Below are 144,179 nucleotides of genomic sequence, written 5' to 3'. Positions count from 1 at the left end.
ACACGTCAGCTTAAGAGTGTATGAAACGCATTCAGATCTAAGCGTGCCTGTTGCACTCGGGGTACATAGTCACGTCTTTGCCACTTCTAATGATCATGACGGAGTTTTTGATTTAAAGACCAGTTCTTTCCATAATAGTCATCCCTCCTTGGGCCGCCTTCCTTGCCAGTCTGTGTCTGCACTAGAACGGAAATTGGATGCACCGATCCAAGCAATGAGATGATCCATAATATACTATTTTTATCAATTCCTTACAGTGCGTGGCCTCCTTACCCTGAGCCGTTGCCAGGTGAGGTGAGGTTTCTCATCCCATAATATTGGGTAAGTTACAAATCATACAATAAAAAGTACTTGTATGTATAAACACTAACTAACGATTATCGTTGAAATCACCATAACCTGCTGCTGTATGGTTTTCTCTGTGTTTCTTTTGTTCTACAGGAGATGATACACAATTTCTAAGAATATCTGTAGTCTGTCCTTCACAGCACATAAAGTAAGTGTTGCAGTAGTGAATTATAGGTCCTGACGAAAGCCTGGAGAGGCTGAAACATGTTGACCAAATGACATCTATGGTAAATAGCAAATATTTTCATTGCTGTTTTCACTCTGCTTTTAATTATACCATCTTGATGGGCACACATAATAAAGTTTCCTTATTGACATGAAGATAGGTATTTTTAATCACTTGGATTACTATTCTCTTTTCTTACACTTTTTCTAAGCACTGCAACTAAGTCCTATCAGCCTTCATACTCTGTCATCCGCTCTGGTTGAGGGTTCAACCATTGGGTCCTAAGCTAGCCTCAAGTTCTATCTGAGGAAGGGCATTTTGGACACCAAGTTTCTAAACAAAAAATCCCAGATGACGAAGTTCCACTATTGAGTGGGCTGATGGGTACTTTCTATGGGTTCATAATCTCTTTCTGGACTTAGTTCTTATTCTGAACTGCATCTTAATATTCACTTCTTTCTGTGTGTCTCCTGTAGTATATGAACCTTCTAATTCCAGTTACCTTTGTAGAACACTTTATAGGCTCTGCATTGAGTTTGGATCAACAAAAGACCTTCGGTATCTTCCTTGTGTTTAATTGAAATAAGGGTAACTCCAGATCAAGACAATCGGACGGAGGAATTTATAGACATGGTATCGCTGCTGTCATGTCCCCAAGCACTGGCTCCGGAAGACATCATAGGCCAATATGAGGATGATGCTGTCATTATGAGAGTCAAAGTAGCGATAGACACTGGGTCGTGGGAAAACTTCTTGCGAAATGTGAGTGATTGGGATGAAAGTGACAGGATTCGACTGTCCCAGTTCTGGAAAGTACGCCATGAACTCAGTAGAGCGAACAATGGACTCATTCTTCGGGGGTCAAGAGTGGTGATCCCCCACACTCTCCATGAACGTGCAACGTCTCTAGCCCATGAAGGGACCAAGGCACCAAGAGGATGAAAGCTAGAATGAGGGAAAAGGTCTTGTTCCCTCACATGGATGAAAAGGTGGAGACACTGGTGAAGAACTGCCGAGCCTGCCAATTGACCAGTATTCCGGAACCACCAGCAACCATCATCACGGAAGAGCCCTCCCCAGCACCTTGGACATGGGTCAGTCTGGATTTTGGGAGTTTTCCAGATGGTAGGGCGACTGTAGTATTAGTAGACAGTTATACTAAATACCCAGTAGTGGAAGTAGCTCCATCTACCAGTTTTTCTAACATCCAACCGATCCTTAGCAAGGTATTTGCAATGTTTGGCATTCCCAGAGTGATGAAAACGGATAATGGGCCACCATTTCAAGGACATGAATTCAAGGAATTCTTACAAAGACTAGGAATAAAACACCAGCGGATCACGCCTCAATGGCCCCAGGAGAATGGAGAGGCAGAAAGATTCATGAGGACTGTAAACAAGGTGCTGAGAGTTGCATTAGTAGAAGGAACAGACCCAGAGGCAGCGTTGCAAATGTTTCTACGGGAGTACAGGAGCACCCCCCACAGCACCACTCAACGATCTCCGTGGTCACTGATGTTTGCAGGACCACAGCATGACCTATTGCCAACGGCAGAACACTGGAGACCGGAACCATACTCACCAGCGGCGACCCAAGAGAGAAGGAGGAGAAAAAATGAGAAGGCTAGCCACAAAAGACGGGCACGAGACAGAGTACTAGTCCCAAGGGACGCCGTGCTGGTGAGAACACACAGGCCAGGGGGCAAGTTCAAAACACCTTACGAGGTAGAACCATGAACTATCAGAGCCACTAAAGGTACCGCTATAACAGCACAAAAGGACGGAGAACAAATTACCAGAAATGTGTCGTGGTTCAAGCGTATTCCCGCTCGACATGAACTACAAGAAGCCAGAGATGGGCCTGTTTCAGAAGTCGCTAACCACCCTGACAATGGGGATGATCTCTGTGAGACTAACGATGCTGTCACCTCGTCATCATCTCCCAGGCCGAAAGAACATGAGCTGATTCCTACCAGAGTTCGAGGAATGCACAACCTCCGGCCGAATCCCCGACCCAGTCAGAGGTTAGCTGATTTCGCTTGTTGACTGGCTAAGACTATGATGAAAGGGACAAGAACAAATACCAACTTGGGATGGGATGTGGCAGTCTAGTGTTTCGCGGGTCTCATCCGAGACCCGGAAGCACTCTCACACCATGTATCAACTTCTGGCCAGGCGTGGCCAGAAACCTATAAATAAAGGGGCGGAGGTCGCTCGTGGCTTCCTGTCCAACCCAGTACCGGAAAGTGTGGTCTCCCTTATTCCTTACCTGTGGCCCCATGTGCGTTGGTAATTCACTCTCTTACACTGTCCATTTGTGAGCTGTGTGACAGGCCCAGAGTGCTTCAAATTGCATTTTTATCATCACGTTTTCTATTTTTATCTTGCAGAAAACTCTTAAACTAACATGTAAACCCACACTTGATTCATACATAGTTTTCACATATTTAATTTGAAACCACACTGTCCAAGCTTATTCTATGCTCAGATTGTACTCTGTAGTCCATGGGTCATTAGTATAGTAATCCATGAAAAGAGTAGGTGTATGCAAAAATGTGTGCCATTGGCTTTCATGTAATTGCAGCAAAGTTATGGGAAATTTTGGATAATTATATAAACTATGATTCCGTCATGTAGTTCTATATTTTATTGCCAAATGCACCCTCACATGAACTTTTGGAGCAAGGGCAAAGTTCGTGCTAAATAAATACTGCAAAATTGTTGATTTCTCTAGCCCGCTATTTTTTTATATTCCAAACACATTTCACATGCTGTTACGTCCTGACATCCTTGGCGTGGTATTCCATTGCTTTCACACCCCTGTTTTGCACAACTCGTTTTTATTGGGTAAGGATTCAGCACACATGAACCCTGCTAAACAGGGTAATGTGTTTGTGCTATCTTCCCTAAAAATAGTGAAATTCACCTACACCTAAATGGTACCTTGAATTAAGTTATGATGCCCTATAAATGGGAAAACATTGTCAGGATTTTGTTGTCCTGCCACTAGATATCACTCATGAGGGCCCTTTACGAACCTGCCTTTACAACAGTATAGGTCGATTTACACATCAACACTTATCATACTTAGTTTCGCCTCACCTTTTAGTCTAGGTTTTGATGTGTTGTGGTCGTGGTAGTTCCCTGTGTCTTCAGACCCTTCCTAGATCATGTCCTGCTGGTGGTTTCTTGTTCAATAGATTTGTTCCTGGATTGGGCTGTTATTCTGACCCTTTTATATGTGCATTATGGACCCTTCTCTATGTTTGCGCTGATCCATACTCCGTTCCACTTTTTCCGATTCCTTTTCTTGAGTCTCTTGGTTTCCCTGGTATTTCCTCCTCCAGATCTTCATTGGTGGTTTCCTGATTCATTGCACCTAGTTAAGTTCTTGCACCTGGCTTTCTCCCTGCAACAATGCTCCTCCACAATGCCTCCAGCTATGTCAGCCCTGTGAGCAAAGAGTGCAGCAGCTTGCAACTGACTTCTGTTGAGTCTTCTTGTGCAGCGTTGTGTTCCTGCGGTTCTTATTACAGGATTGTTCCTTGATTCTGTTTTCCTTTTCTCCTAAACCAAATTTGCAGTTTTTGGCTATCTATTCTGAGTATCTGTTTCTGCCTCTGGTTTTCCTGCATCTCTGTTCCTGTGTTACCCATTTATCATAGTCTCCTGTCTGCACCCTTTGTTCTGTGCAACTGTTTGTCTGCACATTTCTGTCTTGCCCTCTTTGTGTGTAAATCTCCATTGTTCATAGTCTCCTGTCTGAACTTTTCTTGATCTGCTTTGTTATCTGCACAGTCCTTGCCTTGTGTTCTGTGTTGTGTTCTGAGCTGTGTTGTTTTGCGTTTGCCTTGTGTTTTCCCTGCAGATTTCCATTATCCTATTCAAAGCCTGTTCAAACCTGCTTCAGTCTTCAGCTTCTGTTCTACTCTCCTTTTAGTCTTCAGGCACCCTCTTGGTTGTATTCCCTTCAGAGACCACACACAACCCCAGTTATCCAGTCTTGTCCCAGTCTCACCTCGCTAGTCCCCTGACTGATCACCCTGCTAGTTCCTTGCTAGTACCCTGGCCTCAATGTACCCAGGGACCGTACATTAAATGTAGCAACTGAGCCTGCAGCACACATTATGCCAACCACTAAAGTAGCCTTTCGAAACATGTCTCTGGCATGTTACTTCAACCTGTGCTGCAGTTTTCAATTGTTATTTTGACTTGGTAAAATAAACCTTTTGCCAGGCCTAAACTTTCCATTTAAATATTTGTAAGTCACCCCTAAGGTAGGTCCTAAATGCTCACAGGACAGGGTACATGGTATTTAAAAAGAAGAACGTGCGGGTTTATGTTTTTCATGTCATGGTAGTGAAGAACTCCTACATTCATTTTTGCTACTGTAAGGCCTACCTCTTCCATTGGTTAACACTGGGTTACTTTACTACATTTAAAAGTGATAACCTATGATTGGGAACAGCTAGAAAATTAATGTTTAGACTTAAATTAATTGTAATTTAAATTCCTCTTTAATGGTAAAGTTGGATTTGAAGACAATACTGAAAAGGCCCCTTTTAGAAAGTTAAACACACAAGATGATGGACGGAATGTTGCACAATGGCAAACCATTCACCCCCAGTCACAGATCTGGGTTTAATCCATCGTTATTTTGCTCACCAAGCCACCCCAGTTTAGACATGGCCATATGCAAATCAGTCTTGACCCGGTGCCTCATGGGAACAGTCCAGACCAAACTGCCAAGCCATGTCTTCCCTGGAACGGAATCAAGCACACTAGGACTTGTTTCTGGCTATCAGCCGTCTTCAGCCAGGATCGCTTGACTCCGGTGGCTTAGTGAGCACGGGACCCACGTCTGGGCATACCTTTCCCACATAGGGTGAACAGCAAAACACACAAGATGATGGACGGAATGTTGCACAATGGCAAAACATTCACCCTCAGTCACAGATCTGGATTTAATCCATCGTTATTTTGCTCACCAAGCCACCCCAGTTCAGACATGGCCATATGCAAATCAGTCTTAACCCTGTGCCTCATGAGAACAGTCCAGACCGTTTGGGTCAAGACTGATTTGAATATGGCCATGTCTGAACTGGGGTGGCTTGGTTAGCAAAATAACGATTGATTAAACCCAGATCTGTGACTGGGGTGAATGTTTTGCCATTGTGCAACATTCCGTCTATCATCTTCTGTGTTTTGCTGTTCACCCTATGTGGAAAGGGTATGCCCAGACGCGGGTCCCTTGCTCACTAAGACACTGGAGTAAAGCTATCCTGGATGAAGACGGCTGATAGCCAGAAAACGGTCCTAGGATGCTTGATTCCGGTCCAGGGAAGACATGGCTTGGCAGTTCGGGCTGGACTGTTCCCATGAGGCACAGGGTCAAGACTGATTGGCATATGGCCATGTCTGAACTGGGGTGGCTTGGTGAGCAAAATAACGATGGATTAAACCCAGATCTGTGACTGGGGATGAAAGTTTTGCCATTGTGCAACAGTCCGTCCATCATCTTGTGTGTTTTCCTTTTAGAAAGTTGCATTTTCTTGTCCTAACCATTTGCATCTTCTGCTAGTGTCCCGAGTCACATGACTGTGAATAGCTCTGCTGCTGGACTTTGCGTATTCCTCCCAGACAGTGAGACAAAAGGGGGCCAGGTGTCGGCAGGATGGGCCATCCTGCTGGGATGTTTGGGGCCACACTTACATTTTGAAGGAATTGCCTCCAGCACACAGAGAGGTACCTGACACTAGTCTTTTGTCACCCCAGACTTCTTGGAGCCATGGCAGGGGTTGGGAAGAAATTTCAAGAGCCAGATGTGAGGGTATCCTAGGTTGTTCAATTTCAAAGGCTAGCACTAGGTATACAAATTGGACCACCAGAGCCACTCTTCAGTACACTCCTGACCTATGGACATTACAGAAGAAGGACTGTCTTGTTTCCCAGAGGACTGCCCTGTTGCTTGAGGCTTGCCTTATTCCCAAGAGAACTGTCCTACTGTTATTAGAGGACTGCCCTGCTGCTTGATGATGCCTTAGCCTAGAGAGGGCTGCCCTGATCTCTGGGAAGTAAGACTGGACCTGCTTCCTTCATCCTCCTGAGTGACTGTGAGGTTCAGTAGGCTAACCTTCTGTCTAAGATACAGGGACCCAAAAAGCTTCACATGTCTCCTTGCACCTGCCCAATGACATGCTGCACGGGGCCATCCTGAAACCTGCTGGCCTCTACAACAGTGAGTTCCTGATCCCTAATAGGTGCTTCCCCAGGTCCTAAACCCTTGGGTGGCAAAAGAGTGCACTACTCTACTAGAAAAGGAGGAAACTTGAAGTTTTAGGCATTTCGCGAATATGAATGGGCCCATTAGTATCAAGACCCTGCTGCCCACGATGACAGCCAACTTGAGGCTCTAGTGTCCCTGACTCTTTGCGCTAAAGCGAACCTGCAATGCGAGATGTGTGCTTCCATCTACAGCAGCGACAGCCCTCGGTGACTGCCAATGCAGAGCTCCAATAATGACCATATGTGATGCTGGACCGGATCTTCGTGCTTCAGTGAAACTGTCCACAACTTTTTCCTTCTCCTCGCAGCCTCCTCCACCACGACGGAACTCTTGATGCCGGACTTTGAGAATGTAACACTTTCAGGTGGAATAACCTGGTCCCTGTATCTGGCCCACCGTCCATCATGGTTGGCATGAACTTGTGACTTGTCCTAAGTCTAGTATGACCAAAGGACTGCACATGTGCTTTGTGCTTTTCGGTACTATATCTTCCATCAACTTTCTTTTTGCCATTCTAGTATCAGTTTATTGATTAACACAGTTGCTTTATTTCCTGAATTGGTTTGGGTTTTTATTGTGATGGATTTTCCTTTTATTACTCTTTGTGTGCTGCATAAACCCATTACTGATTGTCTCTAATTTAAGTCTGACTGCTTTTGTGCCAAGCTACCAGAGTGTTAAGCACAGATAATTTAGAGACTTTTGTGGTTCATCCTAATAGGGATTATAAATGTTGCTTGAGTATGGTTGTCACCCCCCTAAATCAATAACTCAATTTCTTACAGACAAAAACTGGGTTACCTTATTACAGTTAGTAATTCATGACTTCAGATTGGGAACAGATAAAGAAATGCTTCTTCCATTCAAATTAATTGTGGTTTTAAATCCTCATTAATAGCAAGGACAGATTTTAAGGTACTAATCTGAAAATGCCACATTTAGACAGTTGGAATTTTTCCGCCTAAAACAAATGTGCTGGTGGCTACGGCACCGATAGAAATGGCCGCCGCATTTGAGAGCTCCGCTGGGACGTAGCGCGACAGAGAGGCTCCAGGCTTCTTTTCATACTGCCTGAACTCCAGAGTTGCAGAATTCTTCGTCGGAGCTCTTGCTGCCTGCCATGTGTTGATTGAAAGGCTCCGTGTGAGCGTTTTTCGACCTTTTTTCCTGGTCCTAATTCAAGCGCGGTCTGCGAGTGGAATGCAGCAGCCATTTTGATTAATAACGTCCCCCGTGCCTCACGCTGACAGAGCTTTTACCGCTGACAGAGTTTTCTTTCTGCACCTTGTAGTTCATAAGCATGTTTGCTTGAAAAACACTATTCATTTTTTACTTTCAATAGTGCTGTTTAGCAGCTAGATTTCTATTTACTTATAACACTGCCTTTGGACTCCTGCTTTCTTTATATTTTGAGGAGTGTATAGTAAGCATGTTTTGCTGGAAAACAAATCTGTTTTCACAGTGACTTCTCACATTGAGTGTTTATTTTAACTATGTAGCTGCCTTTTGGACTGTTTTCTTTCATGTTTTTGAGCAGGTGAATAATAATAATTTTTGAGGAGGTGAAAATAATATACTTTGAGGATGTGAACAATAATATAGTTTGAGGAGGTGAATTATAATACTTTTTCTAACCACCATTTTGCACTCTGAATTTGCTTCTATATACCTTATCTCACGCTTTGTTTTGTTCAAAATGGCAATGTCTCGCCCTACTCGTAATGGTATTCATCAAACCAACACTAGTACTGGGTCACTGGAAGACACTAACCCATTCAGTGTTTTACAAGATAATGGAGAGGAAGTAACAATGGACACTACCACAATGAAAGGTTCTTCCCCTCAAAATTCATGCTCCAATTATAAAGCAAATTCCAAAATTCCTTCCACACCTGCCTCTACTCCGGGTAAAAGAGTTAAAATGAACCCTCCTTCCCCCACTAACTCCTCTTCCTCTGTTTCTATGGAATTACTACGTGATGAAATTCGTTCTCTTAAACCATATATGACGGAGACGAATTCTTGCCTGCAGAGCGTGGAAGATAATTGGTCTCACACTGAACAGTTGATGAATTAGAAAAAAGTGTTGCTTCTGTTCAGCTAGTCTCTGACCAAGTTCCCTGCCTCCATAGAGAAGTACAGAATCTTAAATTACAAGTTGAAAACTTGAAAAACCGCAACAGGCGTAATAATCTGCACATTTACGGATATAACCCTATAACCTTTTTTCAATCTTTTTTGCCCATGCTCCTTGGACTTTCAACTTCCCCAACCTTGAATATTCAGCGAGCTCATCGTCTAGGTCAAATTTCCCACCAAGCTACTACGTCTTCCTCTTCAATGAAACCTAAAGGGGTAATCTTGTACTTTCTAGAATATACAGATCTCCTCAAAGTTCTCCAAATGGCTAAGCAGAAAGGAAAGATCATATGGAATGGTTCAACTCTCTTCCTTGCGCAGGACTATGCCAAGGTTACTGCAGCTCGCCGAAAGAAGTTCCTAGAGATGAGGCCAACTCTTCGATCCCTGAATGCTCGTTATGGTATATTTCATCCATGCCTCTTCAAAGTGACTTATAATATTAAAACAACGACCTATGAAGATCCAGCACTTCTTCAACAATTCCCGACCTCTTGCAGAGATGATTTTATGAACACTCCTTGATCTTAATTAATTGTTTTTGTGGCATAAATGTTTTATGTCTTCTCTTCCCAGTTGTTTTCTGTCTTTTTTACGATATGAGACATGTTAATCTTTTTCGGTTCCACCTGTCCCACTCTCATTGTTTTTATGTGGTATGTCCTTTTGACTTTGTACCTGATTCTCAATGGTTTGTTCTGTATTGTACTTAGTTTTTTCCTCTTTTTATCTTTTCCTGTTCTTTTCTCCCCACTTTTTTTCTTTTCTTTTCTTTCCTCTATTTTTGATAACATCTTCCTCAGATTTGATTATTTTTCTTTCTTAATCTCACTTCTCTTTTTTATTCTCTCTTCAATCATTTTTCCTCTTTTATTGAGCAACAAATCTGCTATTTCTATTGCTTATATAATACTTGTACATTTTCAACATTTTCATTTAATGGGTTACCTTTAGAGTTGTAACTTGGAACGTTAAAGGAGTTAATAACCCCATAAAAAGACAGCGTGTGTTAACTCATTTAGCTATATTGAATGTTGATATTGCTTTAATTCAAGAAACTCACCTATCCGATGTTGGAGCAGCTAAATTGAAAAGATGTTGGGTGGGAAATGTTTTTTCTTCCACAGCTTTAGGGAAGAAGAATGGAGTTTCTATTTTATGCCATAAAAAATATCAGTTATCAGTAGTTCATCAGAAAAATGACCTAGAAGGTCTCTGGGTAATTGTTAAATTGCTTATTGATCAAATACCCTTGGTACTATTTAATGTTTATGACCTGTTAATATTGATAATACGTTTTGGACCTAGATATCTGATAAACCTCTTATGTTTGATGATGATTATCTTATTTTTGGAGGTGACTGTAGCCAGGTTCTTGACCCTATATTAGATAGACATTCCTCTGTAAAATGTTCCAACACCAAGATGCATTCACAATTCACTTCTGCCATACGTCGTAAAGCTCTGATTGACATCTAGAGGCTTTGTAATCCAGACATGAATTGAATTTGAATTTTAAAAATACTTGTTAAGCGCACGACTACCAAGCGGTTTCTTGGCGCTGAAGGATACAGAACCTAGGAGGTAGAGGTGCAGATGCTAGGTCGAGAAAGCTTGCATAAAGAGGAAGGTTTTGAGCGCCTTGCGTAATTCAGAGTAGGAGGTAGCAGACCTAATGGTAAAAGGGAGGGTGTTCCAGAAGGTGGGGGCAAGAACAGAAAATGTCATGCCCCCCAATTTGTTCTTCCTGAACCGTGGTACAAAAAGAAGGGACTGAGAGGAGGAGCGCAGCTCTCTGACAGGACAGTAGGTTTTAATTTCGGAGTTGATAAAAGCTGGGGCAGTCCCGGCACAGGCCTGAAAGGTTGTGCAGCCCATCTTGAAGAGGGCCCGTTCTCTGATGGGAAGCCAATGCAAGGCATTGAGTAGAGGAGTGGCATGATGAGACTTGGAAAGGCCGTAAATAAGGCGGGCAGCTTGGTTTTGAACCAATTGGAGGCGCCGGAGGGCATAGGCAGGAGCACCATTGTACAGGATGTTACCGCAGTCCAAGCGCGATAAAACCATTGCCATAAGAATCAGTTTCAGGGCAGAAAGAGAGAAAAACCGGGAGATCTTTCGAATGGTGCGAAGGGTAAAGAAACAAGAAGAGACCACTGTGCTAATCTGGGAATGTAGCGTGAGGTGTTGGTTCAGTGTAATCCCTAGTGTTTTAACTGAAAAGGAAGGTGAGGGAGGAGAACCAAAGGAAGGGGGGCAGAACATGGGAGTCCAGGGACTGCACCCACCGCCGGTGAGAACTAGCTCAATTTTATCCGGATTAAGTTTGAGGTGGTTCCGGTTGGTCCGGTCCCTGATGGAAATCATAACTGATTGGAAGTTGTGAATAGAAGTTGGGGAGTGAGAAAGGTTAAAAATGAGCTGGAGGTCGCCGGCATAGTTAAAGACCGTAACCTCCATCTTCTGTAAAGCAAAAATGAGGGGAAAGATGTATAAGTTAAACAAAAGAGGGGAGAGGGAAGAACCTTGGAGGACACCGCACTGTACTTTACGAGGGGAGGCAGAGAAGTCAGCAAGATGAACGGCCTGTGTGCGGTCCCCCAAAAACGAAGTAATCCAGGCCAGGGCAGGCCCTCTGATGCCCGCCGCCTCGACACGGGTGAGAAGAATGGAATGATCAACCGTGTCGAAGGCGGCGGACAAATCAAGGAGGACCAGAGCCTCGGGCCGGCTGACATCCATCCCCTCTCTGAGCTTGTCCATGACAGAGATAACAACTTTCTCCGTGGAGTGGAGCGGACGAAAACCTGCCTGGCAGGGTGCCAGACAACCACTGTCTTCAACAAAGGTGCTGAGAACTTTTGTCACATGGCACTCCAGGACTTTGCCCAAAAACGGGAGAAGGGAAATGGGGCGATAATTGGAAAGGGAAGAAAGGTCGGCGCTGTTTTTTTTAGAATGGGGATTATTGTTGCCGACTTATGAAGGTCAGGAACAACACCCTGTGTGAGAGAGTCATTAAGAAAAGCAAGGGGGGGGCAGAGGGCTGGCTGAAAAGATCTCCCTCAAAACATAGCCAGGGCAGATGTCAAAGGGGGAACCTGACTTGACTCGGGCCAACAAAGGAAAGAAGGTTTCCCTGGTCAGGGGAGGTATGCAATCCAGGTGAGAGGTATTGGGCATCCTGGAATATAGTTTGTATTCCCCCCCTCATCATTCACAATCCCGAATAGATTATCTTTTCTTCAGTAAACCCCTGTCTCAGCTTGTCTCCCATGCCGAGATTGGTTTCATTCTGATATCGGACCACGCTGCCGTTTTTGTAGATTTTGAGCTAATACCTTTTTCACCTCATGCTGGTAGGTGGTGTTTTAATAACACATTAACAGATCCCAATTCTACAAGCCAATTCACCTCCTTTGCTTCTGAATTTTTCACTCTTAACTGCACCTCAAATTCTTCTCCAGTAATGATTTGGGATTCTTTTGGAGCTGCAGCCAGAGGTTTTATCATACATTTTGCATTTAGATTAAGCAACTTGAATATTGTTATTACTACTCTAACTCTGAAGCTTCGTTAAAAATCATATTGAATCTAAATTCTCTTTTAATAAACTATCTACTGAAGCTGCATCCTCTTATCTTTTAAAAAGCAGTGCTCATTATTATGGGAGCCAAAATAAAATGGGCAAGTTGCTTGCAAATTATTTAAAGATTTGTCGCGAGCGGACTAAAATAGAATCCATATGTAATAACGTGTCTCGCTATTTAAAGATAATGATATTCTGAATGAATTTGTTTCATTTTACAAAAATCTCTATACCCCAGAGCACCAATCAACTTCAGCAGCACTTTCCTCTTTCTTCCAATCGATAAACTCTCCTCCATCTTACGATACTGACTTTACCTCATTAGAATCTGACGTCACTCTATCGGAAATCACATATGCTGTCTCAGGGAAAAAGCACCTGGTCCTTACAGATTTACTATTGAATTTTATGCTCACTTCACGTCTTTGTTACTCCCCCAACTCTTATTAATTTATAAATATTTTGTTAAAAACGGGTGCTCCTCAGGAACCTTTTTAGAAGCTATGATCTGTTTAATTCCCAAAGAAAACAAAGACCCTTCTTCTTGCAAAAACTACCGTCCGATCTCCCTAGTTAATTTGGACTATAAGATCTTCGCAAAAATTCTTGCTCTTCATATTGACCCCATTTTACCTAACCTTATCGGCCCTGAGGTCGTTTGTCTTCAGATAACTCAAGAGTCTTTTTTAACATTTTAAGTAAGGCCTCCTCTCTGGACTATCCCATTGTCAGCATTAGATGATGAAAAAGCATTTGGTAGGATTGGTTGGGATTTTATGTTTAAAGCACTAAAATGGATTGGTCTCCCTACTAAATTGATTTCTCTTATTTCTTTACTTTATTCTGGTCCTAAGGCCTCTATTTTCGTTAATGGGAAAACTTCTGAGTACTTTTCTCTTTTTAGAGGAGTTCATCAAGGATGCCCTTTTTCCCCTTTTTTATTTATAATAGCACTGGAACCCTTTTTAGCGAAAATTAGGCTAGATGATAGAATTACTGGTTTTAAACTTGACACTACTCATGTTAAAATGTCTGTTTATGCTGATGACATCCTTCTATATTGTTCAAATCCCTCTACTTCTCTTCCAACCTTTCTCCCTCAAGTTCACACTTTTCTCAATTATCCAGATATTGTCTTAACTCAGAAAATGGAAAGTTCTCCCCTTAAATATTTTCTGTTTAAAACAGGATTTTATCTCTACTAGTTTCTCTTGGAAAACCTCTAACATAAAGTATTTCGGTTTATGGTTCACTCCCAATATTCCAGACACTTTGAAGGTACATTTTGACAATATTATTAAAACTTTATCTATAGACCGATGGCACCCACTTTTCCTATCCTGGTGGGGACGTCTGGACTCTCTCAAGATGATGTTTTTTCCCGTTAATTCTTTATCTTTTGTCTATGATCCCAGTACATATTCCAGGTTTTTACTTTTAAAAAATTGATTCTCAACTAAACAAATTCCTCTGGAAAAACAAATCTCCTCGAATAGCACTCAGTGCTCTCAAAGCTGACAAGAATTCTGGAGGTCTCAAATTTCCTGATTTTAAATCTTATCACCATGCTTTTTCTCTGCGACAATCTTCTCGCTGGCTTTCTCTTGATCTAGGTGTTCATCCTCCTCTCTGGTTGACTATAGAAAAACACTTTATAGCTCCTTTTCATTTTAATGAATCTCTTACTTTTACTAATAATATCTCTTCTTTTCATTCTCAAGTTATCTCCCATACTCGTAAAATATTAATCCCACTACTTCTGTCCTCTTATCCCTCATTTTCCTCGTTAGATCAACACCCTATTTGGCATAATCACTTATTACGTATCAAAGGCCGTACTTTTATTGGAAAATTTGGAGATTCAAAGGCTTAATTTGGATTCCACAGTTAGTACTTAATAATATCCCTCTATCCTTCTTAGACCTCCAATCAAAATTTTCTTTATCCTCCTCCTGTAAAACTCAATACGACTCACTCCTTCCTTCTCTCTCACAATACCTTCTTTCCTTACCCCCTAATCCCACTATCCCTACCAGATGTTCCAATCTTTTTCCTTCATTGTCTATTCATACCTCTGCTTCTTCTCTATATAAAAATCTATTTTTCTCCTCTGATATGGCCAAGGGAAAGGCTGGATTGGCTTGGGAAAATGATCTAGCAGATTGTTGGTCTATACCACTTTGGGATAAATGATGGCTAAAGATTCATAAGACATCAAGAGCAGCTAATACTTGTCAGACTCTTTATTTTCTTTACAAACGTCTTTTACTCACACCAGCCAAGTTAGCCTCTTTTTCTGCGGACTCTTCCTCAACCTGCTGGTCACACACTTGTACCTCAGCTGATTTAAAACACATGCTTTTTGATTGCCCCTCCCTCTCCCATTTTTGGCTTCTAGTATGGTCCCAAATTATTAAAATTTTTAAAACCCAAGTTTCTTTTTCTCTTTCTAACATCTTTTTAGGCTCCATATCACCATCCTGGACTCATTCATCCTCCAACCCCTCATTAATTGACGTATTATTAGCAATAGCCCTTCATATAATAACTTTCAATTGTAAACAAGCAGACAAAGTTACTTTTAAAGCATGGTGGAATGCTGTTTGCTTTCATCATAGACTTGACACGAGCAATGTTACTCCCTTATCCTTATCCATTAAAAGAGATCTCTTATGGCTCCCTTTATCCACTTCTTTAACTGATATAGCTTCAACCTCGGCTACTATAATTAATACTCCCGATGAAGTCAGAAAACCTCCATAAACACTTGTTGTCTTTATAATCTAATTCTAGATATAAATTTGATATTACTCATTTTTTCATTATTGTGCTTTAAAGCTTAAGATTATATTGTACCTACTAGCATTTTTGTGTATAAATAGAGATTAAGGGTTTAGATATCACTTTTATTCTTAATGTTTTAAAATAATATTGTAATAGACATTTTGATTTCCCCACCTTCTTTCCCATTCTCCCTCTACTCCCTTTCCCAATTATCAGTAATGGGTTTTTATTTGTTTAAACTTATAATATTCATTGATTGTGGTTTTTCTTATATATTGTTTTTACCACGGTTTGCTTCAAATTTTCCTTTAATTAACTTTAAACTTAAAACAATGTGCCTTTCTGCCAGTGTCACATGATTGGAAATGGTTCTTGTGCAGTGTTTACTGAATTCCTTCCAGTCATGGGGATTACAACTAGGACTGCCTGCCTTATCTTTTACCCTCGAGAGTTTAGAGTCAAATCTAGGAAAAAGAGAAGGTTAGACAAACAGGACATCCCTCACTCATTGGCTTGTGCTGGGAATAAAGTAGCAACTTTCACCAGAACACTTCATGACCTGTTGAAGATTCGGAAGAAGGATGGCCTGCGTCTGAAGAAGAAAGACCAGACCTTCTTACCTTGAGAACAGGCTACCCATAAGTCACTCCACGGGTCAGTTGGCTGACCTGTTTGAGCTACAGGGATATAACAAACTTTCAGAGACCACCCTGCAACTGCCCATCTAACCAGCACCAACTGGACCTACTTGGACCCTGCTCCTGGCCTCTCCTGGAGTGAGTCCTGATCCCTAAGAGGCACCCCAAGGACCTGAACCCTTGGCTGGAATGAGAGTATACTTCTCTTGAGCTCAAGGAGGAGATACAGACATGTTGGGCTCCGTGCAACCGCGAGGTGGCCTCTCCACCCAAAAGACAACTGCCCAAACCAACCCCAATGCAAAGCTCCAGCAGGACCTGCATTTTGTACCGACAACGACCGTCGACGAAGACCCCAAATACAAAACTCCAGTGATGATCAACTCTTAGTGCCAAAACAGCGACTGCCCATGATGCCAGACTTGCTCCGTGGCCCAACAATGACCTCCATATGGCCCCCGCGAATGGAAGCTCATCTTGCAGACTTCATAAGGTAGCTCTTCAGCAGAACAAGTCTTTATCTGACCAGTGCTCCATCTGGGTAAGTCTGAACTTATATTCCTGGTTCAACTGATTAGATTTTTGTCATTTTGGTGTCCTTTTATTTATTATTTTTTATCCATTGTTCAGAAGTGGATTAGGATTTTTCTTGTGTTTTCACTTTGTTACTGTTTCAGTGCTGAATACATAATTTACACCTTTGCCTCTACGTTAAATCTGACTGCTTTTGTGGCAGATTACCAGAGGGTTAAGCACAGGTTCAGTTACCGCCTTTTTTGGTTTACCTTAACAAGGATTTTGATAATTATTTCAGAGGGCTTCAACCCCTTTCAACTAATAATTCAATGTCTTACACAAACCAACACATTGTATGCCCTTTACATGAGAACGTATCCAGGGCTGTCATTAAAACAGCTCGTCTTGGTATAACTAGTAAATTCAAATCCATTAATATTCACCCAAATATCACTAATGGACATTAATGTGCAATTAAATCACCAAATTCTAAATACATCACTTATACCTTTTCCTTCATATGAAACTTTATATTAGAATAAAAGACACCCATTACTTGGCAAAAGATCTGATCAAGACATATTCAATTTCAATCTACATTTTTAACATATATTTATTTGTGTAATTAAGACCATCCTAAATACTCATTATCAACATTTTCATGTCATGCTGCACATCATCTTGTAAATAAGTACTGACCGTTTAAAAAGTTAGCAAATTACTTTTGACATCAATAAATATCACATGGTGCATTACAACTCATACATTTCTACAAGCACAATAATAGGAGAAAGAAATCCATTCAATACCCTCAGTTTCTTTTTTCTATGTAGCTGTTGTTTTTATATACATTAGGACATCTTCCTTTTTAAATGAAAGATGATGTCTCACCCTACTTTACTTTGTGTGAGAAAGTACCTATTTATGTGTGATCACCCCCAATTTCCCGTAGACTGAGGCTGCTGTTTTTCTTTGACTGTAGACTAAGACTCGGCTAACCAGTCCCCAGTGCATGTGCTCTGATGCCTAAAACATTTCAAAACTCGTTATATTCCTAATTGGCGTAATTAACTTACCTCTAAACCTCTACTATGAGGTACAAAGTTTATCTTAGTGCTGTAAGTTAAATGTCCATTATGGACCTCTGTGTCATCCAGTTCTGTGACCAGGCAATTTTGACTCCAAGCCTTTTAAACCTGCAACTCCACCGGTAAACATAAGCCCTTTTTGACAGAAGAAAACCTCCCTTTTAAATATTAATAAGTCACCCCTATGAAGGCCTTGCAGCCCACAAGGCAGGGTGCATAGCATTTAAAAGTAAGACATGTAGAAATCAAAGGTTTATATGTCCTTACTGTGAAAGGCACCTAAAAGCTATTTTTCCTGTAGCAAGGTAAGCTGTTCCATAGAGAAACATTGGGGTTGCACTAAAACATTTCATAATACTATCTGCAGTTAAGAAACAGTGAGAAAGGTTATACTCAAACAGGAAGATAGGGTTGCCTAAAGTCCCTGGAAACTATGTTGTTTTACCCTCCAGCTGGTTGCAGGCCCCTGAATGAGGTGTGAAAACTACTCACAGAGCAGAGACAAGGGCTTGGGTGTGGGGATTTTTATGTCCCTCTGGCATGATGACCATTGAGACAGTGTCCAGGAACTTGACTAACTTCAAAGTAGTCTTGTCTGTCACAGACTGAAGTCAGATTACACCTGCACATGCACTCATTTAGTCCCCCAGTCAGACAGACTCAAATCCCAATGGGAAGGGAGCTACCCTAGAGTTTATTTGAAGTGACCACAGAATAGGGGTTGCTTAGTTCCCTTCCTATACCTCAGTGGAGGGTACACAGGCTCTGCAGAAGGGAAGGAAGGTTTTATAATTTTGGATTTAAGCAGGGAGGGCCTCCGTGGATTGTTTGCACCAGACCATAGAAGAACTACTGCAAAAGTGGTTAAGGTTACCCCTGGGAACATTTTCCTTATTGGTTAAGGCGGGTAAATTAGTCATTCCGACCCAATAAATGTGGCTTTCCCTAGGCACTCTCCTCAGAACACTCCGGGCCAGAAGGCGTGGAAGTGCTCCAACATGTAACCAAGGCAAAGAAGTGGACTCCCGGGGTCATTTGGCCAATCTCCTGTTGAACTATAAGCAACAACAAGCTGCAAGAAGCCTTTTCCTGAAGAGCCCAGCTGACCAGTTAAAAATAGATCTGCCCTGGACTATGATGGTGGCTTCTGCTGGAGTAATTCTTTGACACTCACTCTTCCCCTCAGGTGCTGTCCTTTAGGTCCTGGGACCCTTGGCTGTTGTCCTCTAACTCCTTCAAATAAACCTGGGACTTAGAAACCTTAATGGCTCCAAAGATCACCAGAAGATCGGAACAAACTTGCCAAGTCGATCCAACCAAAGTGCATTGCTGCTAGGCTGAAGTTTCAGGTATGCTCTGGTCTGTGCTTTTCTGAAGCAGCAAATCCATTTCAGTGGGACCTGGAAGCGTATGTATGTGGCCTTGTGGAGCCCTCTCTGGCTACAGCACTGTCCTGCTGCAGGAACCCGAGCTCCAAAACTGAATGTGAATGTAGAAAGCTTGACAGGGTTACGGTTTAAAAGTATCTGACAAGTGGGAAGAATTCCCTGGGCGAAAAATTAGAATTTTGTGCTTGAAGCATTTCCCAACTAAACCAACGGGTTAACCGGCTGTCCAAAGCCTATCTAAGGTCCTAGAGCCCTTCTTGAATAGAGCCTGCTCCCTTGCCCTGCTGAAGGATTTTGACTTCCATAAAAAAGAATAAATCCAAAGGAAAAACCACATACCACATCAAACCTTGTTGGGATATCCAACCAACGCTTAATCGTGGTTGGCCTGAAAATGCACCTAGGTCTCATTCTACAGCAGTGATTGAGCACCAATGGTGTTTTGCACTTTTTGGCACTGTAAATAAAAGTGTACAAATTCATATCTCTGTTTCCCCCTATTGGATTTCTGACGTTTTGGTCTCATTTCTTTCAATAAATGAGTCTCTTTTTTTCTAAATGAGAGTAGGATTTTGATTGTGCTATGTTTTTTACTCATTAAATGTTTGGGTAGTTCTAAATGTTTCACACATTTTCTTGAGTTAAGCCTTTCTGCTCTCTGCCATAGCTACTAGAGGCTGAGTTCAGGTTCAAATTACTCTAACCTTTAACTGGACCTAACCAGGTAGAGAACCTATTATGTGTAGTGGAGTACCATACACCCCAATTAATTATTCACTTTCTGTCACATTGTATTTCGAATGTCCCTCTATTTCCAATATATGTGTACAATTATTTTAAAACAAGAAAAAGAGGTCCGCTGCACTCCAAAATGTGCTGATAATCAGTAGATTGAAGGTAAAATAAGTATTCAAATAGGTTAGGGTGCTCAAGGGGATCGCCTCCTGTCCAAGGGGCGCTGAGAAATATGATACTTGAGGAACCTTACAGGTGTAAGGTGGAGCTCTTGAGCACTCCTTTTTGCAGAATAATTTTGCAGACAATTAAACCAAAGTAGTCCAAACAAAGTTTTATTCACTTTGTAGTCTACGTACTTTGAAACGTAAGTTGTGGTTTCATAAACATAACATAATACAATACAATGAATTTATGGATATTCCAAAGTGTTAAATCCACACAGCGTGTTTGTATCCTATTAACATAGTTTTATATTAGTTCCGATGCATTTCTAGCCGATGGCTTCTTCTTCTGTACAGCGTCCTAAACTAAGCACGGCTAATATCGTTTTTTCCCTGAGCACAACGATCCATGGACCCCCTGAAGAAGAGCCATCGGCTCGAAATGCATCGGGGCTAATATAAAACTATGTTAATAGGATACAAACAAGCTGTGTGGATTTAACACTTTGGAATATCCAGAAATTCATTGGATTGTATTATGTTATGTTAATGAAGCCACAACTTACGGTTCAAAGTACGTAGACTACAAAGTGAATAAAACTTTGTTTAGACTACTTTGGTTTATTTGTCTGCAAAATTATTCCGCACATAGGAGTGCTCAAGAGCTCCAAAATAAAACCTGTAAGGTTCTTGAAGTACAATTATTTTATAGTCACAAGGGACATGTGTGGCATCACTATCAAACCTATGAAAGAAAAGTCAAGAAATTATAGGGGGTGTTGGGATTGATCTTCTAAATAGAAAAAAAAATCAAAGGTTTCAAAGGAGGATAACTGTGCATTTATTTTTCTCCCTAGTAGTTACTCTAAATATTTTCCACTAATTGTTGTTTTGTGAAACATACTCTTGTTTACAGAAGAATACAATTTTACCACTCCTAGATAAAATGTAAAGAACATTCGCATGTTTAGATATTTTTGCTATTTTATTCTAAGAAGGATTTAAGTGATAGCGCTCCACGGAAGCAGCATAATAACTTTATGGTCTCTTTATTTACACCAAATTATACTAATCCCAGTTTCGTTCAGTCCACCTCTTCTTTCCTGTCCCAGTGGGTGTAAAACATCATAGAAGTTCAACATTTGTAAACATCCTAATTGAGCCGTCTGTTCAATGTGTCTCAGCTCTATTCCTGGCATTTACAATCCTGCGCCATCAATGGCTCTTTCTGTGGCTCATCTATTTTTAAAATGTAGGTTTTTCTGTATTTGAATCTTTGTTGTATTTAATCGTTGCTGCCTACATAAGTAATATTCTTTGAAGTTGGTGATCACAATGTACAATGGTGTCTGTTACTGATATCGGGTTGATTATCTAAGGATTTGATTTTAATTGTTAAATAAAGATAAGATAAGATTTTGTATATTTAATCAAAGCCCTGAAGAAGTTCCTGCGTAAAGGGGACGAAATTCATTGGCTTTGAAATGTGGTTTGCAAACGGGAATAAAGGATGGAGAAAGCAACAATTACGAATTCAGGAATCACATTTCATGGATTACAAAACCATAATGTCACTTTGTGACATGGAATGACCCACAGATGACAACAGACTTTCTTGACAATAGAATTAGACTGGATAGTGTGTGGCCCAATCGAAAATAGAATTGTGCTTTGTACAAGTTTCAGAGTTCATGTAATGAGGTGTTGTATCTACTCCTGATGTGGATGTACCTAGAATAATTCACTATTTGTATGAAAACATGTGAGTGCGTGGAAATGTAGATACTCTAGTTACTCACTCTACACCATTTCCGCCCTAGTTTTCACTATGCTACTTCTATAGTATTACTCAAAGTGCTCCACTTGCCACACATTTCCATTAGTTTATATAAGTGATCCGTCCGTGCATGCTTTAAAATGCACCATATAGGACAACATCTACTAAAAATTAATGGGGAAAACCCACAATAACCCCGGTGGACTCCATTTCAGTTATAACAAATGCTACAAGCTCAATCTGCTCATGCTCACCATCACTGTCCTCTAAGATATGTGGAAGATCCATCATACCGTCTCGTAAAAGAGTCCTTGAGTCATATCTACTGTTGCCAGTGTTACTGATGGAGAGCGTTTTAAAGTGCACCATTTAGCACAGTCTATCATCAAAAGTTCATTAGTGGATCCCTAGAACCCACCATTTGAATTGGTGTTTAAATCCATTGTGACCACATTCATGTTGTCAATAGACTTTAAAAGAAACCATTTAACACTATCTATACCAGGGCTTTCTTGTGAGTATTTCGTAAAAAATCTTCTTTAGTGATACGTAATGTATTTTTAAAGTGCAACATATAAAATTAACTATGATGTAGATTGCCTCATATGAAGATGAAGTTTGTTCCAAAGAGAAGGTGCAATTACGTAAATGAAGAGACCACCTGTTCTACCAGGTCAAAACATGGGCAGCAACCAGAAGTGAGGAGGCAGAGCGGAGAGGATGACTGGGAGCCCATCTGATAAATTTTCTGTAAAGCATATTGAAACGAGGTGCAGAAACATTTTGTGAATAAAGTATATTGTCCTAAACTGAAATTGATGTGGAATAGGAAGCCCATGTAGCTTCTTAAGTGCTTCTGAAATTCTGCCACATTTTTTAAGTTATTGACGAAGCATAGTTCTATTCCAGGAAGACCCTGGCAGCAGATATTGGCATACGCAAGACTAGACATAATGGCAAAATTAACCAGCAACTATTTGATGTTAGAATGGCTAAATGGGTAAAGTGTGCTCAAAAATCTCATCTGAAAATAACATGAAGAAATAACTTAATTGGTGTGTCTTTTGAGGTTCAATCCCTCTGCACTATAGAATCCAAGAATCTGTACTCATCCCAAATAGGTTAGTGCCAACCTATGCTTAAGTGTCAGGATAATAAGGACCAAGTGGCTTCTTGCTCGAGTAAGAGAACTTTCATTCCATAAGTATTAAACTTCAGGAATTTCACATTCATCCGCTTCCTGGTGCCATAGGGACAAGCATTACGGTTTCCTTAAATTTGATTAATAAGTTTATTTATCATTAGAATCAATTTTAGTTTATCATAATCTAGTTGCATTTATAAAGTGATTCATACAGCTGAGAGAACACTAACATGCTTAAGTGGATGGACATCTAGCAACAGCATTGAGGAGGGTTTGAATGGAAGAGTGTTGAATTTCAATGTGGACTATAGGAAGCTGTTTTGTAGATTTATGACCAGAGTGGTAATCATATTTCGTCTTATTATGGGCATGCAATGGTGAAAAGAGGGGTAATTAACATAGCACATACAGATTACAACCTTTTATAGTTATGTGACTCTCTGTAAAGTCCACCAATGAACCACAGAGGAGCTACCTCTGGAATTCACAGGACGTAGTTAATGACTGGCCGATGGTCAACATACCACCTGAGAATCAGATAAGCACCCTGCAGTTATGCTTTGTACAGAGTCTGCCACTGTAAATGCAGCCAATATAATTGATCTGTAAAAACTATTAAGGAGTGTGAAAGGATAGACCCACTGATGTGCAATGGTTACTGCCGTTCTGGCTAAAGCTTTATAGGTCCACAAAAATGTGACAAAACTATCTAGAATAGCACCTTCTCACATGCAAATAATGATGTTTCTTTCAGAGTTTTGCATACTCAGAAGACATACTGTCTAAAAAAGTCAATTTTTCTAAAATCTTGCATGAAAACTTTGGGTCTTGACTTAAAACTAGGTCTAGGTGTCCTTTTAGAAATCAACAAACTCTTTGTCATCTGGAAGGGTGAACGCAGAGAACTGGAGGAGTTTGTAACAGATCTCAATAATAATAACCTACATCCGATCTACACTCACACAAAAAGCAGAGATTGCATCACCTTCCTGGACGTAGATGTGTCAAGAAGAAACATGAGTATTTGTACCAAATTCCACAGAAAAGAGACCTTGTGTAACAGTATTTTGCATGGGAACAGTGGTCACCCACCGAAGCTTTGATGGAGTATCCAATACTGGCAAAATTTGAGAGCCCATAGAAATTGCTTAAAGGAAAGTGACTTCAGAAATGAAATTTTAGATATGAAAAATAGATTCGTCGTAAGGGGATATCCACCGATAGTGATAGAAGAAGCGATAAAACGTGCATCCACTCATCCCAGAAGTGGATTTTTGGCTCCTAAGGAGGCAATCCTGAACGATGATGGAGGGATTATTCGACTGATCATTGATTATGAGCAACAACACAAGGAAATCAGAAATATAATGCAAAAGCATTGGAACATCTTGAAATCAGATCGAGCTTTGAGTGTAACCCTACAAGATCAACCTAGTATAACGTACAGAAAGACTGCCTTCCTAGCAGATGTTTTGACCATCCAATAATCATAACTCACGCCCCCGCAATGCACTGCAGATGACGTCACATATTACACCACTCATTCTTCGATAAGCCTTTCCGTGTATATAATAAACATATTTAAACTTTACAGAAACACACAGTCACTGGATGATATCATCAGTGATGTCATTTGAGATATCAGTGATGACATCAGTGATGTCACTGACCATGCCATGAGTGATGTAATATGTGACGTCATCAGCAGTGCATTGCGGGGGCGCAAGTTATAGTTAGCTGAACTAACTATCATGGGGGAATTTCAATGGTTTGTACGAGTGAAATGTCTAACCAATTATAACTTTCCCTAATACCTATGTTTTTTTCAGTGAATTTCTAAGGTTTTTAAATGCTAATTTCTAACTATATCGTGCCTGAAACCTATGTTTTTTTCAGTTAGTCTGGTTATAATGGTTGACACTGTAAAAGAACTATGGTCCTGAGATCTATTTAAGGACTAGCCAAACAAGTGGGCTCTAAGGTCCTGTGGAAGGCAAGCACTGAAACACATAGACTGTCCCATGTATGTACTGATGATATAAATAAATATTGTATAAAAAAGCCCGTTAGTGTCGCTTTGCTTCTTTGTCCTATAATCCTGCAGAAATCCGTGTTGTGGATGAGCAACGATGGAGCATTTTTTATATGCATATATATATATTACCTACTGGCGGTCGCCAGTAGGTATATATAGTTATGATTTTTTCTCTATGGGATTTTTGAAAATTCTATGTCTAATAACTTTGGCGTTTGTGGACGGAATTGGCTGAAATTTTCAGGAAAATGGAACATTTTGTTTCTGAGCAGCCCCTGAAAATTTGGGGGGGGTTCGTCAAGGGGGGCCGAGAAAAAAGGGGGGTCCCAAAACGCGTTTTTCCCATGTTAATTTCCATAGGGCGGTTGGACTCACTTTTAGCTCGAACGGCTGAATCAATCAATCAATCAATCAGGTCATTTGTAAAGCGCACTACTCACCCGTAGGGTCTCAAGGCGCTGGGAGGGGGGGGTGCCGCTACTGCTCGAACAGCCAAGTCTTGAGCTTCTTCCTGAAGGAGAGGTGGTCTTGGGTCAGGCGCAGATTGGTGGGAAGTGAGTTCCAGGTCTTGGCGGCCAGGTAGGAGAAGGACCTTCCTCCTGTTCTCTCTCTTCGGATGCGGGGGACGGCGGCGAGGGCGTGGTTGGTTGATCTGAGGAGGCGCTTGGGAGTGTAGAAGTTGATCCGGTTGTTGAGGTAGCTCGGGCCTTGGTCGTGTAGGGCTTTGTGCGCGTGGGTGAGGAGACGGAAGGTGATTCTCTTGTTGACCGGGAGCCAGTGCAGATCTCTCAGGTGTCCGGAGATGTGGCTGCGTCGGGGGATGTCGAGGATGAGTCTCGCCGAGGCGTTCTGGATCCGCTGGAGTCTCTTCTGGAGTTTGGCCGTGGTTCCGGCGTAGAGGGCGTTGCCGTAGTCCAGTCGGCTGGTGACGAGGGCTTGGGTGACCGTCTTCCTCGTCTCGGTGGGGATCCACCGGAAGATCTTACGTAGCATGCGCAGGATGTTGAAGCATGACGAGGAGACGGCGTTGACTTGTCTGGTCATGGAGAGGGAGGAGTCCAGGATGAAGCCCAGGTTGCGTGCGTGGTCCGTCGGTTTGGGCGCGGTGCCCAGGGCGGGGGGCCACCAGGAGTCGTCCCAGGCGGAGGGCGTGGAGCCCAGGATGAGGACCTCCGTCTTGTCTGAGTTCAGTTTCAGGCGGCTGGTCGTCATCCATTCGGCCACGTCTCTCATCCCTTCGTGCAGGTTGGCTCTGGCGGTGGCGGGGTCGTTGGTCAGGGAGAGGATCAGCTGGGTGTCGTCGGCGTAGGAGATTATGTTGAGGTTGTGTTGGCGTGCGATGGCCGCGAGGGGGCTCATGTAGATGTTGAAGAGGGTGGGGCTCAGTGAGGATCCTTGTGGGACGCCGCAGATGACTTTGGTGGCCTCTGACTTGTACGGTGGTAGGCGGACTCTTTGTGTTCTTCCGTCGAGGAAGGAGGTGATCCATTCCAGTGCCTTCTCCTGGATTCCGATGTTGCCGAGGCGCTGTACTAGGGTGCGGTGGCAGACAGTGTCGAAAGCCGCGGAGAGGTCCAGGAGGATGAGGGCCGCTGTTTCTCCGTTGTCCATCAGAGTTCGAAGGTCGTCGGTGGCGGCGATGAGGGCGGTCTCGGTGCTGTGGTTCGCTCGGAAGCCGGACTGTGAGGGGTCGAGGGATCCATTCGTCTCGAGGAAGGCGGCCAGCTGTTTGTTGACGGTCTTCTCGATGACTTTGGCCGGGAACGGGAGGAGCGAGATGGGCCGGTAGTTCTTGAGGTCGGTGGGGTCTGCTGTGGGTTTCTTGAGGAGAGCGCTGAGTTCGGCGTGCTTCCAGCTCTCAGGGAAGGTGGCGGAGTCGAAGGAGGTGTTGATGATGTCCCGTAGGTGGGGTGCGATGACAGCGTCGGCTTTGTTGAAGACGTGGTGAGGGCAGGGGTCAGTCGGAGATCCGGAATGGATGGAGTTCATGGTGCGGATGGTGTCTTCGGTGCTGATCGGGGTCCAGGTGCGGAGGGTGGTGGTGGGTGGCGTCGTTGCGGTTGTGGCTTGCGTTGGTTGGTTGTTGAAGCTGTTGTGTATGTCCGTGATCTTGTTGTGGAAGAAGGACGCGAGGGAGTTGCAGAGTTCTTGCGACGGGGTGATGTCATTGTTTCCGGCGTTGGGGTTGGATAGCTCTTTCACGATGTTGAAGAGTTCCTTGCAGTTGTGTGCGTTGTTGTCCAGCCGGTCCTTGTATGCATTTTTCTTGGTGGCGCGGATCAGTTGGTGGTGCTTCCGGGTGGCGAGCTTGAGGGTGGTCATGTTGTCCGTCGTTGGTTCCCTTCTCCAGGCTTTCTCGAGGGCTCGGCAGTTCTTCTTGGAGCTCTTGAGTTCGTCGGTGAACCATGGTGTTTTCCTGCTGCAGGATCTGCTGGGTGGGGTTCTCAGAGGGGCGAGTTCGTCCGCGCTGTCGTTGATCCATTTCGTGAGGTTGTCGGCGGCCTGGCTGGGGTTCGCTGAGTTGGCGGGAGGGTGCTGGCTCAGGGAAGCGGTGAGCTGGTCGGCTGTGATCTTGTTCCAGCATCTTCGAGCAACCTGTTGCTGGTGGTGGTGGATCGTCGTTCTTTTGAAGGTGAAGTGGACGCAGCTGTGGTCCGTCCAGTGGAGTTCTGTGGCGTGGCTGAAGGTGACGTCTTTGCTGGATGAGAAGACGGCGTCGAGTGTGTGTCCGGCGAGGTGGGTGGGGGTGGTCACCAGTTGCTTGAGTCCGAGGTTTTCGAGGTTGTCGAGCAGGCTGATGGTGTTGCGGTCGTTGTTGTTCTCCAGGTGGAAGTTGAGGTCCCCCAGGAGGATGTAGTCGGCGGAGGGGAGAGCGTGCGGGCTGACGAAGTCGGCGATGTCCTCGCTGAATCGTGTGCGTGGTCCCGGCGGTCGGTAGATCAGGGTGCCTCTGAGGGTGGTGGTCGGGTTGGTGTGGATCTGGAAATGCAGGTGTTCAGCGGTGGTGAGGGTGTCATCGGTGTTGGTAGTGATGCGGATGGTGTCTCTGTGGATGATGGCGATGCCTCCTCCGGTCTGGTTGTCGCGGTCCCTCCGGGTGATCTTGTAGCCCTCTGGGATGGCGATGGCGATGTCTGGGGCAGAGGAGGCGTTCATCCAGGTCTCGGTGATGAAGGCAACGTCGGGGACGGTGGTGTCGAGCAGGTTCCAGAGTTCTACGGCGTGTCTGTGGACGGAGCGGGTGTTGAGCAGGATACACTTGAGGTGGGTGCTGCTGGAGTTCGGCTTGGCGGGTGCAGGGAAGGTCCGGATGCAGGTGAACTTGCAGGCGTGGCAGCTGAAGGGTCCGTGGGTGTGCTTCGGGGCGGCTCGGTGACATCCTGGGATGCGGCCGGTGTTGAGTGCGTTGAGGTCGGCGGTGCTGTAGGTTCGTCGGGTCGGCTTCCGTCGGTGGGGGCCAGGGGTCCTGGCGCTGGTCGCGATCCGGTCGCGGACGGGCGCAGACGGGCTTACCTTTGGCGCGCCTTCGGCGCACAATCGGCGCGCCCGCTGCGCGTGACCGCTGCGCGTTCGCACGGTCGCCATTTAAGGCGAAGTGCGCGGGTGGGCGGGGCAGCTGGGAGGCGGGAGCGGGGAGGGATACAGAAGAGAAGAAAGGGGCGGGGCCAAGCGGCGGTGGCGGGAAGGGAGGGTGGAGGGCGGCGGAAAACACGAAGGAATCACAAAACAGGCGCAATCAGCAACAAAACAAGGGGTGTGAGGGGGAAAGATACCAGGAACACGGAGAAAATTAGACAAGCACAACTGTTGAACAAAACAGGCAAATGAGGAGGAAAAAAAGGAGAAGCACGGAGTATTCAGGAGAAAACAAACAGGCACAAATGTTAGGCAAAACAACTCTACTGCAGGGGCAGCCGGCAGCCGGCAAAACGAGGCAGTAGCGAGGCAGAGGGCGGGCAGGGGCACACACAGCAGTTGGTGGCCGTGCGGCGCGGGGGTGTCCCACAAGTGGGTCACACTCACCTGTGTCGCACGGTCGCCATTTAAGGCCAAGTGCGCGGGTGGGCGGGGCAGCTGGGAGGCGGGAGCGGGGAGGGATACAGAAGAGAAGAAAGGGGCGGGGCCAAGCGGCGGTGGCGGGAAGGGAGGGTGGAGGGCGGCGGAAAACACGAAGGAATCACAAAACAGGCGCAATCAGCAACAAAACAAGGGGTGTGAGGGGGAAAGATACCAGGAACACGGAGAAAATTAGACAAGCACAACTGTTGAACAAAACAGGCAAATGAGGAGGAAAAAAAGGAGAAGCACGGAGTATTCGGGAGAAAACAAACAGGCACAAATGTTAGGCAAAACAACTCTACTGCAGGGGCAGCCGGCAGCCGGCAAAACGAGGCAGTAGCGAGGCAGAGGGCGGGCAGGGGCACACACAGCAGTTGGTGGCCGTGCGGCGCGGGGGTGTCCCACAAGTGGGTCACACTCACCTGCGTCGCACGGTCGCCATTTAAGGCCAAGTGCGCGGGTGGGCGGGGCAGCTGGGAGGCGGGAGCGGGGAGGGATACAGAAGAGAAGAAAGGGGCGGGGCCAAGCGGCGGTGGCGGGAAGGGAGGGTGGAGGGATTTGCACGAAACTTGGCAAAATTGTAGGGACTGGTAGCCCGATGTGCCTTTGCTAGGTCTCAATATATGTGCTCCAGTGGATTTTGAGAAATTAACGTTAAAAAAAAGATATATATCTGTGACAGCGCTCCGGGCAGCGCTCCGCTTCGCGTACTTTTCGCGTTACGGAGCTTTGCGAAGCGAAGCTGATTGGTTCTCCGGCGTCTGTAAACATTCCAAACAGTCCGTAGCGGCCGCCATCTTGTCTCTCGGTAGGATCGAGAGACAAGAGGAGGCCAAAGCGAAGGGGCAAATGACCATAAGGGGGCATAGTAGATCCTCCCTGACCCCCTAGGTTTGATGTGGAGGTTTTAAAAGGGCCCCGCGGGGCAAAAAAAAATAAAAAATAAAAAATCGAACGGGTGAATGGATTTGCATGAAACTTGGCAAAATTGTAGGGACCGGTAGCCCGATGTGCCTTTGCTGGGTCTCAATATATGTGCTGCAGTGGATTTTGAGAAATTAACGTTCAAAAAAAGATATATATCTGTGACAGCGTCCCGGGTAGCGCTCCGTTTCGCGTACTTTTCGCGTTACGGAGCTTTGCGAAGCGAAGCTGATTGGCTCTCCGGTGTCTGTAAACATTCCAAACAGTACGGAGCGGCCGCCATCTTGTCTCTCGGTAGGATCGAGAGACAAGAGGAGGCCAAAGCGAAGGGGCAAATGACCATAAGGGGGCATAGTAGATCCTCCCTGACCCCATAGGTTTGATGTGGAGGCTTTAAAAGGGCTCCGCGGGACAAAAAAAAAAAAAATCGTTTTTTTTGGTGGGGTGCGCCCGGTTAGCGTAACGGGAAGTGGACTGGGGAGCGTACTACAAGGAAACAAGAATGATTGACTTTTAACTTATTGTATGTTTATAGACTTTTTTTACTTTTTTTTCTGCTGAGTGACGTCTCGGCCTATCTCCACGGGATGCAGTCCCTACCATCTCGGCGTTTAAGCCCAGGGGGACCGGTAGTGTGGGAGAGATAACGTCTGTTAACGTTCGATTCGAAGGAAATCAGGAAGTGTTGAAAAACATTGTCTGCGCCATCTTGCCTTTTTTCAAATGCCACACTTTTGTCGTGCACGGCAGCCATTTTAGATGCCTTGACCAGACCCACTCTCTGCACGCTGTCGATCCTTAGCATGGCTCCCCACCCTCGCAAGCATCTCCCCCAGGCACTGGTCACCCCCGCTCTCTGTCTTATGCATGGGCAATAAACCTCCCCCCATCTGCGCTGCTCTTCCCTGAGAATCACACTCTGTGCCCGCCCGACACCTCCCTTTCGCCCTATTCACTACCGCACCCTCTGACACTCCTCTTCCTCTGTGTCCGATTGTCCAGGCCGGTCCCAGGCTATCAGGTAGCCCTGCAGATGTACTTTATGGCCCCAGCTGTAAAGAATCACCCCTCTTCAAAGGAGTTACAGTAGATCAAGGCACCCACCCGATGAGATCCGTCACACCACACGCGTTCCTACTATCTGAAAACCATCCTGTATTGTGATTGGGGAGGGGACCGAGCCTGAAGCGGAAGATTCCAGGGATGCCTCTTTGTACATCAAAGTTTTTACAATTATGTGTCACATTAAAAATATATAGCACTCCAACAAAGTAGTAGGATTATAAAACTTTAATAACTTATAAATATAAACAACGCAACAAAAACAGTAAAAACATTTAAACATTTTTAGGAAAAAAGAAGGAACAATGGTCAGTAGCGGTCGGTTGTGCGAATAGTCCCAAGGCAGCACAACGTCCTGAGTTCTGGACGGCACCCAGGTGATGTTGCCTGGGTGCCGCACTTGTTTTGGGTATCCTACAATGCTGCTCCGAATAACGGCGTGGGGCGTCCCGGGGGGTGGCTCGTCAGTAGCGGTCTGTTGTGCGAATAGTCCCAAGGCAGCAGAACGCGCTGAGATGTGGATGGCACCCAGGTGATGTCAAGTAAGTTGCCGCACTGGTTTTGGTATCCCACAATGCTGCTCCGAATAACGGCGTGGTGCGCCCCGGGGGGGGGTGAGGCGGCGTGAACGGGACTCCCCAGGTGGAGGCTCGTCTGCTGTAGTGGGGCGCCCCTTTACCGTTTCAGTTGCCATTCCGCCCGCTTTTGGTACACTGTGTCAAAATCCGCCATTCAGCTGAGTTGCGCCCACTCTTGCGGTGCAGCGATAGGCGGCTGCCACAGGACTCTCAAAATGGCGGCAGGCTCTTTCCTTTTTGGGCCTGGTCCACTGAAATGGCCCTGGGACACCTTGGAAATCGGACGCTTGTCTGCTAGGTCTTGGACCCCATTCTCGAAAGCGTCCCCTCAGCCTTGAGGATTCTACAAAAGTCTTGGGGGCCCCCGACTCCTGCAGGCTTCCGGTGGGGAGCGGCTGCCATGATTGCTCGCGGAATGACCACGACGGAGCCACGAGATGGTGGTGCTCTCATGCTGACGCCAGCTTCAGTCTGAAACATCCAGAAACAAGGTGGGGCTTTCATCGTTTGGGAAAAAAAAAACGTTTTCATCCAATGAAAAGTGTTATTTTTAGGTCATATGATCAAGCCTTCCATCATTAGGAAACCAAAAGTAAAATGAACCAATGAAAAGTTTTATAAACAAGTCACATGACCTGTTATGCGGCATAGGGTATAAAAAGCGTAGAAAATCCGTTGGCACGTGAGGCGGCGTCAGTAGCGGACCGATGTGCGAATAGGCCGAAGGCAGCACAACGCGCCAAGATCCGGATGGCACCGAGGTGGTGTCTAGCAAGTTGCCGCACTGGTGTGGCCATCCTACAATGCTGAAAGTCGGCGTGGGGCGCCCCGTTGGCCTGTGAGTTCGCGTCAGTAGCGGACCGATGTGCGAATAGGCCGAAGGCAGCACAACGCGCCAAGATCCGGATGGCACCGAGGTGGTGTCTAGCAAGTTGCCGCACTGGTGTGGCCATCCTACAATGCTGAAAGTCGGCGTGGGGCGCCCCGTTGGCCTGTGAGATGGCGTCAGTAGCGGACAGATGTGCGAATAGGCCGAAGGCAGCACAACGCGCCAAGATCCGGATGGCACCGAGGTGGTGTCTAGCAAGTTGCCGCACTGGTGTGGCCATCCTACAATGCTGAAAGTCGGCGTGGGGCGCCCCGTTGGCCTGTGAGATGGCGTCAGTAGCGGACCGATGTGCGAATAGGGCCAAAGGCAGCACAACGCGCCAAGATCCGGATGGCAACGAGGTGGTGTCAAGCAAGTTGCCGCACTGGTGTGGCCATCCTACAATGCTGCGCCGAAAGTCGGCGTGGGGCGCTCCGTTGGCCTGTGAGTTCGCGTCAGTCAGTGGGGGTTGTTTGAGGATCTGACTGCATTGGAAAGCAATGTGATGCTGTGCGTCGCCCCCAAGATGAAGGTTCCTCGGCTGCAGTGGGGCGCCCCTTGGTGTTTCACTCGCTATGCAGCTGAGTTGCGTGCGCACTTGCGGCGAATAGGCCGAAGGCAGCACAACAATATTTTCTGAATAGAAGACACCACAAGGCGCTGAGATTCGGTTGGCACCGAGGTGGTGTCTAGCAAGTTGCCGCACTGGTGTGGCCATCCTACAATCCTGCTCCGAATAACGGCGTGGGGTGCCCGAAGGGGGGGGGGGGGCGGCGTGAACGGGCCTTCCCAGGTGGAGGCTCGTCTGCTGTAGTGGGGCGCCCCTTTACCATTTCAGTTGCCATTCAGCTGAGTTTCGGCCGCTCTTGATGCTACAGCGACAGGCGGCTGCAACAGGACTCTCAAAATGGCGGCCTGTTCTTTGGATTTGGGCCTGGTCCACTAAAATGGCCCTGGGACACCTTAGAACTCGGACGCTCGAATTTTTTTTCCTTTCCTCTACATGCAAAAAAGGTAAATGCCCGGTACGTTACCTGCCTCATCTGCCACGATGTACTCTCCAGAGGAACCGAAAAAAAATATAGTTATGGTAACTATACCATGCATCGTCATATGGAGAGGTGGCACCGATTAATTATAGTGCTGCACAAAAGAAAGATTTGGAGGAAAACCCCCGACCTGCCAGTACATTCACCAAAGAAGTGGCACTGACAGCATCAGAGGCAAGGGAAACGGTCCCAAATATTTAGAAGAACTTTGGAAAGATTAAAATGACATGTTTAGATTGTGGCAAATTAATTTCATGTGGACAGATGAGTGTTACTCTAATAAATACAGCATATGAACATCATCATAGTCGATGGTTGGTAGAGACATTTTGACTATATCCTGGACCTGCCCGTCCTCGCCCAAAATGGCGCCAGAATAAATGGGACTCGTAACTCCTTGTTGTGTACTGGTTGCTGAACCTTGAAATCACGAGATACGTATGCAGTTTTGAAGCACATGGCGGGCGGGGACGAGAATTGATTGAATATTTCGACATCCCTATTGATATTAAGTTCTGATGTGTTATTGATTACTGTACTATTGAAAGTTCGAATTAACGTCACCCATGGTACTTGCCCGCAAATGTATATCTAGATAATTTTATTGTAACTGGCTCTGTCGTATTTTAATTATAAAATGTACGTCCACCGATTCCGCAACTGTTAGACACCTTAGTTCTTGCAACCTAATGGCCCGCCCGTTACGTTCCTCTACAGTGTAAATGTCTACTCATCATATATGATTACAGTTTGCTCCGTGGCCGGCCCACGTGGTTATAGGCCCGTATTTGTATACTGACATTTTCACAATAAAGGTTTTTAAAAGAAAACATGGTAGTAGTATTTACATTGGTAAAGTTTTTAATAATAGTCACTGTTTTAGAATCAGTAAAAGGCAAGTGAAATAAAGCAGTCCAATTACATGAAGGGTAAAAGGTATAATACGCAGGAACGCAGTAAAGATAAATGGTCAAGGGCTGTTGTGTTTCTACTTCTGCAACATAAAGTGATCGATAAGAATCTGATATTCAGGCGTATCGGCGACTAAGACAGCAGGCCGAGCCTCTTTTGCTCAACGGCTCCGTCATGGGACGAAGAAACGCCCTTTTTCTCGAAAAAGGAATATATTTTACTTGCAGGACAGTTGTAAATTTTCCGGGAAAGTACATTAGCCTGGAACATTATAACATATGTTTAAGAAAAAATAATGTTCGAAAGTAATAAAAAGCGTAATTTTTAGGTCATATGACCAAGCCTTTCATCACTAGAATAAGAAAAGTAAAATGAACCAATGAAAAGTTTTATTAACAAGTCACATGACCTGTTATGCTTACGTTACGCGCTGCGCGCCGCGCCCCAGATCGCTTCCGGGAAGCTGCGCTTCGCGCACCGGAGCACTTCCGGATGCGCTAACGCGGCGCGTCATATGACGCATTACGCGACAACGCAGGTCCAGAATATAGTCAAAATGTCTCCACCAACCAGCGGTCGGACCACAACCCCTTTCAGCAGGCTAAATAGTTCTGTTAAATGACAACAGAAGGGACGGGCAACAAGAACCATCAGTCAAAGAGGGGAGGGCAAGTTCTTCTCTACCGGGTCACGTTGAGGCGCTACCGGAACTGATCGAATTGGTAGTCTACAGTGTTTCTGGATGTTTCAGACTGAAGCTGGCGTTAGCATGAGAGCACCACCATTTCGTAGCTCCGTCGTGGCCATTCCACGAGCAATCATGCTAGCCGCTCCCCACCAGAAGCCTGCGGGAGTCGGGGGCCCCCAAGACTTTTGTAGAATCTTCAAGGCTGAGGGGACGCTTTCGAGAATGGAGCCCAAGCTCTAGCAGACAAGCGTCCGAGTTCCAAGGTGTTGCAGGCCCATTTTAGTGGACCACGCCCAAATCTGAAGAGCCGGTGCAGCCGCCTATCGCTGCACCGCAAGAGCGGGAGCAACTCAAGTACATGGTGAGCGAGACGCTGTAGTCAAAAGAGCAGGCGGTAAACAGCTGAATAGCGGAAGAGGCACAGTGTAGCAAAAGCGGGCGGAATGGCAACTGAAACGGTAAAGGGGCGCCCCACTACAGCGTGTCTTTAGGTGAAACGGATTGTGGGACAAGGTCAAGAATGGAAGAGTCACTAAAAGGCAAAAAGTTCCGCTTGACCCCGGGAGCCGGCCACCTATGTCGGGGGCGATCTCAGGCCACACCAGGGCAACACGACTTGCGGAGGGGGCCGGAGCCAAGCGCCCCCTCCGAGTCCGCGCCATGACACCGTCCCTCGGGGGCCTCCGTCAAGCGGTTCAGGGTGGCACCGCAACACATTGTTTTCAAATGCAGTCACGTCCTCAAACAGCCCCCACTTACATTGAGAATAGTGAAGCTGTAGCAAGTGCAAATAGGCTTCAGACAGTGTTACAAGCACTCCTCAAAACTTTGAATTATCAGAGTGCATGAGTTTCATGCTCGATCGATTGAGCTACCCGGATCGGGCAACAAAAAGTATAAAATAGTTATGTAAATAGTTATTTGATAAAATGTTTTACCCTGTTACTTTGCTGGTGTGTTGTATATATTTGTAATATTTGCATAGAGTTTATCGTTATTTTGGGCGGGGTGGGTGGCGGAGCCGAGCTGTCTTGCAGCCATCATGGTGTGGAGCTCAGTTCATCTCACTAGTTTCGTATTTCTCATGAGGGGTTGTTCCTAATGTTTCTATTTTAGCGAGGTCAAAAAGAGATCCCATTAGTGGCCTACTGATTTTGCTCGATTCCTTTTGTTTTTTTACACGATTTTTCACTATCTGCAAAGACTAAACAGAGTATTGCGACTCTGTGCTTGTTTGTAAATAGAGAATGAACCAAAGAGAACCAATTCTAAAACAGTAAATGCTTGGATAACAATCAATCAAATGGAGAGAGAAGCAGGCACGACGGATTACAACGGGGGCAAAGGCCTGCGTTAACTACCCTTCACTATCTGCAAAGAGAGAGTACTCCTAATAGAAATGAGGGGGAGGGGGGGGGGCAGCATTCAAAGCAGATCAGTGTGCATAAACACGAAAATGTTTTTACTTACCACGTACTTGACATTCAACAGCTTATGATATTTGCTATTAAAAAACCATTGAAATTCACTGAAAAAACCATAGGTTAGAGACCATATATAGTTAGGAATTAGCATTTAAAAAACCTTGAAAATTCACTGAAAAAACCATAGGTTATAGACCATATATAGTTAGGGATTAGCATTTAAAAAACCTTATTTTACTCACACAAAACCATTGAAATTCCATATATAGTTAGTTGCACTAACTATATATCGCGCAGCCGCAATCCACTGCTGATGATGTCACATATTACATCATTCATGACATGGTCAGTGACATCACTGATGACATCACTGATGACATCTCAAATGACATCACTGATGACATCACTGATGACATCTCAAATGACATCACTGATAACATCTCAAATGACATCACTGATGACATCACTGATGACATCACTGATGACATCTCATTTGACATCAATGACCACATCACTGATGATATCATTCATGTGACAATACAATGCATCTCCTCACACTTTAATATAACCTCTGTTACACCCAGTGTTAAATACAGAGAATAATTTTTGAAACCATTGACACACCAATACTAGTTACTACATACGCACTCAGTGATTCCTATGTTTACACACACATTCACTCATTTACCCATACAATCATTCATACATACAATCACTCATCTTTACAACACTATCATATGCACTCATACTCCTATACAGACTCTCACACTCTGTCACTCATCCATGGAGTCACTCACACACCTAGTCAGTCCTGTAAAGAATCAATCACACTTCCATTTTCTAATCTATACAGTTAAACATAGAGCACCTTACATTTTGAAACATATACTAACACATACTTACTCTCTTATACAATCATTGATACAAGTACACATTGATCTGCACAGAGTCACACACCTCCCAGCCAGCCACACACACACTCAGTCTCCCATACAAATACTTGGGCAATCAATCAATAACCCATATAGTTACTCATATAGCTACTGATCAACACATGCAGCAGTTTACAGAACAACAGACATAATGATGCACAAATTAAGACAGTTTAGTCACTAACCCATGCACTCAGTGAGACACATTTAATCACTCACTCATACAGTCAGTCACGCACCTACTAAATCCTTCATCCAGACACTTCTACTTCTACTCATTCTTCAATATGTAAAACATATTTAAACTTTACAGAAACACACAGTCACTGGATGATGTCATCAGTGATGTCATTTGAGATGTCATCAGTGATGTCATCAGTGATGTCACTGACCATGTCATGAATGATGTAATATGTGACATCATCAGCAGTGGATTGCTGGTGCGCGATATATAGTTAGTGCAACTAACTATATATGGAATTTCAATGGTTTTGTGTGAGTAAAATAAGGTTTTTTAAATGCTAATCCCTAACTATATATGGTCTATAACCTATGGTTTTTTCAGTGAATATATATATATATATATATATATATATATATATATATATACACACATATATAGATACAAAAGGCTGTCAGTAGCTCAGCAGGCATTCAGAAGATATCAGTGTTGAGGAAGTGGAAAAGTCAACTTGCTGACCTCCTATGTGGCGTCAGGGACGCAAGCTGCAAGATACCTTTTCCCCAAAGTTCCCAGCTGACCAGTAGGAACTGGAACTAGGCTGGGCCCTGCTGGTGGCTTCTACTGGAGTGAATCCTGGCCCTTCAGTGTTGTCTCTGATGTCCTGGGAGATTTGGAAGTGACCAATTGGAGCAGCTCCAGAAACTCTGAAACGTTGGGCATTTTTGAACTTCCAAGACCTCCGGAGCATTAGCGTAACCTTCCAGGAATGATGTCTGATTTCAAAGTGACTTTGTTGTACACACCTTCAGGTTTGCCATGCTAAAGGATTTTGAGCTCCATATGAATCACTATGGGCCCGATTTAGACTTTGGGGGATGGAAAACTCAGTCATAGACGTGATGGATAGTTCATCTGCTGTATTACAAGTGCCCTTGAATAGAAGGCATTTGTAATGTGGCAGATGGGATATCCATTATGATTGTGACAGAGAAACCCATCTGCCAAAGTCCAAATCAGGCCCTTAGTTTGAAGGTAGATGTTTTGACAAGGTGTAGGTGTGAAAAGTATCCAGCCAATGCAAGAACTTATTCGGTCACAGAGTTTACATTACTCCTGAATGGACCTTTTTATGCCAAAAAACAACTGCTTCATTAGGACCTCAGCCAATAGCTATTCGACTTCGAGAAGACTTCTGCAGATGCAGCCTGTATGCCTGAAATCATGCCAAGGTACTGGTCACCTGTGATTAGTAACTACTGATTAAAGCTTTACTTTGTCTTGTTTGTTTTACCTTTAACTTTAAAAAATGCGCATCTTTTGTTCCCCTCTTTGGATAGTCATTTTGGTATCATTTCATGTACTACATTTTTCTTTATTTTTAGAAATTGGTTTCTGGAACAATTTTTTTGTACTGTTTAGACTTTTTAACTGTTTTGTCACAGCTAAATTCTTTCCACATTCTCCAGGGATACAGAGTCCGTGGTACAGATATCATAGGATTGAGCCAAGATTTAAAATTATTAAAACTGTGTGTTTTACTCCTGCAAGATTATGGGCTCGTACTTGTAGTGGATCCCAATTCACCTGAATTAATACCCTACTTTCACACAGTAGCCCTGTCTTACAAGTACAGAAATGAAAACCTCAGAATCTAAAGTCAATCAACAATGCATTTCCTAGTTACCAAGTGTTGAGATATTTTCATAAATTCCGTTGTGGTAATTTTGAGATGCTGGCATATTCAGTGATAGACTGTGTACCCAAACCTCCTAAGAGATGAAATGAGGGAGCATATTGAGAACTGGTATCAATGTATAGTATGGAGTTTGGTGCTAATGAATCGTATGGGCCAAATATGGTTTTAACGTTATTTGTACATTTTGGGGGACATTAAAAATGATACGCAGAAGGTTCTGCTACTGATCTTCTTTGTTATCATTAGTTGCTGTCCTGTTAATCTTTGGTTTGTAAATTATATACTTGTTTTAATTATCAACAGACATGGTTTGAACAGATTGTGAATTTTGTAAATATCCATCACTAGAGTTCTCCTGCTTACTACATGGTAGACTGGAATGATACAGCTTATGGATTTCTAGTAACAAAGTAACAACAAGGACAAATATTGGAAGACCTTGCTAAATTAAATGTGAAATAGTTTTTGCCTATTTGAGCTTAATAACATGGAATTTGCATGGTTTATAATATTGTTATTTCTCATGATATGTAAGTTTATGATCTAAATTATGTATTACCAGGACACATCACATTTATCATGATGAAATGCAATAAATGAAGATTCACTATTTCTTCCAGTGGCATGATAAGAATTTTCCACTATTGCATAATACATTGCATTCCAAGGCCGTTAATGGGATATTAATAAGACACAGGGCAAACCCCCTTTTATGAATGCAAGCTTTAGTATATAGAATATTATTTGTAAACAACTGGCCCAAATACACACATTTCTAAGCATTTTTCGTAAAAAAGGTCTTTTTTTCCACATCTATTGTTAGCATATAATCCGCACTTTCAGGGGTGGGCACATGAGGTTAAAAAACAAAATCATGATTTGTGGTGACCAATCATTATGGTGGCTGAAACTATTTATTTTGGCTATGTGCTTGTTGTTGCGCAGTGAATAAATGCATTGAACACACCACCAGAACGTGAGTGCTTTCTATTTAATGTGACGTTAGTCTGTGGAATATCCATACCAATACCCACAATGGCAATCTGAGACGTCAACAATAACTTCCGCATTTGGTCTGGAGCCTTAAACTGGGCCATAGAGTTGTGATATACAGAGTGTCTTTTTAAAGACAAACATATATATAAATAAATATATATATATATATATTTTTTTTTTTGCACAGTCTCTATTTTGACACATCTTGATAGATTTTATGATATTTTAAAGTCTATTTATTTATCTATTTACTAGTCAATATGTTGCACTGCAGATGCTTTGCACTGAAGGGGCCAAGCTCTATAATGGTTGAAAAAGGATTGGCCGATACTTTCTTATGAGCTAACAAAGATTTTACAACATTTTAAAGTCTATGTACATACATTTGTAGATACCTATATTGCACTTTGATGGACTTTCCGTATTTTGCACAAGATGTCTGATTCATATAGGCATGAGGGTCTATTGGATTTTTTTGGTATTGATACCATGATTTATGATCTATCATTGAGGTATCCAAATTAAGCTCTGATTACGAAATGATCAGCATATACAAAGCATACACATTATGTTACAAATGTATTACAATGTAAATCTGGTTGTGTACTAATCTTATAAATGGGACTGGTCACAAAAATTCACTGTCACTTTAACACGGTTTGTGGTGAAAAGTGAAAAAAATGTGAAAAAACGAACAAAATGTTATAAAACTAGTCAGGTGACTGAATTAAGTGTCATGTGATCAAGGTTCCCCAGAGCCAAAACGCGTAATGGCCGACAGAAGTTTGGGGACAATAAAATAGATGCTGTGCACTCAACTGTGGTCCGTGCTCCGTTTTTTGAGGAACTACAAAGCAGCGTGGCAGTGGAGTCACAAAGATATATATATATATAACATATATATAAATTACCTACTGGCGGTCGCCAGTAGGTATATATAGTTAGGATTTTTTCTCTATGGGATTTTTGAAAATTCTATGTCTAATAACTTTGGCGTTTGTGGACGGAATTGGCTGAAATTTTCAGGAAAATGGCACATTTTGTTTCTGAGCAGCCCTTGAAAATTTGGGGGGGGTTCGTCAAGGGGGGCCGAGAAAAAAGGGGGGTCCCAAAACGTGTTTTTAACATTGAGTTTTCCATAGGGCGGTTGGCCTCACTTTTAGCCCGAACGGCTGAATGGATTTGCACGAAACTTGGCAAAATTGTAGGGACTGGTAGCCCGATGTGCCTTTTGTAGGTCTCAATATATGTGCTCCAGTGGATTTTGAGAAATTAACGTTTAAAAAAAGATATATATCTGTAACAGCGGACCTGGCAGCGTCCCAGGACGCGTACTTTACGCGCAACGGAGCTTTGTGAAGCGAAGCTGATTGGTTCTCCGGCGTCTGTCAACATTCCAAAAAGTCCGTAGCGGCCGCCATCTTGTCTCTCGGTAGGATCGAGAGACAAGAGGAGGTCAAAACAAAGGGGGAAATAACTGTAAGGGGGCATAGTAGATCCTCGCTGACCCCCTAGGTTTGATGTGGAGGTTTTAAAAGGGCCCCGCGGGGCAAAAAAAAAAAATAATAATATTAATCGAACGGCTGAATGGATTTGCACGAAACTTGGCAAAATATTAGGGACTGGTAGCCCGATGTGCCTTTGCTAGGTCTCAATATATGTGCTCCAGTGGATTTTGAGAAATTAACGTTCAAAAAAAGATATATATCTGTAACAGCGCTCCGCTTCGCGTAACGGAGGTTTGCGAAGCTGATTGGTCATTCTGTCACTGGGCTATAGTTGGGCTACATCTGGCTGATATTTGGGCTACATTTGTTTTTTTGTGTGTCTGGCGGCCATCTTTGGGCTACATTGGGCTACATTGGGCTTCATTGGGCTACATTGGGCTACATTTGGGCTCCAACATATATATAGGCCAATGTAGCCCAATATATATTTTTCAAAGTTAATTTTCGTAAAAACCACTGGAGCATATATCTTGAGACATAGCAAAGGCACATCGGGCTACCAGTCCCTACAATTTTGCCAAGTTTCGTGGAAATCCATTCAGCCGTTCGAGCTAAAAGTGAGTCCAACCGCCCTATGGAAATGAAGGAAATGAATGGGTAATTTGTAATTAGCAAATAGCTAATCGCAAACTAGGAATGGTAAAGAATCGCTATTTATTCCTTAAAGTTCGCTATTTAGGAAATGCAAAAAACTTTGATGATACATATGGCGGTTCATCTCTAACAAGATAAGAAGCATAGGGATACATTTATGATGACTGGCGCATCACCAGGGATGTGTTAGTCATTCTGTGCCGCTGTTCCGTCACCTATGGTGTGCTGCATTTACAATGCGGCGCATCATGGGGCAAAAACAGCACAGATGCGTGATGTATCTGTGCCGTAAAGGTGGCGCATTGCTGGAGTTGTATCGCAAGTGTGATGAAGCTCCAGCAAGGGTCGGGGGTGCCCCTGTTGCAGGGTTTCTGTTCTCACACAGAACTGTGGACAGAGGATTGGAACCTCGGCGAATTAGGGTGTCCCAAAACTCACGTTAGTAATCAAAAACTCCTTAGCAAGCTAGGTACAGTGTCACATTGGATATAACAAACTCTCAATGTTTAGACAATCCAGAATATGAACTTATAGTACCTCAGGATACGTGGAACTCATGAACAGTCGGTCGTTATATATTTCTTAGAAACCAGAACATGGAGTTAAGAAGAACACATGTGTATTTGAAATGTTTATTTACTAATGCCGTCTTCTCAGGCGTAGGTTCTTAGATAATACAAGTACACATATTATCAGTAGCAAAATTACCAGCATAGTTACTAGTACATAAAAAGCGAATGGTGATAGTATGTTAACATGCTGTAAATAAATAAGAGTTAGCAACACTTATAAGCAGCCGCGGGCCGTGGAGGGAGTTACGGTGAGGCAGGGAGGCGGGGAGGGGGAGAAGCAGGGTGGAGAATACAAGTACACATATTATCATTAGCAAAATTACCAGCATAGTTACTAGTACATAAAAAGCGAATGGTGACAGTATGTTAACATGCTGTAAATGAATAAGAGTTAGCAACACTTATAAGCAGCCGCGGGCCGTGGAGGGAGTTACGGTGGGGCAGGGAGGCGGGGAGGGGGAGGGGCAAGGTAGAGAGGGCTCCACCCTGCTTCTCCCCCTCCCCGCCTCCCTGCCTCACCGTAACTCCCTCCACGGCCCGCGGCTGCTTATATCTCACCCTCCCTAATACACATATTATATTATTTGCTAAGAAGGTCTCTTTGTGTTGGTTTAGGGCGTGCCCATACTTTAGTGTCTTAGATTTGAAGGAATCACATCAGCATACACCAGCTCTCTCTTCATGTGAACCGCATCAACTGTTGTGTATGTGTGTTCGGCAAAGCAATATAAAACCCGCCTCATGCCCAGATTTGGCAGAAGTTGCACTTATGTTATGAGTATGAAGTCGTGGAGATCAGACCTCATAACAATTCTGTATCGTGTTGTTCTTGAAACTTTAGCACTCGCTGTACAGATATAGTTTAACAAGCAAAGCAGATAGTAGAGCAATAACATATTATTCTCATGTAAACCACGATGAACTACTAGGTGGAAAGCTAAAGCAACAACTAAGTGTCGTGTGCAGAAGTTGCAAAAAAGGAAAAATGGCGTTTAAACCGGTAATGAGCCCATGCTAACTTAACACGGTGTAAAGATATCCAGGACCTAGATGACACCTCCCCATGATCCGGAAACGAACTGAATAAGATAATAGAAGTGCCATCTCATGAGAGCAGATTGCAAGTTTATATGTGGACGGTCCGCAAGGTAAAGCATTAAAAACTAGGAAAATTTAATGCTAAAGAAAAATAAAACAGCCAAGTACTTTATCGAGTCTTAAGCCAATAGGCAAGGTAAATAATAAAAACTTGACAAATAAGTCAATGAATTGTCAATGAAATGCTAGTACTCAGCATATCAAACATGAAAAAGGTCTATGACATAACTGTGTATGCAAAATAAGCTGCAACAGCCTCCAATAGGAAGTCACCGTCTTCATCCGAAAACAGTTCAGCCATCCAATTTAAAAGCGGAAAAGAACATACGTGCTCTCCCAGCACCGGATCCTCTATCACCATCAGAGGACAGCTCGGTGGGTTTTCAAGAAAGCTCTGTTCCAAGAAAGACTGTGCTCCCGCCAGTAAATTCCAGGGACCAAGTAGTCCATGCATCAATGCCACAGCCATAATCCTTTCGCCAGGACAAACCAACTCGTGAGTAATGATAGGAGTCATCAGCTGATTAAAGTCGACGTCAGGAGAAACCGGTCCGCAGAGACACAAATCAATGGCCCAATCGAAATCACAGGTCAGGCAGTGAAATACAGGCTGGACACAGGTGAAGTAGGAGAATCGAAAAGATAATCCATATGCCGTGCTTAATATCGCCAACGGCATTGTGCCATAATATTCTAGCATGCGATTGCGGAACAGTGTCAGCAGCTGCAGGGTGGGAGGTTGCATAGGAGGGACATCCATATTTAAAAATGTAAAAAAGCACAAGAGCGTCCGCTGGTAATGCAAGTAAAAATGCCAATCCACGAACCAGAGTGGAGAAAATAGAATGAAAGGAAGCAGGGATGACTCCGAAGATTTTCTCAAATGAAGTCACGAGACCACTGGTAACAACTTTAAAAAAGTGCGCCAGGGTCTTTGTGGAGGATGCGTTAAAGATAGTCGGAACCATCTTGCTGAAATTGAAAGGCAAATCTGAATTGAAAAGGGTCTGCACCTCTGTACGGGTGTTCGCTATGTGAAGCACGAAAGTTTCACGGGCCGAACTCAAGGCCACCTCTCTCTGAGACAAAAGAGCTCTTATTCTTGCCATGCCGTTGAAATCTGTCCCAAGGTTGGTATTTGTGGCCAGATTGAAAACTCCCTATGTTCATGTGTGGGAGGAAATAGAACATTTCTGCAGCAAATAACCCGTTCACTTACTGTTACGATAAAAGGAATACTTTTAATTAACTCAGAACAATCTTCATTATTGAGCATCAAATAACTACCATTTTCCAACAACTTGAACGTGGGGATGATAGCAGGAACTGGCGTGCCTTGCAACACGCAAGCCATATTTGGTCGGTGTTTGTTGCATGAACCGTGTAACTGTATGTGCCTACACATTAGTGAATGAACTGGCGTCTCAGTGCATTCCTCTCCATTCAGATAAACTTCTTGATCATCTTTGAAACATCTGTATGTGTATGAAAGCGACCAGACCTCATGAAGAAAAGCACTACCTAAAGGTTCATAACGACCTATTGGTATATATTTCATACAATTTGAAAACTTATATAAAGCAAAAGGCAGCGTTATTAAACCGTGGATAAGGCACGTTGCCAAAAAACCCGCAATCCTCTGCTGATGATGTCACTGAGCATGTCATGAATGATGTAATATGTGACATCATCAGCAGTGGATTACGGGTAATAGTATCTCTAGTTTACTCCCCTATAGCTGTCTTTCTTTTAACATAAGTGTCTGTTTCCTTCCCTTATACTTACTGTTTTTGGTTCGCTTCTGGTTCGCGTACCGGCGAGCGAACTGGGAAGCGAACTAAGAGAAATAGAGGTTGGCACAGTTCCAAATATTGTACCAATTTTTAATAACGGGGAGGTAGTTCTGAAAAGAACTTTTTTTTTATTGTTTTTGTTGTTTTATATTTTTTTTATTATTTTTCGGAACATTTTTTTACTTTTTTTGAATTTTTCTGAACAGTTTTATATTTTTTTGGGTTTTTCTTGGAGGAGGCAATGAAAACGATTCATTGTAAAGGGCTCAACAGGAGCAACAAAACAAAAAAAGAAGTATTTATTATTTTGGGCGTTTCGTACAAACTTGCATATGATAGTCAATAGCTCTGTTGATCAGAGTGATGCTTTTTTCTCCGTAGGAAATGAATCCATCGCAAAATACGCAGATGTGTTTTACTTCACCAAATTTCATTTGTATATTTGGCACCATCTCCCTGCCCTCTGGTCCCGTTACTTCCGGTACAACAGATCTTCTGGCCATAATAGGGATATTATCTAGGTCGTTCCGAAACTGTGCAGCACTGTAGTTGTTAGGATGCCACCTAGTCATATGGCGATGCATTGTGTAGTTTCCGAAACTGTATTTTTTCTCGGTTCCTCTGGACAGTCTATCTTGACATATAAGGCAAGTTACGTATCTTGCATTTACTTTTTTCTGACCTTTGGGAATTTTAAAAAATTGCCAAATGAAGTTTTCTTTCCGGTGAGACGTCCTGGGCTGCTCAGGCAAAAACTGCCTCTCTTCGTGCTCGTCGTCCTGTTCCTCTTCTTCTTCTTCTTGTTGAATTATAACTTGAGCAGGTGGTCCACTCTTCCTTGGATGTGGTGGAGGTGGTGGGGAAGCACCAGCTGAAGCTACTAAAGAAGCCATTGCTCAGTGATCACAAAGGGTCTTTCTCTCACAATGATGAAAGTCAGAGTGAGGAAAGAAGGAGGGATTTTCATCATTTGGGAAAAACAAGAGTTCTCAACCAATCAAAAGTGTTCATTTTAGATTATATGACCTAGTCTTACATCATTAGGAAACCAAAAGTGAAATGAACCAATGAAAAGTGTTATTACCAAGTCACATGACTTGCTGTGTTTACGTTAAGCGCTTTGCAGGGCCTCCCGGTTTGCTTCCAGAAACCTGCGCTTTGCGACTCGTTTCGCGTACCAGTTCGCTAACGTAGCACGTCATATGACGTATCACGCGACAACGTGAAACGTCATGCGGACGGGAGGCGTCACGATGTTGTTTTCTAACGCGGCACTTGCGGTAAAGAAACGTTTACCGGCTCGCGGTCTATTTCGCGGCATCAAGGTCAGCTAACGGGAAGCTTCCCGATTCGCGAAGCGGGAACGAAGAAAAAAAAATATTTTAAAAAAAAATTATTCATAAACATATAAAATATATTTTTGGATTTAAAGAAGAATACATTTTACAGCTACAGATATTAGCTGTTAAAAAACCAATGAAATTCACAGAAAAAACCATAGGTTATAGACCATACATAGTTAGGAATTAGCATTTACAAAACCTTGAAAATTCACTGAAAAAACCATAGGTTATAGACCATATATAGTTAGGAATTAGCATTTAGAAAACCTTATTTTACTCACACAAAACCATTGAAATTCCATATATAGTTAGTTGCACTAACTATATATCGCGCACCCGCAATCCACTGCTGATGATGTCACATATTACATCATTCATGACATGGTCAGTGACATCACTGATGACATCACTGATGACATCTCAAATGACATCACTGATGACATCACTGATGACATCTCATTTGACATCAATGACCACATCACTGATGATATCATTCATGTGACAATACAATGCATCTCCTCACATTTTAATATAACCTCTGTTTCACCCAGTATTAAAAAGAGAGTATAATTTTTGAAACCATTGACACACCAATACTAGTTACTACATACGCACTCACTGATTGCTACGTCTACACACACCTTCACTCATTCACCCATACAATCATTCATACATACAATCACTCATCTTTACAACACTATCATATGCACTCATACACCTATACAGACACTCACAGTCTGCCACTCATCCATGGAGTTACTCACACACCTAGTCAGTCCTGTAAAGAATCAATGACACTTCCATTTTCTTGTCTATACAGTTAAACATAGAGCACCTTACATTTTCAAACATATACTAACACATACTTACCTTCTTATACAATCATTGATACAAGTACAGATTGATCTGCACAGAGTCACACACCTCCCAGCTAGCCACACACACACTCAGTCTCCCATACAAATACTTGGGCAATCAATCAATAACCCATATAGTTACTCATATAGCTACTGATCAACACATGCAGCAGTTTACAGAACAACAGACATAATGATGCACAAATTAAGACAGTTTAGTCACTAACCCATGCAGTCAGTGAGACACATTTAATCACTCACTCATACAGTCAGTCATGCACCTACTAAATCCTTCGTCCAGACACTTACACATCCACTCATTCTTCAATATGTAAGACATATTTAAACTTTATAGAAACAAAAAATCACTGGATGTTGTTATCAGTGATGTCATCAGTGATGTCATTTGAGATGTCATCAGTGATGTCATCAGTGATGTCACTGACCATGTCATGAATGATGTAATATGTGACATCATCAGCAGTGGATTGCGGGTGCGCGATATATAGTTAGTGCAACTAACTATATATGGAATTTCAATGGTTTTGTGTGAGTAAAATAAGGTTTTCTAAATGCTAATTCCTAACTATATATGGTCTATAACCTATGGTTTTTTCAGTGAATTTTCAAGGTTTTGTAAATGCTAATTCCTAACTATATATGGTCTATAACCTATGGTTTTTTCTGTGAATATATATATATATATATATATATATATATATTTTTTTTTTTCTCATCAAAAAGGACTTATTCTCACTCCAGGAGTTTCAGTTACCAGGCCTATTTAATCCAGTGTGTTACAACCAACACCAACAAGTTCTCACAAACCAACGCGTTTCGACCAGATTGGTCTTACGTCACGGTTAGCAGTGATCCACTTACTGTGTCTATTTATACACAACTACCCACTCAACTCATTATGATGCATTATGTGGAATTTGGTTTACATTTATCAAATGATACAGTGCACAGTGCATACCATACTATTTACAAAGTTCCCTTGTTACATGTGAATCCTTTTGTCACTGTTCTCTTTTACAATATCAGTTTATTATTTCTGGCACTATGTCTCTTTTTCAGACGATTGATTACATGACGGCTCAGTGCCTTAACCGAGATAGCGCAGGAATGCAGAAAAATCACAATGTGTCATTAAAGGCACTCCGCTCGGGGAGAGAATCAGTGGCAGACAGAGAACTTAGCCATAGTGAACCAGGGCAACAGCATCAATTAGAGAGCACGTCACCGAGAACTTAAATTGGTGAAGAGAACCCTAAATAAGAAACTGTTCAGTATTTCAAGCAAAAGACTTAACGGCACGTGTCTAAAGCACATAAACCAACCAAACATAGGGAACTAATGCTAAATTGTGCATTAAAAAGAAAAACACAATTGATGAAAGATCTATATATGCCAGAAAGTAATTCAAATCAAACAGACTAAAATCTATAAAGAAAACAACAAATAAGTGATCTCGGGGTCAGAGGGCTAAAACGAGTACAAAAGATCATGTCAACTATGGACGCCAGAGTGGATAAGAGACAAATGAAAGCAGAGTCTCTCTTCACTAGCAACACAGATAATCCAAGTGGAGATAAAGCCATAGACAGTATAGATCACCAAGGAGGTGAAAAAAGTTTAAAGAACCTTTTTGGAAAAATCGATGAAAAAAGAAATCAACAAAGAATGGGAAATAATAACTATGGAGAAGTACTTGGAAGCAAATAGCGTCCCAAGAGGACTGAGAATTTTCACTCTGCCCAACCGCCCAAACACCAAGCCTGAAATCTTGGAGGAGTGGGGTAGAAATAATATGGTGTTCTCACGAAATATGATGCAAATTATCATTAAATATGACAAAAAAGACCTGGATGACAGTCATACAAACAATTGCAACTGTGGAAAAAGAAATACAGTATTTTAAAAAAGAGGAGGAAAGTAGTAAATATAGAAGTGAAATGGAAATCAAACTATATAAATATGAAAAGGAAATCAGAGAGAGGAAACAAAGAACATTCTGCTGTGATGGAGACTATGAGATCGGAACGATTTTCACCTTCGCCAAACGATTCACACATTTGAAAAAACAATTAACAGAGAAACCAATAAGATACAATGAATCAGATACAACAATAAGTGAACCTGAAGCAGAATTAAGCGAAGGGGAAAACAATACTATTACAATTAAGAAAACATATTATTTAGAAGAAATTAAACTGTTGTGTATAGACCAAAGGCCAGGCAATAAAAGAGGGAGGGGAAAAGGACATACCGCAATACCAAAACGTGGTCAAGGATGAGGCAAAGTAACAGAACAATTAAACATAGGAAAACAAGGAAAAGCCCCAGGAAGCACAAATCAATACACATTGTGCAGCAAATTGAGGAAATAAATTCCAAATACAACTGGGAAACAGAACAAATTGATTGTTAACTTGTCAAATACAATGTTATCAGAAAACCAATGTAGAGTGCTAAATAAAGGGCTAACCTTTTGCCCAGATATAAACCATGATTTACTGGAAACCTAAATCGACATGTACAAATTTATCCGTAAACTAAAACTGGCTAAATTCTTTTGCAAAAAATAAATACAAAACAGCACCCCCGCCAGCAACAGAGACAACCAATGAACCTCCAAGCATTTCAATAAATCAAATATTTGAAATGAAAACACTTTATGATTTAACACATAACCTACAGGAAGAGGAATTGGAAGAATCAGACATAATAACAAAACTGGGCTTTATTATGACAGGAAGGGAGAAAACAAAATTCAAACTGAAATCAAAGTTTTGCCCGATTTTAAATCCAGGGAATAAGATCTACCTATACCATGAACTGGTAATATCGGATCTGGAAAGTTTAGCGGATATCTCAACTAATAAAACAAAAGAGAACCTAACGAAAACAGAGAGAAAAACGCTGAAAGAATTGATGGAAAAAGAAAATTTGGAAATAAAACCAGCCGACAAGGGCGGTAACATTGTCGTGATGGATAAAAAACACAATACAAAAGAGAGTACAACAACAATTGAACATCAATGAAAATTATAAAAAATTGAAAACAAATCCAATAAATGATTTGGTATCAGAACTACAGTCCAAAGTCAAGATCTGGTTTGAAAAAGGATTATTGACCAATGACGAAGTGAGGTTTCGAACCAAAGAAAACCCAACAATTCCAACTATTTATTTCCTACCAAAGATCCATAAGACACTAATAAACTCACCAGGGAGACCAATAATCTGTAGCTGTGACAGTTTATACGAACCCCTCTTGAAATATGTGGATTAATTTTTGGAACCAATTGTCACAACGTTAAATTCATATATCAAAGATACAGGTGATTTTTTGAGAATCCTAAATGAGACACAATGGCAAGAAGATTATTTACTCTCCACAATAGATGTTGTATCACTCCATAAATCAATCAATCACGACATGGGACTTGAAGCATTGGAATATTTCTTAGGACAGAGAGATATCAAATATCTGGAACATTAAAAAATGATCAAAGAGATGGTGGAGTTCTCCCTAAGAAACAATATCTTCATCTTTGAACAGGAATTATATCGCCAAGTATGCCGGACTGCCATGGGCATGTCATTTTCGTCCAGCTATGTGAATTTCACTATGGGCTGGTGGGAAAAGGCAATAGTGTGGGGTGAAGATATGGAAGTATATGCAGAGAAAGTCATGTTATGTTTACGATTTTATCATATGAAATGGAACATCTGAAGAATTCAGCCAATATGTAAATCTTCTGAATAACACAGTAAAGGGAATCCAATTCAAACACTACTCAAGTAAAACAAGAATACAGTTTCTAGATATTGAAGTGTATAAAGAAGAAGGAACATTAAAAACAACAACATATCGTAAACCTACTGTTACCAACAGTGTATTGCATGGCTAAAGCTTCCATCTGGAACTGGTGATCAAAACATACCATATGGCGAATTTTTACGTATGAAAAGAAATTGCTCAGATGAGAGAGAACTGGAATGCAAAATGGATGAAACCACGAAAAAATTCTTGGAGAGAGACTATAAACATGCATCCGTTACACCTGGAAGAAGAAAGGTGGTATACATCTCCAGGGATCAGACTCTGCAAACCACAAAGGAAAATAAAACCTCAAAAGATCATCAAATAGGTTTCAAGAAATGCAAAGAATGTAAAGCATGTAGGATAGGTGAAAACAAGAAAGAAATCATTGACTTCAAAGGAAGAACATATACAATCAAGGAAAAAGATCTATTGTGAGAGCACGTATGTGAATGACATGCTAGAATGTAACTGTGGCTGCAGATATATTGGGAGTAAAATCTGCCAACTTAAAAACTGAATTTTGGAGCACATTTGTACAATCCAAAATGATGATTGGTCATATGCCATAGCCAAACACATGAAGATGCATCAGAACCACAGCTGGCAGCAAATGAAATAGTGGGGGTTGGCAACAATCCGGGTAAATGAAAGAGGTGGTGACAGAACGAAGAAATTGAGATGCTTAGATTCAAAAATTATAATCAGATTCCCCACCAGACAGCCGGCAGGGTTGAATGAAAACGAAGAATTAAATGTACGTTTTTAATTAGTACTAGAGCTAACACCAGAATTAGGATTAAAGTTGGTATATGGGCGCAGTAATCTGAAAGGGTAAAAACTTGAGATGCAAATTACCATCATGTAACCTGGTATATTTAAGGCACTGAGCCGTCATGTAATTAATCGTCTGAAAAAGAGACATTGTGCCAGAAACAATAAACTGATATTGTAAAAGAGAACAGTGACAAAAGGATTCATGAGTAACAAAGAAACTTTGTAAATAGTATGGTATTCCCTGTGCACTGTATCATTTGATAAATTTAAATCTCATTTCCTATAATGCATCATAATGAATTGAGTGGGTAGTTGTGTATAAATAGAAACAATAAGTGGATCACCGCTAACCATGATGAAGACCAATCTAGTTGAAGCGCGTTGGTTTGTGAGAACTTGGTGGTGTTGGTGCGAGTAATTCCTTTTTGGTGAGAATATGTAATGCGGATCTCTATTCCTGTTCTGCACTAATCGTGAGTGCGCTGGGATAGAGGAATCGTTTATTGAAATAAATAAATATATATATATATATTACCTACTGGCGGTCGCCAGTAGGTATATATAGTTAGGATTTTTTCTCTATGGGATTTTTGAAAATTCTATGTCTAATAACTTTGGCATTTGTGGACGGAATTGGCTGAAATTTTCAGGAAAATGGAACATTTTGTTTCTGAGCAGCCCCTGAAAATTTGGGGGGGGGGGTCGTCAAGGGGGGGCCGAGAAAAAAGGGGGGTCCCAAAACGCGTTTTTCCCATGTTAATTTCCATAGGGCGGTTGGCCTCACTTTTAGCCCGAACGGCTGAATGGATTTGCACGAAACTTGGCAAAATTGTAGGGACTGGTAGCCCGATGTGCCTTTGCTAGATCTCAATATATGTGCTCCAGTGGATTTTGAGAAATTAACGTTCAAAAAAAGATATATATCTGTAAGCGCGCTCTGGGCAGCGCTCCGGTTCGCGTACTTGACGCGTAACAGAACTTCGCGTAGCGAAGCTGATTGGCTCTCCGGTGTCTGTCAACATTCCAAACAGTCCATAGCGGCCGCCATCTTGTCTCTCGGTAGGATCGAGAGACAAGAGGAGGCCAAAGCGAAGGGGCAAATGACCATAAGGGGGCATAGTAGATCCTCCCTGACCCCCTAGGTTTGATGTAGAGGCTTTAAAAGGGCCCCGCAGGGCAAAAAAAAAAAAAAAATGTTTTTGTTTTTTTGCGTGGGGAGCGCCCGGTCCGCGAACCGGGAAGCGGTCTGGGGAGCGTACTATAAGGAAAAATGAATGATAGACTTTTCAAATATTGTATGTTAATTGATTGTTTGTTTTGTTGATTATTTTTTAATTTCTTTATTTTTTAAGCAATTATTTATTATTGTGATTGTGTTTCAAAATTTAATAAAATGTCTAACATTTCACTGTCTGAAATGTCGTTATTTTCATTGAACATAGCTTGTAATGTTTGAGTGTGTAAAATGTCCTCATTTTCAAGGAGGACATCTACTGCTTGCACACATTGCAGTAGTTTTTGGTCCCAAGTTTCATCCATAAATTCTATATAATTTGGATCAATTATTTCTTGGTTGCTCTCTTGCAGGACAATTTGAAATGAAACTTTCTGTTCGCCTTCCATTTTGCCTGAAATTTGGATAAAAAAAAATATATTAGTACAGATAGGGCACTGTTGGGATTAATTTTAGATAGGCAGTTTTTATCAGTGAATTTATCTTTGGGCAGTGTATAGTATCAGAGTGGAAGTAGGAATATAAAAAAGTGTATGTGATTTAACGTAAGTAAATTCATAATTATACAAGAGAAACCTACCTCCATCCATAACTAGAACAGAGAAGTCTATCTAAATCTATAACTACTACAGAGGGATAGTATATAACTATCAGAAAAAGTTTACCATATTAACTTATAGTGCACAATATACTTCAGTTTTTAAAATAACAACTTACCTTTACAGAGAAGTTGAAGTGATTAGTGAAAATCCAATTGAAATGTACACCAGGAAGTAGTAGTCAAAATGGCTGTGTTCCCTTCTCTTCCTTTAAATATATTCAGGTATATAACGAATCAAATGTCAGGTAAAAAAAGTAGAAAATGAAAGTAACATTTTCATTGGTTGTCAATTCCAACACTTCAGATGTGTTCTGTGAAGTAATTTACCTCACGGTATTTAGAAAGGTCTACAGGCTAAATGGCTAAATGGAATTTCAATCAAATTTGTGAAAATGGTAGGGATTGGTATGTAGTATGAGCTAATCTATATTTGGTGAAAGTGTCTCCAGTCGTTTTTCTGTAAATTACTTTCCCACCTTTTTTGATGGAGCGCTTCCCGGGGAGCGCCCCAGTACGCGAACTGGCGAGCGCCCCGGTACGCGAACCTGAAGCGTTACGGGAGTCCACCATTTTGTGTTTCGGTCGAATTAAGATACAAGATGGAGGGCACATAATGTTCAGAATGGGTAGAAGGGGACACGGTAGACGTATTTTGACCCCCTAGGTTTTCTGAGGATGGCTGAGGAGGCCCATATGTGCGGAAAAAAAACATTTTTTTAAAAAATTTCGCGCGGTTAGCTTCCGGTTCGCGTACCGGGTAGCGCTCCGGGGAGCGTACTTTGTTGAAAATTAGTGAAAAAAATTAGAGTAAAATAATAATTGTGAGTGATAAGATGTAGGGTAGCTCTGAGAAGAGCTTTTGGGTTTATGGTACATTTAGGTACTTATAAGTAGGTACCAATGCACAGTCTTAAATTCAGAATGAAAACTCTGTTCCCTTCATCTGAGAAGTGAACTCCATCTCCTCTGTAGATATCTTGCATGTAGTAACGCAAGTTATTGTTGTACACGGAGCCCATTCCATGGTCTCTCATGTAAGCTGAAACAGATTTGTTTACATGCTTCCTCGACTTCTCAATTTGTGGACAAAATTGGTTCGACCACCTCCATTTCTGTCTTTGGCATATATTTGAATATACCAAGGCAGTTTGAGGAAAAAGTGCCATTAATTGCTCAAAGGTGTCCTTTAAAAGCATTTCCAGACCTACCCCAGTCAAAGTGCCCAAATCATTACCTCCACAGTGCACAATTAACAGGTCAGGTTTTGGCAAATGCATAAAGGTTTTCACCAATGGTATCAATTGGTGACATTTTAATCCTCTGTGGCCAAACCACTTAATTTCCACATCTTGTAAATTGAGGTTAGGTAAATTTCTGTTCTCAGCATACCTCTGAGCCCAATAGATGCAACTATGTCCAACAATCCAGACAGAAAACATGGTGAGAGAAGGTTCTGCTGCAGTCAGATGAAGTGTGGCAATGAAATGGCAGTTGAAAAAATAAGAGTTTAAAATGAAAAAAAATGTGGAGTTTCTGTGTTAATGAAGCAGTAACAGTGATTGGTGGATTTTGATTGCTGAAAACAGAAAGTTAGGGTGCATGGATGAGTTCTTTGAAAGATGTATTTTGAATGGTCAATAAAAAATCATTAAATGAAAGATTGCACTGGATATGCAGGTGCACTGAGAGTTCAGAGTTCAGTTGAAACATTGTTGTGTGAACTTGCAAACACCAGAGGTCTTCCAGGAGGTGGTTGCTGTGCAAAAAAGGCAGAGAGGGCAGAGGGGGGAAGGGTTTTGATTTGAAAAAAGTGAGGGAAGAGTTTTGATTGGGTGACATGAGAGATATGTGTGATGAATTACAGCATTTCTGTGCTTCCTATAGCTGCAGCCTCTGGAGTGCATACCCTTTGTTCTGCTGAAAACAAATTGGTGTATTTCTGAGACTGTTTTGAAACTCATAAAGTATTTGCTAAGGTGAGAAAAGATTTATTTAATTTAGATAGAGAATAGTGTGTTTAAAGGAGAAAATTATGAAGGAAGTTGTGTTTTTAAAATGTTGCTTTGTCTCAAGTGTTTTACAAATAGATTATGTTTCTTTGAGAAATTGTAATGGGAGAAAATGTGAAGTATTAGTACTGACAGGGTGTTTTTGTGCATAGGAGCTGTGCAGTGTTTTCAAATTATGACTTGAAAATCGTTTTTGAGGAAAAGGAATGCTTTTAAAATTTATGACAAGGAAATAATGGTGTCTGCTTCTTTATAAGGCATTTGAGTGTCTCTGATTTTATTTTTCCCATTTTAATTTAAGACCTTTCCCCGTGGTGCAAATTCCTTGTAAATATGCTCGCACCTGTGCTTGGCAAATTTAGATTTTGAGTCTTTGAGTTACATAGCCATGTTAAAAGTGACCCAAAAATGCTGCAAAGGCAATCAAAAAACGCTTTCATGTGTCTTAAGGACATTTTCAGTCATTTCCCCATGTGCAGTGTTTTCAAATTATGACTTGAAAATCGTTTTTGAGGAAAAGGAATGCTTTTAAAATTTATGACAAGGAAATAATGGTGTCTGCTTCTTTATAAGGCATTTGAGTGTCTCTGATGTTATTTTTCCCATTTTAATTTAAGACCTTTCTCCGTGGGGCAAATTCCTTGTAAATATGCTCGCACCTGTGCTTGGCAAATTTAGATTTTGAGTCTTTGAGTTACATAGCCATGTTAAAAGTGACCCAAAAATGCTGCAAAGGCAATCAAAAAACGCTTTCATGTGTCTTAAGGACATTTTCAGTCATTTCCCCATGTGCAGTGTTTTCAAATTATGACTTGAAAATCGTTTTTGAGGAAAAGGAATGCTTTTAAAATTTATGACAAGGAAATAATGGTGTCTGCTTCTTTATAAGGCATTTGAGTGTCTCTGATGTTATTTTTCCCATTTTAATTTAAGACCTTTCTCCGTGGGCCAAATTCCTTGTAAATATGCTCGCACCTGTGCTTGGCAAATTTAGATTTTGAGTCTTTGAGTTACATAGCCATGTTAAAAGTGACCCAAAAATGCTGCAAAGGCAATCAAAAAACACTTTCATGTGTCTTAAGGACATTTCAGTCATTTACCCATGTGCAGTGTTTTCAAATTATGACTTGAAAATCGTTTTTGAGGAAAAGGAATGCTTTTAAAATTTATGACAAGGAAATAATGGTGTCTGCTTCTTTATAAGGCATTTGAGTGTCTCTGATGTTATTTTTCCCATTTTAATTGAAGACCTTTCCCCGTGGTGCAAATTCCTTGTAAATATGCTCGCACCTGTGCTTGGCAAATTTAGATTTTGAGTCTTTGAGTTACATAGCCATGTTAAAAGTGACCCAAAAATGCTGCAAAGGCAATCAAAAAACGCTTTCATGTGTCTTAAGGACATTTTAAGTCAATTCCCCATGTGCAGTGTTTTCAAATTATGACTTGAAAATCGTTTTTGAGGAAAAGGAATGCTTTTAAAATTTATGACAAGGAAATAATGGTGTCTGCTTCTTTATAAGGCATTTGAGTGTCTCTGTTGTTATTTTTCCCATTTTAATTTAAGACCTTTCTCCGTGGGGCAAATTCCTTGTAAATATGCTCGCAGCTGTGCTTGGCAAATTTAGATTTTGAGTCTTTGAGTTACATAGCCATGTTAAAAGTGACCCAAAAATGTTGAAGAGAAATGAAATGAAGAAGCAGACACCATTATTTCCTTGTCATAAATTTTAAAAGCATTCCTTTTCCTCACAAACGATTTTAATTTCATTTTAAGTCATTTCCCCATGAATGTAGGTATACAATTGATTTATATGTTGTGTTTAAAAACGTTTTTTGAAATCAATTACATTTCTGGATATGTACTGCTAGAGCTTCATGCACCTTAAACAAACCTCTGGATAGGCTACACCTTATCGTCATCCTGAATTAATCATTTAAAATGCTAGGGACAGATTTATAATAGGTGTATGCTTTTTTTGCGCCACTGTGCGTCACTTTTGTGACGCAGTGGCGGTGCAAAAGATTTGCTATGTGGCGACAAAATTACAAATTGATGCATCTAGGCAGATGTGTCATGCTGTAAAAAACCTGTGCCACATGAAACCGATGCAGCAGTGATGCAAAAGATGCACCATGTTGCAAGACAGGCCTCACTTCATCTCCAACAAGATAAGAAGCTGAGTCTTCTGTAAATGTGAAAATTGTTGTATACACTGCTCAACTTCTGTGTACTCTTTGATATGCTAGACTCCATCTGCACTATGAGGTACCTAAGCAAAGGAAACACAGGTGATGTAATTGTAAAATGAGGAAAAGAAACTCCACATTTTTCAATTACATCACCTGTGTTTCTTAAGTTTACAAATGACATTGTGCAGATGAAGTTAAGGTCTGTCCACGGACAGAAAAGAGGTCTGGCCTTTGTTCAAGAGTGAAGTGCACATGACTTACTTCATTAGTAGGCCTTCACATGTATTATCTCCTCTGTATTCTTCAACAAGCGTAAATTTGATCTGCAACCCTGAGTAGGCCTCACCTTAAACAAGCCTCTGGATATGCCACACCTTATCGTCATCCTGAATCAATCATTTAACATGTTAGGGACAGATTTATGATAGCCGTGTGCCTCTTTTGCGCTGCTGTGCGTCACTTTTGTGACGCAGCGGTGGTGCAAAAGATTTGCTATGTGGCGACATATTTAAAAATTGATGCATCTAGGCAGATGTGTCATGCTGTAAAGTCCTGTGCCACATGAAACCTGCGTCAGTTTTCATATAGGTGTTTTGTTGCAAGGTATGCATTAATTTGCAAGAAAGCCCTGTAAAACTAACACAGTGAAATTTAGAAGATTTCACTGAGTCAGCTTTATAGCATTGCTGAATCAAATGCTTATGCCTGTTTGAAACAGGCATAAGAAGTGATGCACCATGCAATGTGAGGGTTCCTCCTGTGCATTGCAGTAGACATGTCGCGCTTATGACGTGATTCCTGCAATGTGCTGCTTTTGTGGCACAGATGTGTGACGCATCTGTGCTGTTTTTGCTCAATGGTGCTCCACATTGTAAATTCGGCACACTATGGCTGGCAGAGCAGCGGTGCACATTAACTGGTGCATCCGTGGGGATGCGCCATTTAGCATAAATCTGCCCCTGTACATTTAAGTATGAGCAGGGGACACAGAGTCGGTGAGGCTTATCCAAGGTTAAGAAGAGATGAGTCATGTTCACTGAAAACTTGGACATAGGCTTCACTTCCTCAGCATCGCTGGACATGGCTAAATAATAGCTGCAAAATGTTACTCTTGTTAAACAATTTTACTATTATAATCTCTGAGATTTGTCTCTTACTCTGCAACATCTCATTGTTGTTCTCTTTCTTTAAAGATAACGACAACATCAACCATGAGTGACAATCAGCAATCAGTTGATTATGACATTATCATTGAACTTGTAATTGAAACGTCAGTGGAAGTAGATCCCTTGGATGATTTAAATTCTCAGGATGATGAAGAAAATGATGAGGATGCCGATTTGTCAGAATTGTATGATATAGGGTGGGAAGCTGACGTGCTTGAGCCTATGGAACTATAAACATATAAAAATTTATAATAAATGAAAAGTAAAAATGTAAACAGTTTCATTTAAAAATAAAGACACCTTCAAAAATAGGTTATGTGTAGTGTCTTCAATAAAATATTAAAATATGCTCATAAAATTAGATCAGATTCACATATAAAACAGCACAGGTAAAATGAATATGAATTCCATTTCTTTTCTGCTATTTCTGTATTCTAAATTTGCCAAGCACTAAAAAATATTCTATGTAAAAATGTGAAGTAGTGTGTTAAGTTTTTGATGACTGTTATTGATTTACTGTTTGGTAATAGTGGTTAATAACATTTTTTATTATATTTTACCACAGATTCAACTGCAGATCATTTCAAGATTTCAGCATGCCAACCAAGGATAGACTTAGAAAGGCTGCAAAACGTCAAAGACAGCAGGTCCATGAAATAATGCAGCAGTCCTCTACCAAAAAAACTTGTCAAGTCACCAAGAAAGCACCGGGTAAGACCACAAAAACATTCATAAGAAATATTTGTAGTAAAAAAAGTATTACTACAGAAAATGTTTCAGTCCAGAAAAAGAGAAGCAATTTAAACGGAAAGGAAAGGCCAATCAAAAATGTTACTGCTAGAGCAAGAGATAACTCTGTGCATGATAGTAGAAGGAAACAACAGTTTAGGGACATTCGTAAACGAATGTTCTGCAACAGGATAATTGGCAATTTGTTAAAAAATATTAGGAAGGTCAACAGAAAGTGGTTTTTTATAAGAGAAAAAAAAAAGTTGAGAAAGTTATTGATCAGGCATTTGAAATTAAACGAAAGTTATTTATTTTGATAATCAATACAATTAGTAAGCTAAACAAGGCAATTTATGATTTCAAAAGAAATAGTAGATGGAAGAGAATAGTTAATCGTAGTAATTTTTGTGAAGTTTTTTCCGGAGAATGGATGCATAGTTCAAGTTGTGAGGCATTTTTTAATGAGGAGAGTTATTTCCGGGATAATGATTTGGTGCATGCAGTTGACACCAATGGTCGAGCTTAAGAGGTGAAAGATGGTTGTCCAGTTGAAAAAGAAAAACTTGTGACAACAGAGACAGAAGAGGTGTTAGGTAAGAGGTTTTAGGAAGACGTCCTAAGGGTCCTGTGTACACCTGGAAGTGTAGTAGTATTTGCAGTGTGCGACAGGATTCCATCAATTTGCTTTGTGATTTTGTACGGACATTTAATAAGAAAAGTTTGAAGCAGAAAATGAAGTTGTTGCAAGAATTAGATCCTTGCAGAGTGAGAGAAGTGACAGGTTTGCATGGTCATTCACTGGCTTGTCTTTCCAGGAGAGTATGCCAGAGTGTTTTTCATCATTTCAGGATGCTAGCAGTGCATCATAATAAAGTGAGGAAATTAGTTAGAATGTTGTATTATGCTAAGAGTCCAGCAGTTATGCTTAAACAATTATGCGCTGCTCTTTTGCATGGTTCTGAAATAGATGTGAAGAATATGTGTGAAGAAATTGAGTTTTGTTACTTTGGAAGTAAAGAGGAGAATGTTGAAATTGACCCACAAGAAGAGGGTAATGTGGAAGATAGTGTACAGGTTTCCAGTACAGATAATTTTCAGAAGGAAATTGGCACGTTTCAGGTGAAATCAAGTGAGAGGCCTAATTTCACTTGTGTGTGTTGTCGACACACTTATTATAAGAATCAGACTAAGTTAGTGGATTTATATGCAAAAAGTGAAAGGGAAAATAATAGTGAATGGAAGGATTTTGCAACATACTTGATGGTAGAAAATTGTTTTGATTTGGGATTGGATCAACGTGTGTGTACTTATTGTTGTAATAAGTTAAATCAAAACCAGATGCCTGCTAGAGCGGTTCATAATAATCTAGAATTGGTTGAGATTCCTTCTGAATTGAAGGATTTAAATACTTATGAATCTTTTTTGATTCAAAGTATCCATCCCTTTCAGGCTATTGTAAGAATGGAGCCAAAGACAGGGAAATTGCCTCCATCAGATTTACAGAGAGGATTAAAGGGAAGAGTTGTTTATTTGCCTCTAGATTTGAAGAAAAACATTAACACAATTGGAGTAGAAAAAGTGGAAGAGGACCCTCTGGTTATCTTAGTTAATGGGGTTCCGACAAAGAATAAAAAAATATGGCAAGATTTAGTGGATGTTAGGAAAGTCAAAAAGGCAACATTGTATTTGAAAAAAATAATAAGTACTATAAGAATATATATGTTGCAGAAGAGGAAGTAAGTGAGGAAGAGGATAGCGATTTGTGTGCTGGTCAAATTGAGAAAGTAGAACCCTCTACTAGTGAAGAAATATATGAACATTATAGTGTTCATCCTTTGCATTCCAAGGAAGTCATGGGGAATGCTATTGAGTTGTTTCAAATGAAACAAGCCAAAGGGAGTCCCATTAGTGTTTGGGAGGAAAGTTTGGAAGCTCGGTGTTTCCCACAGCTTTTTCCAACAGGTCAGGGAGGAAGATATGATGAGCGACCTCATCAAATTCCTGCTTCTGAATACCAGACTTTGCGATTGTATGCAGGAGATGCTAGGTTTCGACAATGTATTCCCTATTTGTTTCATCTCCTGTTTGAAAGCGATCTGTCTGGACTGTCATATGCAGTGAACCACATCTTGAAAAGTGGTATACACATGCAAAACATCTCGGCAAGTGACTTTATGGATAAAGTCAATGTCCAAGACAGTATTTTGGATTCTCACCTGATTAATCTCATGGCGTGTCAGCGTGGTACTAATGAGTACTGGTACCGTCGTCATGGTGATTTAAAATGTATGCTGAGGAACTTAGGAACTCCCACATGGTTCCTCACTCTGAGCTGTGCCGAGTATGGCTGGGAAGACTTACTTGAATTTCTACGAGAGGCAAATGGAAACATCGAAAACATCGAATTCAAGACACCCGGAGAACTGTGCTCTTTGGATCCAGTCAATGTATGCCGGTACTTCAATCATAGATTTGAAGCTATGATGTCTTTCATCATGAATAAGAAGAATCCACCTCTTGGAGAGGTGTTGGATTTCTTCTGGAGAAAGGAGTACCAAGCAAGAGGTGCTCCTCACATACGTATGCTGTTGTGGATCAAGGATGCACCTAAATTTGGAACAGATCCAGAAGACTCAGTGATGAGTTTCATACAACAGTATTCTACGTGTGCTGTTCCAAACGCAAATGAGAAGAAAAGCCTAAGAGAAAAAGTTCTACGTTTCCAAAGCCATCGTTGTGGAAAGTACTGTCGTCGTAAATTCCGAAACAAGGACAAGTTCTACACCAAATGTCGTTTCGGCTTTCCACGACCGGTGATTTCTAAAGGAAGAGTAAACAGTTTGATGTCTTCGCTGCGACATAATGTGATGAAGAATTCACCTAAAAACACATACAATTTGAAGAGGAACGAAGAGTCCATGTACATCAACGACTACAACCCGGTGATTTTGTCCATGTGGAATGCTAACATGGATATACAGTTTGTGGCTGATAACTGTATGGCTGTGGCTCGGTATGTGACATCTTACATCACCAAAAAAGAAAAGACAGAATTGAAGGATATGTGGGAGGACATTTCCCATGAAAAGAGCCTCAGTAAGAAGTTGTACAGTTTCAGTCTGAAGATGTTGTCGCATCGAGAAATCGGAGCTTACGAATGTTCTGACCGGTTGTCTTCAGCAAGTCTCTATGCCAAATCTAGGAGTATCTTTTGGGCGAGTCTTGGTCTTGCTGCAACACGTAATCGAGTTCTGAAACCTGTGCGGGAAATTGAGTATTTGGCGGAAAAGGAGCCAAACAGTACCGACATTTTGAAGACCAACATGTTGGATACATATTATCCAAATCGAAGCAGTCACCTCGAGAATGTTTGTCTGTATGAGGTTCTACAAAATTACATATTCAAGAGGAACATCAAAGAGGATACTGAGAAAGGAGTGTATGCTGTAATTGGAAGTGAGGGATGTCTGGTCAAGCAAAGAAAATGCCACTTGGTAAACCATCGAAAATTGAGTGGCGAATCTCCTGAAAAAAAGGAGTTTTTCTATTTAGCACTTTTGCAACTTTTCAAGCCTTGGCGTGCAGAAGAGGAACTGCTTGGAGATTTCCTCTGTTATGAAGACTCTTTCACTGCCGCCAAGGAGACCATAGAATGTCCTGCTTTTTCTAAATATGTAGAAATGTTGAATGCGGAAATCGAGCAGGAAGCAACGATTGCAGCCGAGATTGCCAGAGACAGTTCTCAGGACAGTCAGAGTTCTGCTTCATTGAGTCAGGATCCACTAGGAGGACCTGTTATCGAAAATGAAGCTGCCACTGCCATGAATGAAGTGGAAAGAGCCATGGCACATGCTCAGGAGGATGCAGTTAACTTAGAAGACTTGGAAAGACAACTCAACGTTGAGCAGAGGAAAATATATGACGAAGTTACCAAGCAAATTGATCATGGATTAAGTCATGAGAAGAAAGAGTGCTCATGTACGTCGTTGAAGCCTGTCCGACTGTACGTGAGTGGAGAAGCGGGAACTGGAAAAAGTTTCCTCATTAAAGCAATTTCATGTTATTTGCAGGAAAGGACTGAGTCATCGCTGTCTTGTGTTGTCACCGCTCCAACTGGACTGGCAGCACATAACATTAAAGGGATTACTTTACATCGTTTTCTGATGCTGCCAGTGGAGCATGACAACAAATTACAATATCACAAGCTATCTGGAGATGCTTGTTGTGAAGTTTCAAGAATCTTGAGGAAAATGAAACTTCTTATCATTGACGAAGTAAGCATGGTTTCCAATGTCATGCTTGCCTTTGTACATTTGAGAATGCAAGAAGTTCTCAAAACAGAGTATGATGTGTTATTTGGTGGCAAACACATCATTGTTTTCGGAGATCTTCTGCAGCTGACACCAGTTAAAGGACAACCTGTGTTCAAAATGCTCACGCATGAAGATACCAGTAAGTGCCTAGGGAGCATTGGCAACGTCAATATATGGTTAAACTTCAATTATGCTGAACTGCATGAAAATATGCGTCAGGCGAAGGATGAAGTTTACAAGAATATTCTACAAGATGTTAGAATTGGAAAAGTGACCGAGCATGGGAAAGAAGCTTTACATGCACGATTACTGTCAAATTTATATCCAGAACAAGATGTTGTGCCTGAGAATATTTTTCAGAAAATTACTGAGAAGAAATCTGGAATATGTTTGATGCCAACTCTTGCAGAATGTGCCATCTTCAACAACAAAATGTTGCATTTAGAAAAGCAAGAGATTGTGAAACTGGAAGCTATTGACAGAGTAGAGCATATGGGATCAACAATTATTTTGTCTGAGAATTTGAAAACAAAATTGGATTCATTAGAGAAGACTATATCTAAAACTGCAGGTTTTGAAAAGACTCTGAATGTGTGCTTAAACTGCCGTATAATTTTAAGAAGGAATTTACATGTTGAAAGAGGTCTGGTAAATGGATCAATGGGTAATGTTGTTGATTTTGTGAAATACAGAAATAGAGATGGAATTGAATTTTTAAAAATTAAATTTGATGGCATTGAGGAAGTACAGCTAATTGGTCGTTGTTCTGCTAGATTTTTGCTTGTAAAAGACTTATATGTTCGCCGTAAGCAGTTTCCTGTTTGCTTGGCATATGCGGTGACAATCCATAAATCGCAAGGTTTAAGTGTAGACAGTGCATTGGTGAATATTGGCAGTTCTGTGTTCAAGGAGGGTATGGCATATGTGGCATTGTCACGAGTTAGAACTTTATCGGGATTGTACTTGATTGAGTGTGATGTCACAAACATTTGTGCGGATCTAGATTGTGTTAAGGAATACAATAGGTTAAGAAGAGAGTATGCGCCACATTTGCCTCAATATCCTTTGTTTGAGAAACGTGTGGTAGGCCGGAAACGAAGAAATGTGACCAATACTAGGGAGGTTGTAGCAAAAAGATGAAAAATCGATGAACCTGAAATTATAAGCAGAAACAAAAAGGATTCTGTTGAAGATGTTGTTGGTTTTCAATTTGAAAACAGTTCTGTTGTCAACTGCTATGCTAATGTAGTGGTTAATGTTTTGTTTTCTCTAGAAAATGTAAAAGAAGAGATTGTGGTCAATTCTGATCAAAGATTTTGCAGTTTGTTAAATTCTGTGTTAGAGAAATGTAGCACTGATAGAACAAAAATAGAAAGTGTGTCTGAAATTCGAAATCTGTTAGACAGATGTTCAGGTCAAACACAATTCTCTCAAAATATTCAGCAAGATTGTCAGGAGTTTTTAATGTATATACTTGATGTATTGCATGCTGAAGGTGTAGATGTAGATCACCTGTTTGGGCTTTCTTATCAATGGCAGCATGACTGCGAGAACTGTAGGGTATCAAGTACTACTAGTGTAGACTCAGAAAGATTTATATATTTAACTTTGCCAGACAATAAATCAGTCTCTTTTAATAAGCTAGTAAAAGCAGCTGATCACAACATGGAGTGTAGCCAATGTAAATCTGAAATGATGTCAACATTATTTATACGAACATATGGCCAGTATGTCATTTTAATGTTCCAACGATGTAGGCCTGATGGAACAAAATTGACAACTTTAATTAAGAATTTTGTGGCTTCACAGTTGTCAATATCAGGAAGGACTTTTGTAACTGCAGCAATTATATATCATGACGGTCCTTCAATAACATCAGGACATTACACAGCTTATTTAAAGTCTAGAAATGGCTGGTTATTCTGCAACGATTCTGTTTTAATTTAAAAAAAAAAATTGCCGTATGACCTTAAAAATTCTTACCTGGTGTTTTTAAAACCAAAATTTTAGGGAAAGAATCTCGGGATGTGCTCTGAGGAATTTCAAGAAGTTCTAATGGCTCCTACACGATTTGGCCTTGAGGATAAGTGTAGTACAGAGACATAACTTCTTACCATAACACTGGACGTCATGGAAAAATAACTGCACTTTGAATGAGTTCAGAAAAACTATTTCTTTTTATAAGCTAATTCAAGCAGCCAATCAAAACATGGAGTAGAGGGAATGTAAGTCTGCAATGCTGTCTACTGTTTTATATTGCTTTGTGATTAAAAGTGATGTAGAGAATTAAATAATTGTAGTAGTCATAGAGGTAGTGTAAGTCTGCTTCATAGTAAGCAGTATCAGTGTCATAGGAAATGTTGAACATGAGTGAGCAAGAAGGGTAAGATATTAGTAGTCCAGGATTGTGAAAATGATCTTCAACATTTTAATTCTGAAAGTTGCGGAAATATAAAATGACGGGATTGGCTTACAAGAATTCCAAGAGTTATAAATGGCTCTTACATGATTTGGCCTTGTGGAAACGTGTGGTAGAGAGCGAGAAGTCATTTATTGTATGTAACATATTTTTCAAAACGATGGAGGTTTTCTTTCAGAAAGTGGCGGGCTGAAAGTAATAACAGCACAACAGAGTGTAAGCTGTTCATAGGACATCCTTCGACGTCATGGAAAGTAAGTTAACTTTAAGGAGTTCTGAATTCTGATTTGTTATGTCGTATGGGTTTTTTAAACACAATCATTTTGATTGTGTTTTTTTTTCCCCGCTGTTATATGATGAATACCTTCAAGTCACTGTTTTTAGTGAAATTTGATACATTCTGAGAACAGCAAAAATAAACCATTTAACATGTATAATTAATTCTGTACTGTTTGCATTTATGATGTACATTTAGAACTGTGTAGGAGGCATGGACAAGGAGAGGCTTCTGTAAGTGTCAAAGTTGTTGCATACAGTGCTCACATTCTACGTAGTCTTTCATATGATAGACTACATTCCCACAATGAGATACTTAAGCAAAGGAAACACAGGTGATATGATTGTGGAATGAGCAAAAAAAATTGCACGTTTTTCAATTATATTACCTGTGTTTCCTAACATTACACATCACATTGTGTAGATGAGGTTTAGGCCTGTTCCAGGAGACAGAGGAGGTCTGACATTTGTTCAACAGTGCAGTGGACATGACTCACTTCGTTGGTAGGTCTGCACATGTATTATCTCCTCTGTATTCTGCAACTAACCTAAATTTCATCTGCAACCTGTGGATAGGTTACACCTTATCGGCATCTTGAAACAATCATTTAAAATGTTAGGATCAGATTTATGATGGCCGTGCGCCTCTTTTGCGCCGCTGTGGGTCAGTTTTGTGTAAAAGATGCACCATGTTGCAAGATAGGTTTCAGTTCATCTCCAGCAAGATACCATCAGTTTGAAATGTATATAATTAGCACTGTGTAGGGGGCATGCAGAAGCTGAAGCTTTTGTAAGTGTCAAAGTTGTTGCATGCAGTGTGCATTTCTGGGTACTGTTTCATATGCTGGACTACATCTGCACTATGAGATACCTAAGCAAAGGCAACACAGGTGTTATGATTGTGAAATGAGGAAAAGAAACTCCACATTTTTCAATTACATCACCTGTGTTTCCTAAGTTTACGAATGACATTGTGCAGATGAAGTTTAGGTCTGTCCACGGACACAGAAGAGGTCTGGCCTTTGTTCAAGAGTGAAGTGGACATGACTTACTTCATTGGTAGGCCTTCACATGTATTATCTCCTCTATACTCTTCAACAATCCTAAATTTCATCTGCAACCCTGAGTAGGACTTACCTGAAACAAATCTGTGGATAGGTTACACCTTATCAGCATCTAGAAACAATTATTTAAAATGTTAAGGGCAGTTTTATGAAGGCTGTGTGCCTCTTTTGTCACTTTTGTGTAAAAGATGCACCATGTTGCAAGATAGGCCTCAGTTCATTTCCAGCAAGATACCGTCAGTTTAAAATGTATATAATTAGGACTGTGTAGAGGGTATGGAGAAGCTGAGGCTTCAGTAAGTGTCAAAGTTGTTGCATGCAGTGCGTACTCTTTCATATGCTGGACTACATCTGTACAATGAGATACCTAACCAAAGGAAACACAAGTGATGTGATTGTGAAATGACCAAAAGAAATTGCACGTTTTTCAAATACATTACCTGTGTTTCCTAACATTACGAATCACATTGTGCAGATGAAGTTTAGGCCTGTCCAGGGAAACAGAGGAAGTCTGAACTTTATTGGTTGGCCTGCACATGTATTATCTCCTCTGTACTCTTGAACAAGTCTAAATTTGATCTGCAACCCTGAGTAGGCCTCACCTGAAACAAACGTCTGCATAGGACACACCTTATTGCCATCCTAAAACAATCATTTAAAATGTTAGGAACAGTTTTATGATGATTGTGCACCTCTTTTGCGCTGCCATTGCGTCACTTTTGTGAGACAACAGCAGTGCAAAAGATGCACCATGTTCCAAGATAGGCCTCCCTTCATCTGCATCAAGATACTGTTAGTTTAAAATGTATATCTTTAGGACTGTGTAGGGGGCCTGGAGAAGCAGAAGCTTCTGTAAGTGTCAAAGTTGTTGAAAAACTGTTTGTCCTTCAATCTTTTCCCTTGTCTTTTCTAATTTTTAAATACATGTTTTAATATTTTTCAAATGTTTGTTATTGAAAGTATAAAAATTACAAGTGAGTAAGTGAACGACAATTATAAGGTAAATGTTTTGTACTCTTTTCGTTAAATTTCTATCACATTGACCTACTATTAGTTCCACAGCTTCATTTCTTTAACCCTCAGTTTGCTGCCTTTGCTACTTCCCTCATTCCTTTCTCTATTACCTACTTACTCTACTCCTTCCACTCCTTTTCTCAGTCCCTCTCTTCTCATAGTTCCTCACTCTTGTTCACTCACTCCGTCTCTATTACTCTTAGTGTCTTTGACTGATCACTCTTTCACTACTTGTTCATTATGCTTTTTCTGTGTAGTTGAAGCACACTAAGGGGCATATTATGAACAGAGCCAATAAAATGATTGCTGTTTTTATCGGCAGAAAACTGCTGCAAAAGTGGTTTTAGCGGCAGTTTTCTGCCGCAAAAGCGGCTTAAGCGACACATTTCTGCCGATAAAAGCTGCAAAACTTTTATTGCCTATGTTGATAATATGGCCCTATGTTATTTACATTTCTTTGCTGTTTCAATTATTCTTTTTCTGTTACTTCTTTTCTGCTTTCTGTTTTTTCTCTCTGTTATTCCACATGTTTTAATCTTATTTTGAACATTCACTCATATTCTCTAAGAAACTCTTCTTTGTTATTGTTCTACTCTCTTTTTTTTCTTTCACTTCCTTATCTATTTTGTTTTTCACAATTATATCCTCTTCCCTCTTTTCTTAGGTAAATAAATCTATTAAACAGTATCTCTGGTTTAGACCCTATAGCTGTCTTTGTTTTAACATTACTCTCTGTTTACTTCCCTTATACTTACTCTTCTTTTTTTTTTTTTAAATTTTTTGGGTTCGCTCCCGGTTCGCGTACCGGTGAGCGAACCAGGAAGCGAACCAAAAGAAATACAGCTTGCCAGAGTGCTAAACATTCTAGCAATTTTTTTTGAAAGGGGAGGTTGTTCTGAAAAGAACTTTTTTTTAATGTTTTTGTTGTTTTATATTTTTTTTTTATTTTTCTGGGAGGGGAAACAACAAAAAACAGGCATTGGAAAGGGCTCAACAGGAGCAAAAAAAATTTTACTTTCTGGGGCGTTTAGAGCACTTGTGATTTTCATAAGCTCGGTTGATTAAGGTAATGCTCATATTGCCACATGAGAGTAATGCACCGCAATACAAACAGGTAAACTTCATATGGACAAAGTTGTCCTGAATGTTTGGCACGGTTTCCCGTGCCTCTGGTCCTGTCAAATATACCTGTGTTGATGTCGTGGCCACAGGAGTTTGAGGATTGTCCTGAAGGTCACGCATCTCTGCCCGGCTGTAGTTTAGTGGATGCCGCCTGCTCATGTGAAGATGCATGGTGTAGTTGCCGAAGCTATACTTTTTTTAAGGTGCCTCTAGATAACTCCTCTTTACATATGAGGCACGTCACATATCTAGCATTAACTTTCTTCTGCCCTTCAGGGATTGAAAAAAACTGCCAAATAAAACTGATTTTACGATGAGAAACCCGGGGCTCCTCTTGTAAAAACTGTGGTCCTTCTGTCTCCTCTTCCTCTTGTTCATCCTCTTCCTCCTCTGTGTTGCTGATGAACTGTGGAGGTGGTCCTCTCTTCCCATGAGGAGGTGGTGGTGGTGGTGGGGGTCCACCAGCTGAAGCTACCAATGAAGCCATTGCTCAAATATCAAAAAAGGTCTTCCTCTCACAAAGATGAAAGTCAGAGTGAGGAAAGAAGGAGGGGTTTTCATCATTTGGGAAAAACAATAGTTCTAAACCAATGAAAAGTGTTATTTTTAGGTCACCTGACCTAGCCTTACATCATTATGAAACCAAAAGTGAAATGAACCAATGAAAAGTTTTATTAACAAGTCACATGACCTGTTACGCTTATGTTACGCGCTGCGGAACGTGCCCCGGATCGCTTCCGGGTCGCTGCGCTTCGCGCCTCGGTTCGCGCTCCGGAGCACTTCCGGGTGCGCTAACGCGGCGCGTCATAAGACGCATTACGCGGCAACCCGATACGTCGCGCTTTCGCGACGCGCCCCGGATTGCTTCCGGGGAGCTGCGCTTCGTGTCTCAGTTCGCGTACCGGAGCACTTCCGGGTGCCCTAACACGGCGCGTCATAAGACGCATTACGCGACAACGTGATACATCGCGCTTCCGCGACGCGTCACGATGTTGATTTCTAACGCGGCAGTTGCGCAAATGGAACGTTTACCGGTTCGCGGACCGGGTCGCGGCATCAAATTGAGCTAACGGGAAGCTTCCCGGTTCGCGAACCGGGAGCGAACAAAAAAAAATATTTAAAAAAAAATTATTAATAAACATATAAAATATATTTTTGGATTTAAAGAAGAATACATTTTACAGCTACAGATATTAGCTTTTAAAAAACCAATGAAATTCACTGAAAAAACCATAGGTTATAGACCATATATAGTTAGGAATTAGCATTTATAAAACCTTGAAAATTCACTGAAAAAACCATAGGTTATAGACCATATATAGTTAGGAATTAGCATTTAAAAAACCTTATTTTACTCACACAAAACCATTGAAATTCCATATATAGTTAGTTGTACTAACTATATATCGCGCACCCGCAATCCACTGCTGATCATGTCACATATTACATCATTCATGACATGGTCAGTGACATCACTGATGACATCACTGATGACATCTCAAATGACATCACTGATGACATCACTGATGACATCACTGATGACATCTCAAATGACATCACTGATGACAACATCCAGTGACTGTATGTTTCTGTAAAGTTAAAATATGTCTTACATATTGAAGAATGAGTGGATGTATAAGTGTCTGGATGAAGGATTTAGTAGGTGCATGACTGACTGTATGAGTGAGTGATTAAATGTGTCTCACTGAGTGCATGGGTTAGTGACTAAACTGTCTTAATTTGTGCATCATTATGTCTGTTGTTCTGTAAACTGCTGCATGTGTTGATCAGTAGCTATATGAGTAACTATATGGGTTATTGATTGGTTGCCCAAGTATTTGTAAGGGAGACTGAGTGTGTGTGTGTGTGGGTGGCTGGGAGGTGTATGACTCTGTGCATAGATATGTGAGCAGTTGATTCACTAGATGTATGGGTTCAAAAGTGCATGTGGAAACACCTGTATGGGCGGTTGACTGAGTGCATTGGTGAGTGAATGGATATCTCAGTGCTACATGTCAAAGTAAGTACATATGTAAAACACAGTACATGTGACAGTTGACATATATAAATAACTGTGCATAAGAGCCAGTGAATGTGTGAGTGGCTGTATGGATCATTGTGAACTTGTATCAGGCATTGTAAAAGAGAGTAAATATGTGTTAGTATATGTTTGAATAAGTAAGGTGTGTATAACTGTATAGTTGAGGAAATGGAGGTGTGATTGATTCTTTGCATGACTGACTAGGTGTGTGAGTAACTCCATGGATGAGTGACAGTCTGTGAGTGTCTGTTTACACTGAGTATATCTAAAGTTTTAATAGAGTCTGAAGAGGTTCATCGTATTATCACATGAATGATGTCATCAGTGATGTGATCAGTAATGTCAAATGAGATGTCATCAGTGATGTCATCAGTGATGTCATTTGAGATGTCATCAGTGATGTCATCAGTGATGTCATTTGAGATGTCATCAGTGATGTCATCAGTGATGTCATTTGAGATGTCATCAGTGATGTCATCAGTGATGTCACTGACCATGTCATGAATGATGTAATATGTGACATGATCAGCAGTGGATTGCGGGTGCGCGATATATAGTTAGTACAACTAACTATATATGGAATTTCAATGGTTTTGTGTGAGTAAAATAAGGTTTTTTAAATGCTAATTCCTAACTATATATGGTCTATAACCTATGTTTTTTTCAGTGAATTTTCAAGGTTTTGTAAATGCTAATTCCTAACTATATATGGTCTATAACCTATGGTTTTTTCAGTGAATATATATATATATATATATATATATTATATATATATGTATATCAACTGTGAAGGTGTTTACCAAAGACTTCTCAGGTCACCATTGTGAGTAGTTCCATGGAAATTCTATTTTTTACACCAGACGTTATCCTCTCTAATGATGAGGAAATGACCTCAAAATCATAACCGCTGGTATTCTTCAGCCCTCAGCATTGAAGTAGAAGCATTTGATCTAATTATTTAATCAATAAATGCTGAGAAATGACCTCAAAATCATAACCGCTGGTATTCTTCAGCCCTCAGCATTGAAGTACAAGCATTTGATCTAATTATTTAATCGATAAATGCTGAGAAATGACCTCAAAATCATAACCGCTGGTATTCTTCAGCCCTCAGCATTGAAGTAGAAGCATTTGATCTAATTATTTAATCAATAACGTGTAATTTTTAAGTGATAATTGCAAATCCATAATTAAACTCTGTCGGTAGAGTGTTCAATTCATTTCAGGCTTCTTCAATTTCCAGTTCATGTGTAGTTGCTTCTTCTATATTTTTAAGTTGACGCTGCTCCCATTTGTATAGTCTTCTTTTCTGTTTGATAAAAATATACATTACAATCAGTTCCTATTTTAAATATTTGAGTATGTGTTACTCAAACTATAATAGATTAGTATACTAAGGAATTATGAATTAAATTGCATTGTAGTACAAACACACTGTATAGTACCAGCGGACCCACATACAAATAATAATACTTTTAAAGTCTCCGCCAATGTCATCAACCTGCTACACAAAGTGGCTCCTGTTAAACCTGTAATACATCAAGTCAAAAACGTAAGGAGTCACTGCATAAGAGTAAATGCATAACAGAAGTCTTTATATTGGGAGCATAACTTTGGGGACCTTTATAACAAAAGTACTACACATTGCTAAGTGTTAAAACAATTTCATCAGGAATCACTAAATTGAAGTCAACCAGAGTCAGTAGCCATCCCAGTGCATTCTGGTCAGTGTGGTCCATCTTTGTATAGTTGCAGGTCTTCCAAAGGTGCAACGCTGTTAACTCCTTTCAATATTTCATTTTTTGTAACCCCAGACACATTTGTTTCCCTTCTCAACAACTGAAATGTGTAAGTTATTGTTAGCTCCCCAACCCATACCTTGTACAAAAGCCATGCCTACTATAGGGTATACAACCTTTACAACGCAACTTTTACAACGACCTACCATTACCACGCATTTTTTACAACGCAGGATCCATTACAACGCATATCATTACAACGCATGTATTTACAACGCAGGTACCTTTACAACGCATACCATTACAATGTAAGTATTGGTAAGTATATCATTTTATTAAAAATATTATAAGTTTGGGTTTTTGGGTAAAGGGGTATTTTTAGGGTTCAGGGTCAGTTTTCAGTTTTTGGGTAAAGGGGTATTTTTAGGGTTCAGGGTCAGTTTTCAGTTTTTGGGTAAAGGGGTATTTTTAGGGTTCAGGGTCAGTTTTCAGTTTTTGGGTAAAATGGTATTTTTAGGGTTCAGGGTCAGTTTTCAGTTTTTGGGTAAAGGGGTATTTTTAGGGTTCAGGGTCAGTTTTCAGTTTTTGGGTAAAGGGGTATTTTTAGGGTTCAGGGTCAGTTTTCAGTTTTTGGGTAAAGGGGTATTTTTAGGGTTCAGGGTCAGTTTTCAGTTTTTGGGTAAAGGGGTATTTTTAGGGTTCAGGGTTAGTTTTGGGTTTTTGGGGTACAGGGGTATTTTTAGGGTTCAGGGTCAGTTTTCAGTTTTTGGGTAAAGGGGTATTTTTAGGGTTCAGGGTTAGTTTTGGGTTTTTGGGGTACAGGGGTATTTTTAGGGTTCAGGGTCAGTTTTGGGTTTTTGGGTAAAGGGGTATTTTTAGGGTTTAGGGTCAGTTTTGGGTTTTTGGGTAAAGGGGTATTTTTAGGGTTCAGGGTCAGTTTTGGGTTTTTGGGTAAAGGGGTACAGGGTAAAAAGTAAATATAATTAAATTTAAATTACAAATTAAATTGATTAAATTAAATTACATTAATTAAATTAAATTAAATTAATTAAATTAAATTAAATTACATTATATTAATTTTAATTAAATTACATTTAAAAAAATATTATATACTTACCAATACTTACGTTGTAATGGTATGCGTTGTAAAGGTATCTGCGTTGTAAATACATGCGTTGTAATGGTATGCGTTGTAATGGATCCTGCGTTGTAAAAAATGCGTGGTAATGGTAGGCGTGGTAAAAGTATGCGTTGTAACGTCATACATCCCTACCATAGCTGGACACCAAATGCAGTGATTATTGTCTCACCCTCAATATAACAAATGAAATTGCAAAAGATGAGAACAATGTGACAGGTCAGATTAGTTATCACATTAGCATTATCATTACCAAAGAAACAACACTGAATATAGTGATATTTAATTTATTTTTTGGGTATGTGTTGTTATATATTGAGGTTTTGCTTGTATCTGTTATTAGTTACTAGTTTTTTTCTGAGATCATAAGCATAAAGTTTGGTGGTGTTCTTTCTTTATAATTTTTTGAAAACAATGTTCAATTGCCATAGATGTTTGAGGTCATAATGCATTATTTGGACATTTTCCCAATTATTGGTATTCTTCTACCAGGCAAAGAATGAATATAACATTGACAAATGCAGCATTTCTGTTTTGTTTTATTGTTTAAAATTACTCAGATAACTAACAATGATTGACAGCCATCAAACACTGGGGAAGTTTGACAAAACTGAATACAATGCATAAGCATAGCAAAAACTTCCTTGCATTCTTCAACTCAACGTTTTCTGGCATTCATGAGTTTTCACCAAGGTCGCTCAACCTAAACAGAAGCCTTAGCTATCTCATCCTACCAATTCACTGCAGTATGTGTCAAGGAATGTTTCTCTCACTGGCCCCAGAGTTTCTGTATGATACATTCTTCCTTACCACAGGGTATGGTTCCAGTTAAGCTGAAGTAAGAGATCACACCTCTAATAAAGAATCCCTCCGCAAAATCAACATTAGAATTATATCAAAACTATATTTCCTAAGCAGGATTGTTGAAAGAGAAATTGCAAACCAATTCCAAATGCATTTGAACTTACTTTAACCCTGTGGCACTCACACAGTCAGTGTTAACAAATGTCTCCAAAGATCTTGCCCCAGATGAGTATCAGCTAGCAGCACTGATCCTTTTCCACCTGCAATACCTACAATATCTCCTGCATTTACATGAATGCCAGAGTCAACTCTAGATTTGCTCAAATCTTTTCTTTCAAATAGAAGACAATACATTAGGCTTGTGTGAATTGAACAGGAAAGCATCCCTTTAGATGATTTCCCAAGGTTCTCTGCTTTCTTCACCTTTATTCAATGTATACAAGTACCCAATCCTCCAAAAATTCATCTCTACTATGTTTGTTTTTCTAGGTGTATGTTTATGACACCCTGACCTTCTTTGACTTGAGAGAGACTTAAATGGAAGAGTAAGATCAGTACAATTGAAACATTTCTGTGAATGTTTTCTGTATCAGAAAGAGGGAAAAACTAATGTTCTCAATGTTTTGAGTCGGTGTAATCAAATCCAGCCACACACTACACATAATTTGCTGTTTTAAGTGAAGCTCAAAGTCTAACAAACAAATCAAATATTCTTGAATTCTGTTTGACACTGAGATGTCCTTGGTCACTCAGATAAACTTCTTGGGCAACTACATCAATGTAAACCAATCAATGCTGAGAAAAAGTATCCCTCTTCTACAGACCAAACATCACATCAAATTGATAAGAGCTTTAGTCCTCTCAAGATTGGATTATTGCAATATCGATAAAGAAGACCTACTAAAAACATAGATACAGGAATTACAAAGACACTAAAATCAGGTGGCTAGAATGTGTCAAACTCAAAAGGTATGAACACACTTCTACAGCCTTGAAATGCCTTCATTGTCTTCCTCTACTCTACAGTAAAAGATCAAGTTCAATTCATTATGTACCATGAAAATGAAATTCCGTGAAAATGTTTTCTTTACTTCAGAATCTGATCACACAGTGTCATCCCAGGTGTCATGACTTTTGGTCTCTCCCAGGTGGCTTTGTTGTCTTGTAGTCCAAGTCTTAGTCTTTTAGACATAGGGGTTACCCCTTCCAGTTGCCACATTTGCTGACGACACCAATAAGCACCAAGCAGGAAAGTACCCTCCAGTAGGAGCCCTGAGGAGGAAATATCCACCAAGGAAAAATACTCTAAGAGATGGTGGTGCTTCCAAGTTGGTATCAAAGCACAAGGTAGAGTTTACAGCAGGACTGGAGATAATGTAAACTGGAGCAGGAGAAGATGGGCCAAGAAGATAAGGCTGGAGATGGAACTGCTCCACAGCTGGATCCAGGAGCAAGAAAACACGATGAGGTCACTCAAAGTATTGCAACACAATGTAATGCCTGAAAACCCTCCCTCAAATAGGCCCAAAACAGGAAAAAGGGTCATACAAAAACCCTCCATAACAGTATGGGATAAGGAGTAAAAATGGTGTCACCTTCTCGGGTTAGATTGTTGCATATCCATTCAAAATCACCACTAAGGAACTCTGGGAAAAAGACTGGCTGGCAAGATGGCCTGATGATTACTGACTACTCTCCCCAAGGTCCAGAACTTCCCAGTGAGGCATGCACCATTGGGCCAAGCTAAAGGTAAGGTAAGGGAAAGGAGGCACTGGACCACTGGTGCCAGCAGAAGGTGTGCGCTAAAGAGAGGCAATGCATCCCTTTCGCCCGAGACAATCAGGCAGGGTGTGAGCAGTGCAACACCAGGAGGGATCTGAAGTTTTATGCTTCTGTCTAATGTTCCAAGTTAGCTTCACATTATTTAAACATGGTGGAATAACTCTTAAAGTCATGGACATTTACTTTTGGAGTGATCTTCAGCCATCCCTAACTGGTTCATCCACCTACCCCCTAGTTTCAGTAAGGCCTGTAATCTGTCTTTTTTAAATGCCTTCAGCACAGTAATGCTTTCACAGAACTATCAACCACATTTCAGATGGAGCATGACCTATCTCGATCAACAGTCCATCATACTTCCCTGGTAATCCCAATACTTAATTTCAATATCCGCCCATACCTACGAAGAGGACAGCACTACTCTAATATGGTCTCATCTAGATGTAGAAGTGCTGGAATAGATGAATAATGGAGATAGATTTGATGGAATTACAGTTGACCAAATGAGAACAATCATGCAAGCCATATTTATATTGAAAACTGTTTTTACTCCAAATACAGATGTGAAAACATTAACAATTCCAGATCATCACTCTAGGAGCAGAAACTGACTAGGCAGTAGCAGCTGAAAACAGAATACATCTATAGTAGTTAAGCAGCCCAGTTAAGATGGTAGAAACTATTAGACATGTCAATGCATGTAATTTTTGTGAGAAAACCTAATAATTAATTGGTCATTCGTCATCAGTTCATGAGTTTAGTTTGTGATCATTGACTGGAGGTCTTTGGACAGGAATAGCACACCTAGAGTACAACAAATGGGTCATGAGCATCAAATTGATAATTGCGTTGAGGAAAAGGAATTGGCAGTAGCAACATTTTGACTCATAGAGCATAAAGGGAATAACTTTGAGAAATATGGTAAACTATTAGTGAGTGCGAAAAGGTAATGGACAAAATAGAGGGACAAAAGAGGGCTTCAGGTGGATGAGATGGGATATTTCAGCAGGAAATCAGGTGATGACACAAAATGAGATACAAGCAAAGGCGTCACAAAGGAAGGACAGGACAATTATTCTCAAGTGGGATAGTCTGTTGCCATGGACAAGCAGTTATAAAAAAATAGGATGTGTTCCTCAAAGTCAGAGGGTGTACTGTCAGATCCTTACTGTACATAACCTCATAGTGCAGTGCACAGAGTAGCAGAGTCAACAACATATACATTAATTGATTCTGAGAAGCCCTTTGATAATATTCACCATGGCAGCATCTGGCATATACTGGTGCACATGGCATACCATAGCAGATAGTTCTCCTCATCAAGAGCTTCTATGATAATTTTATTAGCAACTGGGGAGATAGTGATTATAACTTCGAAGTCAAGACCGGTGTGACACAGGGATGCATGATGTCAGTGTTACTCTTCAACCTAGTCATTTGCAGGGCAATGCGATGCACCAATTAAGACCTAGCTAGAGGTATCAGATGGACCTTATTCTCTACACAGGAGGACCTTGACTATGCGGATGACCTAGCCTTGCTTAATCAACCATACCAGCATATGCAGAAAAAGGCAATTCACATGAACGATCGTCACTGAGAAATCAGAAATCATGGCACTCAACATCCCAAAATATTTACCAATAAAGCTGGATGGAGAGGACCTAGCCATGACCAAAGAGGTCACCAACTGAAGACGTCATGATGGCAGCGCAGGCAGTGACTTCAGGAGCAGACTGAACAAGCCCAGGGATGCCTTCAAGATGTTGAACAAAGTGTGGAGGTCATCTTGGTACAGCACCAACACCATGCTGAGGCTTTATCAAATCAGGGTTCTGTCCACACTCTTACATGAATCTGAATGCTGGTGGATGATGAAAAGCGACATTGCCAAATGGTCAACCTTCCACACCAGCATCCTGAGAAGAAATGTGTGCATTTTCTGTCTGCGAACCTTCTCAACCAGTAACTGCTTACCAGATGCCAGCAAGAGACCATAGACACCATCATTATGAGAAAAAGTTGGAGATAGATAAGACACACCATCAGAAGTGAACAAGACTTCTTCACACAAATAGCTCTTAACTGGACCCCAGAGGGCAAATGGAAAAGCGGCAGGCCAAAGAACACTTGGAGGCTTACTGTGGAAAAAGAAATGAAGAGACTGAACCGCAGCTGGAGCACCATACAGAAACTTGCCCAAGACAGATAGAAGTCAGATTAACAGGCAGTAAGTAAGAAACAAACAAAACCATTCTAATGTATTAACTGCATTAAGGGTAGAATTCCAGAATGAATGTGAGGCAAACTGCATCTGGCAGCAACCAGAACAATCAGAACAATAGCTCTAAACTCAATAATTGGAAAACATGCAGATTTACCTATGTACTTACTTACCCACAAAATATTTGGATCAGAAATGTTGTACATCGCATCTGCGATGGCACATAGGTCAAGAAAGTTTGGATTATTAATGTATATAGTAAACAACAGATTGGTCATGATAAAATTGTGCAGTATCTGGAAGCGATAGGCAACACAAATATATAGCATTTGACACTAAACATTTCTAGCTAGTAATTTATCGATGTTCTAGGTGGTATTTGCAATACAGATGTCCAATATGATATGTGCAGACTTATAACACAGTTTGTATTTCTTGGAATAAAATTAGTTTTAGTGATATGCTAAAAGCCTGGACAAGTTTGAGGCCCGAATGATAAATAGTATAGCATTCCAATGCAATAGGCCTAGCAGATAAAAGATGGGAAAGTTGGAAGCGACACATTGTGTTTTACGTGTAGCGAGAAGTGAATGATTAGGGGACAGGCGGTTATGTATGATTAATATTAGTATTGGCAAATTTCAAAATGCCCTGTTTTAGCGTTCAGTGATCATACTAGGTGGTGGTAGTTGCAGGTAAGGGGTATGGCCAGTAAAATTAAATGATTCTTCTTCTCTATCTTCAATCTGTGTCCCTGCCTTGATCAAAGAAACCACATACGCTTTGAGATCTTCTCCTTCCACCCCCTCTGGGACATTCAGGATCCTTAGTTTATTTCTTCTTGAATTGTACTCCAGTTGCTCTAATTTCTCCTGAACTTACTGTTCACTGCATCTCAGCACCTTTACTTTTGCCTTGTTTGTATCCACTGCATCCTTCAGCTCCACAACCGTGTCTTCTAGAGTCTAGGCCCTTGCAGTCAAATGATCTATTTTTTTCTTCAAGACCATCACAAGACCTCCCTATTTCTCCCTGGTTTGCTTCTGAGATGTCGAAGCCCTGCCTAATGTCCACAGACAGTGATGAAATCATTAAATCGAGTGAAGCAATGGTCGCCTGCTCTACTGACCCTGGGGGGTGTGGGGTCATTGGTATATTCAGTAATTAAAGGATTAGGTAAGACTTCAGCCTGGTTATGGGGTGCTGCACTGACTTCCATATTGGGATCTTCATCTAGCTTCTCTAGGACCTGAAATCTACTGCCCCCTGCCCTACCTTATATCATGTGTAATTAAGGCATCAAAGACATAAAATAGTTAATTATCGACAGACAGCCTTTTGATTTCAATTTGTAAAATGCAAACCTCTGAACTGAAGCGGTATTTGAGCAGTGCCTATAATGATGAAACGGTGTGACAATATCTGTGGGCAAGATGGCGACCGTACTGGTCGTGTGAGCTAGCTGCTCTGCCGGACCTCGCGGACTTTGGCGTCCTCGGTCGAACTGCGGGCGGAGAAAAGGCCTTGGGAAACCGAGGGATGAGCTCTGCATAAGCATTCATCTTTTCATTGCTGGGAGCTGTGCTCGTGTACCGGAGGTGTGGGATTGCGAGGTACGGGGCTTGAGGTGGGTCTGCAGCGCTACTGAGGCTACGGAGGCTGAGTCAGCAAGACGGCAAGACGGCACACCTGTGATCCTCGCAGCGCGGGAGCTGGAAGGCAGCAGAGCGGAGCTGGTAAGAGCCGCGAGCCGCGATCAAATAATAACAGAGACACTGCTATATTTTTAATGGATTACCATTGCCATTGCCCGAACTTTGAATCTGAACACTTCAACTGATATCGATAGCTGCCTCGAGCCTCGCATTTACACCTACCTATCCTTATCAGCAGCTGTACCCGTGTTCCCTAGGAGGAAAGACAAGCCGGCTCTGCTTGTGTTTGGTTTGGTAGTAGGAAAAGGCAAGACTGCGGGGCGGCAAACGGCACACCTGTGTTCACTGCAGCTTGGGAGACAGAAGTTTGCAGACCGGAGTTGTGAAGTGCTGCGGTCTCAAGAAGCGATAAGCACCTGTGAGAAATGGCGCCTAGGGGAAAAGAGGCCGTGGACAGCCCACTGCTGGAACCAGAACCGACACTGAGACCGAGACACAGGACGAGAGTCAAAATTCGAGAGCAGATAACGTGGTTTCAACATCAACGCAGAAAACTCCGACTAGAGACAACAGTCGCATGGAGACACTGGCCAAGGAAACTGGAAAGTCTGCTAGAGGTAATTCGCGATTTCCTGGTAATGAGCTGGAGAGTGCGGTGCAGGGAGCATGTAATAACGCTAAGACTGTTAAAGCTACCACTAAAAGTATTCCTGAGCTTTTTAACACTTTAAAAAACAAGGAGACTCTTAGGGGCACAAAGAACAAGTCAAATCAGGTTACTGATAATGGTAGTGAGAGCATCCCGGTTGAGTCTGTTGAAGCTTTGATACAGCGCGTTGAAATTAGCCAGTTGGCGCAGGGAGGCTGTGTAAATGCTTTTACTGAAGAGGCTCAGTTATATCTTGATGAAGGAGAAGGATTGTGCGAAGAGAATGAGAAGCAGCCAGCTGAAACCGCTATAGTACAAGAATCTATGGATAATACTGGGAACACTGGTAATAACGGCCCCCCTGAGGGTAACATTCCTGGTAAATACATTGAGAGCATAGATTCTGCAGAATTCTACTCTTTATCAGAGCACTCAGAGCACTCTAATTCATCCACGGAAGATCTTGCCCAACAGTATGCTGAGCAAATGAGTATGGCTGAAGGGAGTTTGGATGGTAGTTATGAGACTGAAGGGGCGAACTCTGAGCAACCTGAGGGCCAATATGGGCAAACTGTACGCCGACTGCGGATGACACAGCTTGAGGATTTTGATCATACCAGCGCTGCCTCACAGATCGAAGAGGAGCAGGGTGATGAGATATCGCTCGAACTTATTTACAAGACTATGATGAGACATAGTGAGGAGCACAAACAAGATAGCCTAAGAGTCCAAAATTCATGCAAGAAACTACAAAGCTCTGTTAGACGACTAGTTAAATCTCATGCAGAATTCTTGGGAAGAGTTACAGAGGCGGAGACGCGCATAGCGACTTTGGAGGATGAGGTAGTTCAACAGAAGAGGATCATAGCTGAACAACTTACGCACAAAGAAGAGATTAATTGGAAAGTTATTGATCTAGAAAATCGCTCGAGGAGAAATAATTTGCGATTCCTACAAATAAAGGAAGGAAAGGAAGGGACAGATCCTGGTGGTTTTATAGTTGAGCTTCTTAAAAAATCATTCCCCGACTCAATTCGATGGGACTGGGATCGGGAAGTTGAAAGAGCGCATCGGTTCCCATTTAACATACGAGTCAATAACTTGGAACAGCGAGATCAAAGACCAAGGGCTTTATTAGTGGCATTCAACAGTTTTTTAGCGCAAGAGGAAGTGTATAAGAAAGCAAGACCGGATAAAAAAGTCAGCGCATTTGGTTGTGAATATTTTGTCCGCCCAGATTTATGTAAACAGACGGTGGATCTGAGATGGCAAATGCGACAGCTCATTCCCCTCTTTCAAGCCAAAGGAGCTCAGGTCTACCTTATGTTTCCAGCCAAAATGAAAATTGTTCATAAGGAGCGCACTCACTACTTTATATCATCATTGGCAGCTAAGACCTTTCTGGACTCATTGTAACCTGACTTATTTAATGTGTAAGCCTATATAGTGAAAAGTTTACATAATGATTATACCATGACTTCAGAGGCTTATCTAAAGGTGGCTAATTATGTATACTGTTTCGCCTACAGCCCAACTCGAAGACGCATTTGAGTATACTATGTCTTATTTCTAAAAATCAGCATTCAGTCCGGGGGCGAAGGCAGGGAAAAGGGGCAAGCTCACAATCAAGAGGACCATAAGTCCTAACGCCTCAACAAAGGGTAGGGGAGGGGGGGGCACTTTAGTTTGGGGTGGTTCTGAGGGTGGCACAGTGGGGTGCTACGGGGAGGAAAAGTGGGGAAAAACTGTTCTTGGGCACAGCGAACTACAAAGTGAGAAGTCTACCTTTGATTTAATTTTGGCATGTTGTATTACGCTTTTTGATTCAAATGAGTGTATAGAAATGATTTGGATGTTGAATATGAATCGAAATATTAGAATAAAGGTAATTTTATTTCAAATCTTTCAATGGCAACGAAACGCTTAAGAATATGTTCTTTAAATGTATCAGGACTTAACAATGTGAACAAAAGGCATAGAGTGGCTGCTGAACTAAAGTATATAGGACCACATATAGTATGCATTCAGGAGACTCGTATACCTTGGTCCAAGGGATCGGTCTTAACTGAATTGGGATACACACTTGTAGTCGCTACGGGTCAAACTAGCATGATTAGGGGTGTAGCCATTATGGTTAAAGGGGACGTTGCTGTAATAGGTAAAACTTTGGCGGATAAAAAAGGTAGATGGGCAATAGTGGAAATAAGTGTTGATGGTAAGAATTTAACTTTTGCAATATTTATGGATCAAATTTAGATGACCCAGAGGTAATAGCGGAATTGAACACTGAGCTAACTACATGGGCTCAACCCATAATTATTTGTGGGGACATGAACATAAATTTGACTAATACTGCTATAAAGGAAGGGCGGGCCATGTATAAGGGCCGTAAACCAAAAGTATTTAAGGCATTGGTTAGCCTGATACAAGATCATGGGCTAGTGGATGTTTGGGGACAACTCAGATCACAAGATAATGGCTACACGTTCTACTCTTACCCGCATAAAAAATTAGTTAGGCTTGATTATTTCTTCTCTCCGACTTCAATTACGTCAGGCGCAAGTATTTCAATATATCCTAGAATAACATCTGATCACTCCCCGTTATTATTAGAGATTGACATGGGTTTAAGTAAACCCAGACAAACTAGTTTTACATTTGATAGGAAGCTAATTTTTAAAGAGGAGTTTCAAGAACATATAAGAAAATGGATAAAGTTATATTTTGAAGAGAATGAGGGGTCCAGCTCACAAGCCATAATATGGGATACTTTTAAAGCTGGATTTCGGGGAGAATGTATAAGTTTTTCATCCAGGGCTTGGAAAAAAGCCAAATCAGAGTTAGATAGCTTATATGATCAATTAGCTTTGTCGGAAACATTATTAATGCAGGAGATAATTAACAAAGGGCCAAGTCTAATTGAATTGGAGGATAAAGTTGCCAGGGATAAAGCAAAGATAACTGGTATCTGGTCTCAGGAAAATGCTAGGAATTATCTCTCTTTAAAAATGGATGCCCATGAATATGGTGAAACAATTGGGCGAAGGCTGGCGACTTAATTACGCATGAAAGAGTCGGCCAGAAATATTGCTCAAATGAGAGACTCTGAAGGTACGATACAATCGGCACCACAAGAGATACTTAAAATTTTCCAACGATTTTACTCTGAGCTATACGAGGGACCACTTTGTTCAGGATTAAATTGGAATACATTATTTGCAAAGGGCCTAAAAAAGGTGGACCCCGCCGCCTCTTTGGGCCTAGAGGATATAATTACAGAGGAGGAGCTGGATAGAGCTGTTAATAGTTTAGCAAAGGGTAAAGCCGCTGGTCCCGACAGACTACCAAGTGAAATATACTTACAATTTTACCAGGACATCAAAAAAGAACTTCTAAAAACAGTGAGGGAAGCTCAGGTGGGGAATCCCCCAAGAACATGGGCGGAAGCTACTATTGCCGTTTTTTGTAAAAAAGGGAAACCGGCAGATTGTGTAGGGTCATATAGACCGATTTCGTTGTTAAATTCAGACAATAAAATATGCTCTAAAATTTTAGCTAATCGGTTGTCAGATTGTATTACCCCTTTAGTTTCACAACATCAACATGGATTTATCCCCAGAAGGGGGACGACAGAACATGTAAATACAGTTATATCTCTTTTTGATACGGCTTCAGTATATAAGAATGATTTAGCGCTGATTCAACGACTAGCACAGATATTTGGACTGATAACTTGCTATAAATTGAACGAGACCAAAACTCAAATTCTTTGTTCTGATACAATTGTTTGGGCTGATAGTAGGGTGGTTAAAGAGGCGACCTATTTGGGAATTCTAATCAGGGCAAATATGGCGGAAATTGTGCAAGTTAATTGGAATACTTTAATGCTAAAAATCACGGCATCCCTGGATAGATGGAAAAGGCTCTATTTAACTATCATTGGAAGATCAAATGTGATAAAAATGAATATACTGCCAAAGGTACTGTATTTGTTTAGATCAATACCTTTAGAAATTACTAAGGATAAGATACAGAACCTGCAATCTAAATGCAGGAAATTTATATGGAGCCCGGGGAGACCTAGAAGGGCAATGAAATATATGACGTTGCCAATTTTAAGGAGAGGAATGGGGGTACCTGATTTTTTCTTTTATTATGTTACTTGTTTTTTATTGAAAATGAAAAATTTATTAACAGGAGTTAATGAAATGGATAATGTCAACATGCCAAATATCTTTGATATGCAGTTGGGGCCTAATGCAAAACTTATTTTTGTAAAAGAAATTGATGGGAGTTATTTCAAGCGAACAAGGTTCAAGGTAACCATGGGGGCTTTCAAGGTTTGGATGTGGTATATGAAAAATATGGAATTACCAAGAGTTTCATATTACACTCCGTTTAATGCACATAGGATTTTACCAGGTATTTTTTCTGATGTAATGGCCAATAAGTGGCAGCAAAAAGGTATTAAGACGTTAGGACACATGGTTAATATAAATGGGAAGTGTAAATCTTTTGAAGAGATCAAGGATGAATATTTATTGCCTAGATGGTATTTTTTTAAATACCTCCAAATACGGGATTATTTAACTCGAAGGGGTGGGAGTTTAAATCAACATCAAGCTATTGAAGAAATACGTAGATCGGCTAAAATTGGAGTAATTTATCAATCCTTGATCTCTGCTAAAAAAGATGACTTAGATAGAGTGCAGTTGAAATAGAGAGAGTTGTTAGGTGATTCCGAGATTAATATAGAGGATCTGTTAATATTATCTAAGGAAGGGCTCATGTTGGCAAATTTGAAAGCTCAGTTTTTTAAGTCACTATATGATTTATATTATACGCCCAAGAGAATGGCGAATTGGATTTTGGGAAGTCAGGGTAAATGCTTCCGTTGTGGTGAGGAGGATGCTGGAGCGATACATGTTTTTTATGACTGCCTTAAGTTAAAGGGATTTATTGAGCACCTGGAAAAGTTTATTTCTTCTGTGATTAAAACAACGATAGCTATTTCTCCAGCAATGATGCTGTTAGGAAAAATACAGAAAGACAACAACTTGGATATACTTTTTCCACACCGGCATTTTATTTTTTTTGCAATGACAGTGGCACGCCTCTGTATCGCCAGGGAATGGCTACAGGAAAAACCACCGGACTTTTTGCAATGGCGTGCTAAAATGCTGAGCTTATATAATTTGGAGTGGAGCTTATTCTCAATTAAAGGATCAAGGAAAAAAGACTGGGCATTAAAATTTGGGGCCCCTTCCGAGACTATTATGAGTCATGAATTTGTCTCTCTGGAAAGCTAAAACATAAACAACTTGGACTTAATTTTGGACTTTATTTTTTATTTTGGACTTTATTAATGCATGATGTATAGGCTGATAGCCAACTCGAGATGTGTTTGTTAGGTTGCTGTGCTGAGAACAATAAAAAAATATATATATAATGATGAAACGAAAATAAATTAAAGAAACATGGGAATAAAAATCATAATTGTGTTTTTTTGTCTCTGAAGGGTTACTACTTAATTATGAAAAACAATCAGTTACCTCATAACTCTTTAAAGTTCAGCGAATATTAGAACATGGTGCTCTAAGTCCTAGTCATGTACAAGATGCACGTCTATCCCAGCTGCAGGAGCTCTAACTCAACGCACCAGCTACTTACACCGAGTTCTACTCCAAGGACAATGGGCATCGCCTGATGTTAAGTAGGTGTGGACCACATACCAAAGAAGGAGAAGGAGTGCATGCCAGACAGATGTCTCATGCTGCCTGTATTGTGACAGCACATTTATAGCACATCTTAAAGCTTAACAAGGCACTGAAGCTCATTAGTGGATGGGTAGCTCACTACATCAATATAGTGGGTTTTCCTTGCAAGGAAGCAAAGCTCATTAGTAGATGGGTGGTTCCCTACACAGATAGAGTGCTCTAGGGCAGTGATATGAAAAGGTGCTGCTGTGGGGTTTTGTGATCCTGTATCTCTGAGTAGTCTATGCAATGACTTTGCTTTTCTCAAGAGTTTGCTCTATTCAAACAGCAGGAGACATACAATGCAATGTCGTAATAGAGTACCAGATGAGTGGTAGGGGCAGACCAAACGGGTAGATCCAAAACACTTAATTAAAAAAAAGATAGGTAGATGTGAGGGCTGACTTTGCGAGATCCAATACTTCAAAGAGAGGGATCTGGGTTATTGTTTCATGGTCGCCCTATTTCCATTGATCCCAGACGTGTATTCAACCTCTAAACATTAACAACTGAAAATTAAAACAATTACGCTTGCATGGTCTGGAGACATTACGTGATGGCTGAGTTTTGCATGATGGTTCAAGTAGTTCATAAGTGGTGCTCTTATAATATAGGCCAACGTGGCTAACCTCTCTGTAATTTACAAGTCCCAGAAGAGACGCAACGTAGTAAAAGTAAATGTGTAGGTGGGGCAGAGCAGTGGACTGTGGCTGGCACTGCAAGCACAGCCATCTGGCACTAACATCCCTGCCCTACTCCAAGTCCTCGCCGATGGTCACCCACTTGCCACTTTGCCCAACTTGCAGTGGCTGCTATGCAGTCTGAAGAATCTGGCATAGTGGTGGATTTCATCTCGAGTTTAGTGATGAATTCCATCAACTGAAAAGCCAAACCAACAAATTTAGGTTAGTTAATCTTGTGTCCCCCTGTGGGTGCACCTTTTACCCATGTCTGGTAATCTAGCACCTGGTTATAATTGACAAGACTACTGTAGTGCAGCACAGTGCAGCACAGTGCTCTCTGCAAGATGATGTGCCTTTGTAGAGCTGCGTCACTCACAGAATTGCAATGAAAGTTCAAGAAAGAGACCACTTGGCTGCAGGTGACGTGCAGCTCCCATCAGTGCATTGTGACATGGCAGTTTTTTTTTCATGTGGGCAAAGCAGAGAAAAGAATGGGGACTGGGAAACTTGCCCATCTGATGGATAGCTTAGAGGTGTGATCATTCCATATGTACTAATTACTTTTTTGGCAGGTTCAAGAGTCAGCATTACTTGGGTTCTGGCATTTTGACTTGTTTGTTATCTGGGAAGAAGCATTCGGTTGTAATGCCTGAATCCACATAACAGAGGAAAGTAACTTATTCTGGGTAATGTTTAAAACAAGCAGGTTAGTTCCTGCCTTTCATACATCCCGTATATTTTAGAAATGTGAGAGGCCTCACTTATTTCCTCATATGCACTCATTAAAGTTTTGTTCAATCAAGAATTCTGAATCTGTGTCCAGAGAAATACTGCCACCCTGTGGAGTATCAAAGTAACTGCTACCCTACTTTTGAAACTTCATTTGTGTTAAATACAAACATTCAATACTCAGCCCGCTCACGGAACTCCACGGAATTACAGCAGAGTTTTTTTAGTACCTCCACGGAATTCCGTGGAGGGAAACTCTGCGAGCTCCTCCCAGGCCTAATTTTCATGTCAGGTATTGAATAGGGGAAGAAAAAGTAAAATCTGGTTTTGTGAGCAAAGAGATGGGATAAGAAATCAAAACAAAAATATCATCAAAATAGATGGGGTATATAGAGAAAACAATAATTTGCAATGCAATAGGTCTCACCTTTGCGAGAGTTAGAGCTATTAGCGTTCTAAATGGGGATGTCTTTGTCTATGTGTTTTTGTTTGGAGCGTGGATGTATATGGTGTGGTGTGGAGTGGAATTTTGTTGGTTGGATTGAAATTCTTAGTTGTGGAATTGTGTGGGTGGTATTGTGTGGGGCATAGTGTATTTGTGTAGTGGCATTTGGAGAATTTGGGGCATGGTGAATAAACAGGGGTGAGAGAATAGATAGAAAAGGAGATAGAGAGGGATAGGTGATTTACGTGTGAAGTGGATAATGAACTGCAGACATAAGAGCAGAAAGAGTGTGTGAGAAAGAGAGAAAGAAGTGGACAACAAGCATAAAGAGTGAGCATCTGTGTATGTAGAAGACTCCCGAAGGAGAGGAGAAGAGCGTGTGTTTGAGGGACTGAAACCTTGAAAAGGCTTGGGAAAGTGATTGTGATCTAAGACCTCAAGTGAACCAAATGAGAGAGGTAGGAAGAGTACATGAGAGAGCAAGAGAGAGGGGTGAGAGATGGTACGAGAGAGAGGGACAAGTGAGAAGGTGCAGCCCCGGGGAGGCAAGAAGTGAACTAGTGCACATCACAATGAGGTACCGGAAGGCAGCATGTATGAGCAGGTATTATAGAGAAGAGACAGGGAGTGTGAGGGGGATGAGAGTGGCAGTGGAATTGCAAGATGAAAGGGGTAGTGGGAGTGTGAGGGGGAGATGAGAGGGGCAGTGGGTATGTTGTGGAGAGATGACAGGGTTAGTGAAAGTGGGACGGAGATATGGGTTGTTTTGGAATTGTTTTTTGTGGAAATGTGTGACGTGGAATTGTGTGGTTTGGAGTTGTATAGTGGAAACATGTGGCATGGTTTGCTGTAGAATTATGTGGATAGCAATTACATTGTATTAAGTGTAACAGAATGTTGTAGTGCACTGGTGCTGAGGTGGTGCTGCACTGGTGCTGAGGTCGTGCTGAGTGATACTGAGTTAGTGGTGAGCTTGTGTGAATGTGGTACTGAGTGATACTAAGGTGGTGCTGAGTGATGCTTTGATAGTGCTCAGGTGGTGCTGTGCTCATTCTCAGGTGGTAGTGAGTGAAGCTGAGTTGGTGCTGAGGTGATGCTGCAATGGTGCTGAGGTGGTGTTCTGCTAATGCTTAAGTGGTGCTGAGTTGCTGCTGAGGTAGGACAGCACTGGTGCTGAGTTGGTGCTGTGTTTGTACTGAGGTGGGTCTGTGCTGAGTCTGAGTTAGTTGTGCACTGATACGAGGTGGGCTGTGCTGATGCTGACATGGTGCTGTGATCATGCTGAGTGATGCTGTGCTTGTGCACTGATGCTGAGGTGGGACTGTGCTGGTTGTGAGATGATGCTGTGCTGGTGATGCAGTGGTCCTTGAGTTGGTGGTGCTTTGGTGCTGAGGTGGTGCTGCGCTGGGGCTGAGTGATGCAGAGGTGGTTACTGTGCTGGTGTTGTGATGGTGCTCAAGTGCTGCTGAGTAATGCTTAGGTGGTGCTGCTGAAGTGGTGAGGGTTGATTCTGACTGGTGCTGAAGTGGGGCTCTGCTGATGATGAGGTGGTGCTGCAGTGGTGATGAGGAGGTGTTGAACTGATGCACTTGTGCTGAGGTGGGGTTGTGGTGGTGCTGAGTGATGCTCAAGTGGTGCTGCAGTGGTGCTGAAGTAGTGCTGAGTCATGCTGACTGTTGCTGAATAGATGTTGAGCAGATGCTGAGGTGGTGCTGCAGTAAGTGCTAAGGTGGTGTTGCACTGATGCTCTGGTGCTGAGGTAGTGCTGCGCTGATACTGCATTGGTGCAGAGTGATACTGAGGTGGTGTTCAGAAAGTATAAGCTTAATATTCTACTATACAAGTGATCATTTGACATCCACTACATATGTCCACAAAAAGTGGCCTTGAAAGTCACAATTATTGCAACACAGAGACCTGGTAAGAATGGCAGTGTGCAGAGAAACAAATGATTTGGTTGGTACGAGTCTCAAATGAGAGATGGATTGAGCAAAGAAACAGAACAGTTATTTTGATAAAGATCTTAGATGTGGTTACTTTGACACTTAAACAGCAGTAGCCCATTGAATAACTACCCTCAGTGCATGCAACCACGGAAAAAAATTTATGCTCACATTCCAGTAATGAAAAGTGCCATAAACAATTTTCCAATCCAAAAAGCATCATACTGACACATGTATCGTGTCCAGCTCACGTTTACAAGCACTGTGAGCTCAACATGCATTTATATACTACAAATGTAAATAAAAATCATTTACATAGTGGTTGTTCAGAAATTCTGAGGTGAATCCAGCCCTTTTAATTTTAGACCTGTGTTGGACACCCATAATTCATATAGTGTAATATAATAAGAAACTTTGAAAACAGCTGCAAATAAAAAGGACGGCCTAATTACATAAAATGTTCTGTTTTGTTTCTGTCAGACTCTTACACCAATGCTACATAAGGTATTTCTATTTACTAGGAAATGTATTATCATGATTATTGATTATTTCCTTTTCCTGGCAGTTAAGCAGAAAGGTCTGCTATAATGTTTCACTTTGTTAGAAATGGGGATGTCTAGTTGGCAGAGGTTTGCACCTTTGTCCAAGTAGGGCCTCTTCTTCCTTGTCAGGGTAAGGAGGATAAACTTCTAAAATAACCCCTGCTTACCCCCTTGGTAGCTTGGCGTGCGCAGACAGGCTTATCTCAGAGGCACGGTGTAAAGCATTTGTGCATGCATACAGTAACAAAGTGACAACACTACAAATGGACACCACACCAGTTTAGAAAAATAAGCAAACTTTATCTAAACCAACAAGACCAAATATGACAAAAATACAACATACAACACACCTAAAAGTTGGGACTGTGCAAAATAACCTTTAAATTGCAGGGAAAACGTGAAAATACAGTTCCTCCGACTTGGTAGCTCCGTCTGGGGCTACAGCGATACTGAATACGACAGAGTCAAAATTTCAGCCAATTGCTTTGATACGGGTTACAGACTCGGAGACTGTACCTTTTGTTGTTGCAGCCAACACGATGGTATGAGCTGGTCCGGGGCAACAGTCGTGGTTGCGATGTGAGATGGAAGCATTGCCGTGTACGGTATCCTCACATCTAGGTGCAGGCAGCCGCTTGTTGTCAGAGTCGGTGAGACCAAGGCTTGTGTAGCAGGGTGAGATGGTGCTTGATGCAGTGCTGGCAGGTCACGTTACGGCGACAGGGCTGGTCGATGTTTGAGTTGGGCAGCGACGGAGTCGGTTACCCTTTTCTTCTCAAGGCAACTTAAACCAACGGCTCCATTACGGAGTTCAGAAGCTTTGTGAGGTCTTTGATGTTCCTGAGACCTCCTGCGCAGGGGGCAAGCTCCAGGTCAAGCACTTGGAGATCTTCCTCAAGCAGGGGACACAGCACACAGCAAAGTCCTTCTCCTTTCCTTGGCAGAAACAGCCACTGCAGGCCAACCCCAGACAGTGCACAGCAAAGGGGCTGTACTCCTCCTCCAGTTTCTCCGGCTCTTCTCCTTGGCAAAAGTTCCTCTTGATTTCCCAGAAGTGTTCTAAAGGTCTGGGGTTTGGGCCCCTCTTTTTACACAGCAAAATCCTTTGTTGTCTGTTGGCAGAAAAGCCTTGTGCTTAGTAAAAAACAGTTTTGTCCTCTCTGGTGCAGCTTCCTGGCAGGAGGTGGAGACAGCATTGAGTCAGGCAGACCAGGCCCATTCAGGTGAAAGAAATCTCCTACCCCTACTCTAATGCAGCACAGTTGTATTCAGCCCAGCCCTGACTCATCCAGGCTCTCTGGAGCAACTGCTCATCCCCAGCCCGTACCTCAAAAGCCAGGCAGGCAATATACATCCTAGCAGAGGAACACTGGATGGCTAAGCAAGAAAATACCTCATTTCTAAAAGTGGTATTTTCAAACACAGAATGCAAAAATCACCTTCACTAAAAGATGCATTTTAACATCCTGAGATTAGGTATACTAAACATTATTTTCCTAAAATTTTCCCAGGGGTAGTTATGTTTATAAGATGTTATAAGCAGACTCCCCATTCTATCCCATAGCAGCAGATAGCCTTGCAATAGTGAAAAACAAAATTGGCTGCATTTCACTATCTGGACATGCCACACAATCCAGGGCATGTCCTACCGTTTACATACATTACACTCTGCCCACAGGGGTACTTTGGGCCTACCCTAGGGGTGACTAATAGGTAAGAAAAGGGAAAGGTAGGGTCTGGCCCTTGTCAAGTTGACATAGCAGTAAGCAGGAGCGCAAAATCCGCTCCGCTCACGGATTTTGCGGATTTTCGGTAAATTCGCGATCTGCGAACTCCCGCGAATTTACCGCGAATCCGCAAATCCGCGAGCGGCGGATTTCGGGGGCAAAAGTTCAAGCCTGCCTGGCCTGTTGTAACTAATTTACGATGGCGCCGGCAAGCTGCCAGCGCCATCCTAAAATAGTTACTAAGTTAGCTTCAACAGGAAGCTCTAATAGATAAAACAAAGCAGGTGCTCGATTTTATCTATTAGAGCTTCCTGTTGAAGCTAATTTAGTAACTATTTTAGGATGGCGCTGGCAGCTTGCCGGCGCCATCGTAAAATAATTACAACAGGCCAGGCTGGTGTGCTGTCTCTTCATCTGCTGCTCTGATGGGGCCCAGACCCTTTGGAACCCCCGCCCACACACTCGCGCTGTGCACCGTCCTCCCGCCATTGACCCACAATGATGGACAGCTCAACCAAGGGACCCCTGCGCCCCTCGGGGCGATAGCATAGTAACACACACATGGTCGCTGGAACTAGTTGAAGCTCAAATGCAGTGAATCATTCATCAGCCAAAAAACAATCGTGAGCTTTGTCAAGGCTGGGCAGGTGTGCCTTCTTCCCAAATCTACCGTCGAAATCAGCTGTGATGCTGGATAGAGGCCTATGCATCCTTGACTTTCACGAGCACAATCCCAGTGCTGTTCCTGTGACCAGGAGCTTCTGTATCTTCATCTACTGGTCTGATCGGTCTCTGACCTTTTATACAGACAAGAGGCATGTGCACTCGCATGGAAGCCCCGCCCGTTTGTCCCCGCCCACACACTCGCTGTGTGCACCGTCTTCCCGCCGTTGACCCACAATGATGGACAGCTCAACCAAGGGACCCCTGCGCCCCTCGGGGCGATCGCACAGTAACACACACATGGTCGCTGGAACTAGTTGAAGCTCAAATGCAGTGACTCATTCATCAGCCAAAAAACAATCGTGAGCGTTGTCAAGGCTGGGCAGGTGTGCCTTCTTCCCAAATCTACCGTCGAAATCAGCTGTGATGCTGGATAGAGGCCTATGCATCCTTGACTTTCACGAGCACAATCCCAGTGTTGTTCCTGTGACCAGGAGCTTCTGTATCTTCATCTGCTGGTCTGATCGGTCGCATGGAAGCTCCGCCCAAATCCGCCGGTCGGCAATCCGCAAAATTCGCGGATTTTGCGGATCCACGATCCGCAAATCCGCAAATCCGTGAATCGTGGATCCGCAAAATCCGCCCATGCTTACATAGCAGTACTAGACTGCACACAGGCTCTGCAATGGCAGGCCTGAGTTACATTTGCAGGCTGCTTATTTGGGTAGCGCAATCAGTGCTGCAGGCCCACTTACCAACATTTGATTTACAGGCCCTGGGCACACAGGGTGTACTGTACTAGGGAATGACTAGTAAATCAAATATGCCAATCATGGAGCCACCAATCCATAAATACAATTTACAGGGGGAGCATATGCACTTTAGCACTGAGCAGCAGTAGTAAAGTGCTCAGAGTCATAAAACCAACAATAATAGGTCAGAACGCCACAAAGCAAAAAATCTGGGGATAACCCTGCTGTAAAAGCCAGGTCTAACACACTTTATTTCTATTTGAGTGTATAAATACTTTAGACATTGCCTCTAAGTTAAACCCAGTGGTCTAAGTGGGGAAAAAAAGTAGTGGAACTGTGGGCGGAGAATCAGAGGGTGGGAATAACCTGAGGATTGAATCAGTGGGCGGAGTTAGAGGTGTGGCCAGGATGCACCAAGCATCCCAATCTTTAGTATTTGTTTGGCATTTCACTGACCAGTTACAGTTTATTATGTTATTTAATTCAACCAATGGATACACATGATTATCTAAAGATTAATATGAGTTATTGACATTAAAATAAATTCACAAAGTGGGATATGTTTCTAAACACAGATTGGCCCAAATATGCTTAAAAGTGGAAGCACAAACCATTTGTTTCCGAGCCATGGAGTTTCTGTCATCAGCAATATACACAGAGACAATCAATTGTACGTGTGTAAATCACTGTATAGGAAATGTTACCTAAGACAAAGGACTACAAGGTGTAGGAGTCACATGACAAGCATACTAGTGTATAGTTTAATAGTGATTGATCTGGAGAAACAAAAACGTAATACCATTATTGGGGGTTCTATTTAATAATCATAATTGATTTCTATCCAAATGAACATTTTTTGCAACATTAGGATAAACAAAGGCTTAGGTAAAAAAACATACAGCTCTAGTTCATACCTTGCAGTTTGTATGCAGCTCTTAGATGACAGTCAATAGCTCACTGTTCTTTGTTAGGATTTTAACTTATAAACTGCAAGTAACAAATGGATCACATTGACAGAAGCAGTAACCCACTGACCTATTTACATTATGTGCACTTTGTGATGGGCATGGTACATTTTCCTTGCAGCAGGTGTAGTGTAGTTCCTAGATTCCCAATAGGCTCTGCTCATTGGAATAATATACACTATAGATTACACATAGGACTAAGGTCAGTATGTCTCTATCAAGTACACTAAACTTAATTGTGTGTGTGCCAGCTAACTCAGAGGTCACTTGAAACTTTCTCAAATATACAAGAAGGGATTAGTTTCTGACAACCGCATAAACATGACAACTTTGTTTCCCCTAAAACCGAAACATATCTCCAGAGTCGTGGAAACAATAGATAACTAGTTCACTCAGTCAATCGTGCATGCTTCGTCTCTACAGATTTGCATAGGAATAGAGAGATGGGCATTTCAATAAAAGGGGTTTATTGAACAGTCTTATTTCTCATGCAAGAGATATGAACTGCTACAATTGTTAGATAGAATGCAAAGTATAATGCGTACAGCGAGAACAGTAATATAAAATAAAACTGTGATAGCATTGTCTGTTGCTTTGACATATATAAAAATACATACATAAATAACACAGGCTAAAATACTCAACTGGTGCTCCTAAATTACTCCTACCCCAATGTACCTAACCTAGTACCAGGGAAGAAGTAGGTGCCTGTCTTTTAGCATAGGTTTAGTTTTTGCCAAGATTTGCCAAAGGTTTCTCTAGGTTCTTATCAGCTCCATACCTTTAGAATGAGCGAGGTTGGTATCTCTTTCACGTGACTCGATTTCCCAACACACCGCAAGGGGAATCAGAAATACTGGAGCTGGATTCTCGGCAGTAGGATGACAGCTTCTGGTCAGTGCGTCAGCTGGAGAGTTGGCTTCCTTCGGCACTTGCTATAGAGAGCTGCGTCATGCAAGTAGGTAGTTGAACTGCACTGAACCACGCCGTGCTTTGCTATAACAAGTGAAGGTATATTTATACCTTGAAGGTGTTTAGGAATGCCAGTATTGACGTAAAAATCGGGCATATGAACGTCATGGATAAACCCCCAAGGAATATGTTCATGCATAATAATGAGTTTCTTGGAAAAATCAATATCCAGGCTAGGGGAAGTCCCTTCTGCTTAAGAGTCTGGTTTTCCAAGAAATCGGTGTGATGTAGATGAATGGATGGAAGTAGCCATGCCTGTATTTGGGTAGCATGGGCTATGCCTAAATAAGGACTGGTTTTCTATGCCTATATAAGGGCAAAGTGAATTGTACCTATATAAAGGCATGAATCGGGAAATTCCTTCGGAATCTAAATCGACATACAACACCCACTCCACTTTCTTATGTACGACGTTACTTAATTCTAAACATGTTTAAACATATCTAAAACATATCTACACACGAAATGTGAAACCCCTCCAAAATACATAAAAATACATTAGAACTTGTACACATAAAAGATGCATTCGTGCTGTACGCATTAAAGCAATGTTTCATTCTAAGCATATATTTACATTTGAATGCTAAATGAATGAAGCACGAAAATATACATTTATGAAATGGCTCGTAAATACAGAAAAAAAAGGAGGCAGAAACCATTCCATGTCAGATTACATAATACTGTTTGTCTATGGACAAGGTCAAATGTTGTCTCTGGAAGTCTTCAAAGAATTCTTGTTCTCTATGAATAGTTCTACTTTAAGCTGATTATTTGTGCCAAAAAATGAAAAATACAAATTTGGAAAAAAAAATTAGTAGAAGCAAAAAGAGTATCCCTGCAACGAGTTCCAAAAGGAGGGGCAGTCCGCCAAACACAGAGTGCACAAAGTTTGGAAATATTCCTAGGACTGCTTAAAAAGGTGCTAACAGTCAGGAACATACGTTCTTAAATAAATGTACAATACCGCTCGTAACAGACATGTTTAAGATACGACTTAACATTTCCGAGAAATGTATGGGGCAGATTGTATTTAAGAGGGCATGTATCTCGGCAGAAGTCCTTGCGACTTGCAGATCATAGGTCTCTTTGGCCCAGGTCAGTGGCACAGTTTTTTGCAAAAGAATGGCTTTCATTCTGCTTAAAGTATCAATTCGTATAGAAGAGATTTTCAGTGAAGGCCATAAAGGCGACTCCCTGTCTGTCTTGGTTTTTGGAAACAATACTTGCATACAGCAAGTAACCCTGGCTGACACAGTCACTAGATATGGTATACCTGGCAACATGCCACAGCAGCTGTGATCGTTCAACATGAGGTAACTCCCATTTGAAAGTTGTACAAATATTTGGTTAATCTCTGCAGCCAGTGAACCTTGCAGGTGGCAGGATAAGTTGTTAGTAAGTAAGTAAGTAAGTAAATACACTTTATTGCATGATTCATTAAAACCTTTGCAGAAGGTTAAAACATGTTTGAAAAAGCAAAACAGCCTCATTAAAAATACTAAAATTCTTAAGTGCTTGTTTAAAAATGACAACAATTCCATAAAATTGCAAGCGAGTAAAAGCTGGTGTACGAGGCAGCCAGTAAGGAGGGTCAGATGGCTCAAAACACTCACTCATCTTACACTGCTAGGTGACTTAAATTTGCATTTAGACGATCCCCTTGATGTTGCCGCTAACAATCTTCGTTTAAATCTTCAGGCCATTGATCTGTCCCAAAAGGGTTTCCAGGCGACACATAACAAGGGTCATCTTTTAGATCATGTCTATAGCAATTTAGATAATTTATCGGTGGAAGTATCGTTATTACTGCCCTGGACCGACCATTTTTTAATTCCTCTGATAAGGTCCACTAATACTCCCTCTATTTTACAAACTCATGATAGGCACTGGGGTAGGAAATGGAGCTCTCTTCCGCTTACTAAGTGGGAACAGGCTCTCTCTGAACAGCCACCCCAAAAAAACAGAAATCCTGACACGGCAGCTCTAAATTTTGATAACTGGATTTCCAGGACACTAGATCAAGTTCTCCCGAAGGGCTCTTTGCAAGTAATAAAAAGATCTAAAGTTGCACCTTGGTATTCCCCGGCCCTCAGGTTGTTGAAACAAGACTGCCGTAAAGTGGAGAGAGCCTGGAGGAAAGATCGCTCCCAACTGAAGAAATTTGAGTATAGAGTGGCAATAAGGCACTACAAGAATGAAATAAAACCTGTTCAAGCTGAGTTTTATGAAACTAAAATTAATATGGCAGCTAACTCCCCTAGGGACATTTTTTAAATCGCGAAATCTTTAATTTCTCCTCCGTCTGAGCTTCTGCCTTCAGAGGGTGCACAGGCTCGCTGTGAGAATTTGGCCACCTTCTTCTCTCAGAAGATTCAGGCCATTTATTCCCTACTCTCGACAGGCGGTGAAGACATGGCCGCCTCCTCTACTTTGGATGCTGACCTGCCTCTATCCTGCTCGTTAGTCACCTTTCCACTTCTGGATCCCAGTATTTTAGATATATTGGTTCATAAAGTCACCTCAGGATCTCCAAACGATCCAGCCCCTCCAAAGACCCTAGTTAAGGTGATTGATACCATCCGCCCGTTCATTCTGGAGGCTCTCAACAGCTCTATCACCTCCAACTCTGTCCCATCCACATGGAAGTGTGCGATGGTAAGGGCCCTACTGAAGAAGCCGAATTTGGATCAGAACAATCTGTCCAACTTCCGCCCTATCTCACTGCTTCCGTGGATGAGTAAGTTGTTGGAGAGACACATCAATAAAATCTTAGTGGACTATTTAGAGTCCAACAAACTTTTACAGGTTTCCCAGACGGGATTTCGTCCCCAGCATGGTACCGAAACTGCCCTTCTGGCAGTGACAGAGGCAGCTAGAGCTATAATGGACCAGGGAGGAAAAACAGCCATTATACTTCTCGATCTCAGTGCCGCGTTCGACAATGTTAACCATGCCACACTATTACATTGTTTGAAGGGCATGGGGGTGTCGGGCGCGGCCTTGACTTGGCTGACTTCCTTCCTAGAGGAACACTTTTTTCAGGTGTTTGAGGGCGAGGTGGTATCATCTAAGCATCCGCTTAGCTGTGGGGTGCCTCAGGGCCCCTCCTTGAGTCCCACACTCTACAATATCTATATGCAGCCTCTGGAGAAGATAGTCCTCCTTTTTGGTGTGCGGATTGTCACCTACGCAGACGATACCCAACTGGTGGTCTCTTTGGAACACAATGAGGCTTCGTCTAACACCTTGGGCCCTTGTCTAGAGGCTGTTGCTAAGTGGATGCAATTGTCCCACCTCAAACTCAACGGGGAGAAGACTGAGATCATCTTACTAGGTAACCCTTCCCCAACCTTCTTGGCGTCTAGCTTGCCTTCATGTCTCGGTGCCCCCCTCTTCCTAAAGAGCAAATAAAGAGTCTAGGAATCTGGCTTGACAGAGCGCTGGATTTCTCAGCCCAAGCCACCAAAACTGCTTCCACATGTGCGGGGCTAATGAAAATGCTCCGCAAAGTGCTCCCTCTACTTCCATTCCAGGCGAGAAGGGTCATGGTACAGGCCCTGATACTCTCTCGCCTGGATTATGGAAATGTTTTATATCTAGGAGCCCCGGCAGCAGTGACTAAAAGACTCCAAGTCACCCAAAACTGTGCCGCCCGACTTTTATTCAACATTCCTCGCTGGCAATCAGCAAAGAATGCCTTAAAAGAACTCCATTGGCTCCCAGTGGCTGCCAGAACAGAGTTCAAGGCCATGTGCATTTTGCACAAATCTTTCCATCGAACTGGTCCAGCAGTTTTGTACCCCCTAGTGTTACCTTATGCACCATCCAGAGCCCTTCGCTCGGCTTCATTACATTTGGCGACTATGTCAAAAATCAGGAAAGTCCACTGGGGTGGCCGCTCTTTTACTTACACAGCGGCAAGGTTATGGAATTCCCTGCCTCTAACCCTCAGACAAAACAACAACCGAATGTCATTTAGGAGAGATCTAAAAACCTACTTGTTCACAAAAGCGTATTAAGTTACCTGGTAGCCCGACACAGTAATCAGTCTAAAGCGCTGCGAGGCCTCCGGGTGGTTATGCGCTATACAAGTGTAATTTTTCATTTCATTTCATTTCAAATACAACATTTGTCGAAGTGCTAATTACTGGAAACTCCTGCGTAGACCCAGGACCATTAAAATTAGTATTAGGGATTTAGACCTTAAAAGTGTTTTAGATTGTAGCGGGCGACAGAAAGTTTGTTATTGAAGGTGGTAGTCTATAGTTCATCATATCGTTTGCTCTCCAGGAACGTTTTGTGTCGCTGAGCTGGCTACCGGCCCAAGGTGGCTGCAAGAGTGCGTGGGAAATGTAATAAAACAGAGTTGTCAGAAGCGATCCTTATGGACAATGTTGTTGTACTTCTCTTAGAGGCCAGTGGGCCTGAACTGATGGCCAGTTTGTTGGAGTACTTCCAGGCTTAACTTTGCATCTGCTGCACTCATAAACCGGGCAAGGCACCAGGCCAGCCGAATGTTGCAGCCCTTGAAACAAGCCTTTACCGCCTCCCTGCATGATTGTACCTGGCTTGTAATCAGGTGTGGCTTTATTAGCTGTCTTCGTTCCACTCCCAAGCCATTGCAGATGCATAGTAGATGTAATACGTCCTTGTTGGGGTCTCCGCATAATCTACAGTGGTTTGAAGCATCTGTGCGTTTCCACGGGGGAGGTGACACTTTGCGGGTAAAATTCCCAACCTCAGAAGCAAGAACCTTTCTTTTGTGATTCACGAGAAACCTGTTCCTAGATATGGTTGGGGCTTTGCCGTCGCGTAACTCTGAATTACAAACCAGCCGTGGGCCCTCCTGCTGAGGGCAGCTTTGTCTTCTGCGAGGGATACAATCTTTTCTGATTTGTTTAACAGGGCTTTGAAACATTTTAGAGATGTGCTAGATTCCCATAGGTCCTGAGAGCAAGCAGCCTTTTGATTGAAGGTAACTCATGGCTGGGTTGTCATTTTTCCTTGTGATTTCCTTCCACAAGTATGAGTTCAATGTGCCTGGCTCGGCTCTTTTTATTGTGAACCAGCATTTGGCGTAGGCACCCTTTCGTGAAATTTGCTGCTTTTGAAGCCCAAACTCTAGCCTTATTTGAGCTGGCGAAGTGAACTGCGGGAGTTTGAATATTATTCTTAACGCCTTGGCGACCACATTGTCCAAGGTAACCTCGTCTCTTCCTCTCATTGACATACTACCATAAGTGATCGAAGGTAAGAGTCTTGCTCGAAGCACTTCTAGTAGTGGAAGAAGACTAGGGCCAATTATTTTTTGCTTGATGTTTTTTAATGCAACTGCCAGTGCGGTCCCTCTACCTTTGATGGATGCTTTTTCTGCTCAGGGATGATGCAGGCTCTAAATAAAGCTTCTACACCCTGTACCTGGCAGTCTTTTGTACCCCAGACAGTTTTTGTCTCAATTAAGTATGGGCGAAATGCGCGAATTCGCGGTTCGTGAATTCACGTGAAAGCGAATTCGCGTTCCGCATAATTCCGCGAATTCATGGATTTTTTTTTGCATGTTCGTGGGGCTTATTGCGTGTTTGCGGGCCGCTTGCAGCGCATCGACCGCGAAGTTATCCATGCGGTCGTACATGGGCGCGGCCATCTTGTCCACGTTGCGTATTTCCATTTCCAGGCGCTACTTGCAAGCTCGCGTTGTGCGCGGGGCGTGATTACGTGTTCCTGTGCGTTTTTGCGTGCTCGCGGGGGAAATATCGCGCAAACTTACCCACGCGGTCCTCAATGGGCGTGGTCATCTTGTTTTTCACTCATTGCTATGGTTCTGGGCATGCTTTTTCAATCCTCCCCATATCTTTGCAATCCTTTGTTTCTTTGAACTTGTTTTTAATCTTTTTTTACTCATTATCCCTCTCTTTTTCTACATCTATATTTTGTGTTTTTTTCTACTTTTGGTTACTTTAAAGCTACTTTTTTTTAACTCTTTTCTATTCTTTACTTTTTCCCTATTCTTTCCTATTTTTTTTTTTCAGCTGTCCAGTACCATGGCAAAGGGACCTGGGAAGAGCAAGGGGAAGGGTCCCGCACCCCGTACCCAGCTCCCATGTGGGCGCTTAAGGGAGGAAGCAGTAATGGCCCGGGATATTTTCAGCGCGGTGGAGGTGACGTATTGATTTTCTACGTTCAGCGCCACCTCCCCAAAACCGTCGTGGCAGGCTCGGTGCCGGGTACGGGCTCCGGGAGCATCTAAGGCTATGGGGGAAGGTGTGCCGGGCCATGTATCGTGAGTCTGGGGTCCGGCGCACCTACAGCCAGGCGACGCACAGGTGGTCCGACATCCTGGACCGGGAACACGACCTGCTCGACCTGCTAGGCATCGAGATCCCTGAGCTTGGTGAGTAGTAGTAGCTATTTAATCACTACTCTGTTTTCTCCTGCTCTATGTTATCATATTGCAAATGGTTTTTTTTTCCAAAGAGCAAGAATGCTGCCGATTACATTGCAGGTAAATTATGTTTCAAAAGCTTCTGTGATTGCAGGTGCTGGCTTCTGTGATTGCAGGTGCTACTATGCTTAATTGTTTTCAATTTTGTGTTCATTTGGCCTGGGTGATGATTATGTATCAGTGTACTTTACAGAACTGCGTAATGCTAGACATTAGAGACTCAAGTCCAGTCCTTCCTTTGTACTCCTGCAACTAAGAAGAGATAGTGGTGGTGATCATGACAGACTGTGTCTGTCACTTTGCGTGCTGTGGAGTGCTGCCTGCCAGTCCTAGTAGAACCTTTTTGTAGTTGGTTTAGTGAGTAACATAACTTTCGGAGTAGACGGTCCGCAAATTCAGCAATATCCTAATAGACCACATCAGATAGGCCAATAAATTTAGTGCAATTGTTGTCTATTTCCCCGAAATATTTTGTTATTGTTTTTTTTAAATGTTTGATGTGGTTGACAACAATCATCCATGTTTGTGTCTTTCTTTCATGTTGTACATCAGCTTCCCCGAGGGGCAAGGGGACACAGGAGGAGGTAGCGGCGCCGGCGGAGCAGGGACAACAGCAGGAAGGCCAGGATCGGTCCGGCGATGGCTCCTCTGCTGGCCCCAGTAAGTTTTCCTGTTAATATTAATAATTATACTTCCCTATCTTTTACAGCACCTGTATTTTTTCCAAACGTTCCTCATTCTATTTTTTCCTAAATAGTCTTTGATCTTGTGGACTGTTTCTAAATTCTTATCCTGCCTCTAGTATGGCTCCCTGTGGTACTACTAGATTATTATTAGTCTGTCTGTGTAGCTAACTAAGCTTGCACAGTTGGCAAAAGGTGTTAAACAAAACTCCTACTCTATTCAGCAATAGCTCTATGCACTGAGCACAGCCCTCTGGGTTGTCCTTAGTGTCTATTGAAGTCTTTTATATGTTTATGCTTTGACAATTCCCAACAATAAAATGTAAATGGCCACCAAGAATAAGATACTAGTTTATTTTTTGATTGGATAGGAGGACAATCCATACTACTACTGTTGCAGGGACTATTCTGCATAAACAGAACTATGGACAAGAAATAGGGCATTGGTTATAAATTATAATAGGCGCCGTCAGACTTTCTAGGAAAACGAAACATGTGTGTGGAGGGTCGAGGGGAATATTTTACGACCTGTCTGTTCGTTCCCCTTCTGTCAAGATACAATACACACAACAGAACAGACCAGGTCAAAACGATGTGTAACTACATTAGTGACTGTGGACAAAAGTGGTGCATGTGTGAGTGAGAGTTGTTATAAACAGAATTTATTGCAAACAAATTGACAACAAATTTGAAAACAAAAGCTAGAGCAGTTCCCATCAGACCACCCTTCTGGTGGAATTTACGTCATGTGGGACTTGCTAGTCATTCCTTCCGACCATATAGTGCCGGTGCGGGAAATGGATAACAGTAATGTACATCCTAAAGTGATGTTAATAAACAAGTGCAGTGCTAAAGTGATAGTGATAGATAAAAATAAACTACACGGATTCTGAAGAGCGTTTAAACAGAAGTCCATGTGTCAAGAGTTAAAAACACGCCAAGTAGTAAGACTACCCTATGGCGCAGTGCAGAGTGGTCAACATGTATCAGCCAAAGGGGCAATTGCCCCGGCTTTCTTCAGGACCTAAGATATAATGGCTACTGCAACTACATTTAAAGTGAAAAGTATCAAGAATGTACTACAAACAAGTGAGTTGTCTACCAGGAACGTTGATACTTAAGTGTCCACTGGAGGGAGAGCAATATATCTTCTTCCTATCAAAAAACACAAAAAACAGACATTTTGTCAGTCAACACTAACTTACACATAAGCATCCACATGCGTACACAGAAACCATCTAGCCACACATGCAAGAATATTTTGCATTCTGCATTTTTAAAAAGCATACTAGCTTGATCACCCAGAGGCATTTCCTCACAGTGATACTCACCCAGCTTTGTGTGGGTGAAGACCTCACCTCACCCGGCGACCGCTCGGGAGTATGAGGCCCCGCTCTACAGTGTAGAAAAAGGGGACAGTAAGCACACAACTTTACAGTACCCAGTCCAATGGTTCTACACATATTAGGATGAGAAAGAGCCAGCATGGCCTGGAACCTGCATTATACTCTGTCTCTAGTTGGATACCCTGTCATTTGATGTTCCTTGACAATCAAGGAGCCTTTGATTATGGGTGGCCTTGATGGCTACTCATGGGCGCCTCTTAGGATCCCCCACTAATGCCAGTGTACTGTGGACTGAATGAAGTTTACAGTTTATATACATCTTTCAAGGAGAAGCTGTTTAGAGACGCACATAAGTGTCTATACTGTGCCCTGTAAGATGAGGAACATCGCAAGATTTGCGGTTTCTATGCGCCCTATGGGAGCCTTTGAGTGTCAGATTTTTGGTTTGGCAGTTGGGTTACTATCACACGTCTGTTGGGTTATATGTGTAGAACCATTGGACTGGGTACTGTAAAGTTGTGTGCTTACTGTCCCCTTTTTCTACACTGTAGAGCGGGGCCTCATACTCCCGAGCGGTCGCCGGGTGAGGTGAGGTCTTCACCCACACAAAGCTGGGTGAGTATCACTGTGAGGAAATGCCTCTGGGTGATCAAGCTAGTATGCTTTTTAAAAATGCAGAATGCAAATTATTCTTGCATGTGTGGCTAGATGGTTTCTGTGTATGCATGTGGATGCTTGTGTGTAAGTTAGTGTTGACTGACAAAATGTCTGTTTTTTGTGTTTTTGATAGGAAGAAGATATATTGCTCTCCCTCCAGTGGACACTTAAGTATCAAAGTTCCTGGTAGACAACTCACTTGTTTGTAGTACATTCTTGATACTTTTCACTTTAAATGTAGTTGCAGTAGCCATTATATCTTAGGTCCTGAAGAAAGCCGGGGCAATTGCCCCTTTGGCTGAAACATGTTGACCACTCTGCACTGCGCCATAGGGTAGTCTTACTACTTGGCGTGTTTTTAACTCTTGACACATGGACTTCTGTTTAAACGCTCTTCAGAATCCGTGTAGTTTATTTTTATCTATCACTATCACTTTAGCACTGCACTTGTTTATTAACATCACTTTAGGATGTACATTACTGTTATCCATTTCCGGCACCGGCACTATATGGTTGGAAGGAATGACTAGCAAGTCCCACATGACGTAAATTCCACCAGAAGGGTGGTCTGATGGGAACTGCTCTAGCTTTTGTTTTCAAATTTGTTGTCAATTTGTTTGCAATAAATTCTGTTTATAACAACTCTCACTCACACATGCACCACTTTTGTCCACAGTCACTAATGTAGTTACACATCGTTTTGACCTGGTCTGTTCTGTTGTGTGTATTGCAGTTAGACTTTCCACATACCTCATTCATAACAGAAGTTGAACGCCCAATCTCCTTACTGACTAGATAGTGTGTCAGAGTCAATATTTAGCTCCCAAACGCAGCGATGATTGTTCCCCAATGATTATACAACCCAGGACATAAGACTACGGAGTCAGAGTCCTGACCTCTCTGAGCCACTGACTGATGCTTGCAAATTGCAAACCCTTTCGCTCACTCACTCATGACCAAAAACCACAGAGTCTATGTAAGTTTTAAAGCTTTATTAAAAGTAAAAACATTTATTAAAATCAACTTCATCATATAAGATAAACGGTGAAGGATTCAAAACTGAAAAGTGTATGATTTCACACATTAATTGTGGGAGAGCCCTCACCTGGTTGGAACTTCAAGTCTTCTTTGTGGGGATGAATTGTTGCTGACTCCAAGTGATGATGATCTGATCTTGCTCTTGTTCTTAGAAGGGAAGCTTCTGTCTGTTTTGAAAAAAATGGTGCGTGTTAAAAAGCAAGCATTCATCAGTTGTGCCAAAAAGTGTAGCAAGACATGTTACGGCTAAGCATAAATAAAAAAAACTTCCCTGAAGAAAGGGAAATTTGTAGTTTAGAGACTAGAGAGTCACAAATTATTAAATTTGTTTATGTAGTACCAGTAAAAATTTTTCCTTCCTAGACAAAATAGGGAGTGGTGTATATGGCATCTAAGAATATGAAATGTATTTTCTAGGTGGAACATCGGCACAGCCACCCACCATTGCCGGGGCCAGCGCGGAGGTGGGCACTCCTGGGGTGTAGGCGGTGGAACAGCCATCCGGAACTGCTGTGGGGGATGCCACAGTAGTGGCAGCCAGTGGTAAGCTATTATATTCCCTACTTATTGAGATTGCAGACTGCAGAGTGTGCTCTCTGTATGGGTGTATATGTTGTACAGTACAAGTACACTTTACTGTTAGGAAGTCTTACAAATTTAGAAGTAAGTTTTTGTCAACCAGGTAGAAGACATTCACCCTTGACTTCGAATGAGCAATAGCGTTAGCGGCGGGAGTTGACGAGTAACGAACGGCCTCCTCTAAATTCGACTTCAACTCAGCTGTGAAAGTTTATCGAGAAGCCAAGTCAGATCAGAGATGAACTTGATGGATGGGATGAACGAAAAGGGAAAGAAGGGTGTAAGGAAGGATGAGCGAGATAAAATTAATGATTGGCAAAGAATGATACGTGTTTTTGGATGCTGCCTGAGGTGGCTGGGAATATGATGCATGGCTGGTTGAAGGCTGAAGCAAGGATGGGTGTAAGGAGAAAGGGAAGAGGACTGCCTGGGTGGGTGAAACAGTAACTGTATGTGTGCGCAATATATCCTTTGGTTCAAATTCAAATGCAAGTCAAGCACGGACGCATGGCTGGCGGTTTCCAAAATAAAATAAAAAGGTCATTTTTCCATGAGAAAAACTAAGGTTTGTCCAGTTGAGACATTAAGAAGAATGATTGACATTTACTTTGAATGGATGGATGCCTGGATCATGGTACTAACTTACTCATAGATAGCATAGGTGTATGTACACAGAGTAGATGGTCACTGGATGAAGTAAGTGTTACTTTAAAGAGCATTTAAAACCGCACCCGCACGTCCGTTCGAGTGTAGCAAAGGCGAGGAAAAGAAGTTGTAATTTTTCAGAATACTACCATGACTAATAACAGTAGTTTGCAAGCACAGCATATATCCTGCCATTATGGGGGCCACTCACTACCTCTGTTAATAATTTTATTACAACTCTGTCATGCAAGTGTGGCCTATCAGTGTTCACTCAATAAAAAACAAAGCATCCCATATGTAAGCAAATATCCTGTGAAGGGATAGATAATCATATTATTTATCTTCTTCATTTTCCTTTTCTAGTAGTCATTGGCACTGTAGGGTGAAAGTTAAATTAATTAAGCAGTAGCCCTTGTAACAGAGTATGGCCAGTGCCACCCGTAATAGAAGAGTAAGAGCTTCACCACCTGCATGTACTAGAGTGGTACAGTAACGCAAGTCTGTGTCATCATGGCTTGCGTCTGTTTTTCTTGGGTGCAAGTTGACTGTGCTGGCATTATGCAGGCTTCCAGAAGTTTACGTACCAATTTCGCTAAACAAGAGAGAAGAAGAAGAAGAAGACGACTGGTGTACTGTCTGAGTCTAATGTAGTGAGTGCATATAGTGCTAGTAGAATTGATTCCTAAACTCCCACTAATGTTAGAGCAGAGGTTGACGAAGTGGGAGGTTAGATAGATACAGGCCACAAATGTTTTGTACTGTGCTTGCAAGTTGTTAGTGTAGTTCTACTGTGACAACTTTCTGCTGAATTATTTGTGTTAATTTTAAAGAGCATTGGTTACAGAATGTTTTTCTTTCTTCATATAGATGCTCCTTCCAAACCAACACGGAAGGAGCTGGCTAGACAGGCCCGGCAAAGGAAGCTGGAGGCGATTATCGACGAATATCGGCATCTGGTGGACCAGGAGGAGGAGGAAACGCAGTCTCAGTCCACAACATCCACCACGACAGCTGCATCCTCCTACACGCACCCTGGGTCAGCCAGTCAGCGCAAGCCTCCAGCGGTACGGAGCGGTGGTGCCTCAGCCACCCGCCACAGCCAAGCAGCCAATAAATCAGCTGCCCCCCACAGCAGGTGCAAGGCACGCATCCACCGCCTAACCCTCAGGGTGTCCAACCTTGAGGAGGAGATGGAGAGAGTTAAAACCCTGCTCAAGAACCTCCGCATGGAGCAATGGGACCACCTGGCCAAAGGACACCACCGGCGGCAGTAGAGGAGGAGAGACTGTCCCTTGCCCCTTTTTTAAAGACTTTTTGGGGGGGGGGGGTGGGAATTGGGAGTTGGGTTTTTTGGACTTTGGGGACTTTTTTATTTCACTGACATTCTTTGGGGTTAGGGAGGGTGAGTCGGGTCTTGCGGGATAGATTATTTTTGTTAGGGATATAAATAATTATTTACTTTCAAATTAAACATTGCATACGCATTTTTACTGTTTTGCGGGGGAGGCGCGGGGGGTTAACTGTACATTTGTTTTCCTGACACTTAACTGGCTGCTTGATTCAAATTGTCTAAGTAATCGCCCAAATGTTTACAAAAGTAAGTGCCGCTCACAGAGTTAGTGAATTCAATTGTCCTACTACTTTACTAGTACTACCTTCAGTCTCTCCTCTCTCCTCCTACTCCATTATTCTTCCTCCCCCCAAACGCTTATTTTACCTGTGATTTGTGTTTGAGAATAGGGCTAGGCACAGGGCTGGCTGCATGGCAAATGGCAATTAAGGTTGGCAATCCTGGGCGGATGAAATGGCATTGTTGTGGTAAAAGTAGTGGTGGTACACAGTGGCAGTAGCAGCATATGAAAACAAAGAAAATGAAACCTTGAGTGGCCTGAGCGGAGCATTAGAACAGTACGATAGATAGCACAGTACATAAGAACAGTGCCATAATTTAGCCTAACAAATGCTAAAGTGTTCAAAATATAACTACTAGTTGCGTGGAGTTTGGCTTTGGCTACTACAAGAAATAGTACTGAAGGTGAAGGACACAGCAGCGTAATCATTCTCCACGTGTAGGATGTTCTTGATGATCAATCCAGTTGATGGTGCCCATGAAAATCAGATTTGATTTGCAAATAGTCATGGGTCTGTGTCAAGCTGAGTAAGAATATATCCTTGGATTCCTTCACCAGCCTTGAAATCGATTTTCTGTTGATTTGACCTTATCCTCCCCAGCAAGTGTGTGGAATTATTGTTGTCATTTAGTCACACCTCAATTAAAACAACCCAGCCCCGGGGAAGAGGGTTAGGGTTTGAAAATTGGATGGGAATGGGGTTTTTTGGGAAAGTTTTGTGGAGAGAGGAAAAAACACAGCATAGACAAACAACACATGAAGATAAACAAATCTTTGGATAGAATGATATCCATAAATCTTTTAAGGGACATAAAGGAAGTGCATGCACTACTGCATGCATGAAGTTGATTGCTAAATGGATGGTTAGGTTACGTAAACTAAGTAGTACTTTCTACAACTTACTAACTATGAAGAAACAATGTGACAGTACAGGGCTGCAGTAATTACGCATTTTCACTTGCCTATCTGCCCTCAGAGAGAATAAACAACACCAGTTGCCAGATGTAGGAGCCCTAATACCGGTCAGAAACGGCCGATTTTGGCCGTTTCCGACTGGTATTAGGGTTTTCAGATGTAGGGCATGCATTTACAGAATCGGGTTTTTTACCGATTCTGTATTTACCGATTCGGTAAAATTACCGAATCGGTAAATACAGACTCGGTAAAATACCGATTCTGTAAATGCAGATGTAGCTGGCACATGTCAGAGTGCCACAGGCCTTCAGAATTCGGTATTTTACCACCCAATCCTATTGGGTGGTAAAATACCGAATTCAGGTGTGCATGCACATCTGTGCATGCACACCTGTGCCATGTGACACACATGCCTGTATTGGGGGTGCTAGAGGGTGTCAAAGGGACACCACCTTCACTCTTGCTGAAATCGGTATTTACCGAATCTGTAAATACCGATTCGGTAATGCCCATTGATTCCTATGGGCTTCAATGCCCATAGGAATCAATGGGCATTACCGATTCGGTATTTACAGAATCGGTAAATACCGAATCTTAACGATTCGGTATTTACCGAATCTGAAATACCTACATCTCCCCTCCTCTTTTTTACCACTTCTTAAATACCGATTCGGTATGAATCGGTATTTAAGAAGTGGTAAAAAAGATTTACCTACATCGGGCCCTTAGTACATGAAATAGCAAACAAAAACATATACAAGGCTGGAGTGATGAATTTGAACCAGAGAGCAAACAAATGCACAGAGTCTTACTCATAGAAGTTCACAACTAAGCATGGGCGTAAAATCCGTTCCGCTCGCGGATTTTGCGGATTTTCGGCAAATTCGCAATCCGCGAACTCTCGCGAATTTGCCGAAAATTCGCAAATTCGCGCGAAGCGGATTTTTTGCATGGTCGCACTTGCAAACTAGAATACTATACAGTTTTGCGGCGCGCAGCGTTCACTTACCGTCATTCAGCGTTTGCAGAGTTGTTTTTCTCCATGTTTGCGTGTGCTGCGCCATTTTGGATCTTGCTGCGGGATCCCGCGGGAGTTTGTCGACGTTATCGCGGCTTGCCACCTTGCACAGCGAGAGTTTGGCAACACGAGTACGTCATAAGGCCCGTGATCACGCATCGCGGGAGTAAACACTTGCGAACACGTAGATGCGGCGGGTAGTGACAATCTCGCAATTGCGAGATTGCAAAATTTGCAATTTCGCACAAGAAATCCACCAGCAGGCAGCATAAACCTGAAAATTATGATTTTTATCAGAATAACTCCTCAGGTTGACATTTGCCTGCACTTTTTTTTTGCAAGGAGTCCATTTTGGGGGGGGGGAGGAAGGAAGTGCCCCACAGTCTCCAACTTCCTGTTCCTGTCCAGCAGGCTCCTCCCAGTGCTTTCTTCATGTGCTGGTCACTTTGATTTGGATCTTGACCTGGAAGGATTACTTTTTGTGGATGCTGCTGGATATTTGGATTTTTGCAAAACTGAAAGCACTCAGCAGGTGCAAAAGTTCAATCTTATCATTAGTAACCATTCCCTGTAGTGCTTCCTGAGAGGCCCCTTCAGAGTTCAGTTGCCTACTTGCAACTATTCTATGACCCTGCTCTGACCCTCACAGCAGGCTCAGAGAATAGCTACAAGTATACAATAAAATTACACTGCAACAGAAAGCAATTACAGATAAGGAAGCAGGTGCCAGCCTGGAAGTTCACCTTCAGTGACACATTAATCAGCCCCTAATTCATTCATGTCAGTAGAGGCAGGGCAGGTGTGCTTTTCCCCCCATAATCTACAGTGATGAACTAGAGGGTGGCATGGGTGAGCCAGAGGGTGGCATGGGTGAGCCAGAGGGTGGCAGTGGTGAAACAGAGGGTGGCAGTGGTGAAACAGAGGGTGCTGTGATGAACCAGACGTAGAAACAACATGGTCGCGACCATTGCTACCCGACAAGTAAGTTCGCGTTTGCGAACTGGTAAAAAACCCTTGCGAAATGGCAAAAACACTTGCGAACACAAAAAAAAAGGAATCCGCAAAATTCGCGAGAGTTCGCGGATTTTGCGGATTGCGAATCCGTAAATACGCAATTTTGCGGATTGCCAATTTGCCAAATCCGCCCATGCTTATTCACAACAATAACATCATTTAAAAGATAAGGAGAAGTGAAGAGGATACTGTAACTGTATGTTGTAGTTGTCTTGTTGAATTTGGGAAGTTGCGTGCATCCAGCCATTCCTCTTATTCGCGGTACTCCTCCATTCCATCTGACGCTCCGTCGATCAATCTTGGTGACCAGACACACTGTCCACTGCCTGCCTGGCGGATGCGGAATTGCAGATCGCTAATGGTAAGCCTGAGTTCATTGTTTTTCCAATTGCACAGGGTAAAAGCCGGCCTGTAATTGTTGATGGAAAAACAGGAAGTGATATTAAAACACCACAGAGAAAAAAATATAAGGTACGCTGTGTAGTGCAAAAATAACACTTTCAGTTTCAGAGGCGACAGTATTACATACAAGCATCATTTCTAAAGTGCGTACTCTGAGTTTCCTTTTCAAGGATAGTAATTAGTAAGCATGGGTGAATTGTGTGGACCTGCGGTCCGCAAATTTGCGGGAAATCGTAAAAAAAACACCAATTCGCGGATTTTCCCGCAAACTCGCTGATTTTTTTGCGATTTGCATAACTATTACTGGAGTACTCTCTACTGGCTAATCCAGTAAGTGCTAGCTCGTTGGGTAAATGTATAGTGCTTTTCCTACACTACAACTGCGTAAAGTGCCAGAAGGGTTGTCTCCAGTGACATCTGCAATAACGCATTACCGGCAATGTTAGCCTATGGGCCGAAATGCACCTTAGAAACAGGGCCAAATCACCTTTCCCCTCAACCTATGACCAAACTGCTGTTTGGACACAAAATTAGCCCTTCCCAGCAGTGCTCCCCGACCCCTAAACCCACTCCCAAAAATCGAGAACACCCTCAAATAGCCCCCCAAAACATGCAATACTGCTAAATCGCAGAGGCCTAAGTTAAAATCGTGCCAAAACGCACTCTGAAACTGGCCCAAAACACCCCTTTTCCACCATGGATTTTCTTCCAACCACTTGCAATCAAAATTAGACCTTCACAGCAGTGCTCCCAGACCTCTCAACCCACCCCCACAAATCTAGAACACCCCCAAACAGCCCCCCAAAACATTTAATACTGCTATCCCCAAAGAGGCCTAAGTTAAGATCGTGCCAAAACGCACTCTGAAACTGGCCCAAAACACCCCTTTTCCACCATGGATTTTCTTCCAACCACTTGCAATCAAAATTAGACCTTCCCAGCAGTGCTCCCAGACCCCTTACCCCACCCCCACAAATCTAGAACACCCCCAAACAGCACCCTAAAAACATGTAATACTGCTATCCCCAAAGAGGCCTAAGTTAAAATCATGCTAAAACGCACTCTGAACGTAGGCCCAAAACACCCCTTTTCTACCATGGATTTTCTTCAAACCACTTGCAATCAAAATTAGACCTTCCCAGCAGTGCTCCCAGACCCCTCAACCCACTCCCAAAAATCGAGAACAACCCCAAATAGTTCCCCAAAAACATGCAATATTACTATCCCCAAAGAGTCCTAAGTTAAAATCGTGCCAAAACGCACTCTGAAAGTAGGCCCAAAACACCCCTTTTCCACCATGGATTTTCTTCAAAACACTTGCAATGAAAACTAGACATTCCCAATTCTCACGATCCACTGGAAGGTGTACAACTTTTCACCCAAACACACGCGCCCGCAAAACACCATAAAAGGCCACAATTCGGCCAATTCTGGACCAAAAACGTCAAACCCCCCTAAAACCTTGCCAACATCATTATGAACGAGCCTGCATCGGGCCCTGAGCCCTAAACTCTGAGAACCTGGACCTGGAAGACAATGGATCACCATCAGGAGGAGTGGCTTCCTCGGACGATACCTCCGCTTCAATCTCAATCTCCTGATGTGCCCCTAATACTGGAGGAACAAGCATTGTGGGCAGTTGTGCCGCTCCATGCGCCTCTAGTTGCGTCTCTCGATGCACCTCTCCATGCGCCTCTCCATGCGCCTCTCCTTGCGCCTCTCCTTGCGCCTTTCCTTGCGACTCTCCTTGCGCCTCTCCTTGCGCCTCTCCTTGCGCCTCTCCTTGCGCATGTACTTGCGCATGTACTTGCGCCTCTCCTTGCGCATGTACTTGCGCCTCTCCTCGCGCATGTACTTGCGCCTCTCCTTGCCCATGTACTTGCGCTTGTACTAGTTGCACCTGTGGTTGTTGTTGCGGCTGTGGTTGTTGAAAACTCGTCAGCTGAGTTACACCCGGCGTTGATTGGATGCTACTCTCTTGCGATGAGCCAACATCACTGGTCGATGGTGATTGAAGAATTAAAGTGGCTGCCTCTGCAACACTCATGGGCTTGGACCTAACTCGGCATGGTGGCACTGAGCCCAATGAAGCGGAGAGGCTGCTCCCAGCTTGGTCCCCGGCGGACACCGCTGCTGCTGCAGGCGTAGTTTTTTTTTCTCCCAAAAAAGGTGTCTGTGGGCAGACCAGTCTCCTTGGTTTGCCTTGTTTTCTGTGCTTGGGCCTGGACCCCCCTCCTGCTCGTGGATTTATCTATTATTGGATCCAACAATGTATTAAAATCCCCTCCTATAACTATAGGTCATGGTTTCTCTGCAAATCTCAATTGCAGGTCTACTAAATATTGGGGATCATCCGTGTTTGGACCATAAAAACTGATGCATACAAACTCAGACCCTGAACATTTAAGCTTGGCCATCACCCACCTTCCTGAGTCGTCCATACTAGAGGCCATCAAAGCCACCCCTTATCCTTTCCTGACAATTATTGCAACACCTTTCATATATTCTGCTTGATTTAATACTACATAGCTTTCTATCCAGTTATACTTCGAGAACACCTCTCTACTCTCGTCTGCGGTTATGTGGATTTCCTGTATAATACAAACTTGGGCTTTTGAAGCTTCTAGATATCCCATTACTATCTTTTGTCTACTTTTGGATATTAATCACATTCCATTTAACTTCATTGCCTCCATGTGCCATTTATTCCCTGTATTACCACCCCTTGTGCCCGAGCATGCCTAGAATTTCAAATATCAAGTCAGGCCCAAATGAACTATATGGTGTATCCAAACTGTCTAACGAGGACTTATTTTTTATTTCTTCCACTGCACCCTCCCAGTGCACCCTCTGCCCCCTCACCAAACTCTCAATTATAAATCCCATTGAGATTGCCGGTAGGAGGTTCCCAATCTAAAAGAAATATACTTAACCTTGTGCCTCCCCATGAACCCCATCCCCTTATTTCCGCAAATAGTGATTATAATGATTATATTACTATGAATATTAGGTGTACTTATGTGCATGAATAGTGTAAACTTTTTTTACCGCTTCTTTATTATCTATATATATTTGTTTATTATTTCTCCTAAACAAATTAATGTATATCTAGATTTCCAGGTTTTCAGAACTCTTCAGAATAACAGACTTATCATCTCAGGGTCCCCTCTCCCTTTATGGAGTCTATTAATCTATCTGCCTCCTCTACTGTCCGTATGTTGCTAATTTGATTATTCCACATAACTCTTAACATAGCAGGGAATTTTAATTGAGCCTTGGCCCCTAGTTTATTAAGTTCTCCCTGTCTTTTGCCCATTATTACTGGTAAGTTACATAGCATACGTCTGAACGAATGGTGAACTGGGTATCTCAGACTACATACGGGCCATTATTCAATGCGACTGACAGGATGGCTTCCTTTTCAGAGTAAGAAAGAAAATTGATAAGAATTTTCCTTTGCTTGAGACGTTGACGATTTCTCTTAAAAGGGTCTCTGTGTACCCTCTGTATTTCCCGATCCAGGTCAATGTCCAGTCTATCCATCAGGACTGTCACCAATAGTCATTTCACCACAAATTGCTTAAGGTTCGGACCCTCTTCTGCCTCCGGGATATTCAAAATCCTCAAAATATTCCTCCGGGAATGGTTTTCCAATCTTTTTAGGTCGTCTCTAAGATTTGCATTCTCTTTTGCCAAAGTCGTTACTCCCTTTGTGTTATTTGTAATGTAATTCCTCAGAGAACTTACTTCCTCTTCAAGCTTCCCTGTTCAAATGGCCACATCATCTAGTTTTTGTGACAGAGCTAAGCATGATGTCTGTATTTCAACTTAATTGGCCTCTGAGACCTCGAATCTGCCTCTCAGCTCTTTCTTTAGGTCCATAAGAATAGAAGCTAGTGCAGCCCCTGGATTTTCTTGCAGTAACTGCTGCGACTCTCCAGGTTCCACTAATGTTGGTATATTAGGGAAAGCTGCCAACTCTTCAGCTTGCATCTCAGCATCTCTATCCCTGCTTGCCTGCTTCTTTTCCCCGAGCGCTTTTCCTTGTAAGGCCTTGAACCTGTTCTGTGTTGTAACATGGAACCTCGGCGAGAAAGCCCCATATTGTGCTACTTTGTTACCTTGCTTATCTCCCCCCAGGCGATTTAAACATTTTCCAGGGCTATCCAGGTCCTCCCCACTCTGGCCTTTATCTCCTGTTGCCATCTCTTGCGACAGCACTTTATAGTATGCTTTTAGGAAAAGGTTGATTTTAGTTATGAGGGGTGCGATCTTCTTACCTCTTCCCCCTTGGGCTCTTCCACTGATTCTTCTTTGCTTTCCCTGCTTTTGTAATTTTTATAGGGGCTTTGTCTACAGCTGTGTGACCCTCACCAGATGAAAAACTGGAGCATTGACTTACCCCTTTTAGGATATCCACAGCAACTGGGGCGCAGGTACGGAGCGTATACCTTGAAATCTGGTCCAAGCGAGTGCCTAATGACTCTCCCTGCCTCTCACCTTCTGCCGGTGTCGATCTCTCCTTCTCCGTGGAAAGTGAAACACGTCTTACCCGCCCGTTGTTCTCATCCAGCTGGGGGTCCTGACTTCTTTGGGTCTGCCAGGGAGCCGTCCTCCAATCGCTCAGGTACCGCACTAACACAGCACCGAAGCTTGTACTGCCTCTTCCGCTCTGTGCGTGCACTGCTCTGAGCCGCTGCACTGCTGCCACGGCCTCCAGCCACATCACCGCCGCCGCGTCAGATCCGCCTAACCTCGGAGACACTACCATGCCATTCTCTCCATCTCCCCACAAGGTAAGTTTTTACAGAGGCCATAAGTTACGGGGGGTTAGGGATGTTCACCTCATGCGAAAAACTGATTTTGCGAATGAAAGAACAGGGTGCGGGGGGAACAAATCTGCCTAAGCGGACATCTCCTTCCTAGCGGTCTGCAACTGGTGACCTCGCGGCTGCCACGTTCCAAACCTCTGCACCACCAACAAAAAATTTACTCTGATACCTATTTATGCTGTAGATAAGAACGGAAAAACAATCAAAGATATTCAGAATGTACAAATGCTTCTTTCACTTGTGGATAGCATGGACAAGGATTAATTTTAGATAGGCAGTTTTTATCAGTGAATTTATCTTTGGGCAGTGTATAGTATCAGAGTGGAAGTAGGAATATAAAAAAGTGTATGTGATTTAACGTAAGTAATTTCATAATTATACAAGAGAAACCTAACTCCATCCATAACTATAACAGAGAAGTCTATCTAAATCTATAACTACTACAGAGGGATAGTATATAACTATCAGAAAACGTTTACCATATTAACTTTTGGTGCACAATATACTTCAGTTTTAAAAATAACAACTTACCTTTACAAAGAAGTTGAAGTGATTAGTGAAAATCCAATTGAAATGTACACCAGGAAGTAGTAGTCAAAATGGCTGTGTTTCCTTCTCTTCCTTTATATATATTCAGGTATATAACCAATCAAATGTCAGGTAATAAAAGTAGAAAATGAAAGTAACATTTTCATTGGTTGTCAATTCCAACACTTCAGATGTGTTTTGAGAAGTAATTTACCTCACGGTATTTAGAGAGGTCTACAGGCTAAATGGCTAAATGGAATTTCAATCAAATTTGTGAAAATGATAGGGATTGGTATGTAGTATGAGCTAATCTATATTTGGTGAGAGTGTCTCCAGTCGTTTTTCTGTAAATTACTTTCCCACCTTTTTTGATGGTGCACTTCCCGGGGAGCGCCCCGGTACGCGAACTGGCGAGCGCCCCGGTATGCGAACCTGAAGCGTTACGGGAGTCCACCATTTTGTGTTTCGGTCGACTTAAGATACAAGATGGAGGGCAAATAATGTTCAGAATGGGTAGAAGGGGGCACGGTAGACTTATCTTGACCCCCTAGGTTTTCTGAGGGTGGCTGAGGAGGCTTATATGTGCGAAAAAAAACGTTTTTTTTTAAAATTTCGCGAGGTTAGCTTCCGGTTCGCGTACCGGGTAGCACCCCGGGGAGCGTACTTTGTTGAAAATTAGTGAAAAAAGTTAGAGAAAAATAATAATTGTGAGTGATCAGATGTAGGGTAGCTCTGAGAAGAGCTTTTGGTTTTATGGTACATTTAGGTACTTATAAGTAGGTACCAATGCACAGTCTTAAATTCAGAATGAAAACTCTGTTGCCCTCATCTGAGAAGTGAACTCCATCTCCTCTGTAGATATCTTGCATGTAGTAACGCAAGTTATTGTTGTACATGGAGCCCATTCCATGGTCTCTCATGTAAGCTGAAACAGATTTGTTTACATGCTTCCTCGACTTCTCAATTTGTGGACAAAATTGGTTTGACCACCTCCATTTCTGTCTTTGGCATATATTTGAATATACCAAGGCAGTTTGAGGAAAAAGTGCCATCAATTGCTCAAAGGTGTCCTTTAAAAGCATTTCCAGACCTACCCCAGTCAAAGTGCCCAAATCATTACCTCCACAGTGCACAATTAACAGGTCAGGTTTTGGCAAATGCATAAAGGTTTTCACCAATGGTATCAATTGGTGACATTTTAATCCTCTGTGGCCAAACCACTTAATTTCCACATCTTGTAAATTGAGGTTAGGTAAATTTCTGTTCTCAGCATACCTCTGAGCCCAATAGATGTAACTATGTCCAACAATCCAAACAGAAAACATGGTGAGAGGAGGTTCTGCTGCAGTCAGATGAAGTGTGGCAATGAAATGGCACTTGAAAAAATAAGAGTTTAAAATGAAAAAAACTGTGGAGTTTCTGTGTTAATGAAGCAGTAACAGTGATTGGTGGATTTTGATTGCTGAAAACAGAAAGTTAGGGTGCATGGATGAGTTCTTTGAAAGATGTATTTTGAGTGGTCAAGAAAAAATCATTAAATGAAAGAATGCACTGGATATGCAGGTGCACTGAGAGTTCAGAGTTCAATTGAAACATTGTTGTGTGAACTTGCAAACACCAGAGGTCTTCCAAGGGGTGGTTGCTATGCAAAAAAGGCAGAGAGGGCAGAGGGGGGAAGGGTTTTGATTTGAAAAAAGTGAGGGAAGAGTTTTGATTGGGTGCCATGAGAGATATGTGTAAAGAATTACAGCATTTCTGTGCTTTTGATAGCTGCAGACTCTGGAGTGCATACCTTTTGCTCTGCTGAAGACAAATTGGTGTGTTTCTGAGACTGTTTTGAAACTCATAAAGTATTTGCTAAGGTGAGAAAAGATTTCTTTAATTTAGATAGAGAATAGTGTGCTTTAAGGAGAAAATTATGAAGAAAGTTGTGTTTTTCAAATGTTGCTTTGTCTCAAGTGTTTTACAAATAGATTTTGTTTCTTTGAGAAATTGTAATTGGAGAAAATGTGAAGTATTAGTACTGACAGGGTTTTTTTGTGCATAGGAGCTGTGGAGTGTTTTCAATTTATGACTTGAAAATCGTTTTTGAGGAAAAGGAATGGTTTTAAAATTTATGACAAGGACATAATGGTGTATGCTTCTTTATAAGGCAATTGAGTGTCTCTGATGTTATTTTTCCCATTTTAATGTAAGACCTTTCCCTGTGGAGCAAATTGCTTGTAAATATGCTCCCACCTGTGCATGGCAAATTTAGATTTTGAATGTTTGCGTTACATAGCCATGTTAAAAGTGACCCAAACATGCTTTAAAGGCAATCAAAAAACGCTTTCATGTGTCTTAAGGACATTTTAAGTCATTTCCCCATGTGGAGTGTTTTCAAATTATGACTTGAAAATCGTTTTTGGGGAAAAGGATTGGTTTTAAAATTTATGACAAGGACATAATGGTGTATGCTTCTTTATAAGGCATTTCAGTGTCTCTGATGTTATTTTTCTCATATTAAATTAAAAGACCTTTCCCCGTGGAGCAAATTCCTTGTAAATATGCTCCCACCTGTGCATGGTAAATTTAGATTTTGACTGTTTGAGTTACATAGCCATGTTAAAAGTGACCCAAAAAAGTTGCAAAGGCTTTAAAAAAACACTTTCATGTGTCTTAAGGACATTTTAAGTCATTTCCCCGTGGGCAGTGTTTTCAAATTATGACTTGAAAATCGTTTTTGAGGTAAAGGAATGTTTTTAAAATTTATGTGCGCCATATGCCCCCAAATTTCTTTTTCAGGGGTGCAGCAGGGTGTTCTTGAGACACCCCTGCACCCTTGGAAAAATTCCTAATTTGCGATGAGCTAATTGCTAATCGCAAATTGCACCTTCATTCCTATGGGCCTCCTGGCCCATGGAAATGAATGGGTAATTTGCAATTAGCAATTTGCTCATCGCAAATTAGGAATGGTAAAGAATCGCTATTTATTCCTTAAAATTCGCTATTTAGGAAATGCAAAATAGTTTGATGATACATATGGCAGTTCATCTCTAACAAGATAAGAAGCTTAGGGATAGATTTATGATGACTGGCGCATCACCAGGGATGTGCCAGTCATCCTGCGCGGCTGTTCCGCCACCCATGGGGTGCTGCATTTACAATGCGGCGCACCATGGGGCAAAAACGGCACAGATGCGTGACGCATCTGTGCCGTAAAGGTGGCGCATTGCTGGGGTTGTATCGCAAGTGCGATGCAGCTCCAGCAAGGCTCAGGGGTGCCCTATCTCCACAATGCTGCGTCAAGACCTATGCCTGCTTCAAGCAGGTGCAGGGTTTTGACGCAGCTTTGTCCTATCTGATTGTAAATGCGGCACACCATGGGTGGCAGAGCAGCGGTGCACGTTAACTGGTGCATCCCTGGGGATGTGCCAGTTAACATAAATCTGCCCCTTTATATTTAAGTATGTGCAGGGGACACAGAGTCGGTGAGGCTTATCCAAGGTTAAGAAGAGATGAGTCCTGTTCACTGATAAATTGGACATAGGCTTCACCTCCTCAGCATCGCTGGACATGGCTAAATAATAGCTGCAAAATGTTACTCTTGTTAAACAATTTTACTATTATAATCTCTGAGATTTGTCTCTTACTCTGCAACATCTCATTGTTGTTATCTTTCTTTAAAGATAAAGACAACATCAACATGAGCGACAATCAGCAATCAGTTGATTTCGACCTCATCATTGAACTCGTAATTGAAACATCAGTGGATGTTGATCCCTTGGATGATTTAAATCCTGAGGATGAAGAAGAACGTGATGAGGATGCAGATTTGTCAGAATTGTATGACATAGGATGGGAAGCTGACGTGCTTGAGCCTATGGAACTATAAACATTTATTTTAAAAATGTATAATAAATAAAAAGTAAAAATGTAAACCGTTTAATTTAAAAATAAAGACACCTTCAAAAACAGGTTATGTGTAGTGTCTTCAATAAAATATTAAAATATGCTCATAAAATTAGATCAGATTCACATATAAAACAGCACAGGTAAAATGAATATAAATTCCATTTCTTTTCTGCTATTTCTGTATTCTAAATTTGCCAAGCACTAAAAAATCTTCTATGTAAAAATGTCAAGTAGTGTTTTAAGTTTTTGATTACTGTTATTGATTTACTGTTGGGTAATAGTGGTTAATAACATTTTTTATTATATTTTACCACAGATTCAACTGCAGATCATTTCAAGATTTCAGCATGCCAACCAAAGAAAGACTGAGAAAGGCTGCAAAACGTCAAAGACAGCAGGTCAATGAAAAAAAGCAGCAGTCCTCTAACAAAAAGATTTGTCAAGTCACCAAGAAAGCACCGGGTAAGAGTACAAAAACATTCATAAGAAATATCTGTAGTAAAAAAAATATTACTACAGAAAATGTTTCAGTCCAGAAAAAGAGAAGCAATTCAAACGGAAAGGAAAGGCCAATGAAAAATGTTACTGCTAGAGCAAGAGATAACTCTGTGCATGATAGTAGAAGGAAACAACAGTTTATGGACATTCGTAAACGAATGTTCCGCAACAGGATAATTGGCAATTTGTTAAAAAATATTAAGAAAGGTCAACAGAAAGTGGTTTTTTATAAGAGAAAAAAATAGTTGAGAAAGTTATTGATCAGGCATTTGAAATTAAACGTAAGTTATTTATTTTGATAATCAATAGAATTAGAAAGCTAAACAAGACAATTTATGATTTCAAAAGAAATAGTAGATGGAAGAGAATAGTTAATCGTAGTAATTTTTGTGAAGTTTTTTCTAGAGAATGGATGCATAGTTCAAGCTGTGAGGCATTTTTTAATGAGGAGAGTTATTTCCAGGATAATGATTTGGTGCATGCAGTTGACACCAGTGGTCGAGCTTATGAAGTGAAAGATGGTTGTCCAGTTGAAAAAGAAAAACTTGTGACAACAGAGATAGAAGAGGTGTTAGGTAATGAGGTTTTAGGAAGACGTCCTAAGAATCCTGTGTACACCTGGAAGTGTAGTAGTATTTGCAGTGTGCGACAGGATTCCATCAATTTGCTTTGTGATTTTGTATGGTCATTTAATAAGAAAAGTTTGAAGCAGAAAATGAAGTTGTTGCAAGAATTAGATCCTTGCAGAGTGAGAGAAGTGACAGGATTGCATGGTCATTCACTGGCTTGTCTTTCCAGGAGAGTATGCCAGAGTGTTTTTCATCATTTCAGGATGCTAGCAGTGCATCATAATAAAGTGAGGAAATTAGTTAGAATGTTGTATTATGCTAAGAGTCCAGCATGCTTAAACAATTATGCGCTGCTCTTTTGCATGGTTCTGAAATAGATGTGAAGAATATGTGTGAAGAAATTGAGTTTTGTTACTTTGGAAGTAAAGAGGAGAATGTTGAAATTGACCAAGAAGAAGCGGGTAATGTGGAAGATAGTGTACAGGTTTCCAGTACAGATAATTTCCAGAGGGAAATTGCGACGTTTGAGGTAAAATCAAGTGAGAGGCCAAATTTCACTTGTGTGTGTTGTCGACGCACTTATTATAAGAATCAGACTAAGTTAGTGGATTTATATGCAAAAAGTGAAAGGGAAAATAATAGTGAATGGAAGGATTTCACAACATACTGGATGGTAGAAAATTGTTTTGATTTGGGATTGGATCAACGTGTGTGTACTTATTGTTGTAACAAATTAAATCAAAACCAGATGCCTGCTAGAGCAGTTCATAATAATCTGGAATTGGTTGAGATTCCTTCTGAATTTAAGGATTTAAATACTTATGAATCTATTTTGATTCAAAGTATCCATCCCTTTCAGGCTATTGTAAGAATGGAGCCAAAGACAGGGAAATTGCCTCCATCAGATTTACAGAGAGGATTAAAGGGAAGAGTTGTTTATTTGCCTCTAGATTTGAAGAAAAACATTAACACAATTGGAGTAGAAAAAGTGGAAGAGGAACCTCTGGTTATCTTAGTTAATGGGGTTCCGACAAAGAATAAGAAAATATGGCAAGATTTAGTGGATGTTAGGAAAGTTAAAAAGGCAACATTGTATTTGAAAAAAAATAATAAATACTATAAGAATGTATATGTTGCAGAAGAGGAAGTAAGTGAGGAAGAGGATAGCGATTTGTGTGCTGGTCAAATTGAGAAAGTAGAACCCTGTACTAGTGAAGAAATATATGAACATTATAGTGTTCATCCTTTGCATTCCAAGGAAGTCATGGAGAATGCTATTGAGTTGTTTCAAATGAAACAAGCCAAAGGGAGTCCCATTAGTGTTTGGGAGGAAAGTTTGGAAGCTCGGTGTTTCCCACAGCTTTTTCCAACAGGTCAGGGAGGAAGATATGATGAGCGACCTCATCAAATTCCTGCTTCTGCATACCGGACTTTGCGATTGTATGCAGGAGATGCTAGGTTTCGACAATGCATTCCCTATTTGTTTCATCTCCTGTTTGAAAGCGATCTGTCTGGACTGTCATATGCAGTGAACCACATCTTGAAAAGTGGTATACACATGCAAAACATCTCGGCAAGTGACTTTATGGATAAAGTCAATGTCCAAGACAGTATTTTGGATTCTCACCTGATTAATCTCATGGCGTGTCAGCGTGGTACTAATGAGTACTGGTACCGTCGTCATGGTGATTTAAAATGTATGCTGAGGAACTTAGGAACTCCCACATGGTTCCTCACTCTGAGCTGTGCCGAGTATGGCTGGGAAGACTTACTTGAATTTCTACGAGAGGCAAATGGAAACATCGAAAACATCGAATTCAAGACACCCGGAGAACTGTGCTCTTTGGATCCAGTCAATGTATGCCGGTACTTCGATCATAGATTTGAAGCTATGGTGTCTTTCATCATGAATAAGAAGAATCCACCTCTTGGAGAGGTGTTGGATTTCTTCTGGAGAAAGGAGTACCAAGCAAGAGGTGCTCCTCATATACATATGCTGCTGTGGATCAAGGATGCACCTAAATTTGGAACGGATCCAGAAGACTCAGTGATGAGTTTCATACAACAGTATTCTACGTGTGCTGTTCCTAACGCAAAGGAGAAGAAAAGCCTAAGAGAAAAAGTTCTACGTTTCCAAAGCCATCGATGTGGAAAGTACTGTCGTCGTAAATTCCGAAACAAGGACAAGTTCTACACCAAATGTCGTTTCGGCTTTCCACGACCGGTGATTTCTAAAGGAAGAGTAAACAGTTTGATGTCTTCGCTGCGACATAATGTGATGAAGAAATCACCTAAAAACACATACAATTTGAAGAGGAACGAAGAGTCCAAGTACATCAACGACTACAACCCGGTGATTTTGTCCATGTGGAATGCTAACATGGATATTCAGTTTGTGGCTGATAACTGTATGGCTGTGGCTCGGTATGTGACATCTTACATCACCAAAAAAGAGAAGACAGAATTGAAGGATATGTGGGAGGACATTTCCCATGAAAAGAGCCTCAGTAAGAAGTTGTACAGTTTCAGTCTGAAGATGTTGTCGCATCGAGAAATCGGAGCTTACGAATGTTCTGACCGGTTGTCTTCAGCAAGTCTCTATGCCAAGTCCAGGAGTATCGTTTGGGCGAGTCTTGGTCTTGCTGCAATGCGTAATCGAGTTCTGAAACCTGTGCGGGAAAATTGAGTATTTGGCGGAAAAGGAGCCAAACAGTACCGACATTTTGAAGACCAACATGTTGGATACATATTATCCAAATCGAAGCAGTCACCTCGAGAATGTTTGTCTGTATGAGGTTCTTCAAAATTACATATTCAAGAGGAACATCAAAGAAGATACTGAGAAAGGAGTGTATGCTGTAATAGGAAGTGAGGGATGTCTGGTCAAGCAAAGAAAATGCCATTTGGTAAACCATCGAAAATTGAGTGGCGAATCTCCTGAAAAAAAGGAGTTTTTCTATTTAGCACTTTTGCAACTTTTCAAGCCTTGGCGTGCAGAAGAGGAACTGCTTGGAGATTTCCTCTGTTACGAAGACTCTTTCAATGCTGCCAAGGAGACCATAGAATGTCCTGCTTTTCCCAAATATGTAGAAATGTTGAATGCGGAAATTGAGCAGGAAGCAACGATTGCAGCCGAGATTGCCAGAGACAGTTCTCAGGACAGTCAGAGTTCTGCTTCATTGAGTCAGGATCCACTAGGAGGACCTGTTCTCGAAAATGAAGCTGCCACTGCTATGAATGAAGTGGAAAGAGCCATGGCACATGCTCAGGAGGATGCGGTTAACTTAGAAGAGTTGGAAAGACAACTCAACGTTGAGCAGAGGAAAATATATGACGAAGTTACCATGCAAATTGATCATGGATTAAGTCATGAGAAGAAAGAGTGCTCATGTACGTCGTTGAAGCCTGTCCGACTGTACGTGAGTGGAGAAGCGGGAACTGGAAAAAGTTTCCTTATTAACTGGCAGCACATAACATTAAAGGGATTACTTTACATCGTTTACTGATGCTGCCAGTGGAGCATGACAACAAATTACAATATCACAAGCTATCTGGAGATGCTTGTTGTGAAGTTTCAAGAATCTTGAGGAAAATGAAACTTCTTATCATTGACGAAGTAAGCATGGTTACCAATGTCATGCTTGCCTTTGTGCATTTGAGAATGCAAGAAGTTCTCAAAACAGAGTATGATGTGTTATTTGGTGGCAAACACATCATTGTTTTCGGAGATCTTCTGCAGCTGACACCAGTGAAAGGGCAACCTGTGTTCAAAATGCTCACGCATGAAGATACCAGGAAGTGCCTAGGGAGCATTGGCAACGTCAATATATGGTTAAACTTCAATTATGCTGAACTGCATGAAAATATGCGTCAGGCGAAGGATGAAGTTTACAAGACTATTCTACAAGATGTTAGAATTGGAAAAGTGACCGAGCATGGGAAAGAAGCTTTACATGCACGATCACTGTCAAATTTATATCCAGAACAAGATGTTGTGCCTGAGAATATTTTTCAGAAAATTACTGAGAAGAAATCTGGAATATGTTTGATGCCAACTCTTGCAGAATGTGCCAAATTCAACAACAAAATGTTGCATTTAGAAAAGCAAGAGATTGTGAAACTGGAAGCTATTGACAGAGTAGAGCATATGGGATCAACAATTATTTTGTCTGAGAATTTGAAAACAAAATTGGATTCATTAGAGAAGACTATATCTAAAACTGCAGGTTTTGAAAAGACTCTGAATGTGTGCTTGAACTGCCGTATAATTTTAAGAAGGAATTTACATGTTGAAAGAGGTCTGGTAAATGGATCAATGGGTAATGTTGTTGATTTTGTAAAATACAGAAATAGAGATGGAATTGAATTTTTAAAAATTAAATTTAATGGCATTGAGGAAGTACAGCTAATTGGTCGTTGTTCTGCTAGATTTTTGCTTGTAAAAGACTTATATGTTCGCCGTAAGCAGTTTCCTGTTTGCTTGGCATATGCGGTGACAATCCATAAATCGCAAGGTTTAAGTGTAGACAGTGCATTGGTGAATATTGGCAGTTCTGTGTTCAAGGAGGGTATGGCATATGTGGCATTGTCACGAGTTAGAACTTTATCGGGATTGTACTTGATTGAGTGTGATGTCACAAATATTTGTGCGGATCTAGATTGTGTTAAGGAATACAATAGGTTAAGAAGAGAGTATGCGCCACATTTGCCTCAATATCCTTTGTTTGAGAAACGTGTGGTAGGCCGGAAACAAAGAAATGTGACCAATACTGGGGAGGTTGTAGAAAAAAGACGAAAAGTCGATGAACCTGAAATTATAAGCAGAAACAAAAAGGATTCTGTTGAAGATGTTGTTGGTTTTCAATTTGAAAACAGTTCTGGTGTCAACTGCTATGCTAATGTAGTGGTTAATGTTTTGTTTTCTCTAGAAAATGTAAAAGAAGAGATTGTGGTCAATTCTGATCAAAGATTTTGCAGTTTGTTAAATTCTGTGTCAGAGAAATGTAGCACTGATAGAACAAAAATAGATAGTGTGTCTGAAATTCGAAATCTGTTAGACAGATGTTCAGGCCAAACACAATTCTCTCAAAATATTCAGCAAGATTGTCAGGAGTTTTTAATGTATATGCTTGATGTATTGCATGCTGAAGGTGTAGATGTAGATGTAGATCACCTGTTTGGGCTTTCTTATCAATGGCAGCATGACTGCGAGAATTGTAGGGTATCAAGTACTACTAGTGTAGACTCAGAAAGATTTATATATTTAACTTTGCCAGACAGTAAATCAGTCTCTTTTAATAAACTAGTAAAAGCAGCTGATCACAACATGGAGTGTAGCCAATGTAAATCTGAAATGATGTCCACATTATTTATACGAACATATGGCCAGTATGTTATTTTAATGTTCCAACGATGTAGGCCTGATGGAACAAAATTGACAACTTTAATTAAAAATGTTGTGGCTTCACAGTTGTCAAAATCAGGAAGGACTTTTGTAACTGCAGCAATTATATATCATGACGGTCCTTCAATAACATCAGGACATTACACAGCTTATTTAAAGTCTAGAAATGGCTGGTCATTCTGCAATGATTCTGTTTTAATTTTTAAAAAAAAATTGCCGTATGACCTTAAAAACTCTTACCTGGTGTTTTTAAAACCAAAATTTTAGGGAAAGAATCTCGGGATGTGCTCTGAGGAATTTCAAGAAGTTCTAATGGCTCCTACACGATTTGGCCTTGAGGATAAGTGTAGTACAGAGACATAACTTCTTACCATAACACTGGACGTCATGGAGAAATAATTGCTCTTTGAATGAATTCAGAAAAACTGTTTCTTTTTATAAGCAAATTGAAGCAGCCAATCAAAACATGGAGTAGAGGGAATGTAAGTCTGCAATTCTGTCTACTGTTTTATATTGCTTTGTGATTAAAAGTGATGTAGAGAATTAAATAATTGTAGTAGTCATAGAGATAGTGTAAGTCTGCTTCATAGTAAGCAGTATCAGTGTCATAGGAAATGTAGAACATGACTGAGCAAGAAGGGGAAGATCTTACTAGTCCAGGATTGTGAAAATGATCTTCAACATTTTAATTGTGAAAGTTGCGGAAATACAACATGACGGGATTGGCTTACAAGAATTCTAAGAGTTATAAATGGCTCTGACATGATTTGGCCTTGTGGAAACGTGTGGTAGAGAGCAAGAAGTCATTTATTGTATGTAACATGTTTTTCAAAACGATGGAGGTTTTCTTTCAGAAAGTGGCGGTCTGAAAGTAATAACAGCACAACAGAGTGTAAGCTGTTCATAGGACATCCTTCGACGTCATGGAAAGTAAGTTAACTTTAAGGAGTTCGGAATTCTGATTTGTTATGTTGTGTGGGTTTTTTAAACACAATCATTTTGATTGTGTTTTTTTTTCCCCGCTGTTATATGATGAATACCTTCAAGTCACTGTTTTTAGTGAAATTTGATACATTCTGAGAACAGCAAAAATAAACCATTTAACATGTATAATTAATTCTGTACTGTTTGCATTTATGATGTACATTTAGAACTGTGTAGGAGGCATGGAGAAGGAGAGGCTTCTGTAAGTGTCAAAGTTGTTGCATACAGTGCTCATATTCTACGTAGTCTTTCACATGATAGACTACATTTCCACAATGAGATACCTAAGCAAAGGAAACACAGGTGATATGATTGTGGAATGAGCAAAAAAAATTGCACGTTTTTCAATTATATTACCTGTGTTTCCTAACATTACACATCACATTGTGTAGATGAGGTTTAGGCCTGTTCCTGGAGACAGAGGAGGTCTGACATTTGTTCAAGAGTGCAGTGGACATGACTCACTTCGTTGGTAGGCCTCCACATGTATTATCTCCTCTGTATTCTTCAACAAACCTAAATTCCATCTGCAACCCTGAGTAGGACTTACCTGAAACAAATCTGTGGATAGGTTACACCTTATTGGCATCTTGAAACAATCATTTAAAATGTTAGGGTCAGATTTATGGTGGCCGTGCGCCTCTTTTGCTCCATTGTGGGTCACTTTTGTGTAAAAGATGCACCATGTTGCCAGATAGGTTTCAGTTCATCTCCAGCAAGATACCATCAGTTTAAAATGTATATAATTAGCACTGTGTAGGGGGCATGCAGAAGCTGAAGCTTTTGTAAGTGTCAAAGTTGTTGCATGCAGTGCTGCACTTCTGGGTACTGTTTAATATGCTGCACTACATCTGCACTATGAGATACCTAAGCCTAGGCAACACAGGTGATGTGATTGTGAAATGAGGAAAAGAAACTCCACATTTTTCAATTACATCACCTGTGTTTCCTAAGTTTACGAATGACATTGTGCAGATGAATTTTAGGTCTGTCCACGGACACAGAAGAGGTCTGGCCTTTGTTCAAGAGTGAAGTGGACATGACTTACTTCATTGGTAGGCCTTCACATGTATTATCGCCTCTGTATTCTTCAACAAGCATAAATTTGATATGCAATCCTGAGTAGGCCTCACCTTAAACAAACCTCTGGAGAGGCCACACCTTATCGTCATCCTGAATCAATCATTTCAAATGTTAGGGACAGATTTATGATAGGTGTATGCCTCTTTTGCGCCACTGTGCGTCACTTTTGTGATGCAGCGGCGGTGCAAAAGATTTGCTATGAGGCGACAAAATTACAAATTGATGCATCTAGGCAGAAGTGTCATGCTGTAAAAAACCCGTGCCACATGAAACCGATGCAGCAGTGATGCAAAAGATGCACCATGTTGCAAGACAGTCCTCATTTCATCTCCAACAAGATAAGAAGCTAAGTCTTCTGTAAATATCAAAATTGTTGTATATACTGCTCAACTTCTATGTACTCTTTGATATGCTAGACTCCATCTGCACTATGAGATACCTAACCAAAGGCAACACAGGTGATGTGATAGTGAAATGAGGAAAAGAAACTCCACATTTTTCAATTACATCACCTGTGTTTCCTAAGTTTACGAATGACATTGTGCAGATGAAGTTTAGGTCTGTCCACGGACACAGAAGAGGTCTGGCCTTTGTTCAAGAGTGAAGTGGACATGACTTACTTCATTGGTAGGCCTTCACATGTATTATGTCCTCTGTTCTCTTCAACAACTCGAAATTTCATTTGGAACCCTGAGTAGGCCTCACCTCAAACAAACGTCTGGATAGGACACACCTTATTGCCATCCTGAAACAATCATTTAAAATGTTAGGAACAGTTTTATGATGATTGTGCACCTCTTTTGCGCTGCCATTGTGTCACTTTTGTGAGACAACAGCAGTGCAAAAGATGCACCATGTTCCAAGATAGGCCTCCCTTCATCTGCATCAAGATACTGTTAGTTTAAAATGTATATCTTTAGGACTGTGTAGGGGGCCTGGAGAAGCAGGAGCTTCTGTAAGTGTCAAAGTTGTTGAAAAACTGTTTCTCCTTCAATCTTTTCCCTTGTCTTTTCTAATTTTTAAATACATGTTTTAATATTTTTCAAATGTTTGTTATCTCTTTCACAGATTGAAAGTATAAAAACAAAAAGTGAGTAAGTTAACGACAATTATAAGGTAAATGTTTTGTACTCTTTTCGTTACATTTCTATCAGATTCACCTACTAGTAGTTCGACAGCTTCATTTCTTTAACCCTCAGTTTCCTGCCTTTGCTACTTCCCTCATTCTTTTCTCTATTACCTACTTACTCTACTCCTTCCACTCCTTTTCTCAGTCCCTCTCTTCTCATAGTTCCTCACTCTTGTTCACTCACTCCGTCTCTATTACTCTTAGTGTCTTTGACTGATCACTCTTTCACTACTTGTTCATTATGCTTCTTCTGTGTAGTTGAAGCACACTAAGGGGCATATTATGAACACAGCCAATAAAATAATTGCTGTTTTTATTGGCAGAAAACTGTTGCAAAAGTGGTTTTAGCGGCAGTTTTCCGCCGCAAAAGCGGCTTTAGCGACACATTTCTGCCGATAAAAGCTGCAAAACTTTTATTGCCTATGTTGATGATATGGCTCTATGTTATTTACATTTCTTTGCTGTTTCAATTAATCTTTTTCTGTTATTTTTTCTTTTCTGTTTTCTGTTTTTTCTCTCTGTTATTCCACATGTTTTAATCTGATTTTGATTCAGAAAAGGGGGTGGTGATGAACAGAGTGTCTGAATTAAGCAGACCACTCTTACCCAGTCCAAAGATCAGGGCTTGATCCATCACCGTTATTTATCTCACTGCCCCATCCCAGCTCAGAACCTGGCTATATGCAAATTAGTCTGTCCCTGGCCCAGTGCATCATGGGAACAGGGCAGACCAAACTACCAAGCCAATTCTTCACCAGAAAGGAGACAAGCTACCGGGGACCGGTTTCTGGCATTTCAGCTTCTTCGGCCCGGCTTGCTTGAATCCTGATGGAGCAGTGAGAAAGGGACTCATGTCTGAGTATACCCTGCCACACCTATAGTGGCCAAAAACGATTCAGAAAAGGGGGTGGTGATGAACAGAGTGTCTGAATTAAGCAGACCACTCTTACCCAGTCCAAAGATCAGGGCTTGATCCATCACCGTTATTTATCTCACTGCCCCATCCCAGCTCAGAACCTGGCTATATGCAAATTAGTCTGTCCCTGGCCCAGTGCCTCATGGGAACAGGGCAGACCAAACTACCAAGCCAATTCTTCACCAGAAAGGAGACAAGCTACCGGGGACCGGTTTCTGGCATTTCAGCCTCTTCGGCCCGGCTTGCTTGAATCCTGATGGAGCAGTGAGAAAGGGACTCATGTCTGAGTATACCCTGCCACACCTATAGTGGCCAAAAACGATTCACTCACATTCTCCAAGAAACTCTTCTTTGTTATTGTTCTACTCTCTTTTTTTTCTTTCACTTCCTTATCTATTTTGTTTTTCACAATTATACCCTCTTCCATCTTTTCTTCGGTAAATAGATCTATTAAACAGTATCTCTGGTTTACTCCCTAATGCTGTCTTTCTTTTAACATTACTCTCTGTTTACTTCCCTTATACTTACTCTTCTTTTTATTTATTTTTTTTTTTTTTGGTTCGCTCCCGGTTCGCGAACCGGGAAGCGAACGGGGAAGCGAACTAAAAGAAATAGAGCTTGCCAGAGTGCTAAACATTCTAGCAATTTTTTTTTGAAAGGGGAGGTAGTTCTGAAAATAACTTTTTTTTAATGTTTTTGTTGTTTTATATATTATTTTTTTTTTTGAACATTTTTTGGTTTTTTTGTATTTTTTGAACAGTTTTATGTTTTTTTTTGTTTTTGATGGAGGGGAAACAACAAAAAACAGGCATTGAAAAGGGCTCAACAGGAGCAAAAAAAAAGATTACTGTCTGGGGCGGTTAGGGCAATTGTGATTTACATAAGCTAAGTTGATTAACGTAATGCTCATGTTACCACATGACAGCAATGCACCGCAATACATACAAGTAAATTTCATATGAGCAAAGTTCTCTTGTATGTTTGGCACGGTTTCCCGTGCCTCTGCTCCTGTCAACGATATCAGTGATGTTGACCTGGCCACAGGAGTTGTTGTTGGGTTATCTTGCATGTCACGTATCTCCGCCTGGCTGTAGTTCAATGGATGCCACCTGGTCATGTGACGATGCATTGTATAGTTACCGTAGCTATACTTTTTGTCAGTGCCTCTAGATAATCGGTCTTTACAAATGAGGCAGGTGACATACCTAGCATTTACTTTCTTCTGCCCTTGAGGGATTTTAAAAAACTGCCAAATGAAACTGGCTTCCCGATGGGAAACCCGGGGCACCTCTTGTAAGAACTGTGGTCCTTCTGTCTCCTCTTCCTCTAGTTCATCCTCTTCCTCCTCTGTGTTGCTGATGAACTGGGGAGGTGGTCCTCTCTTCCCATGAGGAGGTGGAGGTGGTGGTGGGGGTGCACCAGCTGAAGCAACTAATGAAGCCATTGCTCAACTATCCAAAAAGGTCTTCCTCTCACAAAGATGAAAGTCAGAGTGAGGAAAGAAGGAGGGGTTTTCATCATTTGGGAAAAACAATAGTTCTAAACCAATGAAAAGTGTTATTTTTAGGTCACCTGACCTAGCCTTACATCATTATGAAACCAAAAGTGAAATGAACCAATGAAAAGTTTTATTAACAAGTCACATGACCTCTTACGCTTAAGTTACGCGCTGCGGAACGTGCCCCGGATCGCTTCCGGGTCGCTGCGCTTCGCGCCTCGGTTCGCGCTCCGGAGCGCTTCCGGGTGCGCTAACGCGGCGCGTCATAAGACGCATTACGCTGCAACGCGATACGTCGCGCTTTCGCGACGCGCCGCGGATCGCTTCCGGGGAGCTGCGCTTCGCGTCTCAGTTCGCGTACCGGAGCACTTCCGGGTGCGCTAACGCGGCGCGTCATAAGACGCATTACGCGACAATGTGATACGTCGCGCTTCCGTGACGCGTCACGATGTTGATTTCTAACGCGGCAGTTGCGCTAACGGAACGTTTACCGGTTCACGGACTGGGTCGCGGCATCAAGATGAGCTAACGGGAAGCTTCCCGGTTCGCGAACCGGGAGCGAACAAAAAAAAAGTATTAAAAAACAAAATTATTAATAAACATAAAATATATTTTTGGATTTAAAGAAGAATACATTTTACAGCTACAGATATTAGCTTTTAAAAAACCAATGAAATTCACTGAAAAAACCATAGGTTATAGACCATATATAGTTAGGAATTAGCATTTACAAAACCTTGAAAATTCACTGAAAAAACCATAGGTTATAGACCATATATAGTTAGGAATTAGCATTTAAAAAACCTTATTTTACTCACACAAAACCATTGAAATTCCATATATAGTTAGTTGTACTAACTATATATCGCGCACCCGCAATCCACTGCTGATGATGTCACATATTACATCATTCATGACATGGTCAGTGACATCACTGATGACATCACTGATGACATCTCAAATGACATCACTGATGACATCACTGATGACATCTCAAATGACATCACTGATAACATCACTGATGACATCTCATTTGACATTACTGATCACATCACTGATGACATCATTCATGTGATAATACGATGAACCTCTTCAGACTCTAATATAACCTTAGATACACTCAGTGTAAACAGACACTCATAGACTGTCACTCATCCATGGAGTTACTCAGACACTTAGTCAGTCATGCAAAGAATCAATCACACCTCCATTTCCTCAACTATACAGTTATACACACCTTACTTATTCAAACATATACTAAAACATATTTACTCACTTATACAATCCTGGATACAAGTTCACAATGATCCATACAGCCACTCACACATTCACTGGCTCTTATGCACAGTTATTTATATATGTCAACTCTCACATGTACTGTATTTTACGTATGTACTTACTTTAACATGTAGCACTGAGATATCCATTCACTCACCAATACACTCATGCACACAGTCAACTGCCCATACAGCTGTTTCCACATGCAATTTTGAACCCATACATCTAGTCAATCAACTGCTCACACATCTATGCAGAGAGTCATACACCTCCCAGCCACCCACACACACACTCAGTCTCCCATACAAATACTTGGGCAACCAATCAATAACCCATACAGTTAATCATATAGCTACTGATCAACACATGCAGCAGTTTACAGAACAACAGACATAATGATGCACAAATTAAGACAGTTTAGTCACTAACCCATGCACTCAGTGAGACACATTTAATCAGTCACTCATACAGTCAGTCATGCCCCTACTAAATCCTTCATCAAGACACTTATACATCCACTCATTCTTCAATATGTAAGACATATTTTAACTTTACAGAATTATACAGTCACTGGATGTAGTCATCAGTGATGTCATCAGTGATGTCATTTGAGATGTCATCAGTGATGTCATCAGTGATGTCATTTGAGATGTCATCAGTGATGTCATCAGTGATGTCACTGACCATGTCATGAATGATGTAATATGTGACATCATCAGCAGTGGATTGCGGGTGCGCGATATATAGTTAGTACAACTAACTATATATGGAATTTCAATGGTTTTGTGTGAGTAAAATAAGGATTTTTAAATGCTAATTCCTAACTATATATGGTCTATAACCTATGGTTTTTTCAGTGAATTTTCAAGGTTTTGTAAATGCTAATTCCTAACTATATATGGTCTATAACCTATGGTTTTTTCAGTGAATATATATATATATATATATATATATATTTATATATTTATATTTTATTTAAGAACAGCACATTTGGAAAGCATGTCCGCCGAACTTGACGAACCCCATTATCTATTGAGGTCGATTCATTGATTACAATGTTATGATCTCGGGAGGTGACAATGAAACCCTTGAGGCCTTCATAGAACATATCAATGTCAATCAGTACAATCTGAGCTTCACCCATAATATTAATCATAACCACATAGATTTTTTGGACATTACACTTTATTGAGAATGGTAAATCAGAATGTAAACTTTCTGCAAAGATACAGCATGTAATTCAGTGTTACACGCTAGCAGGGCACACCCTGATTCCCAAATTCTTGCCATACCCTTTGGCGAAATGACCCGGCTCGGACGTAATTGTAGTAATGATGCTGTATTCCAACAAGAGGTGGAAACCCTTAAACGGCGCTTCCTGATTAGGGGCTATGATCACTCGTTACTAGAAAAGTCCCACACTAGGTTTAATAGAATTAAAAGAACAAATCTGAAGGAGACAGGATTGCACTAATAACTCAATTCAACTCACATAGCAGTCAGGTTTTTAAAAAACAGTCAACAAACACTGGCAACTTCTAAAGTTAGACCGTGACTTGGATCCCTATGTATCCAAAAAGCCCGGGATTGTTTAAAAAAGGGGCAGGACTTTGAGGAATACACTAAGTCCCTCTGTTAACATCAATCCAACCAGTGAACCGACCAACATGTGGTTACCAGCTAAAGCCAAGGGTTTCTTTAAGTGTTCGATGTGTAATGTGTGCCAATTTGCAGAAAACAAGAAGACTAGCTTCAGTTACAACACCAAACAGGAATACAAGATACGTCACTTTATGAATGGTAATACAAAATTCATAGTGTATTGCAACATATGTCAATGTAATCTAATCTTTGTTGGCAGGACGATTAGACCGCTGAAGGAAAGAGTACAAGAACACATTAGAGCGATTAGTAAGGGCAATGAGAACTATCCCCTAACATTACATTCAAATTGGGAAGTACTATGAATCAGATTTCACAGGGTTTCTGTAGTTGAAAACAATCTGCGAGAAGGGGATAGAACATTGGCATTAACTCTTTCCATGCTGATGACGGAACCGCTCCATCATCAGCCGCGGTAGCACTGTGCCGACGCACCTGCGCGACGCTGATTTCGCGCCTGTGTGGCACGTTCTATTGAGTGGGCGGGGTCATGACGGAACCGCTCCGTCATCAGCACAGCTCACCCGAGGCTGGTGACGGAGCGGTTCCGTCACCAGCGTGTGAGCGCCGCGCTGCCCCCCGCCCCCTTAGCGCTGCGGCGGAATAGCCGTCGCAGCGAAGATGTTAAGAAAACTAGAATCCAAATGGCTCATAAAATTGCGAGCGGTGGATCAAGGGTTCAATACAAACAGAGAATTAATTTTTTTTTACGAGATTGAATGTACATTACATCAACTGCCTGGTAGTAATCTTGTTTACTATCTAATATTGTTGCCTTCCAACATGTCAAATAATGCATAGCTGTAATTATTGTTGGCATTTTTGTTTCATGTTCAATTATCCTGTATGACTTTTAGTTTCATTAGATAACTGGTCTTGTGGCAATCTTGGGTTTCCTCAAGTTCAATCATCCCTCTATTGTATGTGCGCTATGTACTTCTGAACTTACTAGGAATGTACCCCGGGTTATTTGTGACCCTTTTGTGACCCTTTCTTTTCCTTTATCTATTATGACTGTCTTTGTGTTGGGACTCAAGACACATTTCACCCCTATTTCAACAATACACCTGAACAGGGGGATAATGAACATCAAGAATTTACAGGTAATATTCCCTTGAATCGTCACTCTCATTTCATGTCCAAATTAGTTGGACAACTTATTATGTGACTCTCCATATCCAGATTACATAGGCACTATTTCTTCGAACTGTCTTTCATACATTTGGTCTCGAGGGCTTACTAATATTCAGTATCAGCATGAGCTGAACACATTCTGTTGGCATTTGTCAACTGCATCAGTATAGGGTTCTTTCTCTCTCCTGGCCTGCCTGATAGGGCGATACACTTTGATATTTTATGTAGTTTTACTGCTCTTGCTATTGGTTCCTCACACCTAATTAACTTGGCGTTTGACCTTGGATGTAGCACTTATCCTATGATAGCAATTAAGACTCTCTTGATAGCCAACAACAGGTGGTTAATTCCCCATGCGTCTATTTTACCTCTTTATTGAGGTGACAGGTGTAGCCTTAGGGGTTCCACATACAGTGTACACAGTGGAATCAAACTATTGAACCCCTTGGGCAGTTTGCATACAGTTTTTGTCCATTCTTTGTATAGAATGTAACTAGGCAGCTGAACCTTTCACAATAGTACTATAGGTATAGCTATGCCATGGCGACAATTCATGTTCTGTACACAGAACATTATTAGACATTATTATGGTGGTCGAATTCTCCGGATGTACGTACTTGGTATGCTTTTGCAGTTGTGAGCTGTACGGCTTGATGCGCTTGGAGGTGTATTTCATATAATGTAAAATGGTGACTTCTGTTGTTCCCTGTATAGAATGTTATTAGGCGGCAGATTATTTTGTACCATTACTATTGAGAAGGTACAACTGTGGGAACGACATTTGCTCACCCCATGTATATTTTAGTTGGTGGTGGGATTGCTATAGTCTCACCTCAATTATTTTAGCTCACTTCCCTTCAGGACATTGTCTCGACTTGGCATATTACTATTCAATTAGAATATGAGAATATACTTAGGCCAGGCACTATACTCCAATACGGCGGCCCAATGTCCATGTCCTTTCTCAGATTCCCGTAATTAGGGGTGACGTTGCGCTCATGTGTTCACTGTCATGTGACGTTATTCAGCTTGCTTAAAAGAACCTGATGGCAAGGGCTGTATTATTTACATCTTCCGCGATTTCCTACACGTGCGATTGCGGAGTGGAGACTAGATCATTGAAGTGAGGGATATTTAGGTTCATGGACACGACGAATATATGAGCACATTCAATACTTTCTGTGAAAATATCTAACATTTTCGTACGTATCTTTGTTTCTAGGGGTACACTTATCAAGGTTTACTCCACGGTATCCAAGGAATATTTACCCTTCCTGGATTACCAGTACCATCGTGTGTCCGTTATGACGGCAGCATGCACCGCTGTTGTATTTAATTAACTTTACGAATTTAAGTGATTGGGACACATTTGATGGGTGAGTCTAAGTATTTCTTATCCATGATAGAAGACCATGATAGAAGACTAGGATAATATCCACTTTGCCTTATGGTGTCTCATATTTACCATTGCAGCCAGCACTGTGTCATTTGACGGCTGCGCTTCTGTGAGACTCTAATAGTTTTGCTTATTTTCAAATGTGGCATTGGCACATATTTGCATGGTGAGTGTGGTATCAATACCACTGTGATTACCAGTGACGCCCTGCCAGCAGCCTCCTATTCTGGGGCTCAATGTTGACTATGTCTCGGTATTCGACCTTTTGAGGTGTGGCTAATTTGTATACAGTTTAACATCTAAATGGTAGGACATCAACTTTTTTTGATTGTAACTTCCAGATGGGTCTCTTATTATGGAGGGACACGGAGCCATTTGCATTATGTTTTGACACCTTGCTCAATGAGATCCAAGATGACAGTGATTGTTTAGTTTAGCTCCATTCAGATTATATGTGTTCATTACTATAGACTACTAATGTAGCTACACGGTCTAGTTTAACTACTGCTATGATTGTATGCAGGGTGCCCATTTTGCGGATCTTGTTTACAAAACAGCAGTTATCTACACAGTGATCATGTAGTAGAACTTGTATGTTAAGGGTTTTTCGGATCCCTGGTGTGGTGACAGTATACAGTAGTAACAATATATTTTTTTTCCTTATATAGTCTTGATGATACATATTACGCCACATTCATTTGACTCTGGATTCTCTTTCAGTTGATCAGGGCCGGCTTTAGCGCTGGTGGCGCCCGGTACGACAATAATTTTTGCCGCTGCCACTCCCCTTGACCGCCTCCTTGGATTCTCACTACCACCAGGCAAAAGTGTCCCTCATCTCTCCAGTCATAAGCTATTGCTAAACACAGAACCCCCTCTAAGGTCGGTGCCCCCTCCATAGGTCAGTGCCCAGAGCGCACCAGTCGCACTGCCCTAAAGCCAGCCCTGCATTTGATGTGCTGCAGTGACAGACCACCCATCCATTACAGTCTGCTTTACATCCCTTTTTTGGTGGGTGTGCCTTTATTTTATTTTATCAAAATTATACCCAGTACTGGGTATTTTAGTATTTATAGCTGGGGATGGTACCACTGTATCACATACCATTGTCCTTGGAGTCAATAGCCAGTTCACGTTTTGAGCTCTTCTTTTCTAGCTGTAGATACGGTGTATATTTTATTTTCTATATATTTGTTATTATTACACGTTCGGGTACATCATGGTTTTTGATACCTAGACTTTCTTCTTATTCTTACTCTTGGTGCTTCTTGATTTTTTCTTCTCTAGTGGTAGATACATTGTATCTTTACAAGTGGCTTTTGTTGTAGGATTTTGGTTTATCTTCCATTGTATCAGATCATCTTGTTCTGTACATCCAATGTATAAGACAATTTGCTTTTTTCTTATTAGATAGTTTTAACTCCACCACTAATTTGTTTATAGCACATTGATTGTAATATATTTGTCAATGCAGCCTTGAAAAAGTCTGAGTGCAGACAGAACACGTGTCGGCTAACTGTGCGCTGGGAATTTTAATGTTTGGACACTAATAAAGTATATATGAAACCTCTACTGATGATCTGATTGTAGTATTTTGAACTTATTGGTTCTTCCTCATCATCCTCATGGTGTAGGGATTTAAACTACAGGATTCAGTTTGACCTATGACCAATACTGCTATTTGGTTATTCAACTAACTTATGTCAAAAGGTTGTGCTGTAATAGCTTTGTATGTTGGATTTTGACAATGCCTTGTATTTCTCTGTTTTACAAACAACACATAAATAAATGGCATTGTGATTTACAATGCCAATTGCTCATACTGCCGTAAATGTGAGACCTATTGCAGTGCAAAGGCTTGTTTTTAAGTGTCGTGCTATGAGGATTTTTCTACTTGACCTATTGGTATTTTGTAGGAATTGTTTTTATGTCATATGGGAAAAGCACCGTGCAAGATACATACAAATCACATTTTGTTATAGAAGCATAATTTTCTAAATTGTGTAAGGTATTTTGCAAAATATCACGAAAAATAGCACTATTTTTCACACCCTTTTCCATGTGGCAGGTTCCGTTTTATGCTAAGTTGTCAAGGTGCACTTTACCTGTCGTAATCTTTTCTTTTCACTTCGTTTCATCTTTCCTTCTTTTCTATCCGCGATTCCTGGCAACCCTGTTACCTTGAACTGGGTTACAGTCTGCAAGGCGCGTGCTCGTTTACCCTTTGTCTCATTGCAAACAGTCTGCTCTTCTTGGGGCGATGCTCTTTCATGGAGGCTGGATTCTTCAGATGATTCCTCAGAAGCCAGGACAGTGGACAGCCGTTTCCGTACCATAGTTGTAGCATTGCCGGGCAGTGGGGAGGCTGCCAGCTGGAGTTGTGGACTTACTTCGGAGGGATGTGGGTACAGTGGCCTCAATGGCTCATTGCTAGTTTCTTGCATTTCTAAATCGGGTTCTTCTTCCAGTGATGGCAGGCTTTGGGAAAACATGGAAAACACTGGGGTGCTGTGCTTCATAGCTCGTTTGACATTTATAAACGAACACTCTTCGTCTGACATCTTTAGAGTCGTGGGAACCCTGTTAAAGGAATGGAAATACAATAGGATTTAGTTAATGCATAGCGTCAGTAATTCCAGAATACAGAACTCGAGTGAAACCTTTTTACATTACAAACACATTAATAAAGCAACGAATGACTTTGTCGGTGTAATGGGCCCACTGCACCCCAATTAATGTTGTCACACCAGCTTGCTCCATAGTCCATTGCACTCTTGCTACGCTACTGACTATTTAACAACCTGCATGTCTTTTCCTTGATATATACTGTCACTATAACTTTGCTGAAGTAAACCAATTGTAAATATACTAATGACACCAGTTGCACAGTTACACCTGTTGCACTTGTCTCTCTGCAGAGGTCAAAAGCTATACAACCAGCATATGTTGAATATTCTGAGATGTTGTGCATAATACAAACCTCTAAACAGACCCTCCAGGATTTCGCGATTTACAATAAAATCGCAAAATCGGCAGTTTTGTAAAAATGCTGCGATTTTTACAAAACTGCACGCAAATTTTTTGAAAATGCCATCCCTCCATATTCAACCAATATATTT

At 41.5% G+C, this 144,179-nt stretch overlaps 1 protein-coding gene across 1 annotated transcript; it reads right to left on the bottom strand.

Moving 5' to 3' along the window:
- Window positions 1-73,831: 73,831 nt before the first annotated feature.
- CCDC201 (coiled-coil domain containing 201) lies at window positions 73,832-143,636 on the bottom strand. The gene is made up of 2 exons (XM_078685847.1): window positions 143,166-143,636; window positions 73,832-74,029 (listed from the first exon to the last, which is right to left on the bottom strand). The coding sequence occupies exons 1-2, from the start codon at window positions 143,619-143,621 to the stop codon at window positions 73,943-73,945; spliced, it is 543 nt and encodes a 180-aa protein (XP_078541973.1). The 5' UTR covers window positions 143,622-143,636; the 3' UTR covers window positions 73,832-73,942.
- Window positions 143,637-144,179: the final 543 nt, after the last annotated feature.

Source organism: Lissotriton helveticus, chromosome 4_1 (genome assembly GCF_964261635.1).
Source record: "Lissotriton helveticus chromosome 4_1, aLisHel1.1, whole genome shotgun sequence".
NCBI lineage: Eukaryota > Metazoa > Chordata > Amphibia > Caudata > Salamandridae > Lissotriton > Lissotriton helveticus.
The sequence above is the reverse complement of the archived record's forward strand: the minus strand, read 5'-3'. Positions and strand labels throughout refer to the sequence as shown.

Excerpts from the sequence above, each read along its gene's own strand:
- CCDC201 (XM_078685847.1), bottom strand. The coding sequence starts at position 143,621 with ATGTCAGACGAAGAGTGTTCGTTTATAAATGTCAAACGAGCTATGAAG. Across the intron at positions 74,030-143,165 it reads AAAAGAAAAGATTACGACAG|AAAAGAAGACTATACAAATG; the intron begins GTAAAGTGCACC and ends TTTATCAAACAG.